This window comes from Sarcophilus harrisii, chromosome 2 (genome assembly GCF_902635505.1).
Source record: "Sarcophilus harrisii chromosome 2, mSarHar1.11, whole genome shotgun sequence".
Taxonomy (NCBI): domain Eukaryota; kingdom Metazoa; phylum Chordata; class Mammalia; order Dasyuromorphia; family Dasyuridae; genus Sarcophilus; species Sarcophilus harrisii.
In genome coordinates this window covers 377,034,222-377,178,400 of record NC_045427.1, presented here as the reverse complement: position 1 = coordinate 377,178,400, position 144,179 = coordinate 377,034,222, and positions in this window count along the sequence as shown.

The following is a 144,179-nucleotide window of genomic DNA, read 5'->3' as shown; positions in this document are numbered from 1 at the left end:
CTATACATATAGGAACACTCATGTGTATATATGTACATACAAATTGTTGTATTTTTATGTATCAGTGTGGAGAGAGGTTATATATGCATATGCATGTACATCTATTATATGGACACATACATATATATGTAACACTAATCCTGTAATCTCATTGGTATAGGGAACTCCCAGGAATAAATCTCCCTCTACTAAAGTAATTTACCTTCTCTACTGCTCCATAATATAGAAATCTGAAAGAATTGTTTGAGGCACTGTAAGCAGAAATAATTAGCCTTGGATCACACAACTAGTGTGTGCCAGAAGTGGGTCTTAAAATCCAGATTTTTCTGACTCTGAGTTTACCTACCTCTCTTTTCCCCTCCCCATTCCTTCCCTTCTTTTTCCTCCTCCCTCTCTTATAACCTCTCTCCTTCATCTTTCTTTATATATATATATATATATATATATATATATATACACATACACACATATATTTACATAAATACACACACATGCATGTACATATGTATGCATTTATATATGGGATGTGTGTTATGTTTTTACACACACACTATATATACATATACACACACAAATGTTATGTGTATATTTAGCCAACAGTGAATTATTTCTGGCAAATTTATTTATTTAACACTTTCCTTTACTGATGGATAATCCACTGCTCAGAAGGAATTGAAGTCATATTTGATGATAGCCAAATTAAAAAGAAACAATTTAATGAATTCCAAAGTTAACCAGAATCCTTCTATTCAGGATTATCTGTAACACTGTTTCTCTTCACAAGCAGAGGTTGGAGTTCTGGTTTTGTTATCTTGGGCAAGTCACTGAATATTTCTGGGCCCCAGTTTCCTCATCTGTGAAATGGAAATAGAAATAGTTGCATAATTATACCATTGAGTACTTGTGAGATAACTATTTGTAAAAAAAAAAGTCACTATTATGATAATTTATTACGTACATTAATCAAATATTCTGTCTTTTTATTGCAGAAAACACTTCAAACTTAAGTGAATCAAAATACCACTTTAACTCCATCATTCATATCGTTCTGGTAGTTAATAACCAAATCTCTTAATTTAGCCTTCAAAACAGATTCATGTTATACATACTGAGAAGCAGCATGTACTAGAAAAAACATTAAATGAGAAAACAATTTTTCACCTTGACTTTGTTGTTGAATTATCCTAGACATTTCATTTAAACTCTTTGGGTTTCAGGCTCCTCCTCCTAAAATGAAAATACCGGAATTGATCTTTAAGTATGCATCAGCCTCTAATATACTGTGATTTTGTACTTTAGAGTAGTTTTTGATGTAGACGAGCTCCAAGAGAATAAATAGACAGATAGACAGATAGATAGATAGATGGATAGATAGATCGATAAATAGATAGAGATGTGTGTGTGTGTGTGTGTGTGTGTTGATTTTCCACTGTGACAAGGTTACTAGAATATTTTGCTCAAAGCTAATGCAAATGAGGTTTGAGATGAGCAGCAAAGAACTGATACAAAGTTTCTTTAAAACACAATTTTTGGATTTTGCTAATCTCACCTTTATATAAATGTACTGTGACTAGTCCATTTCCTAGATTCTATAACAGACTGGTTAAACCCTCAAGCCACAGGCTCAATGCTGCTCCAGAGCATGAAGAAAGGACAGGTGTAAGAATTGCACATAAACATAGTTCATTTAGAATTAATCTCCCATATACCAAGCACCAGCAATTTATAAGGGTCCAAAAAACTCTACAGAATATTTCTAGAACTCCCCTCTCCTACTGATGTTACAATGAAGATATCTGGGGTAGCAGTCAGCAGCAACTATGAAAGAGAGAAGAGAGAGAGAGAGAGAGAGAGAGAGAGAGAGACAGAGAGAGAGAGACAGAGACACAGAGAGAGAGAGACAAGAGAGACAGAGACAGACAGACAGACAGACAGAGACACAGAGAGAGAGACAGACAGACAGAGAGAAAGAGAGAGACAGAGAGAGAGACAGAGAGACAGAGAGAGAGAGAGAGAGAGAGAGAGAGAGAGCAAGCATCTGAGGAAATTTCTTTTTTTGTTCTACATTATGACATATACACAAATTTATTACATCTCTTTGGCCTTTCCTGGTACTTCTGCATATAAGAGTAGAATCTCAATAGACATTTAGTATAATTCAGAACTGAAAGGAATTCCCAGTAATCCCCAACAAGCAATCCTTTGCTTGAAGACTTCCAATGAGAGGGAACCTTCTATCTTCCCAGGTAGCTCATTTTAGATTTGTTCAGCTCTAATTATTAGAAAGGTTTCCTGATCTCAAGTTTAAATTTGCTTTTCTGCAACAGCCTCCTATGGTTTGGTACATTTTGTCCTTACTCCATAGTGTAGATTCATTTTATAAAAGTCAAATGACTTTGCAAAGAAGAAAATATCACTCCAATATCATACATATTAGCAAGCCATGAGCACAAAACTGCATCCTCAAGCACTGATATTTGTAGTAGCCATTTTTTCAATTGATCTGCTTTCACAAATATCAACTGCTGAACTTCCATAGAATAGAAATTCATTTTAATATAACACTAAGCAAAACATATTTCTGAAGTATGTCTACTAACATCCCCATCCATGTTATTCATTTCAAAGCTATTTTTTTCTTATCCATTTCAACACTCAGAGGCTCAATGTTCTTGTGTGTTAAATAAGGTCAAAAGTACTTATTCCACAATTTTGTTCTGAGAATAAAATGAGATTATGTAAATTAAGTGCTTTGCAGGCCTATTATATAAATGTTAACTACAACAGAACAAATAAACAAAAGGAAGCAATAGAAATTATTTTGTAAATGTAAAGTAGTATAAAAATGTCTGATACCTAAAAAAAAAAAGAAAAAGAAAAGATGAGTGTGCAGCTTTTGATTCAGTTCAATACATTTATTTACTATTTGTCTGCAGGAATCTTACACTCTTGTAGGGTAGAGGGAGAGACATGTATATAAATATAGATACATAAATATTAGACAACTTTATTACTAATAAGACAAGTCAATTCAACAGGCATTTTCAAGTGCCGACCATCTATCAGGTATTATACAAACAGTATTGTTTGCTCTTCTCAAAGGGGATCATTACATGGGAAGGATGATGCTAAGACTTACAAGAAAATTGGATTTGAATGAGGCAGGGTTGTGAAAAACAATGAGACTCTCTTCTCCTTGAGCCATCTGTGTCCAATGGCAAGATATAATTCATGAAGACTAAATTCTAGAGATACAAAGAAAGAAAGAAAAAATAGTCCTGTTCTTTAGATACTCACAGTGTAAGGGGAGAGAAAACATGCAAATATATATGTGATTTACATAGATATATACACAAAATCTATATATGTATGTATATACATATATACATACACACATATAAACCATACATAAAACTATAGATAACTGTATGTATATATTATAAATAAATAAATCCATATATTACTGCATATAAATAACTATAGATTTAATTTTATATAAATATATCTATACTATATAGATGTATAGTTATGTGGTTGTATCACCACATATAGTTATATAACTATAAGCATATATGTTTACTATATGTATCTATATAACTACATATTTATAGACTTACAGGTAGTACTATAATTATGTATAGTTAAGTGTGTACATATATATACATACACACACATATATAATCATTTATCAAGCTTGAAATATTTTGTTCAGTCATTTCAGTTTTGTCCAACTCTCTGTGACATTATTTGAGGTTTTCTTCTTAAAGAGACTTACATGGTTTGCCATTTCCTTCTCTAGCCCATTTTACAGGTGAGGAAATTGAGGCAAATTGGGATAAGTGACTTAGCCAGGGTCACACTGATTTTATAAAGCTATAAAATCTATAAAGCTATTAAGTGTCTGAGGCTAAATTTGAACACAGGTGTTTCTAATTTCAGGACTAGGGCTCTATCCACTGTATTACCTACCTATTCCTTGATATGTTTACATGCATACAAAAACACATTCATGCATACACATATACAAACATAATCATATATGTATACAGAGGTACAACACTGTATTTACACTATCTATGTATATATAATACAGATTACTAAATATAGTTATATATTATATTTTAATATAATTTATAATTATACATAAGTATATATAACTATGTTTATGTACATAAATATATATCAAGCTTGATATGTTTACATTAATCTGTAATCTATATTGTACATATTATTGATGAATGTATATATGTATTTGTTTATCTAAATGTATATATACATGTATGCACACATACAAATGTTTGAATCTGTTTGATCCACAATGAATCAGTTTGTAAATATGTTAAATATCCTTTTTGATCATCAGGGCACCAGTAAATGAATGTAAGGACTTTCCTTTTCAAAGGGGAAAATCCCTCCCTCACACTAAGTGAGGGCAAGAAAGTTAAAAGGAGTTAGGCTTACGAGTCCCTGTATGTCCAGCCCACTTTCTTCTAGTATATATCCCTTTTCCTATCAATTTTTTGTTACCACTAAAAGACTTGTAGATTGCTTGGTAGACTTGATAGATTCTCTGGTAGTTTTGACAGTAAAACTTGAAGAATTGATCGCAACTGGTCTGGTTGTTTCTAAAACACCACCCAATCCCTATTCCCAAGAAAAATTTTTTTGCAGCCAAGAATTCTATAAACATTTTATTAGTGATAAGAATAAACAACCATTTACTGTAGCAGTTTTAAACTCCCTTCTGGTCTAGAAAAGAGCAGGAATTCTTGTCTTCATTTCAGAATTAACATTAGAAAATGAGAAAATTAGGGGCTCTGCTCAGTGTTCCCCAAGGTCAGATAAATGAGATCAACATTTGGCCAGCATTGACCTTCCATATGTTGAGTTCCTCAAACTCATTCAGTGCAGCCTGGAACTGGGCAGCTTAAAGCTCTGAAAAACGGATGTTTTTGGCTATCTGGGTCCACAGGGACCAGCTCTCATACCATGGCAAAGATGAGATCTGTTAGAGAAATGGGGAGAGGAAGTGTCAGAGGACGGTGGTGAGAATAGTCACCCAGAGACACATAAATAACAATTGAGAACACCAACTAATTATTCACCTTGTTACTTGCAGCTTGGGCCCCAGCAGTGCTCAGACATCTCCATTAGTCTTATGATCTCATCCATGTCTTCCTTTTCCACATAAAAAAAAGAAAAAATAAAAATATACAATTACATTTATATGTGTATCTTTCATACATGTGTATCCTCCAAGATATATCTATACATGCATATGTATATGCATAAAGCTATGTGCACATATAGTTTAGTTATATGTATAAATATAACATATTGACATATATGTAACCATATAATTATATATGCACATAGTTATAAATATATTATATATGAATATATATTATAGATAATATATAGCATATATTATAAATATATAAGCACATACACAAACAAACAAACTTATGTGATTTGCCATTTCCTTCTCTAGCCTATTTTACAGATAAAGAAACTGAGGCAAATTGGGATGAATGATTTCACCAGAGTCACATAGCTAATAAGTGTTTGGAGATGGATTAAAACTCAGATCTTCCTAATTCTAGGCCCTGCACCCTATCTACTGCATCACTTTGTTCCTTGATATGTTTACTACATACATACATACATATATAAACATAGTTGTATATGTATATATATACACATTCATGCAACATTATATAACTATACAAATCTATATCTATCTATAGATATATAGATGTGTATACACACATAAACACACAAATATATATACATATACATATATTACATAAATAAAATGAATTTGAGAAAACTTCAGAGGGAAGACACTCATTTTAGAGAGCAAGAACAGTTTCTTGCAGAAGGTAGGTAGTATTTGAGTTGTGTCTTGAAGGAGATTAAGTTAGCTAGGAGAAGAAGATGAGAAGTAGGAGTTAGGGGAACAGACAATGAAATTTCAATCAAAAGACTGTCATATACAAGGAACATATACAAGAATACAAGAGGCAAGGAACAGGAGGAGGCCAGTATCTCTGGGTCACAGACTAGGTAGGGATAATAAAATATAAGAAGACTGGAAAGGTGGGAAAGGGGCAATTTATGAAGCCAAGTTTGCTTTCGAAGTCAAATGTAGTTTTTATATTTTATCCTGAATATGATAGGGATGGACTGGAGTTTACTGAATGAGAGTTTGAGAAGGGTAGGGTTATATGGTCAAAACTTCACTTTAAGACTATCATCTTGATAGAATATTATTGTTCTATAAAATGATGAACAAGCTGATTTTAGAAAGACCTAGAAAAAATTTACACAGACTGACATTGAACAAAACAAGCAGAACCAAGAATATATTGACAGAATAAGAGTAAGATTGTGTGATGATCAACTAAGACAGACTTCATCCTTCTCAGTGATCCAGTGATCCAAGGCAATCCCAATAATCTCTGGATGGAAAATGCTATCTGTATCCAGAGAGAGAAACATGAAGACTGAATGTAAATCAACACAAGCTATATTCACTTTTTTATCTTTTACTTCTGTTTTATTTTCCTCTTGTGGCTTTCCTCTCTTGTTCTGATTTTTTTCTTCCAACATAATGCACTAGGAAATATTAAAAAAGTTAGTGTGCATGTATAATCCCCCCAAAATAAATAATATTTTTAAAAGACTATCATTTTTTATAATTGAATAAATGTTTGGTTCAAATGGGGAAAGACTTGAGGAAGATTGACCAACTGGCCAAATCAATATTCCAGATGTGAGGTAGGAAGAGAATGGATCAGAGTAATAGTAATGTCAAAAAAGAGAATGTATAAGAAATGTTACAAAGGTAGAATCAACAGGATTTGGCAAGAATGGGGATGGGTTGAGGGTAAAAGAGAGTGAAGAGTTGAGAATGTCATCTTAGGTTACAAGTCTGGGTAACTGGGATAATGATGGTACCCCCACATTCATAGGAAAGTTAGGAGGAGGAGAGGGTTTGAAGGGAAAGATAATAAATTTATATTTATTTCTTTTCCTTCCTTCTTTCTTCCTCAAATTCACTGTTATTTACACTATTGCACATCTGACTTAAGATATTGAAGTGTGTGGGGAATGTGTGTGTGTGTGTGTGTGTGTGTGTGTGTGTGTGTGAAGAGGGGCAACTAGGTGAACAGTGGATAGGATACCAGACATAAGTCAGAAAGACTTGTCTTCCTGAGTTCAAACTGAATTTAAATCCTGTTAAGTCCAAACTAGCTCCCTGGAGGTCTCAGGATCAGCCAGAGTCAGGATAAGTAAAATCTTTGGTGTTTAGGGGGAAAAGCAGGCAAACTGCCAGGATTTTTGCCAAAGATCTCTCCTGGATTCTGGAGTCCAGAATCTCCCTTTCTCCTCCTAATCCTGCTGCCAAGTGAGTCTCTGGCCTCTGTCACCCCACCCTCTATTCCTTGCCTACGGATATCTTAACCCCAAATATTGAGCCAGCACTAAAGGTAAGAAAAACATTTTTCCAAACATATGCTAATAGTTATTGTCTTATATCAAATAGGTAATTAGCCTTAAGGGCTTGGTTGTCTGATTCAAGCACACCTTTTCAGAGTTTCAGCCCTCTACAAAATCCAGCTTCAGGTACTTATTAGCTGTGTGACCTGAGCAAGTCATTTAATCCTCATATCATCATCTATAAAAGCAGCTGGAGAAGGAAATAGCAAAGCACTCTAATATCTTTTCCAAGAAAACCCCAAAAGGGGTCACAAGGAGTTGAGGACAACTAAATAGAATAGCTGAAAATGAGAACATACTGGCTAGTTATACTTCTATATTCCTATACTTCAAGTATCTAAGATTTCATAAGATCATTGATTATTTGCTTATTGGCATGTTCTCAGTAAGCAAGCAAAAGAAGCTGTCACCTGAATTCCAAGGAGATGAGGATTTTATACCTTGGTTTTTTTTTTTTTTGTTTGTTTGTTTGTTTTAGTCTGGGGGGAAATTTTGGAGTTTGAGAATAGTAGGGTAAAAAGAAAATTCTGCAAAGAAAATCTGACCACAAGTGTACTTGGGAAAGGAGAATGATATTTCGTTTGCACCAGAACTTCTAGGATCTATTTACATTACCCACACAGAACTCAGAAAACATCTAGTTACAAGCCTGTAACTAGATGAAGTGAATGAGCATGAACATCTGGAGGGAATATTTATTCCCTAGAGGTACAAAATTCCTCTCCAAAACAAACATCATTCCTGGTCCTTGTCCTTGCTAGTAGACTCAGGGGAAGTGAGCTAAGGTAGCAAGACCATGTGGCTATACTATATAGATTGTCTCTTTTCCACAGGGTGAGACAGAAGGATAAGAAATCACCACATAAGGGAAGTTTATTCCTCTTCTAATCCCCAAAATTGATTCTCTGTACAAAGCTCCATTTATCTCATGATTGGAATCAGCATTACCCAGATGCTTTTTCTTCTTCATAGGCAATACAGATAGCTCCCAAAACTCCCGGAAAAAATAAGAAATTATTATGTTTTGCAAATTCCTTGGATGTACTAAACCATGGAATTCCAAAATGGATCTTAGAAATCATCTTTCATTTTATAATCAAGAAAACTAGGGCCCTCAGTTCCAGTCATGTGATAAAGAGAGCCATCTACACCCAGAGAGAGGACTGTGGAACTGAGTGTGGATCATAACACAGCATTTTCACTCTTTTTGTTGTTTGCTTGCATTTTATTTTCTTTCTCATTTTTTTCCTTTTTGATCTGATTTTTCTTGTGCAGCAAGATAATTGTATAAATATGTATACATATATTGGATTTAACATATATTTTAACATGTTTAACAGTTAAACTTTATCTAAAATTTGAAAAGGAAAAATTCTTAGAGTATTGATAGTCTACTGATTTTCTAATATAAAATTTAAACAGCTCTGTATATGATTTCATAAAGATCATTATATTGGAAATTGTTCTAAGATTTGATAGAATTAACTTCATTATTATGAAATCAGTGTAATTCTTATGAATTTATCCAGCTGTGTAAAATAGTTCTTGTAGTTGTAGCCAATTGTCACCTCTAATGACTGTACAATCTGCACCTGTGTCTACCATTTATATAGATGGTGAGCATAGTATGGTCAGCTGTAATGACTGCAGTCCAGAATATTCCTGGATTCTGTTGCTGGAAGTCAAAATCTGGGTAAATATCACCAAATTGCCTATGAGAAGTGTGTATCAGTAATTGGATTACTTGCTATCTAGGGGAGGAGGTAGGGGTAAGGAGGAGAAAATTTGGAACCCAAGGTCTTGCAAGGGTCAATATTAAAAAATTATCCATGTTTTGAAAATCAAAAGCTTTAATAAAAAAAACAAAAAAAGAGAGTAAGAAAATTAGGGCCCTGAGGTAAATGACTTCTCCAAAGTCATATAGCTAGTCAGTGGAGGTCTCAGCTAATCATTGTTTAAATTGATCTTCTGGAATTGCACATGATTGGTCTATATTAGATTGTTGGTATCTAGGGAGGAGGTGAGGGGAGAGGAGGTAAAGGGATTTGGAACATAAGGTTTTACAGGGCTGAGTGTTGAAATATATTTAATGTATTTTGAAAATTAAAAGTTATAATTAAAATTTTCAAAAAAAGAATAAGGAGAAAATGGAGGGGAAAAAATAAATAAATTGATCTGGTTCTTCTCACTTCATTCTGTATCAGTTCAAATGGATTTTCCCAAGTTTTTCTAAAACCATCCTTCATAGTTTGTCCTAGTATATTAAAATTTCATTACTTTCATATACTATAATCTTTTTATCCATTCATTAATAAGCACTTTTAAATTAAGTTTCTGGTCTCTTACTATAACAAAAACTGATGCTATGAATATTTTTAGATATGATTCTTATTCTTTGATCTCTGAAGGATACATCTGGTAATATCTCTGTGTCACAAGGCATGTGTAGTTTCCAGAATGACTGGATAAATTCATAATAGGGGCTACAAGAAGATAGGAATGGTAATATACTATTGGTACTAAATCTTGTAGCCCCTAACAATGATCATTTCCTTTTTATTGTCATTTTTATAATAAAAGAGATAATCTGAAACTTCAGACTTGTTTTAATTTATATTTCTCATTACTAATTATTCACAAACCTTTTGATATAGTTGTTGGTAGCTTGTTTTTTCTTCCTTTTGAGAACTTCCTATTTATGTCCTTTGACTACTTATCTTTTAGGGAATGACAGCTATTTGTGTATATTTGAATAACATATATGATATTAAATTTTTAACTGAGAAAATAACTCCAAAGATTTTTCTCCATTAACTGTTTTCCTTTTTAAAGTTTTAGCTACATTATTTTCTGTCTTTGAAAAAGTTATATTTTTTGGTAATCAAAATTATCTGCTTCATCTTTTGCCATTCTTTTTATTCCTTGTTTGATCAAAAACTCTTCTCCCATCCATAGTTCTAAAATTCTCTCCTTCTCTGCTCCTTTACTTTATTTATGTTATATTTTTAAATCTAAATCATATATCCATATGGAGTTTATTATGGTTGATGGCATGAGGTGTTGGTCTAAACTTAATTTCAACCAGACTGCTTTACAGGTTTCCCAATATATTTGTCCAATAGAGAAACCTTATGCCAGCAATTACATCTTTGTATTTATAGAATATTGTGCTATTGTGATGATATACTTCTGGATCTTACAGTATCTAACCCTTTCCAGTGATGAACATTTATCTGTAGAGAAAGACATAAACACTAGACATGTGACTTCATTGGTGTAGAGATTTCTCTGATGAGGAAACATCCTTTGCTAATGCAGGTCAGTACTTTCTCAGCAACTTAAAATCTTTCAGTTACTGTGCATTGAGGGGTTAGGGATGTTGGTCAGGTCACACAGCTAATACTTGTCAGATTTAGGATATTTCCTAGCTTCAGAACTGCCCTATTTCTTTTTGACTAGCATTAAATAATTTTGATGAATATTGATTGAGGTATAATTTATAATCTGGTATTTTGTTGATGGAACATTTTAGATTAAAAACTCTAGTATGTTGCCTATTGAAACAGGTCATTTACATGAAGGTTCTTTAAAGCTGATATTATACATATTGCTCCATGGATGGGAGGCTTAGATATTTCTTTTAAGAAACTGAGAAGGCCCTTTAGGCAGCAACTATATGTCCTAGATTTTCTGGTACCATCTTGGCTCCAAGAAAATAAAGTATACTTTTAACAAGGTTTTTAGACAAAGGATATTCTTTGTTAGAGCACAGATGTATATATGTATTATACTACATTATAAATCTTAAAGTACTGGATAACAAAGGATATTCCTTAAAGTACTGGATAACCTTAAAGTACAAAGGATAACCTTAAAGTACTGGATAATAAAGGATATTCTTTGTTAGAGCACAGATTCTGACTTTGGGCAATATAATCACCATGTCTATGGAGATGGGGGAGGTGCCCGACCACCATATTTGTTGAATGGTTTTCTCTGTTACAAGGTGATAAATCAAGTGTAATTTCATAGATCTGGCACTTCATGTTTTAGAGAAGGAAGTCACTATAGTTATACTACTGGAATACTTTTGATTCCTTTGATATTTCCCTTAATCTTTTCTTCCTAAGTTTTGTATAAAAGAAGTAAATAAATATCAGTTACTGAATGCTGTTTGCTTTAGTTCTTCATCAGTAAAATGCACCGGAGAAGGAAATGGCAATCCACTACAGTATCTTTGCCAAAAAATCTCAAATGAGATCACAAAAGAGTTGTACACAACTGAAAGAACTGAACAACAATACATACATGTATTTGTATTATACTACATTATAAACCTTAAAGTACTATTTTTGTTATAGTCCTTTTGTTCAAACACTATATCAATGTTAACTATTATTGTAGTTGTTATTGTTATCTAAATTAAATAATAATAATTATCTAGATAATTTAATCAATTGATATGGACAATCTTGATCATTCAGGTAACCAAATTCTTTTTTCTCCTCTCATTAGTAACTTTCTTCCCTAAGTTTTTTTTTTTTTTTTTAATAACTACCTTTGCTCTCCATATTCTTCTCCATTGAAAAGTACAGATACCTTTAGTCTGTTCCCAAAGTGAAGGAAGAAGACTGGGCTTTGAATCCATGCAAAATGAAAAGAGATATTTGATCTCTTCCAAAGAACAACTCTACTGAATTGTCATTTTGAATAGAGTACATTTGGAAGTAACACGTGTGTACCCATGATTTTGCTCTGGTGCACTAATAAAGCAAACATAGCTATGAAGGCATAGTGTTGTTGCATATCAAAATATTCCACTTATAAATAAATTCTTTTGAAAGCAAAACAAAATTGAGTTGTTTATCCATATAAGGCCCCAGAATAAGTTTTAAGACCTGATTTCCTTCAAAAATATCAAAAAGCTCTTCAGCTTGAAAGTATTTATTTACCATGACCTCCATGCCAAGCTTTCTATTTCCAAAGCAATCAATTTCATTGTTGTTCTCATTAGATTAACTGAAAAAACCCTCTTCAACAAGGTGCACATTTGCTCTTTGCCTATAGAATGAGAATTTACTCTTCCTAATGGGATGTTGCTATGATACAAATGCACTATCCAATTATTATATGCAGGAAGAGAGATGTTGAATGTTGACCTATATGATACTGAAAATTTAGAGTATTAAAGCTAAAAAAAATTTCGAAAATTCCTTCTGGTTTGCATTTTTTGTTTCTTTTCTCTCTTTTGAGTAAGTCTCAATCTCTCTCTTTCTTTAGCTCTCTTTTTTTTTCTGTCTCCCTGTTCCTTCTCTCTCTTTCATATCCCCCTTCTCTCTCGTACTCAATGTTCTCACAATAATTTTAACATTCAAAAGGACAATGTACTAAATTCATAATCCTTCCTACACATTACATTTGCAACTGCACTTCAGATAAACTTAAATTCATCATTTCATAAACAAGAGTCATTTCTTGTAAACATCTAGGAAACAACAATGTGAGAGCATGCACCAAAGCAACATTGTTAATTTTGATTCATACCAGAAACAATAGCTGTGTTACTATAAATAAGACAGAAGAGGGTAAGAGAGAAACCGGTTCACTGAGATGTTAAAAGAATTAGTGCTTACTTAGATCCCTGCAAGGATTCACATAGAGCTGGATTTGAAAGACCTAGTTACATATTCAACATGACTCTCTGGGTACAAAAAGGTCATGTGGATACAGTTACATGTTTTTCCCAGGGAAAACCTGTTGAAAGAATATAGATAATCACTAAAGGTGGCTAGCATTGCATACTTGAAAAAAATCAGACATCCTACAGGGGAAAAATATATAAAAAGAATTTTGCTCATGGATAGTACTAAAAGACTAGCATAATCTTGTTTCAAAATCTTTCCATCATTCTTTCATTTATTCATTGTGACTATTTGGTTCCAGGCATTATACTAGATACTAGGGGTTCTATCACAAAAAGGAAGCAGTTCAAGCCCTCAAAATGCTCACATTCTACTGGGCAAATATCTCATACAAAGATAAATAAAGACAAAATATGTAAGAATAAATGCACATTTTGGAAGTAAGAGAAATAATTATGGCAGTGATTAAGAAATACTCGTGTAAGAAGTGTCACCTAAACCAAGTCTTGTAGGAAGTTAGGAATATTGCAAGCCCTTCTTATATCAGGACATTTCTGTAGTTTAAACAAGTTATCCTTTGATGTATAACTTTTTAGTGATAAGCTTCTCTGAATTTAGCCAAAATGGCCCTCAGTGATAGCCTTATGTCAATATTCAAACCTTGTTCCATTTAGTTAGAATGGCCAAATTTTGCATTTTAGAGGAAGTGTGGTTAAGGAATTGTTCACAGAGACAGGAAAACCTTTGTTTAGATACAACCACGGAACCTTAAAATTGAATACTCCTGGGAAAGTTTCTTAATTGCTTCTAACCTATAGTTTTTTCCTCTGAAATATAAAGATAATAATGGCACCCATTTTGTAGATCTTCAGGAAGAGACAAATGTAAATCCTTTTGCAAACTTCAGAATATCATATAAACAGTAGGTATTATTGATTTATTGACATAATCTTTGAGAAACAAGGCATCATTTCCATGGATGAGGACATATCAGAAGAGGACATTAATAGTGAGAAAATGACAACAATTACAATGATAATGACACAGTTGATTATCATAATGATATGAAGCAATGAGAATGATGAGAATGGCGATGAGAACAGCTAACATCTACACAGCAATTTGTTGTTACAAAATACTTTCACATATATTAACCTCTTTACTGAAGAAATTAAACCAGGAGATCTTTCAGGGAAAGAGAAAATCCAAGAGAAAGTCGTGCACATGGAATCATAAAATAAATGCTGGAGAAGATTACAGGAGCCATCTAATTCAGGTTCCTTTTATTTCAGCATAATATTCTGTTGCCCAAAGAACTTAAGTGAATTGTCCAAACTCAAATACATTGTAAGTGACAAAGGCACAATTAGAACTCTGATGCTCTGACTGCACATTCAGTATTATTTTCATTTTTCTAGACTTCTCCTATGAAAAGGGGCATATAAAAGACAGCATATATGATACTCAATGGTTGAATCATATGAAATATATTCCAAGGTCCATAAGAGTTGGAATGAGACAGAAATCAATTGTATTTTTAAGGAGTTGTTTTGTTCATTGGATTTTTTCCCATTTAACCAATTCTATATTTTAAGGAGGTGTTTTCTCTTTCCATATAAATCTATTTTAAAGAAGTGGTTCATATATATATATATATATATATATATATATATATATATATATATATGTGTGTGTGTGTGTGTGTGTGTGTGTGTGTATGTATATATATTTCTATTTCTATTTCACCAAATATACATTAAGGAGTTATTTTCTTCAATGAGTTTCTGTGTTTCCTTTTCCAAACTCTCCAGCAAAGCTCTTGTTTCTTTTCTCCATTTTTCTTCTTTTAAATTCTTTTAAATATTCTTCCAAGAGTTACTTTTGAGTTTGAGATCAGTTCATATCCCCCTTTGAGGCTTCATATGGAGGCATTTTGCCTTTAGTGTCTTCAGGATTTGGATTCTGTTCTTCTCTGTCTCCATAGTAGCTATTGATGGTCAGAGAACTTTTTGGTTTTTTGGCTTGGGGGAGGGGGGGTGGCTCACTTTTAGAGGTTAAGGTCTGCTCCTAGGGCACTGGAAAGATTCTCCCGAGCTTCTTCTGCAGAGCACCAGGGGCTTCTCAATGCCCTGGAGTCGCTGGGGTTTAGGTTTTCCCATTGAGCAGGGTGGGCCTGATTAAGTCCCACCTGTTATGCTGAGTTCAGGGGCTCACTATTTGCCTTCTGTAGTTGTGTTGGAGGTCAGGTAGTCTGCTGATCCATTGGCTTTCTAAACCAGGTCAGAAGAGCTACTTTGGCTAAAAGCCTCCCATCAGATTGCCCACAATGAATCTTTTTGCCCTTCACTGTACCTGCACAGGACTTCCCCCCTTGTCTGCCTAATTAAGACAGAACTTTTCTGAAGTCCTTCCAAGATAACTTTTACACTCCAAATATTTGTGGATTCTGTCACTCCAAAATCCATTTCAGAGGCTCGATCTAGTGTTGATTCTGAAGGAAGCCAAGAAGAGCTCAAAGTCTACTCCCTGCCATCTTAGTTCTCATGACTCAGAAAATAGAAGTAGTTATACTTTAAGAAGGTAAAAGTTGAACTGACTATTAGAGGATAGATATCTCCAGAAAAATAGGAGAAAGAAGAAAAACCTTTCCATAGGACAGGAACAGCAAAAATTAAAATATGGAAGTCACAACAAGTGTGGTAGATGTAAGTGATGGCAGCAAAACAAAGCTTACTGGAGACTTGGGGGTAGAGAGAATAGAACTGACATTGGAAAATAAGATTGAATAGGTTACATAGCTTCAGATAATAGAAAGCCATGAAAGACAGGCCAAGGACTGTGGAGAGAAACATTATAGGTTTTAAGTAGAGGATTTATATCTGCACATTACAATGTGCATTGCAATATGAAAAGTAGTTATATTTACAAGTATCAAATAACTCTGTGGTCTGTGATATCAAGGAGAGAGAAGTTTCAGTGTGTTATTCTGTTATAGCTTAATTTTATCATATTTATTCATATAGTTTATTGCTATTCTTTCTGAGAAACTTATTCATTGAAATACATAGCAGCTTTTAACAGGTAGATGTTTTCTTGACTGACCAAAGAGTAGCTGAGGAAATATAATATGATGTACATTTTAAATACAAGCTACATGCAAATGCTGTTGGCTGAGACTATTTCCTGATCGTTCTCTTGGAGCTGTCTCAGCAACAGTGAATTAAGTCTCCAACCAGGAGAGACAGGAGTCTGGCAGCTCATAGTCTGGGCCAGAGTAAATGCTGATTTGGAGCTGACTGACAGGAAGTGCTTTTTGTCTCAGGGGAGTTCACTGATGCGAGACCAAGAGGGACCCTGGTTCCCACAAATGAGAGCAGTAAGCTGCAGGCCTTGTTCTACGATCAGACTCTCCGACTCCAGGGAATATGTTTCTTATTCATTTATTCCTATGAAAATCCAGTGCTCAATTTCTTTATTCCTTTCAAACTTTAGAAAACATTTCTTTTCTACCCTCCTTACTTCCCATGGTTGCTATATACCCCCAAGAGATTTCAGGTTTGGGCAAGGAGAAAATGATTAGGTCAGAAGGAAAAAAAAGTAGATTAGGTACTAAAAATATCCAAAAAAGGTTATCTATATTGGTGTTATGCATTAAAATGCTGTGCTAAAGAACTAAAAATGAAGACAACTTTATTTTAAAATCGTAGGACCCTATTACAAAAGAGATAGCATTAATGCTTAATACACTGGTGTGGGCACTGGCAGACATAAATTTAATATCTTTTCAAACCCTTATAATTTCTGTTGTAACCTCTCTTCTTATCTTATGTGATTCTTGGGGACGTTTCCCTAACAAATTTTACATAGAACATTCATCTAATATCATGCAATTTCCTTCTGTTTTATTATTTTATGGAGACCAATTTTCAACATAGGGCTATCTATTTATTATATTTCAATTACTATATGATCATCCCACTTTATTTTCAGGAATTAAATAAACAACACTTTTGATTTAGTTAGAAGGAAAAAGCCCTCATTTTACAGATGAATAAATTGAGGTCCAGAGATATTAAATGTCTTGCCCAAGGTCACACTGATTTTATAACTGATAGTGGGAATTACATTCAAGGGCCATTGATTTTAAATTCAATTCTGTTTCCCACTGAATTGTGGATACAAGGGATTCCCAGTCCTTTGCAACTGAACTTCTGTATTGATGGTGATTAAACTATGAAGAGAAAGGTGAAGAGTGCTAAGAATCACAGATCTTTGACCTTCTATAAGAGATATAAAATCTGAAATTAAGCTGTTTTTCCAAAAATGAAGAGGTCTTTAAGTCCATTGAAAAAATGGCTTTATCTCCTCTCATATCTTTACATAGAAAGTTTTCCTGCCACCCTTGCCCTTTTTAAACCTGATTTTCCCAGTAAAGTTGAAGAAGGTAATTTATCTTTATATTGCATGTGGAACATGCAAAATCATGAAATTAGGGGTTATGGATACCCCTAACTGTGCCACAAAATTTTTTTGCCCTCTATTGATGTAAAGTAAAATGGAGTATAGCAATTATTCTTTAGTTGTCTCTTCCTCTTCCTAAAAATACAACACTTTTGTTTTAGATAATGTGATAATGTCAAATGAAAATAGAGCTTGGAACATCCGGTGGTTGGGATAGGAATGAATGATGGAGATCATTGTCTCCAGTCTCCCTTTCAACTTGTGACGATTGACCTTTAATTAGTCATGTTCAATATTACTATGCCCTCCCATATGAAATGGAGCTGATCAAATTTCTGGTGCTTCAGAGATGTCATCTTTAATGAAACCATAGCCTTTTGGAAATACTTTGTGCCATAGGAATGGAGTGCATTATGATTTTTAATTAATCTATGGCCTGTAGTTTGTCTAAGAATTTCATAAAAGTGAGAAGTTTTAAGGGAAATGTTCCAAATAGCTTCAGAAAACCAATATCTGCCAATCACTACTTTACCCCCTCCTGTAACATTTCTTTCATAGGAACCCACTTTAATAGTTCACAAAAAGCTTTACTTCTCTTTAGATTTTTTTAAAATTAGAGGAAAAATGACACAGAAAGGAGTCTGGTCTGAGAATTAGGCAATATTCCAATCTTGGCTCTGCGTTGAACTCACTGTGTAAACACAGGCAAATCATTTTCCTTCTCTGGTCCTCAGTTTCCTCTTCTGAATAACAAGCAAATTAAACTGGATGAGAAGCTTAATCTCTGAGAACTTTTACAATTTCGAATCTATTATCCATTGCAAAAGAATCTCAAGAAGCAGTTGGCAATTGTTTCTTCCTTTCTTCAGTACATAATAGCTGAATTAGCCAAAACTCCCAATGTAAAGGCCAGCAAATTATTAGGAGACTGACTAAAAATGAATTTTCTCTGGGGTCTCTTCTCTGGGAAAAGTCATGATCTTGAGATGTCACTATATATATAAACTATCCTATCATTGATCTTTTTATTACAATTTCCTATTAAAGGGCCTTCAAAGATAATGTCTGTGAAGTAGCAAAAGTGGGCACAGGATAGAATACCTTTTTGATATCAATAAAGTCAAGGCACCAGAGAAATGTTTAGTTCTTGTGAGCTGGGATGCCATTGACTCATCGGCCTACATGAAAATAGGCTGCTGTTCTTTTTTCAATGCTTAATGCAGTCTCTCTCATAGGAATTGCCTTACATCTAGATTATTCTCTTTCTGAGTGTCTGGTTTCTTGTCCTTTACAGAGGAAGATAAAAGTAGGCCCAGGAAATTGACAGAAGTAGATAAGCCTTTTTCTCTTTCTTTTGTGAAACTAGGGAGGAAATGCCATAGAAAACTTCAAATTCTGTATACCTTTAAAGCCTTTATCCAGATGCTTGAGAAAGAAAAAAAGTATCAAGCTCTACAGGCATTGGTTTAATATATCCAAAAAGTCCAGTCATTAAGGGATTTTGGTGAGTTTAAAATTTTTTTTTCTAGGGATATTTTATTTCCAATAGAACTTTGCTGAAAAAAGTGCTGATGAAATTAGAGAAAGAAGAGATGCTCAGTTAATCTTTATCCCAGAATCTAAACAAGTATTTGAATTCCAATCTGGAAAGCCCTCCTATACTGAATAGAAATTAGGACAATCTGCTTCTTATTTGAATTAGTTGCTCCCCAGTTTCTTGTTAACACAACCTTTTTCTTTTTTAAATGTATTAGGCTCAATCTCAGGCTTTACTTCTCTGTTGATGATCACTAAACTCTTTTGTTCTTTTATAGATGTTGAAATATTTGATATTGGTTGACTCAGATTACATGCATTAACAATCAAAAAGTAAGTTTTTTTAATCCATTTGCCTTTAAGAAGAGAATTCTTTTTCTTAATCAAGTTCCTCTGAAAAAAGAGATATCATTTTAATATTTATTTTCTGTAATTTCTATATTTTTATAAAAATTATTTTATTAGAATAAATGTCTATTAGTGTAATCCATAATCCAGAGAATGAACATAAAATGCTATGATTTAATGAATTAATAGAGTTTAGTGGTAGCCAGTTAATATAGTGAATAGAATGATAAACCATGGAGTCAAACAGATCTGATTTCAAATCCTGCCCACTTTGTGACTTTGGGCAAAACACTCAGTCTACAAAATGGGAATAATTGTGTAGAACAAATGGCATAAAATTTTAAAAGTATTTTGCATATCTTAAAGTGCCACATAAATGTTATCTATTACTGTTGGACCAGAACCCAATGATATTTAAATTATGTTGGTTCTGCCAAGATCACAGTACACTGAAACTATAAGTGACCTGTGATAAGATAAAAAAAAAATTCCTAAAAATTAAAGCTATCTAGAAGTAAAATGAATTGGTCTGGGGTGTAATAAGTTTTCCTCTCCTAGAGGTCTTGAAAAAAAGGATAAAAGAATTGTTTGTCAGGGACACATCTTTATAAGAATCTATCATTCTGGTATCCCAGAAAGAACAATTACCTTGTCAAAGTCCCATAATGAGCTAATGAAACAAAGAGAATAAAATTTAGGATAACTTATCTAATCCTGGCTTCAGCCCCTCTGACGCTCTGTTATACCAGAAAATATTTTAGAAAATAGATCTTTTATCTGTATCTTCTATTTTATCAAGGTGGGGACATCATAGCATGGATAATTCTCTGCCAATTTAGATCAGCAACCCACATTCAACTTGTAGTTTTAAAGAGTCTTATTGAATCCTGAATCATTAAGTGATTTACTCATGGTTATGTTGATAACATATGTCAAAGACAAAACTTGAACCTATACCAATTATCTATTTAACATGTCTTTCTATTTCTAATTCATAGTATACAATAAATAGCTTGCATCCAGAGTTTCTTGGAGAAAAATGATTATGAAATCAAAACATCATTAAATATAATATTTGCCTGATACCAATCTAGGAGGAAAAGAGTATGATGTGCCAAAGATATGCAAGTTTTAAAGTACTTTATCTCTATCCAATGAATAGGAGAAAAGTTCTTCAGGAGTCTTCATGCTTCCTAATGACTCTTTTACAACTCTCTCTTCCCAAAATCATGGGATACAAGATAGAATAAGATACCATTTCTAAACAAAACAGAGCTCCCATATTTCCATGGAGACTGAGTAGCCAGAGTCCAAGACATCCAGAAATAAATCCTATAGTCATATAGGTTGTATTTGCAGGAGTCAAAAGAAATGAATTTTTTTCCTTTCATTAAATATCTGGCTTAGGTAGCATAAAAGACCATTTTGGACAGTTTTTTTTTTTTAGAAAACTCAGTTGAAAACTATAAAACTATAATCTTCTTCTCTAAAATATAATATTCTCTGGGAGCAGGTTTCTGGGGGGCTTCTGGAGGCAGCGTTCGTTTCATTTCAGAGTAATCACCCCAAATGCAGCCAAGGTATTAAAGTCCAAATCCTTTATTGTCTCTTTCCAAGTCTTGTCTCCTTCCTTGGGCCTGGTTAGCTTTCTTAGAGTCCTTCTGTAGTCTTAGTTCTGAGAGCTTGAGCCTGGCTTCTGAATCTCCCTGACTGAATCCTGGATGAGGCTTCGAGAGTTTCTACTGGGCTTCTGTTCTAGTGGGCTTGTCCTTTAGTGGGCTTGAGACCTCTTCCTTATATATCCCATACTGAGTATACACCAATCATTATATCACTAGGATGATAGTGATATCCTATCACTAGAAACCATTATTTGTTGTAGGATTAAATCAATGCTAAACTAGATTTAACCACTGTCTCCTCAATTCCACTTAGTACCTTGTTTCAAGTTCTGGCCCATAACATTTCCTTGTAGGATCCAATCAACCATGCTAAATTAGATAATTATTGTCTCATCAATTCCACTGTCTTAGCACTTTGTAAAAATCCTAACAGAAAACCTTAATTTTCTAGCTTGTTTGTTTGTATACGGACCATATTTGTTATATATGCTTTCTCTGTAGGCTCTATATGTGCTTTCTTGCATTTTTGAAATTAAATCTGAATGGCTAAAAAAGATTTAAAAATTGATATTTTTCAGGAATGTTTTCTTGATTATACAATGGATGTGTGATTTTTTTAGAGGTAGAAGGAAACTTTACATCTAATTCCATGCATTTTACAAATATAAAAACAAACTCCCTGGCAAAGTGTTTTATACAACATCACAGGGACCTGATCAACTAGTAAACTGAAGACTAGAACCCTGATAAGTATATTTTTGGTTAAGTATTTTTTTCTATCATCTACTCTTATCCTGCACTCCCGAGTCTGGAATATCAGGATGGAAATCATGTAGTATTCAATAATTACTAGGTCCTTCTCTTCCAAAAAGAAGTTAGATGTGTGGAGAAGGCAGACCTAAAGAGCAAAAGGAGAAAATAAAAGGATGTAATTATCTTTCTGGTAAGGTTTTAGAGATAAGTAGAAAGACTGAAATTGCATTTATCTCTTCAAATTTCTAACTCTAAGTCACAAAATATTCTAATGACACTTCCTAAGTTAAATCTAGGAAGACCACACATTAAAATGCTTCATTAAACCATCAAAAGTAGGTAATTAGTAACTAAGGTGACATTTTGAAAGAAGAAGGTGGGGGTGGGGAAAACTTTATAAAAAGCTCAGAAATTTGAAACCCAGAAGTTGAAAGTTAGAGATAAATGATTTGTTCCAATAAGAAATAGTTCTAACAACTACTCATAAATAGAAATGAAGCTGAATTTGCTGTTGTATGGCTCCTCTTACTTTTCCATTTTGAAGCAAATAACACACCCTACTTCTAGCTTGAAGGGGAATATTTTGACTAAATTAGGCATGTATTAGTTTAAGCAGGATACTAATAAGACCAAACCCATAGGTTTAATTTCTTTGTAGACTTGATGTGATTGGTGTATGTATGGTGGTAGAAAATGACAAATATTGTTATTGTCATTATAACTAACCAAGGCCAAGCATGTTGGAAGGCAATATGCTACATGGCAGATAGAATTATGGTATGGTGAAAAGACCCATGGATTTTGAGTTAGGGGAATTAAGTTTCAAATATAGGCTCTTTCATTTATTTATAACTTATGTATTCTAAATAAGTCAAAGAATTGCAAATTTAGATCTAGAAAAACCTTAGAGAAAAATGGGTAATTAGAAGTAAGTAGAAGTTTTTGAACTCAGCTCCTCTGACTTGGAATCCAGCACTTTTTCATTATGCTTTTCTGGGTCTCATTTTCCTTATATATAAAATGAGGTCAGAGGATAGATGACTTTTATAAAATTCCTTCTACCTATAAGTTTATGATGAACTAGATCCAATCTGAGGTCCTTTTCAGACTTAGATGTATAATCTTCCTTGAAATAGTATAGAATTTGGGACAGAGCACATGGGACAGAACAAATCTTGGCTATGACACAAGATAGATAAGCCTTTGTTATTTTCAATTTCTTAAATCTTTCCTTCAGTAATAAGTAATGCTTCTTCTACTTATCACTATGAAGCACTAAGAGAGCAATGACACACTTCTCTCCAGATCACATCACCTTGGAAGAATTGAAAAATTCCAAATCTTCAAAATTAGTCTGAAAACAGCAGTGTGAAAAACCTGAAGCCTGGTCAATGTTCTTTTCTCCCCCAACATGAGAACATAAATTCAAATTTTTTAAATAGGCTGAAATTTTTTAAATAACCTAACTATTAAAAGCTACTATGGTATATGGTAAAAGGAAACATCAACACACAAATTAAGAAGACAATGAAATCAAAACACCTACAAGAAAAGGTTCAAGAGGGAAAAACATGTAAGTTACATGTAAAAACATGTAACATGTAAAAAAAGCCTAGTAAGTATTCCTATAAAACCTAAAAAATCATTTTCTAAACAAAATAGAAATGGCAGAGGAAAAATTGGGCAAAGAGTGAAGGGGCAGTTTAGTGATGCAATAGATAGAGCACCAGCCCTGAAGTCAGGAGGACCTGAGTTCAAATCCGGCCTCAGACACAGACTATCTGTGTGAATCTGGGCAAGTCAGTTAACTCCAATTTCTTCAGCAAAAATAAATAAATAATTTTTAAAAAATTTGAATTGAGCAATTGTAAGCAAATGACTTTACTTGACACTGATAAACAACACAAAGTTAAAAGAATTTTAAAAAGAAAAATGTAAACTATGTCAGAGGAAAAATAAGTGACCTAATACATACATACATACACATATAGAAAAAGAGAGAGAGAAAAGAGATCATTTAAAAATTATTGGACTTGGTGAAAACCATAATCAAAATAAAAAGTCTAGATATTATATCTCAAGAAATATGATTGCTTCAATATCCTAGAACAAGATAGTAAAATAGAAAATGAGAGAATCCTGAAAAAATTCTCAAAATGGGAAATACCAGGAATAATATAGTCAAATTTAGGGGCTCCCACATCAAAGAAAAAAAATACTTCAAGCAGCCAATAAAAAGATTTAAATATTGTGGTGTCATGATTTGTATCATACAAGATTTTCAAGCTATCATCTTAAAGAAGCTGAAGTCTTGGAATTCCAGAAGACAAAATTGATCTAGGATTCCAGCTAAGAATAAGCTACCCAGAAAACTGAGTATGAACTTTCAAGGGAAAAATGATATTTAACAAGGTAGAGAAATTTAGGAATTCCCATTGAAAAGACTAGAATTTAGTAGAAAATTGAGTTTCAACTATAAGACTCAAGAAAAGTATAAAGATGTTATCACAAAAGAGAAATTATAACTGATTCGATAATGTTAGACTATTTACACTTCCTTATGAGAAGATTTTAAACATAACATCTAGGAGCTTTGTTATTATTAGGAAAGTTAATTATCTTGGGCTGACACAAAAATAATTATAAATAAGAAAAAGGCATGATTTAGAAGAAGGAGGAAAGGAGAAAAAGAATGAGGAAAATTATTTTCCATAAAGGAGACATGCAAAGAAAATTTTTACAATGGAGGGGAAAGTGGTAGAGAGAGTAGGCAAAGCTTGAACCTTACTTTGATCTAAATAGGTTCAAAAGGGGGGGGATATGAATTCATTCATACACACATGTGTGTATAAGTATATATTCATATATGTGTGTATTTACAGAAAAGGAAAGATAGAGGTCAGAAATGTAACAAACTTTAGAGGAAGAATAGAATGAAAATAGAAGAAAATATAAACAGAAGAAAATAGGATGGAGGGAAATGGTTAGTAATCATAATTGTGAATGTAAGTGGGATGGATTCACCTATAAAATGGAAGTAGGTAACAGAATGTATTAGAAATCAGAATCTAACAATCAACATGCTATTTCAAAAAATAAAAAAAATCCATTTAAAATAGAAAAAACACAGACAAAATAAGGGACTGGAGCAGACTCTATTATGCTACATCTGAAGGAAAACAATTTGGAGAAGCAATTGTGATCTTGGACAAAGCAAACACAAAAACTGACCTAATTAGAAAAGATAATTAGAGGAGCATCTTAGTAAAGAGCATAATAGACTATGAAATTGTATCAATGCATTCTCACTCTCTCTCTCCCTGTCTCTCTCTCATATGTGTATATACACACATGCACACACGCACACACCCATACAACATGCACACACACAGACATCGAATGAAACAGTATTCAAATTTCTAAAGAAATACCACACTCATTCCTATTGAAAAATATCAGAAATCATAAGAACCAATAAAGATTTTTTAAAATTATAAGTAGTGTCTATCTAAAACCAAGAGCAAATATTAAACTATAATAGGGATGCACTTGAAGTTGTCCCAATAAGATAAGGATGAAGTACATCTGTTCATTTTCACTGCTATTATCCAATATTGTAGTAGAAATGCTAGTCATAGCAATAAAACAAGAAAAAAATTAAACAATTAAAATAGAAATGAGAAAACAAAACCATCAATCTATGCAGATTATATTATGGTATATTAGAGAACTCTAAAGAAACAACTGAAAAACTGGTGGAAATAATTGATAATTTTAGCAAAGTTGCAGGATATAATATAAACCCCCATAAATCATCAGCATTTCTATACATTACAAAAAACCCTAGAAGATATAAAAAAGTCAATTCATTTAAAATAACAGCAGATAATATGAAATACTTGGGAGTATACCCACTCCCCCACTCCTGAAAAATGACTGAAGTACTATATGAATATAATTACAATTCTTTTTTTCCACATAAAAGGACATTTATATAATTGAAAAATATTAATTTCTCATGGGTATGATAAGCTAATATAATAAATATGAAAGTTCTATCTAATTTACTTATTTAGTGCCATAACAAAGTACCAAAGAATTATTTTGAAGTACTGGAAAAAAACAATTACAAAATTCATCTGGAAGAACAAAGATTAATGTAATTCAAGGACATTATTGGGGAAGAAATGTGAATGAAGGCTGCCTGGCAATACCAGCTTTCAAACTATATTAAAAACCATCAAAACAACACTGTACTGGCTAAGAAATAGAGGGGCGAATCAGTGGAACATATTCGGTATACAATACTAAGTAGTAAATGGCCTTAATGGAATATTTAATAAAACCAAAGATAGCAGTTTTTAGCATAAAAATTCATCCTTGGAGAAAACTTGAAGTAAAAACTGGAAAGTAGTTTGGAAGAAACCAGACAAAGATTTATATTTCATACCTTATACCTAAACAAAATCAATGGATAAATGATTTACATAAAAGGGGAGCATGGAAAAATGTGTCTTTCAGACCTAAGGATAACATAATTTATTATCAAACAAGAGAAGAGAGAGGATCATAAAAAGTAAAATTAATAAATCTGATTACATGAAATTTAAAATTTTTGCACAAATGAAACTAATGCAATCAAAATTAGAAGGAAAATAAGAAATTTGAAAAAAAATTAAAGTTTCTCTGATAAAGAGCTCATTTCTGAAATATATATGGATCTGAGCCAAAGTCATAAAAATAAAAGCCATCGCCTAATTGGTAAATAGTCAAAAAATATGAATAGGAAGTTTTCAGAAGAAGAAATTACAGCTATCTATATTCATATGCAAATACTTTCTAAACCACTGATTCAAGAAATGAAAATTAAAAATTAAAATGACTTTGAGATATCACCTCAAAGTAATCTTATTGGCTATCAAAATAGAAAAAAATTAAAAATGCTGGAAGAAATGTGTAACAATAACTACACTGATAAACAGCTCAGTGTATTATAAAATAGTTCAACCCTTCTAGAGATCAATTTGTATCTATTATATTTGTGCATGTCCTTTAACACAGCAGTACACAAAGAAAAGGAGAAAAGACCTTTTTTGTAAAAAATATTTATAATATCTCTTTTCGTGGTATTAAAGAATTGAAAACCAAAAAGATACTTATCAATTAGAGAACGGCCAAACAAATTATGGTATATGATTGTGATAGAATATTGTTGCACTATAAGAAGTAACAATCAGAATGATTTCATAAAAACTTAGGAAGATTTATTAATTGATGCAATGTGATAAAATCAGAACAGGAGAACATCAGACAGTAATAGGAATATTATAAATATAATTAACTGTAATACTTATCTATTCTGATCAAGGCAATGAAACAACACAAATTTAAAGTATGCATGATGAAAAATGCTCTGCATCTTCAGAGAGAAAAATAATAAACTCTAAATACTAATTGTGAATTTTTAACTTTATGCCTCTTTTTGCTGTTTTTTTTTTTTTTTTTTTTTTTTTTTTTTTTTTTTTTTTTTTTTTTTTTTTTTTTTTTTTTTTTTTTTTTTTTTTGCTGTTTATGCTTTTTTTTTTCAACATGGACAAAATGGAAATATCTTCCATGATACGACATTTGTCATTGACATTATGTTGTTTGCTTTCTCAAGGATTTGTGAGAGGATGGAGGAGAAAGAGGATTTGGAACCCAAAAAATTTTAAAGTAAATGTTAATTGATTGCCTAACCCCTAAAAGATGAATGTTAAAATTTTTACATGCAATTAGGAACTACTGTATATATATATGATTTTGATGCTATTTTATTTTTCCACTTACATGTAAGAGCAGGTTTAAATATTCATTTTTATAGAACTTTGAGTTTCAAGTTTTCTTCCTTCTTCTATTCTCTTTCCTCTTCCTAAGAAGGTAAATAATTTGATATAGCTTATATATATGTATATAAAATTATGAAAAAACACATTTCCATATTAGTCATATTGTAAAAGTGAAAGATAAAACAATTTGTAAAAAATTAATTTAAAAGAAAAAATCATGAAAAAAATAAAGTGAGAATAGTATACTTTAATCTTACTTTGATCTTACTTTATAAATAAAATAATTGACTAAATGATTCTCTTCCATCTTATCACAACCATAAACTCAGCTGTATGAAGGAAGTGACAGCTTTTTATTGAATTAGTTAATATTTTCTTTTCTGTACCTTATGGCAATATTTTTGTTAAAGCCACTGCACAGATATCCCAAAACTTATGTAGAGCCAATATATTCTAATCATTCAATTAGACATCTCCTTTATGAGATGCCATCAATGGGATTAGAATTAAATGATCTTTATAAAGTGCTTCCAGCATTAAGTTGGGGGCAACTAGGTGACAGCAAATAGATTTCTGGGATTGGATTCAGGAAGGTGGAGCCTCCTGAGTTCAAATACAGCCTCAGACACTTACTAGTTGTGTGATGCTGGGTAAGTCACTTAATTCTATTTCTCTCACTTTCTTTAACTTAAAATGAGTTGAAGGAAAAGGCAACACACTCCAGTATCTTTGCCAAAAAAAAACCTCCAAAGGGATATAAAAGGTCAGGAATAACTGAACAACCACAGCAATAGCAAAAGCTTTATATCTATGGTGAATTAGATTCACTTTGAGGTTCCTTTCAGCTTTAAATTAATGATTTTCACTGTAAGAGTTCAGGTTTGGGGATAGAAAACATGGAAATAGGTTTGACTTGATTTTTATTATTCCATAGACTTGATAGTGCTGTCATTCTTATGTATGTTGCAAGATTTTAGATATAGAGATAGATAGATAAAGATAGAGATACCTATGTGTGTGTATATACAGTTAAATGCCTTTGTGTGTACAATTAACTGTGTATACAGTTAAATGCCTTTGAAAGATGGCATATGATAGTGAAAAGAGAGGCAGTCAGCCTCAGAGTCGGGACGATTAAGTCCTACCTTTAATTGCATGAAAGTTATTTAACTCCTTATTGCTTCCAGGCTATATGTGAAAACTTGTTTCAGAGCAGATACTTATGATAGAGATGCAACAGTAACTAAAGTTTCTTCACTGGGAATTTTCAATATATGCATACATTCATACATATACACAGTCATAGACAACTGCATATATATATATATATATATATATATATATATATACCTATGAATCTATTTCTAAATGATAAGTTATATGGAGGGGGTGAGTCACTATTTGTGACATCTAATAGTGGTAAAGTGCCAGAATTCAAATGTTGCCTCTGACATTTACTAGATATTTGATAAAGAGCAAGTTATTTAACCTTTCTGAGTCTCAAGTCCCCAGGGAATTATTTACTAAATCATAGACAACTTTTCATTATGGTTGTAGAGGAGATTCTACTACCAAGAGTTCTTTACTGTAATATAATGTGGAATATTTCCATATTCCTATGAAATGTTATTATAAATCCTTTTAAGTCTATACATCTAAAAGTCTGTTCCCTAAATTCATTAATTAACTTTTATTTTTAAAATATGTTTTATTAATGTAGTTTGTTTTTATATTACTTTCATTTCCCTCCTTTTTCTCCCCCCCCCCAAAAAAAACACCCTTATAACAAATTTTGTTTAATTACAGAGGAAGAAGAAAAAAAGTCAGCAAAACCATTCAATAATTTCTAAAAATCTGATAATGCATGCGAAGTTCAACAGCCATAGACTCCTTCCTGTGCAAGAGAACTAAGAAAGATTTCTTTTTATTTGTCCTCTTTGGGGCCATATATGCTCTTTATAATTTTCCAACATTCATTTTTTATTGTTTTGTGGTTGTTTTTTTTTCCATTCACATTTTTATGGTCACAGGATATATTGTCTTTCTGACTCTGTTTATATCACTTTGCATCATTCCATATACACATTTTCATGCTTTTCTATATGCATCATGTTTCTTATTTCTCATAGCACAACAGTATTCATACCTCACAGTTTGGCCATTTCCCAATCAAAAGGCATCTATTTTGCTTATTTTTTCTGCTGTCACAAAAAGTGTAGCTAAAATATTTTGACATATATGAAGCTTTTATTTTTGTGACTGACCTCCTGGGGAGTCTATGCTTAGTAGTGGAAACTCTGAGTATATGGACTTTTAGTCATTTTATCTGCACAATTTCAAATTGCTTTCTAGACTGGTTATATCAAGTCACATCTCTACTAGCAATGCATTAATGTGTGTTTTCCAACTCCTGCAACATAAATTATTCCAGTCTTTTTTTGGATGTAAGGTAAATAAAATCTTTGGGTTGTTTTAATTTGACATCCTATTATTACTAGTAATTTGAAGAATCGTACTATTGCTATTAATCAATTGCAATTCTTTTTTGAGGATTATTTGTTCATATCCTTTGACTACATACCTACTGAAGAATCAGTTTGGGGCTTATATATTTCCACTAGTTGTCAATATATCTTGGATATCAAAGCCTTATCAGAGATATTTGATGCAAATATTTTATTAGTCAATTGTTTCCTTTCTTATCCTAAATGCATCATTTTACAAAAGCTTTTCAATTTCATATAGCAAAAATTATTTCTTTGTTGTAATTTTGTCCATCTTTTATTTGGGTAAAGAAAAATAGCCCTTCTCCATACCTCCGTAGGAAAATATTTGATCTGCTTCATTTCTAATTTTGTTATATTATGATCTTTTAAAATCCAGGTCATGTGTTTATTTTGAATTTATTATAGAATATGGTGTGAGATGTTGGCATAAGCCTAATTTCTCCAATGATATATTTCTTTTGTTTTGCAAAAAGTAGATTGACTTTTAAATGCAACCCTGTAAAATGTTCTATCATTATTTATTCTCCCTTTGTTCCTTAATCATTCATTCCTGGAACTAATTTGCATTTCATAAACAGACAACACCTTTGACTGTACCTTAAACACTTTATTGTGCTTTCTTTCAAGAACTATTAATTTACTTTATTATAGTAGAGTTATATTATAATTGAATACACATAGCACAATACCTGGCACATAGTAGGTACCTGATAAATTCTTGTTTGCTTGGCTTGAATCACCCAGGTCTAAAGAACTTGAAAAGAAAATTAAGCTAATTTTTTGTTTAATTAATCAAAAATAATAATATTTCTTTCTTTTCTTGTTTTGGTGAGTGCATTTTCCTGTGAGGAGTATTTAGGGTGCTTGGTGTAGGAAAGGGAGATGAAAGTGAATGAAGAAATACATGCTAATTGATAGCAGAAAACAACTTTATGGTTTACCTCCACTCATTCTCCTCTCCAGCTCTAGCAAAAAGTATTCAGTGCAATAGTTTCCCCAGAGTCACTATTTCCTAGATATGGACCAGAACATAGTTTTATATCTTCAAATGTTTTGTGTGCAATAGTTTATCATAAAATCTGATCAACAAAGCATTATTTGTTGGATTATTGGAGGGAATATTTAAAAAGTTTTATTATTTAAAATGCTTCTTTGCAATAGTCTTTGCCCATAAGACTCCACCTGGATATTCATCCTACCTATACATTTTTCATTAAAAATCTTTTATTATTTAGAATTTTTGTAATTTCTTAGTAATGAGGGTGGTAGTGACTTTCATTTCTTGATGTTTATTTACCAGTTATAAAACAGACACATATAAGCATATATATCTGTATATATTCATATGCATCTACATATAGATACATGATACATACATATAATACATATATACTTTATATATTCATTCAATAAACTCCATTGGTTCTGTATTATTTGTAGATTCAAATATAAAATCCTCTGTGAAATTCTTCATAACGTGATCTATTTCTCCCTTTTCAGTCTTCTCATACTTTATTCCTTTCCTTTTCCTCTTTAATCCAATGACACTGACCTTCTCACTGCTCCTCAGACTTGATGTTCCTAGTCTGAACCCTGGGAATCCATTGCATTTTTTCCACTATTCTAGGGACTCTCTTCTTTCTCATCTCTGTCTTCTGGTCTCTTTCATGCCTCCCTTCTTCAAGAAGTCTTTCCCTGTTTCCTTAACTACAATGCCTTCCTTCTGGTATTATCTTCCATTTATCATGTATACAAAGTGTTTGATTGTACCGACCTTTCTTATGTAGTCTCCTGCATTTGACTGTGACCTCCTTGAGAGTAGGGACTGATTTTTTTTTGTTTGTTTATTTTTTTATTTGTTTTGGGTTTGGGGTTTTACCTCCTGTGTATCTCCAGTGCTTAACACTATACCTGGCACAAAATTTGGAGCTTAATGATTATTTGTTGCTTTGTCTCATTACACACACACACACACACACACACACGCACACACATATCTTCAATTAAACTACTATGATTTGTATCTTATTATCTCTTGCTCATCCAGTTGCTTGCAAACAAGTCACTTTTATCTTTTCCTAAGACCAGTGATTTAACAATAGCTTGTCTTTTTCACTATTGAAATATCCCTCTTCCATCAAAATAAAGTCCTCTTGACAGATTAGAATATTGTTTCTTTGAAATCAGGAAGAATATTTTAGCCTGATTTATATTTTAGGAAATAAATATTTTAATTTCTACCAATACACACATAATACATCTATATTTATGTCTATTAATTTATAGTATATTTCTATGTTTAATCTTTTTTTTTATAAAAAAAGTAATATGTCCCTCCCAATCTCCTCCTCCCCAAAATATCTGCCATTATTCCCTGGCCCATCCGTGAACTTCACTGAAAGTTTTTCTATTTTGAAAAATGAAGGAATACATTATATGCTAGGTCAAATAGTTGTAGGGATTAAAATAAGTTTACTGACAGGGAGGCATGGGACAGGGACTATGATTTTTTTTGGTAAAATAAAAGCTTGTTGTAGAAACTCCTTCTAGTGATGCTAATCATTTGTAGTATACAATCTTATATATTGCCCCAAACAATCAGAGGTAAAGTAGCCCACTAGTATGAGTTTAAAACTGGACTTAAACAAGATCTTCTGTACCTCCAAGGCTGAACCACATTATTTTCAATAATTGGCTAATTAAAATTAGTATTTTAGAGGTGACATTTTAAGAAAAGAAAAATGTAAATATATACATATATGTATATTATTTTACAAACTTAAAATTCTGAGCACACTTTAAAATTTATCCCCAAATGATCAAAAAGAAAACAAAACAAAAGATATACCCTTGTTTGATTTTGCATTTGTTTTTAACACTTGGTAAATGTGCCTTAATAACAAATATCTCATTTTTTATTCAACATTCAGATCTCCAAATGAAATAAATTATCTATTTACATGCATCACTAGGACCATCTGGTTGCATGGGAGAATTCAACACAGTATCTATTAATTTTAAGCCATGTTTATTCATTATTCTTAATTCATAATTCTCATAAATAATGAAATCATTGGACTTTTAGCAAATAAGGAATCTTCATAATCATTTGAAAATGACTATTCTATATGGTTTTAAAATTCATAATAGTCCACACAAATATGTATGTAGTTAAATGGATATTCCAGTTAAATATAACTGTATTTCTCCTTAGTTTTCAAGTAGTGAAAATGTTTGCAAAAAAGTTTTTTTTCTCTTTTAATGGCAGCATAAATTTAAACTTAGAGTTGAAAATTCATTTCTATATTTTTTCAAGCATATCTTTACATCTGTAATTTTGGAATCATCATAACCTCATCTCCCTGGACCGGACCATCCTCATTTGTTTTATTTTTATTAAAATCATCCATTGAAGTCTAGGTTAGCAGTAGCATTTGCCTCGAAAGACTACTAAATAAGATCAGCTCAGTAATTTGTGCTATTGGATTAGATCAGTGGTACAGATAATCCCAAAAAATAAATAATTAAGAGATGAATATATTTTGGTTTTGAATAGCCAAGAGTTCATCACATCCATAACATCTAGAACTACTTCTTTTCTAAGTACAAAGGTAGAAAGAAATTGTCTCATAAATCTGAGCTATTTAGACCAAAAGCCTAATTATTTTAGTTTCTTTCCTTCCTATCTCACAAAAGATTTGGTTTTTGTTTGGGGTTTTGTTTTTGTTTTTTCCACCCAGTAAATGTACAGAAAATTTAATTCAGAGATAAGATGGGTTACACAGAATGTATCTGGTCAGTATAGTGAAATAGAAAGTTGGGTTGGCAGCCAGAATACCCAGCTTCTATTGTGGATTTTGAAAAAAAAATGAAGAAAACATTTCTAGATATTTTCTCCCAAAGAAATCACTTCTATTTCTAAGCCTTGGCTTCCTCATCTATAAAATGGAAACAATAATACACCATATATCTCACACAAATTTTGTCAAGAAAATAGTTAATATATATATAATATTGGGTAAGTAGGTTAATGATTTATCTTTCCCTGGAGCTCTTGTTTAATTATGTTTCATTTATGTTCTCAGTCAAAGCTGGAAAACCAAGATTGAATGCCAATTTAACCAATGTGTGCAACATGCAAAGAAACATGCATGCTGGCTATTATTAGGTAAGCTATGACATACATTGAACAGATGCAAAGCCTCTCTCAGCTGGGAGAACAAGAACTTCCTAGGCCCTGCAACTGATCTGATGCTGTTCTTATATATAAAAAGAATTGGTTTTTTTAAATAGATGACAAATATATTTTTATGCCTTTTTCACTTTTTAGATCAAGTATCACGTGTTTTGTGAGTGGCATCTATAAACTACTTCTAATTATTTCTTTTCCTATTTTATGAACTCCTAGACCCATTCATATGTCAAAAAGGAAAAAATAAAAGAATCGATATCAAACCATAGAAGCACTTTTTAATGGATTGGCCAGATATTAACAACTGAAATGTTACTGTATATTTGATCATTGCAACTAAAAATAATGGAAACTATTGATTTAAATGCTACAGTAAAAATAAAGCAAACTCTCTCCGTTTATCCCTCCCTCCCTCTCTCCCCCCCCCTCTCCCTTTCTCTCCTCCCCTCTCTCCCTCTCTCTCTCTCTTTCTCTCCCCTCTCTCCTCCTCCTCCTCTTCCTCCTCCTCCTCTTCCTCCTCCTCCTCCTCCTCTTTCTCCTCCTCCTCTTCCTCTTCCTCCTTCTCCTCCTCCTCCTCCTCCTCCTCCTCCTCCTCCTCCTCTTCTTCTTCTTCTTCTTCTTCTTCTTCTTCTTCTTCTTCTCTCTCTCTCTCTCTCTCTCTCTCTCTCTCTCTTTTCTTAGACACACACACACACACACACACACACACACACACACACATTTTGCCTTTAAATCAAGCATTTTGTAAGGACACTCATGTTATACTTTCTGCAACATTTATCCTTTCCCTCAGGGGCTGTTCAGGTGAAGTAGCCAGTCAATGTACTTCTACTACAGCAATTCAAGATTTTCTGAATCCAACTAAAATAGAAGTAGACAATGGCAGTGCAGGGCCAAATGCTGATGAGAAGATAAGTAGCTGATTTTGGAAGCAAAGGAACTAACATAAAACAGGCATCATCCCTCCCCAGTGTAGGATTATATGCATTGCTTTAGTGATTACTTGATTCCCTGCAGCCTGATGAATGGAATATCTACTTTGTTCTATGAAATTGACTCATAGCCAAAGGCCTTTAATACACATCTGTTATGAATATGACTTTAACACATTAGTTCTGTTTATATTATCCCTTTTATTCATATTTTAATGGCCAGAAATGCAAGTGGCTTCAAAGATGCCCCATACTGATTCCAAAAATAGTGGGTATGAGGCACTAGAAACTTAAATTATGTTTGCTTCTATCATGTACTGAACAGCCATTTGAATTGAAAGGCCAGCACCTCTGAAGTAAAGTGGCTGACATGCTCTGTTTATTATGGGTCACAATGATTTATATACTTTCCTTAGAACTTTTGTTTAATTCTGTCTTACTTATATGCTCAGTCCATATTGGGAAACCATGATTGGATGCCTACTTATGTAATGTATGTGCACAAGGAAGTATTTCTTTTGGAATTCCATATCATTTTGTGCCAATCTGAATGTTAACATGACTTCATTTTTTCCTGTCAAGGGATTCAGGGTTAATGTGGCTGTGTAAACATCACAAGACCTATGTTTTGGAAAAGCTTAGACATTCATGCCGTGTACGGAAATTAGAGAATTTTCGTCTAGGGAGACTCCTTTACACATAAACACTCTGAAAATTACTTCTCATGATGTGAGGTTCAACTTTTCTATCATATTTCCTGTTTCTTGCATGTGAGAATCAACTCATACATATTACAAAGTTAGTCCAGGTACTTACATAAGACAAAAGCATGAATTGAACTCAGGTATCAAGAGTGAGGTGGGATGTTAGACCATTAATTTTTTGGAGGACCTAAATATATCTTTCCATGTTAAAGTAGCTCCAAAGACTAACAAGTACCTTGGTTAAACAGAGAGGGAAGATAGAAAATAAAGGGGGAAAGTAGAAAGAGGAGGGATCTGTGATGATATGAACAGGTCATAAACTACTGGGTTAGTTGAGCTCATTGTCAGGGGAAAAAATAAAACCACATATGGATCTTGTAGAATTCTAAAACCAAAGATCAACCAGATTTTTAAAAATCTTATATGTCCACAACACTCATAATATAATATCAAGAGGATCAAGACTTTTGGCTTAGTGGCAGGAAGGAGAGCAAAGATCAACAGTTATTCCTTTTCTCCTCTGTTTTAAGTGCCACCTTTAGACTTAAAAAAGCTCCAAAGCAGTTCATTTGGCCTGTATACTAGTTGCCATGGATCTTACAAACTAAAAGAAAATGAGTAACCTTAATCCTACAAGGGAAGGGGCCTGCAAGTCTTCCCACTGGAAAGGGGAATGAAGGAGTAGAAGGGGGAGAGGAATGAAAAGACTTGATAGTCACATCGGAAAAGAAATTGTTACTATCTTATTATTAATAATAATATGTTAATAAGCCAACATTTTCTGTTTTAGCTAGGAGTGGAAAGGCCTTTTTTAACACACAAGCTGAAAACATATTGATTAGACCTAAGGAATGTTGACCTGGACCAGTCTTATAAATGAGTGAGAATGCTGCCCTGGAGAAGCAGCCAGAACAAAATAAAAAAGACACATTTGAAGATAGAAGAATCTTATTGGAGGAAGAACATTAACAACTTTGGAGTCAGAAAATAAAGAGAAAGGATGAATGTTCAGAGGATGGTAACTATAGAAACTGACATGAGTGGCAGGGGCAAAAGTGAAATGCAATAGTGTACTAAGGAAACTGTAAAATGCAGAACAAGGAAACAGTAAGACATAATCAGTCACTAGGAGACAGAACCATGAGAAATATTTCAATCACAACTCAATTACCTTGCAACATGAGAAACTCAGGGACCTTCCTAGGAGTCTGTGGGAAACTAGGCTTTTTGTTTAGTCATGACTAGAATCTATTCCATCTCTTGTTTTCCCATTTTAGGTTCTTCCCATGAAACAATTCTGCCTATTTTTCATAGCTTGATTATCTGAGATCCAAACCAATTTTATTAGTGCTTCATTTACAAAATACTGAGTAGCTCATCAATGGGGGAGGTAACTCCTTGGGTGCACATAATAATTCATTCATGCATCATCTTTTCTGATTCTTATTTATAGTTATCCATAAGTTTTCCATAGAAGATCAACTGGAATACATGTATTTAAGCCATAAATCAAACTTAGCAGAGAAGAAAACATATGTCTGATAATATGGATTTGACACAAAGATCATGGGTAACTTCTTAAAGAAAAGATTAAAATTTGACAAATTTAACAAATATTAAGTATAACTTATTATGACTATTTCCTGTTTTGGAAACTAAGAGAAATATATATGAGATAAGATTTTATTTTTTAACCTCAAAAATTTTATGATCCAGTTAGCTAAATATTACCAAATTGTGCAAATGATAATAAAAAGAGAATATAAGTGTGTAAGAGAAATGCATAGTGTTTATAAGAATTCATAGGGAAATAATTGCTTTATTGTTGGAGGGAAATCAGGAAAGGCTTCCTGAGAAAATAAAGATAAAGGTATAGACATTGAAACATATAATATATGCTTGGGACGCCTAAATATGATCTGTCCAACATTGTTGTCAGAGGCTGTGTTTTTATATTAGCAAAACATCAGTAATGAAGCAGTTTAGCAGATTTAGCATCACTGAGTTTATTGGTATAAATTGTATATTATAGTGCAAAAAAACACTGGATTTCATATCTATTTTTTCTTGACTTTGTCTCTGATAGGAAATTTCTATATTCTTCCTGAAACTTATATCAGGAAAATTAAGTATATTTATATGGTTTTTACCTTCCTTACATATGACTATGAGAAAGAGAATCTCGTTATACTGCAGGGGATAAGGGTAGATAATTTTTATTGTCAATGCTGAAGAAAGTTTGTGCTATCTTTATATTGTTGAGATAGCTAGAAGAAAAAGAGTTTGTTCCTCAATATGAGGCTGAAGAGGACCACTTTTTCTCATTAAGATGATTGGAGAAGTTTTTTTTTTTTCTCATTGAGAAAATGGAGATAGTATATTTAAGAGGAATGAGTAGCATCTGACGCAAACCAAACAGGAGTCTGCATGAAGATGATCACACTGGAAACCATTCAAATTTAGATGGATGCAGATAATATGAGGACAATTATTTTAAAAAGATAGCATTCTTCAAAGTGAAAACAGTATCTCAAAGGAGATATAAGGTAAAGTTCTTCAAAAACATTAAAGCACTATGTACATATTTATTATTATCATTGTTGTTGCTAGAAAAAAACAAGAATAGAAAAAATAATCAATTCTAAATATAGAGTTGGTCCTTTACTGGTTCTCAGCTCTGGGAGTCATCCATGAGTATACTGCAGTTATAGGGAGAAATGAAACCTATGCCTTAATTGTCATGAGTTTGGAGGAATTTAAGTTCCAAATTACTATGTACTCATTCAAGAATATAGTTGATATTGATGTTATTGTTTTACTATTAATTTCTGTCCCAATTATTTTCAATTTTTTTTTACTAAGGTGTGTTTGTATAAATAATTGAAAGGCTAGGCATAATTTCACTTCAAAAGATCTTGATTTTTGGAATGAGTAGGAATAAAGTGAGCCAGAGAGGTTAGCTGCCACTAAAATTAATAAAATTTGACCTTTAGTCTGTATGGTTCCAGGCAGTGCGACAAGACAAAACAAAACAAAAAAATCATGGTTGAATAAAAACATCTCTACAGTGAAAAATCTATGATTAAAATTTATTTAATCATATCAGACACTAAATTTTGCCCCATTCAAGAAACTAATGACTGAATAGATGTAACTAGATATTAATTTCTTTTGGTAAGAAATAATGGTGAGAGAATAATTTTCATGTGAAAAGCCAACTACCATAACAGGTAACCTTTTAGAAACACTAATTATCACCAAAGTTATTTAGCATAAATAGTACAAAAATATGGATAGGTATATGTGATAGCCCTCAAAACTATGAAACATCTTCACAAAACCAAGTAGATCCAAACTGATGCAATTCAGATATGCCAAATCTATATAAATGGCATGGACTAAAGTGTAGAAAAGAAAATTTACACAATGACATGCTGAGTATGTACTAAGAGCTAAGTTTGGTAGGATAGATTGAATATCTCTTCTAAATGCTTGTATTTGTCAGGAACCCTGAAATTCTTCTTGCTTTATTCTAAGAAGCCATTTTTCAATTGCAAAGTACTATTTGGCAATGTAACCTGAATTTTCTATTGCTATACAAATTCCCAGAATAAAAATTGCTTTATTATTTTGAAGTTTTGTCATAAGAAGTATGGTTTGAAAAATTATAATGAGTGAGTTGTTCTGGAGCAAAGGAATTATGAATTGACTGATAATAAAGTTACTTTTCAGATTTAGGATCATATGTTTTAAAATGGAAAATGTCTTGGAAGTCATTCAGACTTCTCTAATTCTTTTACAGATGAAAGAATATAAGTACATTAAGATGAAATGACTTGGTCAAGGTAACTCTGGGAGTAAGCAGCAAAGACAGGAATCATTAATAATCAATCAAAAAAATTATTGAGAACCTATTATATGCCAGACAATGTGCAAATCCTAGAAAATCCTTTGATTTTAAACATAGTGGGCTTTTGGTTTTTGCTGAACCCTACAATCTAAATGCAGTTTTTCCTCAATTACTTGGAAAAAATGGAAATAATTCAGGAGCAGTTTTAATTGTTAAGATGCATGTTAAAAATAAAAAATATAGCCATGGTAAAGTGCTTACTTTGACTGTTGACTGTTTCTTGCTCTAATATTGGTTAGTTCATCTTTCTTTGGTTTACTTAAGCTTCTATATTTGCTGGCTGATGGTCTAATGGTTGGAAGTGATTAATATCTGTGGCGTTAGAAATGCAAAGTGCTTCACATTAACAAAAACACTATTGCTTTAAAAGACTGTCTTTAAGGATTATAAAGTACATCTACAATACCACAAAATTTTTAAAAAATATATTTGTTTTGCTTCCATTAAATATTTTTCTTCCATTGAAATACTGAATGTAATTATGCCTTGTAGACTAAGTTTAGGGAGGTACTTTGGACAAGACTGTAAGATACATTTGTAATCATGGCCACATTCTAGCAGCAATTTGGAAATCAAGATTTTTTTTTTTTTTATTTTTATTCCTGATTCAGTTATTTCATCTTACAACAATCATTTCAAATCTCTACATCTCAGTTAATCAGAACACTGAAAAACATCAGATAGCCACTCTAACTCACATCAAAAACTTAGGGATTATAGCTTTCCTAAGACACTGAATCCCTTGGTGGTAGATAAAGAGAAAATGTTGAAATTGAAAAATAAATCATTTTATTAGGAAAAAAGGCAACCTGCTGGAACAAATGATTGATAAACTGCAGGTGATTATTTGAGACAAGTTTCATTTCAAAGGTACTCTTAATGCAATTGAGTTGTGAATGTGATAAAGTCCTATGCTAACAAATGCAATCTTTCATTTACCTTTCTTTTCCTATGTTGTAGGTAATACAGCAGGAATACTTTTTAGTTACTAGAGGAAGAACTAAAATCTATCAGTAAAATAGCAAATTAGTAGATTGTGCCTTTGTTGACACTTTGGTTCTTGAACTAATGGTTTCTTTATTTAACCAGTGATTTCTGTCTTCATTAGAACATTAAAAGTGCCATTAACATATCAAACAGCCTTTGGGTACAAAACATTAACAGAGATATAATTCATCTTTTTTATCAGATGCAAAATGTACTATAGAAGACATTAAGGACACAATCTCAATTTTTGTCTCTAAGGAATCCAAATTATAGATGAATTACAAGCAATGGGCATAGCTAGGTTGCAGCATACTTTCCACTATGATTTATAAGTAAGAAACAGTATAATTATAAAAGGAAGTGAGTTAGTCACAATTTTTTTTTATAAAAAGCAAAAATGGGACACTGTTAACAGTGCAACAGATACACAGAAAATATCAGCTAGAAGAAGACCTCTAGCACTTTGGGTATTTCATATAAGGATTTTTGAGGTGATGAATATAAGAATTTGTAGGAGAAAAATGAGTAAATAGGTTGCTATTTGTACCAATTAAAGAACTAGCCATATCAGTAAGGTCCTCATTCTGTTGGGTCATTGATGTAAAAACCCAACTCATTAGACAAGTCAAATCCATTTTTTAATGTAGTAGAGTGAAAATTCAGTAAAATTTAAAAAAAAAAGATTTCTAAGGTCCATGCAACTTGAATGACTGACTTCGAACTATATTTAAGTGAAACTCCATTACAAAAAATGACAAAAATTAACAAACAAGCATCTATGCATGATTGACAGGCACTGAGTTACAAGATGGAGCTACAAAATCAGGCATTTTCTGACTCTGAGGAGCTTATATCCTGATAAAAGAATACATAGTATTTACATAAAAACAGTTAAAGAAATAGAGCAAAGATATACTTGATATACTTGAGTTCTCCCCAAATTCCTTCAGAATCAATTCTAGTTCAAGCCTGTGAATGGATTTGGAGTGATAAAATCTATAAACATTCATAGTGAATCAAATTTACATCTTAAATGTCTTGGAAGGACTTTTGGAAAGGTCTGTCTCAATGGGACGGTGGAGAATGCGGCTCAGTGCAGGAATGGCACAAGGAGGTCCAGCTCAAGGAATCTAGCTGGACAATCTTAGCCAAAGTATAGCAACACAGGCCACTCTGTTCTGGTTCAGAAGCTAATGGCTAAGCAGGCCAGCTGTGAGATTCCAAACCACTCACAAAAAGCAATTTGTGAGCCCCAGAACTACAGCCTAACAGTTGGGAATAGGCCAAGTCAAGCCAATGCAACGGGAGGGCCTGTAGAATCCAGTTCCAATGCAGTAGAAAGTCAGTGAAAGGCCTCTGTCTCCTTGCAGAAAAAAGCTTGAGACAATCTCCCCTGTGCCCTAGGAGCAGAGCTCAAATTTTTAAAATGAGTAAAAAACCAAAAAGAGCCCTGACCATAGAAACTATTATGGAGACAGTTTAGATCAGAACCCAAATGCAGAAAAGGACAGCAATGGCAAAATGCTTACATATGAAGCCTCAAAGGGGAAAATGAAGTGTTCTTGAGCTCAAAGGATCTCTTGGAAGAACTCAGAAAGGATCTTAAAAGAGAGATAAAAGAAATATGGGAAAGAGAAACAAAACTATATGGGAGAATTATGAAAGTTTGAGGGGAGAGGGAGCCAACAGCCAGCAAAAGGAATCACAGAAATTGACTGAAAAAAATAATACCTTAAAAATAAATTTGGCAAAATGGAAAAAGAAAACAACTCCTTAAAAACAAAACTGATGAAATGGAAAAATAAATAAACTGAATAAAACAACTCCTTTAAAGGTATAACTGGCCAAATGTGAAGAAGTTAATAAAAAGATAACTGAAGAAAATAATTCATTAAAAATTAGAATTGGAAAAATGACTCAACGAGATATCAAGAATCAGTCAAACAATAACAAACAATTAAAAATAAAATAGAAGAAAACATAAAACAACTCATTAGAAAAAACAAATAACCTGGAAAATAGATCTAAGAGAGACAATCTAAGAATTAATGGACTACCCAAAAACCATGATTAAAAAAAAGCCAGTACAATGAATCATCAAGGAAAACTGCCCTGATATCCCAGAAGCAAAGGGTAAAATAGTCATTGAAAGAATACAGCTCCTGAAGACCCCAAAATGAAAAGTCCAAGGAATATTGTAGCTAAATTCCAGAATTATCAGATAAAGGAGAAAATATCACAAGCAGCAAAAAAGAAACAATTCAAATATCAAGGAGCCACAATCAGGATTATACAGGACCTAATGGCCTCTGCATTAAAGCACTGGAGGACTTAGAATATGATATCCTGGAAGGCAAAGGAACTTGGATTATGACCAAGAGTCAATTACTCAACAAAATTGTGCATTAACTTTCAGGGAAAAGATGGATATTCACTAAAATAGAGGATTTTCAATAATTTCTGATGAAATGACCAGAGTTGAACAGAAAATTTGATTTTCAAATACAAGACTCAAGAGAAGTATAAAACAGTAAAAAGGAAAGTAAGAAAAAACTATGTTTTTTAAAGGCAAAACTGTTTACATCCCTAAATGTGAAGATGATATTAGTAACTACTGAGAACTGTATCTTTGTCAGAGCACTTAGAAGGGATATATATAAATAGAGGGGATTGGTATTAACTGACTTTAATGTGATGATGTAAAAAAGAAATTAAGGTATAGAAAAATAGTGGGAGAAGAAGACAGGGAAGATAAAATGGGCTAAATTATATTACATGAAGAAACACAAAAGGCCTATTACAGTAAAAAGAAAGAAAAGAGGAGGGTGAGCATTATTTGAACCTTAAACTCATCAGATTTGGCTCAATGCCCTCATTATACATACATAGTTTGATGTAGAAATTTGTCTTATTTTTGTCTTTTCCTATAAGAAAGTAGGATGCAAAAGAAGAAGGAAAGGGGAGAAGCTAATAGAAAGTAGGCAGAAGTAAAAAGGGAAAAAAGTGAGAAAGGGAGTGGTGGTGATAAAAGGAAGAGCAGGTTGATGGAGGTGAGGGTCAGAAACAAAATATTTGTAGGGAGGGAAAAGGTGAAAGGAGAGAGAAAAGTATAAATGGGGGGAAATATAGAGGGAAATAGTAGTTAGTAATCTTAACTGTGAAATGAACTCATAAAATGGAAATAGATAGCAGAGTGGATTAAAAGTCAGAATACTGCAATATGTTGTTTATAAGAAACACATTTGAAAAAGAGAGCTACATATAGAGTATAGGTAAAAGGCTAGTGCAGAATATATAATGTTTCAGCTGAAGTTAAAAAAAAAAAGCAGGGGTAGAGATGCTGTTCTCAGTCAGACCAAGCAAAATGAAAAATAGATCTAATTAAAAGAGACAAGAAAGAAAACTACATCTTGCCAAAGGATATTATAGATAATAAAGCAATATCAATACTTCACATACATGTACCAAGTGGTACAGCATCCAGATTCTTAGAGGAGAAGTTAAGTGAATTGCAGGAAGAAGTAGTTAGCAAAACTATAATAGTGGGGGAATCTCTCTCAGAAGGAGATAAACATAATAAACAAGAAAGAAGTTTAGGATGTGAAGATAAAAGGAAAAAAAATAAGAAAAAATTATTGGAAACAATAATCTAATCATAAAGAATGGGTGGCTCAAAAAATAAATAATAGAAACAATCAATAACTTCATACAAGAGAATGACAATAATAAGGTAATATACCAAAACTTATGGGATGCAGCCAAAGCAGTTCTTAAAGGAAATTTTATATCTCTGGATGCTTATATAAAAAAAAAAATAAAAGAGAAGATCACTGAATTGAGCAAACAAACAAAACTATTGTTTTTTTTGTACAATATGATGGTATATTTAGAGAACTCTAGTGAATGAACTAAAAGTCTACTAAAAACCAATTAACTTTAGCAAAGCTGCAGGATGTAAAATAAACCCACATAAATCATCAGTATTTCTCTATGTTACCAATAAGGACAAACAACAAGAGACAGAAAGAGAAATCCCATTTAAAATAATTGTAGAGTATTGTTGTGATCTTCTTCTTTAAAATAATAATAATAGGATTCTCTCTGGGAGAAAGCAGGTTTCTTGGGGAGGTTTTCTGGAGGCAGCCTTAGTTTCAGTTGAAATAAATAATTACTCCAAAATGTAGCCAGCTGATAAAAGTTCAGATCTTTTATTGTGTCCTTCAATATAGCCCAGTTAGCTCAGGCCTATTTCTCTGCTTGGTTCCAAGAGCTCTTGCAGCTTTGTCCTTGGCTTCTCCCTCTTCTTTCTTCAGCCTCCAGCCAGCACCAAGTTGGAAGATGCAATGAATCTCTCTTGCCTCGAAGATAGGGCTTGTGGGCTTCCTCCCAGAGTGCTCCTCTCCGATCCCAGTCAATGTTCCAGAGTAATTCTTTCAAGCTCTAAGAGCTTCCTGTATATATATGATCTCCCAAAGGTTAACTCCTCCTTCTGGAGAGAATGAGATTCTGGGTTATCTCCCAGTGTGCTCTCTGGGCCCTAAGAACTTCAAGGGAGGTGGTGAACACAAACATTATTGTCTATCAGTTGTACTTAGTACCTTGTTTCAAGTTCCGGCCCAAAACATCTCTTTCCAAGATCAAATCAATCATTGAACCATGCCAAATTAGATAATTATTGTCTCTATCAACTCTAATGGCTTAACAATTTGTAAAGATTCCAACAGACTCTATAAAATATTTGGGAGTCTACCTGCCAAGATAAAGCTAGAAACAGTAATAACACAATTACAAAATACTTTATACACAAATACATTTAGGTGCAAATCACTGGAAAATATTAATTACTCATGGTGAAGTCAAACTAATATAATAAATATGACAATTCTACTTAATCTACTTATTCAGTGTTATACCAATCAAACTGCCAAAAATTACTTTATAGAGCTAAAAAATAATAACAAAATTCATCTGGAAGAGTAAAAAGGTCAAGAATATCAAGGGAATTGGTGAAAAAATGCAAAAGAAAGTGAACTCTACCAGGCCATATCCAGCCATATTATACTAAAACTGTATTATAAATGGTGGTATTCAAAATCATTTGGTATTGGCTAAGAAAAAGAATAGTGGATCAGTGAAACTGATAAGGTACATAGGATATGGTGAATATAATATAGTGTTTGATAACTTTAAAGACTTCAGTTTCTCAGATTAAAAACCCACCATTTGATAAAAATTGCTGGTGAAATTGGAAAATACTATGGCAGAAACTAGGCATTGACCAAAATCTAACAACCTATACCAAAATAAGATTGAAATGGGTTCATGGTTTAGACATAAAACCTTACACTATAAGCAAATTATTAGAACAAGGAATCGTATACTTGTAAGATCTGTGGAAAAGGAAAGAATTTATGGCCAAAGAAGAGATAGAGAACACTAAGAAATGCAAACTGGTTAAGTTAAAAAGTCTTTGCACAAATAAAATTTTAATTCTTCAGTTTAAGCATCATATTTGTGTCAGAACTTTGGTAGGGGTTCTTTGCCTGTTTTTCTCTTTACTTACATATTTTTCACAATAGTATTTTATTTTTCAATAACATGTAAAAATAGATTACAACATTCATTTTTGTAAGGTTTTGAATTCCAAATATTATCTCCCTCACTCTTCCTTACCTCTCCCCTCCCCAAGATAGCAAGCAATCTCACAATCTACTTAAACATATTTCCATAGTGGTCCTGTTGTGAAAGAAAAATGAGAACAAAAAGGAAAAACCACAAGAAAGAAAAATCCAACAAAAAAAATTGAAAAATATCATGCTTCAATCCACATTCAATCTACACTGTTTTCTCTTTACATACATATTTCTTTGCCTATTTTTTTCAAATAATTTATATAGTCTTTAAAAGAATTGTTCTTTAAAATTTTGGTAGAATTCATTTGTGAACCCATCTGGCCTTGAGAAATTTTTCTTAGGGAGTTTGTTAATGGTCTGTTTAATTTCCCTTTCGAAAATGGAATTATTTAGTGGTTCTATTTCCTGATCTGCAAATTTAGGTAATATACATTTTCATAAATATTCAGATTTCAGATTTATTGTCATATAATTGGGCAAAATATTTCCTAATGATTATTTTAATTTCTTCATCAGTGGTGACTTTATCGTTTTCATTTTTGATACTGGATATTTGGTTTTCTTTTTTGTTTAAGCAAATTAACCAATGGTTTCTCTGATTGTTTTTTTTTTCATAAAACCAGCTCCTAGATAAACTTAGCTCAATACTTGTTGTAATAGTGGTGGTGGTTGTTTAGTTTCAGGTTTATTAATATCACCTTTGATTTTCAGGATTTTCAATTTGGTACTCAATTTGGGATTTAAAATTTATTTTATAGGTTGCATGACTAATTATTTGAACTGTTCTTTTTTCCTTTGTGTAGATGTAAGAAATTAGAGAAAAAAAATTTCCTTAACTACTGTTTGGACTGCATTCCTTAAATTTTGCTACGTTGTCTTATTGTTGACATTCTCTTTACTGTCTCATTTAATTAACTTAATATCATAAATTAATGAATTTAGTAGTTCAAGGACTAAATCCCCAGGTTATACCAATGAAAAGTCCCTGTCTCTTTTCACAGAGCATCTTTCTTCACCAATGGAAGCATTCGTTAGTGGAAATTATCAATTGCTTCTATTATGGGTAATTTTTTACAACATTATCCCTTGCACTCACTTCTGTTCAGCTTTTTCCCTTCCCTCTCTTTATCCCCTCCCCTAGGTGGCAGGCAGTCTTATACATGATAAATATGTTATAGTATATCCTAGATACAATGTATATGTGCTGAACCGAACAGTTCTTTTGTTGCACAGGAAGAATTAGAATCAGAAGGTAAAAATAATCTAAGAAGAAAAACAAAAATGCAAACAGTTTACACTCATTTCCCAGTGCTCCTTCTCTGGGTGTAGCTGATTCTATCAATTATTGATCAATTGGAACTGAATTAGATCTTCTCTTTGTTGAAGACATCCACTTCCATCAGAATACATCCTCATAAGTATTGTTGTTGAAGTGTATATTGATCTCCTGGTTCTGCCCATTTCACTCAGCATTTGTTCATGTAAGTATCTCCAAGCCTCTCTGTATTTATCCTGCTGGTCATTTCTTATGGAACAATAATATTCCATAACATTCATATACCACAATTTACTCAACCATTCTCCAATTGATGGCATCCATTCATTTTTCAGTTTCTAGCCACTCCAAAAAAGGCTGCCACAAACATTTTGGTAACCTTGTCACTCCTGATCTTACTGGGAAAGATTCCAGTTTATCCCCATTACATATGATGCTTACTGATTGTTTTAAATATATGCTCCTGACTATTTTAAGGAAAAGTCCATTTATTCCTATCCTCTCAAATGTTTTTAATAGGAATGGATGCTTTTTCTGCATCTATGAGATGATCATATGGTTTTTGTTAATTTAGTTATTGATATATTCAATTATGCTAATAGTTTTCCTAATATTGAACCAGTCCTGTATTTTTGATTTAAATCCTACTTGGTCTTAGTGTATCATCCTGGGGATGATTTTCTGTAATCTTTCTGCTAATATTTTATTTAATATTTTTGCATCAATATTCATTAGGGAGATTGGTCTATAATTTTCCTTCTCTATTTTCAACTTACCTGATTTAGGATCAGTACCATGTCTGTGTCATAAAAGGAATTTGGTAGGACTCCTTCAATCCCTACTTTTTAAAATAGTTTATATAGCATTGAAATTAGTCGTTCTTTAAATGTTTGGTAGAATTCACTTACTTTTTTATATCTTTTTCTAATTGTCCAATTGAGTTTTTAAGTGAGTTGTTTTGTTCTATGGAGTTTTTTTTCCATTTCACCAATCTTATTTTTTAGAAAGCTATTTTCTTTTTCCAATTCACTAATTCTGTTTTTCAAGGAAGTGATTTCTTTATGCACTCTGTCTTTAATGAGTGGGATGACTCATCCAGACTCTTTTGCCAAGCTTCCTTTTCCTTTTTCCATTTTTCTTCTGGCTCTCTTGTGAGAGCCTTTTTAATTTCTTCTATGAGAGTCTTATGTGTTGAGGACAAGCTCATATCCCCCTTTGGGGATTCATCTGGAGATAGTCTGTTTTTAGTCTCCTCAGGGTTTAAAGTCTGCTCTCAAACCATATAGAAGCTATCAATAGTTAAAGTCCATTTTAATTTTTTGCTCATTTTGTCAGAGAAGAATCAAAGAAGACAAACTGGCAAAAAAACAAATGCAGTCTGCTTTTTTGGGGGAGAGAGGGGGCTGGATGGTATTACCGAGTTTCCTCTACAGACTGCAGGGGCAGCAGTGAGGCACTAGCAGGACAGCAATGGCTGCACTGCATCTGTGTTCTGAGACTCTAAGAGCATGCTGAGGCACTCTGGGTTGGTGTGGACAGAGAAACCCTAGCTTTTTGGGGTTATAGTCTTTACCTCCTGTGTTTACAGCTTCTCTTCTGGTCTACTGGCTTGCTGCCAGGGCAAAGTATCCACACTGTGTTAAAGTTCTTTCCCCAGAAAAGACTGAGATCACACCCCACCCTCCTCTCCAGTTTGCTCAGTGTGAGCTGCCGGCTGTATTCTCATTGCCTGCCTTCAGCCTGCGCCTGATCTGACCATCCCTGCCCACAAGCAAAACAGAATTTTGCTGGCCAATTTCAAGGATGTTTTCTGTCGGTAATTATTTGTGGGGTTTTTTTTCCAGTCAAGCACTAATTCCGAGGCCTTGTCATGAAATAAATTCTGTGAGCAAAGACTGCGAGCAAAGACGGAGCTAAAGTAGATGTATGTGTACTCTCTGCCATCTTGGCCAGAAGCCTCCCATGTATTCTTTAGGATTGGATTATTTAGTTTCTAATGCATTTTTAATTTATCTTTCACTGACCTTTGTTGAATATAATTTTTATTGCATTATGACCTGAAAAGAATACATTTACTGTTTCTGCCTTTTTTACATTTCATTTTAAGATTTTATGCCCCTTGCATGATCTGTTTTTATGTAAGTGTCATGTGCTGCTTAAAAAAAAAGAAGAGGTATATTTCTTTCTGTTCTCATTCAGTTTTCTCCAAAAGTCTGTCATATCTAACTTTTCTAATATTCTATTTACCATCTTAGTTTCTTTCTTGTTTATTCTATATTGGAATTAATTGAGTTCTGAGAGGGGACAGTTGAGGGTCTCTGCTAATAGCTCTCTCTGTCTTCCAATAATTTATTTAAGTTCCCCTTTAAGTGGATGTTACAAATCTTGATACATATGTTTAATATTCATATTACTTCATTGTTTATAGTACTTTTTTGAAAGATGTAGTTTCCTTTCTTATCTATTTTAATAATTTTTTTTTTTGCTTTTGATTTGTCTGAGAGCAGGATTGCTACTCCTGCTTTTTTTCTTTTTTTTTTACTTCAGCTGAAGCATATAAATAGATATTGCTCCAGTCTCTCACTTTCACTCTATTTGTGTCTCTCTGATTCAATCATTTTTTTGGTAAACAACATATTATAAGATTCTATTTTTTGACCCACTCTGCTATTTGTTTCCATTTTATGGGAAAATTCATCCCATTTACATACATGGTTATGATTACTACCTGTGTATTTCTGTATATTTTTGACTACTTCACTCTGTATCTTTTTATGTAGAATATTTCATGTTGTTCAGTCTTTGTCACATATAATAGCTAATCAATAATACTTTTTTCATTATATTAAATTTTTTAATAATTCATATTTAAAATTAGTAGACAGGCAGCTAAATAGCACAGTGGACAGAGCACTGTCCCTGCAGTCAGGAGGTTCTATGTTCAAATCCAGCCTCAGACATTTAATACTTGCTAATTATATGACCCTGCGCAAGTCATTAACTCCAATTGCCTTGCCAAATAAATGAAATTAGTAGAGTTAGGTTTATATTTCCTTCTGTCTGTCTCTAATATTATTTATTTTCAAAGTTATTATTTTTTCCTTTCTGCTATAAACGTCACTGTATTTCTTCATTTACTTTACCATAATCTTTTTAAAGGTGGCCTATTTTCACTGGCTCTCTTCTTCTTACCTCTGATCCCACATCATTTACTTTTTTCCCTTTTGGATTTTGCTTATTAGTTCCTTTTTCTCTTGTGATTCTGACTAATTACATAATAATTCTTCTATACACACACACAAACACACATACACACACAAACACACACACATACATACACACATACATATTTTCCCCCCTTTTTACTTGGTCAAGTACATTCACTCTTAATTTTCCTCATTATTTTTTGCTCCCTTTTACAGATAGCACTTTTTTTATCATCTTCATTATCCATCCTGTCTGGCTGTTCTAGATCCCCATTTTATGGTTTATGATCCCTATAATTATCTAGTCTCCCTCTGTTTTCTATATTCTTCATGCACTCAAAACTCCCAAGATTTCCACTTTAGTCTATTCCCTCTAGGCAGTTTCTGCCACTGCCTACCAGAGCTTGCTTCATGTATTCCCTTTTCCATTGTGTCTTACTTCTACAATAATGCCAGTTATTGCAGATGCCAGAGAAGGCATTGCCTCAGAGTAGAATTCCCTTCCCCACACCCCTGATTATGCAGTCTTTCACTGACCTAATCCCGCTCCTGATTTCATTTTTTGTTTTTGCCCCATTTGCCTCAAATTTTTAATAGGTCCATGTCCTCTCACTTTCTCAGGTGCAAGTTGCCTCCATGAATTTCAACTTTCCCTCTGCCAAGGTAGGGACAAGTGGACTTTTTAAGGACTAAATCCCCAGGTTACACTTAATGAAAAGTCCCGTCTCCTTTCACAGAGCACCTTTCTTCATCCATAGGAGCATTCATTAGTGGAAACCTCTTCTACCACCTAATCAAGATCTTTTTTTCCCCTTTACAATCCTTTGCCTCTCTCACTCCCTTGAAAATTCTTGCTTTGCTGAAATCATAAAGATCACCTTTCTTTCACAGCAAGCCTTTGTTTTAACTTAGGCATGAAACATTTCTTTTTTGCCTCCTATCTCCTTCCCAGTTTCACAAAAAAATATTGATGTTCCTGTAGACCCTATGTATCATTGTGTTTTATTTTTGATCTTTACCTTTGTCTCTTCAAACATTTAGAAAGAAATCACTTATTTCTATCTCTCTGTTGCTATTGCTTTCAGTTGGCTACTACATTCGCTCCTCCTTCATTGCTGGGGTGTTTGAGAAACAAATTATCTTTTCAGTTCTGATTTTCTTCCTAAAACTGGTTCATATCTTCTTATTGGCTGCCCATCTTTCATTCATGTTTTAGTTCAGAATGGTAGGGTTTGAATCTTGTGCTCTATTGTCCTTCTATACATATTATTCCATTTCCTCCTGCATTTTTTGAAGCAATATGGGTAAGATAAGGATTATACAACTAAGTGTCAGAAGTCAGATTTGAACTCGGGTCTTCCTGACTTCAGGACCTGTGCTCTATCCACTATACCATCAAGCTACCCCTGAATTGTAAAATGTAACTACCATGTGTCTTGAAGTTTGCAGCCTCCTTTGTTTTTTTGTTTTGTTTTGTTTTGCTTCCTGAAGATGACTTATGAATTCTTTGAATTGTTACTTCATTTTTTGTTCTCAGAAGTTCCGAGAAGTTCACTTGTTCAGGTTTTTCATCCTCCTTGTTCTTCTGAGAGACCAATAATCTTTCCATTGTTCCTGTCTTTGAGATCAGTAGTCCTGCTACAAGCAAAGTGGAGGAAGAATACTAAGTGATGTCAGGTGAGTAAGCATTAGTTTACGGTTTGTTTGTTTTTTTTTGGTTATATCTTTAACATTCTTTTGGATTGCTAGTCTCCTAGACCATAGAGACAAATGAAATCATCTTTGATAAATAATTTATATCTTGCACAAGTTTGAGAGATCATGGGATCAGAGAAAATATTTAATCCTCCATCTTGTTTCTTGAATAACCTTTTGATATGTAGATCATTTCCAAAATATGTCTTTTAAAAAGTATTTTAGGTAGGTTTTTGTAATTACAAAGGAAATACATGTCTGATATTCTGGAAATTTCTTTTAAGCCCAAATAAAGATTTAACTCAGAAAAAGCTGGAAACTAGGTACTTTGGCAAAAGGTACAGTGATTCCTTAGAAATAATTTCTAATTAAAAAAAACATGAAATATATAGAAGGAGGGACTCTTTATAACTCCTTGAAACAGGGAAGCAGCTCATTGTTATAATTCTTTCTGGTAAACTATGTTGTTGTTATGTTTTGTAATACTTTTACTTATCTGCTACTCTAGTCTCTAGTTGTCATATCTCTTCCTATATTATGAAAATCTAAAATATTCTGTGCATATGTTTAGTAGTTATACATTAAAAATAGAAATGAAATTCAAAAGTAATAGGTTTCATGTATTAATAACAATAACAATTAGCATTTACCAAAAAAAATAAATTTTCTCCTTAGATGTTATTGTTGTTCCCATTTTACAGATGAGAAACTTTTCTAGGATTAATTTTATTTGAGTTTCTGTACTATTTCCAACTTCTTTAGACATTTCAATCTACTTCTACTTTATTCATTGGCGTCAGTTGTGTTGATAACATCTTAAAATGTGCCATCAGCAGACTTTTTCTTTATGTACAAAATATGGAAAGTGAGACATTCTTCTCTCATAAGTGTTGTCTCACCCGATGATTTCATCGATGTGGGGAACTCCCTGTGTAGAAACACCCTGTAGGATATAGATCAGCAACTTTGTTGTAATTTGAAGATCAAAGAAATATTTGATGCACTAAGAGATTATGTGACTCACTCATGGTCACTCCATTAATACATATCAGAAATAGGACTTGAAGTGAAATTATCTGAACTCTAGGACATGTTGTGTTAACTATACTAATGCCATATGGGAGCATGCATGCATATATACATACATGTATCCATGTATGCACATACACATTTTATAAAATGCATAAACACATATAATTTTGATATTAGAAATCATTAGAGATATTGAAAATATCAGAAAATAGTAGATCCAGAGCAGCTCAGTGGCATAGTGGATAGAGCACTGATTCTGGAGTCTAGAAGACCTAAGTTCAAATCCAGTTTCAGAGACATACTAGTAATGTGACCTTAGGCAAATCATTTAACCCTGATTGCTGGAGGAGAAGGAAGAGGGAAAAAAAACCACTAATAGACTGTCTCAGATAGTTGAATTAATATTCTTATCTAAGTTTATCTGAACTAAATCTACCATGGCATCATCAGCTATTCATTTGGACATGCTTATTATCAGTATGATCAGTTGTATATTTGCCAATTCAATTTAACCAATAGTAGAGAGCTAAGAATAAGACCAATGGGAAGCAAAAATATCATCTCATGACAAAATAGTCTTAGGGAAGGAGAAATAGAATGAGAGTAATTGGCATGATATAAATTGATTGTGACTGGTTTCCTGATCATGGGACAAAACTCAGAAGAATATCATGGCTCAGACAGAATAATTTTAGAGAGAAGAGTTAATAGGAAAAATTGCTAATGAAAAAATCCAGATCAAGCACTAAGAATCCTTGAAAAATATTAGCCACTAACATTTTTTGTCTGCTACTATATTCCTGTATCTGATTCCTTTCCACCCACTCTCACTTTATAATTATAGAACTTCATGTTAAATCCTTTTAAAATGCAGAACCTAAGTTTGATTATTGGGAAAGAGCAGAAAGACTGGGAGGAAGAAAATTCTGTAGAGGACTGCAGATATTGGGGAACTCTGAGAAAAGTATACTTAAAACAAGAATACTTACAACAGGATGTTTACTCAGTGTAATTGATGAGATGTGGTTCTCTAGTTCATACATACTTAGTATACTGTAATGATGTAATCATACTGAGGTATTTAAGGACTGAGAGGATTGGAAATGAGACATTCTATCTTTGACCATCTTCCTGTTGGCTCTCCTGCCTCCTGTACTCCTCCACTAAGTTCAAGACTGTTCCCGAGATTTTCCAGAGAGATCCTCAAAAAAGTTAGCCCAGACATTACATTTTGGAGCCCAAAATGTGGGGCACTGAAAAAAGCATACTACATTTTGAGGCTCTGGACTTGAGGCCCTACACTCAACAGTTCAATTAATGCGATTGTAAATTCAGTGGAGAAGTCCCTGTGACTCGGAAATAGGGTAAGTACAAAAATAGACAAGCAGGAAAATTTGATAAGAGCTAAACTAGTTACTTTTGTTTTTTCAGTTGAAATGGGCCAAATACTGAGAAAAGAACCTTCACAAGGGAAGTGTGTAGCAAACATATTTAGGTTAATAAAGAAGAAAGGTTTGTTGGTAACTTGAGAGCAGATCATTGGACCCTTAGAAATATGAGAGTACATATCTCCTTGGTTCTCTAAGGAAGAAAAATTAGAGCCAGATAAGTGGAAACTAGTGGGAAAGCAACTATTTGAATATTATGAAAATGATGGCCCTGATTCAATTCCTGAGGAAACATTATATATATAAATATATATATATATATATATATATATATATATATATATATACACAACATAATATAATTGGTTTAAGGAGTCACATGTTTTAAAATAAGGAAAAAAGAGAAAGAGCAGGAGGGAGCAGGAGGAGATGGTACTGACAAAACAGCTGAAAAGTATGAAGAATTGGATAAGAAAAGAGTTCAGTGCAATGTTGATGAAATTAAGCAGTATGGTGCTTCTCAATCAGCACCACCTATGCAGCAGCTTTGTCCACTCCCTTTTAATCTGAGAATTATCAAAGATCTGAAAAAGGCTTGCACTCTTTATGAATCCACATCATCTTATGTTAAGATGATATTAGAGAATTTGGCTTATGAAATTTTAACTCCTAGTGATTGGAAATCTATAGCAAAGAAGTGTTTAGAACCTGGACAAACTTGTTTTGGCTTTCTGAGTATAGTGAACTCTGTAGAATATAAGCCCAATGAAATAGGCAACCTGGAGTTAATATACCAGTAACCTTTGATCAATTAGCAGGTTTAGGTCCTTATGCAGACATTTTAGCACAGATTAATTACCCTGTAGAAGCATATGAGCAAATTTCTTCTGCTGCTATCAAAGCATGGGGCACCCTCCCAGGAAGACAAACTAGAGGGGAAGCCTTCATGAAAATAGCTCAAGGTCCAAATGAACCCTTTGTTGATTTTGTGGGGCAATTTCGGCTTTTTAGGCAGGGCTGCTATTGAAGACCTGAAAACACTCTCATTTGTTACTATTCAATGGAAAACTGATATCTTTATAGGTGATGTGGAGAGATCCAGAAAATGGTGAATGGAAGGCACCATATTGGTTAACTGCTTGGGGGAGAGGGTTTGTTTGTATCTCTACAGATGGAGAAGGAATCAGATGGCTGCCAATGAGTCATATTCGCCTTGTCCATAGGAGAGAGACAGAGAAGACCCTTGAAACAAAGGAAAAGACCCAAGATACATTGGGTGGTTCCATCTGACTGTGCCCACTACTGAAAAGTATGTCTGTTAACCCAATCTTTATGGCGATTGACTCATGAACATCAAAAATTGTTAATGAGACTGTTGCAAGACTTCAAAACTTGCAGGAATCATTGGATTCCCTGACACATGATGAGACTGTTGCAGGACTTCAAAACCTGCAGGAATCATCGGATTCCCTGAAACATGAAGTAATGGACAATAGATTGGTTTTGGATTATTTCTTAGCTGCTGAAGGAGGTGTATGTGTGAATGTTATTTATATACCCTCCTTCTAGAACTTATGGACATATATTATTCCTCATGTTGATTCATATTGTTTGTTACATCACTACTAGCCTAGTACTACTAACTAATGTTTATTACTACAAATATTACAAGTATTTATTACAAGTAATTATTACAAGTATTAATGTACTTGTGTAATACCTCTCATGTTGATGGATTTATGTATACCTATTTCAAGTAAGATCCTTCAGCCCAGAGGAAACTTGCTAACAATATATTGTTGTTTACATCTCCCTTCCTGAGAAGTCAGGAAGGACCTGTGTTCTAAAACAAAAGAAAGCAGGAGATGTAGAGGACCACAGATAGTGGGGAGCCCTGAGAAAAGTATCCTTGAAACAAGGATACTCGCAACAGAGTGTTTATTCAGTGTAATTGATGAGATAATGGTTCTCTAATTCACATATACTTAGTATGTAGTATTGTGATGTGATGGTCCTCTAGTTCACACATACTTAGTGTGCTATAATGATGTAATCATACCTAGGTATTTAAGGGCTGAGAAGACTGGAAATGAAACATTCCATTTTTGACCATCTTCCTGGTGCCTCTGCTGCCTCCTGCACTCCTCCACTAAGATCAGGGCTGGTCCCAAGATCTTCCAGAAAGTTAGCCTGAACATTACAAAACTCCATGTACTTTTTTCAGGAGATTTGGATTTGGATGACTCAGATGACCAAAATGAACTGCTGATAAATGAAAGAACATGAAGGAGGCAACAGTGGGCCCAAATCTGTACTTCTTAGGAGGACAATGACAAGTAATAAGGGTTATAAAGTATAAGAGGCCTATTTCATTTGTATAGAGATGTCTGGTTCATGTTTCAGTCCCATCATCTTGTTCGACTAATGCAACACCATGTGAAAAAGGTAGAGAGTTTGTTTCTTAGAGAATCTTGATGATTTGTAAGTTAAATGCCTTAGAGAGACTATGAAGCATTCATAGGCATTTTACAACTGAATCAAGTCTGCTAAACATGAATGGGAGACTTTCTGATAGGCTTCAGTGACATTAAAAAGACCTGTCATCTTCAGTTCTTTGCTTTATTCTGGCCTTGGAACCAATCAGAAAGCCTCCTATTCACCATATCTTTGCAGACTAGGACCAGTTGCAGACTATGTATACAAACTACATAGTCTCTCTTAGGCATTTCCTTTAGGCATCAATATTATTCTTCAGCAAACAAGTTCCCTCCCCTCTCCACGTGAAGAGGTTGAGCCAACTAAGTATGATGATTAAGTCTGGACATGTGCACATGGTTTCATTTACACATATATCCTATGACAGTAAAAAGCTAAATGATTCAAAATCATGAATTTCCCTCTTATTAATATGTCTTGGATGAACAGATTGACCAGGCTGTAGTCTACTAAGCAGTGATACTGCTGATGTTAGAAGCAATGACTTTTCAAAATCAGAAAACATATACTAAAAGGAACAGAAAAGAGGAGTAAGGGAGGACTTTGTTTTCTAAGTTTTGTCTCTGGGGGCTTAAAAAAGGATTATGTAGAAGAAATGTCATAGTCACATCGGAAGAATTTGAGACAGACATAGATAGACACTTAAAGACAAAAGCAATCCTCCTTCCAGTAGGCATTAATGATTGTTAATAAATAAGCAATTTCAAGAAATTATGAATCATGCAGAAACTTTTGGGGTTTTTTTAAGTTTGTGAAAAATCATATTAATGCTAAACAAATTGTTCATGTCAGTTCACCTCTGTATAACTCCGTTTGCTCACCTGTAAAATGAGGGGATTAGTTTAGATGATCCATAAGGTCCTTTTCAGTTCTAAATCTTGTGTCTGATTTTGTGTGATCATGTGAAATGTAATATCTCCTTTATGACTCAGCTCCACATTTGAAGCATGATGATTCAAATAAAAAATAATATAATCTTTTATTTTCAGTTCTTCAAAGAATTCATAGAAAAAATCTTTTCAGCCAGCTTTTGATAACTCACCTTTTAAAGAACATTTTCCTTTAAAAAATACCTTTCATTGCTCTTTCTTTAGTCATATCTGTTGGAATTATCTTCTAAAGTCCATTTTTTAAATTCCATTACAACTAGTTGCATTCAAACAATAATTTCTGGCATGTCTAAAGGAAGCAGGCACGTGTGATTTCATAAACAGTTATGCATAATGGTGAAAAACATTCATTGTGTTTCATTTCAGCTTGGGCCATTGAAATTTTGCAAAATTCAAGTCAACTTAAGTAGCAACATTCTATCCCAACATATTTACTGTCAACAGCATAACCTATCAACTGATGAAAGAATAAAGCAGAAGAATTCAGGTTGCTCAGCTACTTCCCTTGTTGATTCATAATCAGCAATTTAAGCAAGTGAGAATAAGGTACACCACTCAGAAGAAAGTGGTAACTAAAGAATCCTAGCTCGAGTCTCAGTGTTTGTAAGCTAATTTCCAAAGATGAAATGGATCTAAGTGGTCAGTTAGGAATTCCCACTAAAACAATAACCAACAAATTGTCATTTAGCCTCTTAAGAACTCCAATGAAGAGTGCTTTTTTTTTTTTTTTGCTTGTTTCTCATCTTAGTAAGCTTTTGCTTATATTAAGCCTAAATTTGTCTTTTTCTTACTTCACCACATTGCTCCTGTTTAAGCAATGTGAGGACAAAGAAAATAAATCTAATTCTTCTTCTATCTGACAATCCTCCAAATACCTCAACATAGTTATCTTGTCCTCTCTGATTAACCAAATTCTTCAACTGATTCTCACAGGACATTTGAAGCCAAAGTCTTCACTACTGTGGTGGCCCTTTTCTGAACACTCTCCAGTTTATTAATGCCCTTCCTAAACCTAGACCTGAATATCATAATCTAAATGAGATCTGACAAGAGCAAAATACAGTGAGGCTTTCTCTTTTTTATTCCTGGAAACTCTACCTTTTGCAGTACTACCCAAGGTCATATCAGCTATTTTGACTGGCATCTCTCATTGCTGAGTTACAATGAATTTAAATTCTAGCAAAATCTATAAATCTCATTTTCATACAAACTAATATTTAGCCTTCCCTTTACTATACTTGGAAGGCTGATTTTCAAACAGCTTTCCATTTACTTACAAAGAATGTCATCTAAATAGTTTCAGTCCTATTGTCTAGCATATTATCTCTTTGTACATTAACTTAGCTACCCACAACTATCTCACCTAGCTTTGAATCATCTCAAAATATCTTTAACAAAGTCATTGTTAAAAATATTAAATAGCACAGAACTAAGCCCAGATCCTTATGACTGACACAATGACATTGAACCATTAACAACCATATGCCTTCCTAGTAGAGAAGTGATGAGGCAGGAATCCTGAGGATGGTGGGAAAATGGAATCTGTTTATTTCAAGGACTTTCCCCTTTATATAATGTAACAAAAACAACACTGTGCACATGGGAACCCATAAACAACTTGCTATTGTATGTAGTTTCCCACCTGCTTCAATCTCAACACAGGTTATCACTGCCCCCTGACTTCTCAGGAAGGCCAAGAGCCCTTAAGGGAGATGGGGAGCAGAACCAGACATTGTTAGCAGGATTCCTCTGGGCTGAAGGGTCTTATACTTTACCCAGAGTTTCCCCAATGACTGTGATCCTCTACAAACAACTATTTTTAAAGTCCAGTAGTCTAACATCTGAGGCAAATTTAGTTAATAACTCTCCATTTAATTAAAAATTAGCCAGATATACTTTTTTGTTTGTTTCTTTTAACATTCTTTTTTAAGTTCCAATTTTTTTCTCTCAGTTTCTCCTTACACATTGAGAAGAAAAGCAATATAATGCCCATTATACATGTGAAGTAATGAAAAACATAACTCTATGCTATATTGACAGAGAAAAGCAAGAAAAAGAATGTGTAAAATAACATGGTTCAATCTGCACTCAGAGTTCATAGATTCCTTTCTGAAAATGAATAGCATTTTTCATAATGAGTTCTTTGGAATTATGATAATCAGAATAGCTAAGTATTTTCTAGTTGATCATCACTACAAAATTGTTATTACTGTGTACAGTGTTCTGTTCTGTTCACTTTACTTTGGATCAATTCATAGAAGTCTTCCCAGGTTTTTCTAAAACCATCCTATTTAGTTTTTTATAGCACAGTAGCATTCTATCACAATCCTATACCATAACTTCTTCAACCATTCCTCAGTGAAGGATACCCCCTTAATGTCTAATTCTTTGCTACCACAAAAAGAGATGCTGTGAATATTTTTGTATATATAAGTCCTTTCCCTTTTCTTTAATATCTTTGGGAGCTAGAATTAGTAGTAATATTGCTGAATCAAAAGGTATGCCTTTGGACACAATTCCAAATTGTTATTCAAAATAGTTCAACCAGTTCAAAACTCTACCAACAGTGTGTTACTATACTCATTCTCCCACATCCTCTAGCTGGAGATACTTTATTCTTTTTTATTGTTTTTTTCTGTGTGCAATAATTCCAATTTTATTTATTTAACATTTTTCCATTACATTCAAAATATTTTTTCATTTGTTTTTAAGATTTTTGAGTTCTAGGTTCTCTCCTTTATCCCTACACACAATTAAGAAAAGTCAAGTTGTAAAAGAAAACATACATTTCCTACCCTAAAGAAAATAAAAACTCTAAAGAAAAAATAAGTTAAGAGATGGAGAGAGAAATAGAGAATGCTTCAATCTGTATTCAGACTCAATCCGGGCATGAAGTGGATTTTTCAACATATGTCCTTCAGAGTAGTTATGGATGATTTGTACTACTGAGAATAACTAAGTAATTTATACCTGGTCATCCCAGAATATTGTTCTCATTTTGTATACAGTATATTTCATTTTCTTCATGGAGGACTTTCCAGGTTTTTTTTCCTGGGATCTTCCTGCTCATCATTTCCCAGAGAACAATAATATTCCATCAGAATAAAACTTGCTTCAATTTTTTTTTATAATTACTATTGGTAATTGTATCCCCCCATTTATTCTCTTTCACAGAAGATATTTTGATAGAAATCTTTGCTGACATGTAAATTATTATAACTATGGATTTATTCTCATTTACTAGTTTAGTAACCCTGACAATTTCTCTCTTAGTGTTCACCCTTTCATTTTTATGGAGGAGGAAATAGAACTCCAAAGAGATGGCGTGACTTCATCAAAGCCACACTGCTAGTTAGTAATAGATCTAGAATGCAAACCTATGTTTCCCAACTCACAGTTTAATGCTTCCTCTCCACTACATGGTAACCAAGCAGAGATTATTGCATTAGAAAACAATGCAAACTTTGTTTTGTTTTGTTCTTTTCTATCTACAGATTAGTGGGGAAGGCCCATGCAAACTTGCATAGACTAGTAGATACAGATAAGGACAGATAGATGCAGAGAAAGATAAAGTGCATGGAGAGCTAGAGACCTGGCTATGAGTCCCAGCTCCAATATTAATGGTAAAAAAGCCTTTGAGCAAGCTTCTTTTTTATTCTGAGCCTTGGTTTTTCTCATTTGTCAAGATATGAAAGATAAAGTCAGTTCTGCTTTTCTCATAAGATGAAAATAGATGGGATAGTATACATGAAAATATTTTGAAATCTTTACAATTCTACTCAAGTATAAGATATAAAAATAGCTTAAATTTTAGTAATATCAGAAATCCATTGGTTCAAAAATACCCACTGCCATGTTTTCTTAACTTTACCTTAGAGTCATTCCTTTGGGTTAAGGAATCCCATGTCAAACTGCATATGTTATCTAGATTATGTCAGACATTAGCAGATTGGCACTAAGTAACATCTTAAATGATATCAAATTATTTATTATATAGTTATTACTGAGCTTAGACACTAGGGGAATCTAGTTCTATGACTTGGAGAACTATTTCACCTAAGCAACCCAGTGTCTTGTTTAAAGACAAAATCTTTTTGATGATTATTAAAAAGTCCCCTGTACCTAATAGGTAGAACTGTCACAACGTTTCTAACTTTAACCATATAGAAATTGAAAGTGTATGACATTTATTGGAAGGAGAACTGGGAGGAAAAGAATGGATGACTCAGTGTAATCTATCCCCACTACTAGAAAAATAACTCAAAAGATTAATTGTCTTCCAAGCAGTAGACTGGTTGAATCATTTTTACATACTAAGGTCAGTATATTATTACATGCAAAGTAAACATTTTTGGTGCAAAATAAAAGTGAAGAGCCACAGTACATCTTTAGTTATGAGAGCACTGAAAATAATAAACTGTAGCTAAAGACTCAGTGTACTGAAACAAATTGTTAGGGTGTCAGTTGTTTTACTATTGTCAGTTGTTTAAATGATTCAACTCCACACAATTAATTGACTGAATTATTTTTTAAAACTTTTGCCTTGATTAGGTTTATTTCAAGGATTTGTGAGATGAAAAGAAGGTTTTTTACACATCCTCTTGCCGTTTAAGTCTATTTTTATTGAATTATGTCTTTTTTAGATGTTCCTACTGAGCTTTCCTCCTACTCTATATATATAGATCTAGATTCTCAGTTCCTCAAGGACAAGAGTCATAAACACATCATTGTTAGCAGAAAGACTTGTGGCTTTGGAGTCAGAAGATATCTGGGTTATGTCTATGATTCTGAATAATTCATTTTTTGATTGTCAGTTTCTTCATCTATTAAATTAGAGGATCAAACTAAATGATCTCTAGGTTCTCTCAAAGCTCAAAAGCCTATGATCCTATCATTTTTACTTTTATATTAATGAAGATAACATATTTATATAGTGCCTTAACATTTTCAATATTGTTCCCCCAAATCACTTCTGTGAGATAGAGCTGTTATTATTTTCATTTAATTTTTATATTTAAAAATTATTTATTTTTAATTTATGGAATAAAACAATCTATGGCTCTACAACTTAGAGAGCTATTCCACCTAAGGAAAAAGCTAGTGGTTTGTTTAAAGACAAAATCTTTGGAGCATTTCCAAAACATAGTAAAATTTTTAAAAAGATTGCATATGAAACTGCAAATCTATTATATAGTTTGCTATTTCTTTTAAATATATATTTTTAAGTTAATGCCATTCTGTATTAGGAGTTGTCTACATGAGGGGATATGAACAATAAAATACATCACCTGCTGTCCCTTCTGTTAATGAGCTTCTCTGATTTTTGCCTGTCTAGTCTTAAGATAATAGTCTATAACTATGCATGTACTTGGATTCTTTTTCAGCTCAATAGGATCTGTTGCTCTCCTTTGAAAACATCTTTTCAGCACTATACAAAGATAAGGCATTGAATTATTATTTCAATGAAGGGAATAAGTAACGTAAAAAAATAAAGCTTAAGAAATTCACCATTGACTTACTTAGCCCAGAATATATTCTTGAAGAGATACTAAGAGCTGGTTTGTGAAAAAGGCAGCATGGTGCAGAGGGAAGAGTAAACAGAACTGGATTCAATTCTCTATTCTAACACATGCAGCTATGTGTTAGAACCTCATCTTCTCCAGGTATAGAATGAAAATTATAATGTCATAACTGCTTCATAGGGTTGTGGTTTATAAGATCTAACTTGTAAATACTAAAGCATTATAGAAATATGAGCTATTATTACTGTTTGCTACTCGATGCAATCTTCACAAGTTATATCTATCTGCACATACATGTATATGTTTATATTTGCAAACATATTTATATATTCATATACAAATATATGTGTTATATATATGCATACATATACATAAATAGGGATGGTGAAAATAAGTATGGAAAAACACATAACTGAGGTCATTCAAGTTAAAATGACTATATTTGTGCAAGGAAGGTGGAAAGGGAGTACCTTTCAGTATGCTAGGTATATCCACAAATCCCCTGACTATTTAAAAAGAGTGAATACTTTCTTTTGCTGTTGGTCAGCGTAACAAATGCTGACTCTACTTTCAGAGAATCTCTTTTAATAACCAGTTAAATTCAAGCCTGGTCTACATTTCACTATAAACACCCAGTTGGTATTTGTTAAGGGTTAATGTGGGGAGCCCTGAAACAGGGATTTATGCCTATATTTATGAGAATTTAGACAGAATGTCTGCTGAATCTCACTGATGGTACACTGTAAGCTAGGGAAGAGGAAAATGAATTCCCCTGGCCTTGGCCATATCTTTCTGATTTCAGAAGAAAGTTGGAGAAGTCACTCTCCCTTTCCCCTTCACTCCTTTTCTCTCAATCTTCTCCCACTTAGTTCATAAGAAGTGACTGACAAAGGCAACACACTTTCTGAGCAGCATAAGCTCCAATGTTTGAGAAAGTCCTCAGGTGCTTTAGGGAAGAAAAAATCCATTTCTAAAAGCTCAGTCATTGAGAATACTATGATCTTTCTTTCAAATAACTTTAAACATTTGTTTTGAAAAGCAAATACTGCAAGGAAACAGAGTAAATTCTATACCTTGTTCACTTTCCAGACAATTCCTTATTCATTTATGGCCATTATGTCTTGGGTTAATACTTTTTATTGTTATTATTTCATATGTAGCTATTGACATTCCTTTTTCCCCATTAAGCTGCTTAATCACATACAAATCATAAAGCCAGTAAAAGATCAAACACTGCCAAAAGAAATTCAAGGTAAAACATATTTGTTTCCCCACTATTTAAACAAAGAAATAGCCTTTCTGATAGGAAGCCTTTAAAGAGAATAACATAGCAAAAAGGAACCATAGTATTACTGTCAGCCAATTACATTGGAAGAATGCATGAAAAAAAAGGAAAACAGTACAATCTTAAATAAAATCTCCTTCCAGGTTTTTCACCTGGGTCTAAAAGTTAGGCTAAGGCCTTGAGACAAGGAAGAAGTATATATGTGTTATATATATGCATACATATACATAAATAGGGATTGTGAAAATAAGTATGGAAAAACACATAACTGAGGTCATTCAAGTTAAAATGACTATATTTGTGCAAAGAAGGTGGAAAGGGAGTACCTTTCAGTATGCTAGATATAGCATACTGAACAGGTTCCCAATTATTATATAAAACACAAATGTAAATGTCAGTTCAAACCAAAAAGATGAATGATTTTCAATGTTAGGGTAAAATGTTTTGAAAAGAAAGAAGGAAGGGAAGGGAAAGGAATGGAAGAAAAGAAGGAAGGAAGGAAGGAAAGAAGGAAAAAAGGAAGGAAGGAAGGAAGGAAGGAAGGAAAGGGGAGAGAGAGAGGAAGGAAGCATAGGAGGGAGGGAGGGAGGAAGGGAAAGGAGGAGGAAGTGATAATGTTTTCTGAGTATTATACTGGATAACATGAGATTATAATCAGAAGCATGTCATATTATTGAAAAAAGAAGTAATCAATCATCCATCAATAGGCATCTATTAATTAGCCACTATGTAACGGGTTCTCTAAAAAAAAATACTTAAAACAATCTGAATTCTCAAAGAATTTATATTTTAAAGTACATAAATACATATAAACAAAATTTGTAAATTTTTAAATAGAGTGAACATAAATTAATACAAAGTAATTAAATAGAAGATAGTTTGGAGGAAAGGGTCTAGACTTTTAGTTTGGGGAAAAAGACCTTAGAAATTGGTGAGATTAATAATAGATTCACATAAACAGGTATTCTCATATAATGGTTTATTTATCCGTTGGAGGGGGGGGGTTGTGACAATATTCTAAGACATTTTTGTTTAAAAATATTTAATAGTGCTTTAATCAGTAAATAATAATAAAAATATTTTGTGTAAATTATATTAAAGTACCCCGAGTGTTCACAAAACTTTTTCTGTTAGAAAGATTAGAACAAAAAATATGGAGAACTACTATATAGAGGGTTCAATATTTGTGTAGTATCTTGGAGAAAAAGACACCATGAGGCATACAGAGGTGAGGAGGTAATGTATTCCACATAGGGGAATTAGCTAGTACAGAGACAGAGAGATTGGAAATGAAGTGTTCCCTGTGAGGAACTGAAAAAAGACTATTTGGGAGAGTAATGCCTAATGAAGCTACAATAATAGTTTGAGGCTGAGTTGTAAAAGTCTTTAAAAGCTAAATAGAGAAGTTTATATTTTATCCTAAGGACAATAGGAGGAAGATGCTATAATTTATTGATTAGAGTATTGACAAGGTTAGATTTATACTTTAGGAAAATTATTTTGAAAGTATTGTGTATCAAGCATTGAATGAGAGATTTGAAGGTTATTGGTGATAAGGATCTGGACTAATGTGATAGCTAACATAATCAGAGAAGAGTTGGATGTGAAATATGTGAAAGTACAGATAGCAAGCTTTGGCAGTTGATTAGATACATGGTTTCAAGGAAAATGAGTAGCCAAGAATAATGCTGTGGTTATAAATCTAAGAGAATTCAAGTATGGTGGAAAAAAGAGAAAATTTGAGGCAAAGGAAGGCTTTGAGGGCAACAGGGGAAATAATGGTTTCATTCTTAACCATATTGAATTGGAGATGTGTCCAGGACACACACTCTGAAATGACTGATTGCCCTAAGGGTAGGAAGAAGTACTTCTGAAACCCAATAATAAATTCCTAGAACTGTAATTTCTAATACACAGCATTTAAGAACCTACACAATTTAGACTCTAGCTCCTTCTCTGGCTATCCCTATATGCTGGCTGAGTAAGCCCAATTCCCCAACTCAATAAATTCCAAAAGCTGTGGAACCAATGTGTTCTGCCTGTTCTGCTTTTTGAAACTGGGCAAAATTTCATGTAATTACATTTTGTGCACTGAAACTGACAAATCTCCAAGAGGAATAGAGAAATTGTGACTTCTCTTGAACATGAATGGAGGCTATTAAGTGGAAAGTGGAGGGCAAAATATTTTTCCCCACAAATATCAGGAAAATTTAGCCATTGTTTACACAATTCCATGGAAATCCCTCTTTAGTCTTGAGGTCATTCCTCATCCTCATATCTTTGCTTTCCTTTACTCATCCTTTGTGCCAATATTCCCCTTCAGATTTTTATTAATATATTCATACACACACACACAACAATCTTTTAACTTTAAAAGAGACCTACTCAAAGTGATTCCTAGCCAGTGATTTTTTTTTTAAGAATCATGTATGTAGGTAAAATATTTTAGAAGCAATTTTTGAGCCTAAATTTTAATGACTGAAAGTTCACTCTATAATCATCAATATGCTCATTTTGCCTGTTTTTTTAATCTAATAAAACAGGCAACTGTATAGTTCTCTGAATCCTGCAAAGCCTCCTGACCTATCTATTACAGGGATTATCATTACCTACTCTAAAGATGAAGAAATCAGCAAACCTGTCATTTTCAGGTCAAAAAAAAGAGAAAATGGAATGCTGTAAAATAGGTGTGTCTACTACATTCTTAGCTGACCATTTCAAAATTGACTTCTACGTGCATCTCACATCATCAGATAACAGTGCTCTATTTCTTCATCAATAGTTAAGACATACAAAAGTGTGGGTATCATATATTACCTTTTCCTTCTTGCTCAGTTATTTAGAAATAAAGACTGTGATTTCAAGACATCCTAGAATAAAAATGATTTCCTGGGTATAAATAAATCGATAGAACACATTGGTAGAAATAAGGCTCATTGGATGGACAATGGGGAATATATTTCGGATTTGTATAAATAACTTAAGGTTAAGACAGGAAAAGGAAATATTATTGTGAAAAAAAGTTCTGTGGAATCAAAGCTTTATTCAATCTGCCTGCAGATATTTATGTAATAAAGATCCCTATTGTCTTTTAAAGGAGAAGATAGATACATTATCAGAGATTTTCCTTTCTACTCAAAGACAATCACAATCTTCTCCCCTTTAGACTTCACAAATGCAAAAGATAATATGCTTAGTACTTGTTGCTATTATAATTAATTATATTTGTTTCTTAGCACTTGCTAGTCTATAAATCTCTGCAATGGCTGGGACTAGGCCTTTATCTAAATCTTCTACCTACCTCTAGCAGCTAGAACACTTTTCTGCATAGAAAGAGTACTTAATAATTTGGGGGGGGGGGACTGTCTTTTCAAGGCTAAAGTCCAGCAATTAAAGATTATCCCAAGACTGGGAATAAATGGAAGTGGGATTTACCTATTTGTTATTTGAATGACTGATTATCTTGGCAGTATATAGCTATTATCCAAAAAAAAAAAAAAAAAAAAAGACAAGGTTGGAGAATTCTATGCACAATTCATATTTCTATTGAATGGCTGACTAAAATGGTAAACCAAAAGAACAATATATCAAGGCAGAGTATCAAAAAGGAAATGCACTAGAAAAAAGTACTGGAGTCAGTAGATGTACACTGGGAATGCTTTAACATATGTCAAAAAATTTTTACATGGAGTAAGATGTGACTTGCCAGAGATCATATATATATATAGTTAGTGGTAAAAATATAATTTTAATCCAAATCACCAGACCAGCATTCTTTTTACAATAGCAAATTGATTTATTGTACAGGTATAGAAACAAAGGTTTAGAAAGGAAAAGTGACTTGGCAGAAGGGTAAACTGGAGGAGTTTACAGTTAATAAGGGGAAGATACAAAATAGTGGATGTCAGCAAGTATGTGAAATGTTATGACATAAAAAAGGGTTTTGATTTTTTTTCTCCTTAGCCCCAGAAGGCAGATTAAGACAATGGGTGCTTGCTGCCCTTTAGTCTTTGAGATAAAGAAAAGCTCTTCACACTTAGAACTATGTCAAACTGAAATGAACTATCTTGAAAGGTTTACCTTGATTGAAGGCTTTTATAAAAACTACAATGGCTATTTGTTTGATATATTTTGTTGGGAATTCACGTTCAAGTTTCAGTTGGCTTGTACGTAAAGTCTTTCCAACTGCCAGCTTCACACCAATGCAGAAGCATCAGAGAAATGATGACTGGGATGGATTCCCCCCATCTCTGTCTAGTGAAGTTGCATTCCTCAAAGAGCAAACTTTAGTGATGTCCTCACTGTGAAAACTTCCTTGGGTTTCTTTGGGGTTTCTGAAAAGTGACAAGAGAAACAAAACCAACAAAAATGAACACAAGTTAGGGAAGTGGGGAAGAAATAAGAGTCAGCAGACAAACATTTGGGATACCATGGGTATACCTATGAATAAAGAGTAACGACTCTTAAAGAAGATGGGAGATAGGTGAAGGTGCCCTATTACACAGATTTCATTTTTTTGTTTGTTTCTTTTTCTAGTAAAAGGGCAGAAAGAGAAAGAAAATTAATGTCCATTCATTTAAAATAAAATTCAATTTAAAAAATAAGAAAGAAGGAAAGACATCATAATAATCAGAACCTGGAAGTCTGTGACCTGATAGTAGTGACTACAACAACCAAGAAGAGGATAGTGAGACATGTTGTCTCTTTCCAGGGAAAAAGTTTACCACAAGGAAGTTCTTATGTACTTCTTCCCATCAATGCAAAGAAGCATAGCCTTTCTAGCTTTGTGCTAGTTATAGTTCTCCTAATATATGACAAAAAGAGCAGGAAGAATCAGGGAGGTAACTAAGAAAATCTTGAACGATTCATTCATGCTTTCAATATATTTAACAAACCTCTGTAAGCATCTTTAATGGTGTAAGTCATAGAAAAGAGGGAAAGAGTATTTATTAAGTGAACTTTATTCTCAAGGAGTTTGTAATTGGGGGAAGAATAGAGGATATAGTTATTCCGTAATTTATTATACAAGGGAAAGTAAGGAAAAAGTTTTAGGAGACATGAAAAAATAGAGGAAAATATTGCTTAAGAAACCAAGGACGCTTTCATAATGGAGACATCACTGAGATTGGATCTTGGAAGAAGTGGTTTCAATAGATAGGGATAAGGTAATCCATTCCAGTCATTCCAGGATCAGGACTTCATCCTTTATTCAGTAGGTGAGGGGGAATCTCTAACAATTTTTGAGTAGATGGCTGATGGCAGTAGAATTATGCTTTGGCTCTGTATTCAAAATCTACTTTTGACTTCCAAATGACAAATCATTTTACCTTCTTGGGCTTCAGTTTTGTCAGCTGTGGAGTAAGGCAGTTGAATAATTTGTAATATTCTTTCCTTTTCTAGATCTGTGATTCTACCAGTGGAAGTAGGAATGATAAGGGGATAGAGGGAAGGCAAAAAGATCAAATAGGAGTTGACTATAATAATGTAAACAAAAAAGACTGATGATCTGAATAAGAGTCACGACAGTAAGAATTGATAGAAGGGAATGGAAAATAGAAATATTGATATGATTGAATCAATAGCACTAGCCACTTAAGTGGTTAAGAAGATAAGGGAAAAGAAAGAATCAAAGAGGACTCAAAATTTACAAACCTGTGTGACAAAGGATAAGAATAAGAATAATTGGAGCATTAAGCATAGAGGCAGGTTTGGGGGTAACAGTGAATTAACATTTTAACATAAGATCTTTGCTTGATGCTGAGGAGTTGATTTCTGACTATAAATCTGACTCTAATGAGAGTGTTCATTCTCTTCAGTTATACCAATTCAGTATATAGACTACAGAAATGGTTTATTGATGCAGGAAGTGAGTCAGAGAGTTATTTCTTTAACTACTCTGTTACATTCACCAGATAGTTATATGTTCTAATTCATCTAGCTAAGGAAGTGATTGGAAATTTGAATTTTTGTTTGTTTGGAACATTTGCAAAATGTTGGCCTAATTGCTTAATGCATGCAAAAAGGACAAAAATAGTCAGATCATACAATAGGGTGTAGATTTGTTTGTCTCTAAGGTCTTTGATGATTTGTTTTGTTTAGTTTTACTTTTTCCTTCCAAAATGACTTTTTGTTTCCGTCTTTATATAGTAACTTTCTTGATAAGAGATTTTGTGATTGTTTTCTCTGTCACATTGTTCCTGAAAAATATTTTTTAAATCTCTCTTATGAAAACAAAACTGGCACTGTTGACTTACTGGATTTAAGATATATGTTCGGAGGTGGTTTTCCCAATAATGGGGGTAAATTATTTTATTTGATCCACAATCTCTCATCCAGACCCCCTTTTGCCCAGTGTCATAGATAGTTAACCTTATTTAAATGCTGCAATCCAAAATACTGGATAAGATGGATTTTGTGCAAAAAATAAATCATTTCCTGTATAGGGATCAAACCTTTAACTTTGATCTCTGTCATAAAACTATCAATGATTAATTTTTTTTTTTTTTACTATTTCATAGAACTGGTGGTAGAGATCAGAATCCCTTTATACATACATATACCACAAAGTTCTGATCCTTGTATTTCTATAAATGACTTTATTAAAAAGATATCTTACTAGGGTCTTTCTTCTCACTCTTTTGATTGTCGTTGTGTAAGGGGTAAATTCATTCAAGAACTACCCTGCTATTTTGAACACTGCCACCAGGTGGCAATAGAGAAATAGTTGTATATCACCTGAGTTGAGATGGGGGGTTGCTTTTTTTTCCCCCAAAAAAAATTCAAGATGGCCATCTTTTTCCTATCAGTATAGCTACATAAATGTTGATTTCTAAAATAAGTTGTCATTTAGTGAGAGGTCTGAGGAAATAATAATGCTCCTTGATTCAATTTTCTACTCTGGTAGGGAATTGAGAATAATACAATTAATAATACAATGAAGAACAATATAAACTTAGAATTTGAAACCTAATATAAGAAAATAGAAATAGCTTGAGATCAATAAGGTAAAAGCAAAATCATCCATATCAATTTGATAAGTTCTTTCTTTAGGGTTCTTAGTTTCCAATTTTTCAGTGCCTGCAACCATAAAGGAAGTGTTTATCATCAGAAATATGGAAGCAATGAATCTCAAATCACATTACTAGTGTCTGAATATCAGTTCTGTTACATATATAAAGCTCTGTAAAACTGAACAAATTGCTTCCTTTCTCTGTACCTCAGTTTCTAAACCTGTAAAAGGAGAGGATCGGGTGGGCCAACATTGACAATTCAATTGTCAATCATAAGTCAAGTCTTCAAAGAACTTTATGAATATAATGGAGAATAATGAAACATTTGTAACAGAAACATTTGTAAAAATAGGAAAGGACCAGACCTATAAGTATGCTTTTACAACAGTCTGACATCTGATTTTCTTTTTTTTTTGGATGAAACAGAGAATGAACAAAATAAGAGTTGATTGTTGTTTAGTCTTTTTTTTTTTTTTTTTTAACACTTTGTGACTTCATTCAGGGTTTTGTTGACAAAGACACTGGAATGGTTTGCCATTTCCTTCTTGAGTTCATTTTGCAGATGAGAAAATTGAGACAGAGTCAAGTGATTTGCCCAGGGTCACATAGCTAGTCTGTATCTGAGACTGAATTTGAACTCACAAAAATTAATCTTACCGACTTCAGGTCCAAAACTTTATTTACTGTACCAGTCCTATAAAAATAGAAAAGGGATTGCAGAAATATGAAAGGGTGAATCTTTACATATATAGCTTTCTATCATGACATTCACAATTTCTCTGACAGTCCTGAAGGAACATGTAATAAATTATTTAAGTTGGTTACCCCAAATCCCACTTAAATGAATGAACTAAAGTGCTCACATGATGACTATTTCTTCTCTCTGGACTTGATAATAGATGATGAGATTTGGGAGTATCTTTCTAATGCTATAATAAGGCAAGCAATGACATAGTAGATAGAGTGCTAGGCTTAAAATGAGCAGCACTCATTTTCATATTCAGCCTCAGACACTTAATTAGCTCTTTGATCCTGGGCAAGTCACAACTACTTTTTGCCCCAATTTCCTAAACTGGTAAAATGGAGATAATAATAGCACCTACCTCCCAGGGTTGTTATGAGGATTAAATAAAATATTGCTTAAAAAAAATACTTGGCACAGCGTCTGGAACACTCTAGGTGCTATATAAATGCTTATTTTCTTCCTTTTCCCCTATATGTGACAAGAGTCCATTGGTAGGCTACCTTTCATCATTTTCAGCTGGTATTATTTATATAGAAGGCTCAATTACCTTTCAGAAAGTTACATAGTAAAAACACTTAGTACAAAATAGTCCACCAAAAGTTTGTGAAATACTATCTAGAAAATATATATTCAGATACACTATATGAAAAGTATAATCTGAATTCAGTGGGCTCAAACTTAGAAAGTATATGTGCAACAAAGAAGTAATGTAGCTACTGGTGGTGCAAAGTCATTTTCTCACCTTTCTAGGAATGCTGGAGAACCTCCAGTAAAACTTGGTACCTTCTTTGTTGGGCTCCTTGTAGAACCATGAATTTCCTTTGTATACAGATTATTCTCAGTTCCTGATGAAGACACAGTCACCAGTTGCCTCCATTGTGAGGAGAAATGCTAGGATATCCATGGCAAGATGGGAAATCCTTTGAAGTTTAAAAGTTCTTCTCTGGCTGGGGTTGGGGAAAGGACACAAGTTAGGTTAAGGTCAAAGCCTAGGTACCCTTTTCATTCTTAGAAAGTTTCTTCTTAGGTGCTTTATTTAAAAAAAAAATCTGACTCAAGGTTGCTCCAATTTCTTGAATTTCAGAGACTTGATATATTATGTATGACCCCTAGGACATCACCAAGTTTATTCAGTCAATCAGAATAGACTCCATGAGCAAATCTAATTGATCAAAGTCTTTTTTTCCAGACTTAGTCTAAAATCTTTGATTGATAGATAAATTGATTGAGACATACTCTCACCTCATTGAGGCTATTAGCGTTATTTGATTTATTTGCTCAATGAAGCCTCACCCTTGCATTTAATTAATGAATTAACATGTATGTCTTTTTATTTATGTTCTGGATTTCCTTAGGGTAAATATCCAACATACCACTTAATTTCTAAAAATTCTTGGTTTATTTTTCTTATCTTATTATTATAATCTTATCTAGATAATTCACATTCACTATAGACAGACAAACTGAGTAACAGAAATATTTCTTGGGGATCTGAAAGACAGAATAGTATGAAAGGACAGACAGTATAGGAAAGGGAATTTTACTGAAATTAGAGTCACAAGACCTCTGTTCTGCTCCTAATGCTCTCTCTCCCTTATTCTCTCCTTCCCCCCTCTCTCTTAGTTTTTAGATTATTTTGTAAAATTTTATTTTAGAGATTCTGTGTACTAATAACACATTAATTAAATTAATATTAATGATGATTTGCACAATCTAAATTCTGGGAAGTGAAGGGTAATCTGCTAAATGGAAGGAGAAAAGCAATCCCAATTGTAGATCTAAAACAAAATAAATGAATAAAAACCATTTACCATGTATAATTCATATGCTGACAATTAAAAGTTGATTTTAACAAGTTAAGCTAAATCTTTGTGAAGGGTTTTTAGTGAAAGGTTCATTTTAAAAGTTTTTTTTTTAAATTATTGCAGTTTGGGTTAGAAGTATGATTTACTTTTATATTAATAGATAGTATTGTTAAGTGAAAAGTCAGAGGTGGGCCAAATGTTATTATATCTGACACTATCTCTATAACATTAAGCAAATCACTTAATTTCTGGGTCTCATTTTCTTCATTTGGAAAATGAGGGGGTTGGTTTAGATGACTTCTACAATTCCTTCTAATTCTAGATTTGTAATTTTGTTATACTTTGCATTAAAATATACTTATTAAATGATAATTGTATAAATAAATATTTCTATATATACATATATTGGATTTAACATATATTTCTACCATGTTTAATATATATTGGACTATGTGCCATCTAGGAAGAGTTGGGGGAAAGGGAGGAAAATTGAAATTTAAGGTTTTGCAAGGGCATATATTTTGAAAAATAAAAAACTTTAATTAAAATATATATATACACTTGCTAAAAAAAAATCAGGATCAATCATTACACATGGAAATTTCCTGATAAATTTATATTAACATTAATGAGACATAAGACCAGAAAAAAAAATCTAAACAATTCCCACCCATTTTGTCCAAATTCTGGTAAAAATTTCTCTTTGTGGAAAATTTTGTTTCTTACCAGCAATAGCATGTAATAGAATAGTTAGTCTATCTCTCACTAGAAATGTGTCCTGAAATAAACCAAGTCAATTTACTCTAGGCCTCAATTTTTCCTTTTGTAAAATGAGAGGATTGAGCTAGATAGTCCCTGAGGGTGCTTACAGTTTGGGCATCCCAAGAACAATTCTGAGAGCTCTCTGGATTGACCCATTAAAGTAAAATACAATTGATTTGCCTCTCTCTCTTAAATAGCTAAAAGATTTACCTGTCCCTTCTCTTAGATACTTCCCTCACTCAATGACTTGCCAAGGTTACATGAGTAGTAAACATCCAAACCAGGATTTAAATACATTTGTTTCTGACCCCACATCCAGTGTTCTCCCTTCCATGCAACACAACATCATGTAAAGAGGGCCTTAAATAGCTATTAAAAATTGAGAAAAAAACATCTTCAATAACTCAAAGCATCTTTCCACAATCCTTAGATCTCCTTCTAGTAGAATATAAATCTCTCAAGGAAAAAGCTCCCTCACTTTTGGCTTTATATCCCTAGCACTTAGCACAATTCCTGGCACAAAGAAGATGTTTAATAAATAATTATTGGTTTACCAATACCCGTAGGTATTCACAAAAAAAAAAAATAAATTGAAAAGTGGTGGTCTCTTCCCATAAGTTGCCATCAAATAACTCCTTTGTCCTTCCCACATGGTTCTCTGAGAGCCACCACAGCTTTCATAGAGACTTGGAAAGCAAACTCTGAGCACAGGACTGGCAGCTCTCCAAAGGGATACTACATTGTTTAAATAAATATAACCAAATTCCAGGAACTCTTTTTCCCTAGGGGCAATATTCCACTTTCTTACCCTGAGCGTTAATAAGTGTCTACAACTTCACAAGGCAGAAAACCCAACTTCTAAATGGAGATATAGCTGTGGGTATAAAATGGCAGCCATTTTGGAGCCACTAGTCCATCAATTGGAAGGACGATTAAAAAGATGCACTTCTCCCCAGTTGGATCTCTTTAGAATTTCACAAACATTGCTGTTTGTTAATCTCTGTCTCACACTCTCTCTTTTTTTCCTAAAAGCCATTTGCCCACTTCTTACATGCATCTTCACGTTGGCACATGTTCAACAAGGAACTCTAGGCCCTCAAATACAAGATGCAGTTACTGAACAAGGAAACTGGCTTCTCCTTTGTTACTATTTTTGTTTCAAAAAGTTGGCTCTTATTTACTGTATGTCCGACCCCCTTTGGAGATTTTTCAGATAAATGGTTTGATATGCACCCTGCCTTTGTCTATTCATGTCTTTCAGCTGCCAATATGGATGGTAGCTGTCTGTAAATATTCACATCCTTGATACCCGGTCTTCTTGGGCGCCACTTGGACAAGAAATGCCACCCAGTTACAGTAATCACTAAGAGATAGAACTTTGTACTTATGTTCTCATCTATTCTTGTTCTCATCTATTATTAAATATGTGTAGAGAAATATGACTGTGAAATATTTGATGTAATCCCTAGTGCCTAGCACAGTGTCTGGCATATAGCAGATACTTCATAAATGTTTATCCATCTCAAGGAGCACAAAATATTCTCCATTTAATGAACTATTTAATAAAATAAAAATAAAATTTAATAAAAAATTCAAGTTTCCCTGAATAATTAGTAGAAAATAGATCCCAGATATACTTTCCAGTGAAAACCTAAGCACAGCTTTGAACAGGCTTATGCTGGAGAAAGCTAAGAGCCATGAAAAATTGCAGAAATCTATGAATATATACATGTTATTTCTCCTGGACAAGGGATAACTATAATGGAAAGAACTTATTGCTATATGAGGCAGCTGTTGGCACAGTAGATAAAACACTAAGCCTAAGATCAGGAAGACCTGAGTTTAAAGCTAGGTTCAGACACTTACTAATTATGTTATCTTAAGCAATCCACTAAACTTGTTTGCTTCAGTTTCTTCAAATGTAAAAATAGAGATAATAATAGCACCTACATCACTGGGTTGTAGATCAAATGTGATAATATTTGTAAAAAGTATTAGTACAGTGTCTGCCATTTAAAATGTGCTATCTAAATGCCTCTTCTGTTCCTTGAAAGGAATATTTGTTAACTTTGTAGAGAACAGGAAAGATGAAAGAAATTTCTTACTGGGAAGATAGGAGGGGAAAGGATGTCCAAACCTGTGGTTTTCCAAGGGTAAGGAATTGCCAGTATAAATATTCCCTGCAACTAAACAGAATAGCAACTCACCTGTAACTTACAATCTTAGACCATGGTTTGGGGCATTAAGAAGTTGCAGAATTTTCTCATGATCACAGAGATTATGAGATTTCTAAGGTTTTAAGCTAGGTTTTCAAGATTATGGAACCAGAACATGGCTATAGAGGAACAGTCATACTGTATGTATGTCTGTGCCTGTTTAAGTGAGTGTGTGGATGTTTTGTGGAGAGCAATAAGGGAAGAACTTCTCAAGTGCCTATTTATTCACTTCCATTACTAGTGATGTCTTTGCCTTTCCAATCAAAGTCAGGTAAATGCTTTCAATAGTAGATCAACATAAATGAAATATATCAAGCAGAACATGATTTTCCCCATTATATCCCTAGGGCTCTTAAATCATGAACCATGAATGCTACTTTGGTGTAAGGTAATAAGGATCATTTGATCATTTGGTTTAATCCATCCTTCATTTAGTTCAATACTGGTTAACTCCCATTTGGGGAAGAGCCAAGGGAATGTTAGGGCATTTCAATGTATCACCCTTGTAAATTAGGCCATAAGAATTCTGAATTTTCTAAGACAAGATATCCAACTCAAAAAAGGAAAAAATTTAAGAGACAAGAAAAACTAGATGCCAAATAAAAAGAAACAGGGAGAAAGTCAAATGTGTTATCTGGATAACATCATGGTTTCTCAGTTACTTGCATCAGTGCAACTCTCATTGTTAGAACAAAAGAATGAATCTTACCAAGTTACAGTTTCCCTACATATTTTTACAGTCTTTTCTTTTTCTTTCCTTTCCTCTAACTCAGCCAAATTATTTTTTCTATTAATAATATAATGAGTTATTCTTCAGGAAGATCTAATTGCAAATAGAATCTTTGGACTAATTGAACCGCTGAGGAGCAAGTAAGATCTAATTGAATTTGGTTACCTGCCCTCAGATCCCAATTTACAGTTTGTGATTTTCTTGTCTGGATAAATTTTGATTGAGTGATACCTTCAGGCAAAAAAAAAAAAAAAAAAAAAACCTGTCACTGGTTGAATTCATTACAGGGACAAAAATTTTATTAGTGGTGTAATTGAGGGGAGAAGAATATGACATTTGCATATTTTTGGAACCTTTCTTGCCATAATATAAGTGGTCATATATCTAGAGCTGGAGGAGACATGAAAGACCAGTTAATCCAATTTATTTATTTTTATTAATAGGGAAACTGAGACCCAAGGAGATTAAGTTATTTGCCCAAGGTCACAGAAGTATCAGTTGTTAGAGGAGGAGGGATCAGTCCAAATCCTTTGACTCCAGAGCTGTTGTATAAAGCTACTGACCTGAATTCATAACAGACTTGAGTTTCACTTTCCAACTCTCATTTGTAAGAGCTTCGTGGTAAATGCTTTACTTCTCTAGACCTCAATCTATCTGCAAAATGGTCGTAATAACATTTGTTTTACCAGCCTCTAGGAAAGTGTCCTCCAATTTTCAGTCTACCAATCCAAATTCTATTTATCCTTCTAGGCTTAGCTTAGGTACCTTCCACTATAAAAGGCCCTTCCTGGTTGCGCCCAGGAGTTGTTATTGTTCTGTTCCTAGACACTGATGCTCCCCAGACCAATAGTATGTAAACTCCTTGTTTCTGTCTTTGTATTCTCAGTCCCAAGTAGAATGCCTTGTACATAGTAGGCTGAATTCAATTGAATTGAAAGTGCTCTATAGAGAAAATTAATAAGAGTCTGAATACAAATTGAAGCATACTTTTTCTTTTTTTGTTGTTGTTATTTTTTTTGTTTTTTTTTTTTACCAAAAAAAAGATTATTTATTGGAAAACTTTTTTACCTATTAATCAGAGGAAAAGAACTTTTTTTTTATAGTAACTTTTTATTGATAGAATCCATGCCTAGGTAATTTTTTTTTTTTACATTTTCCCTTGCACTCACTTCTGTTCCGATTTTTCCCTCCCACCCTCCACCCCCTCCCCTAGATGGCAAGCAGTCCTATATATGTTGAATATGTCCTAGTATATCCTAGATACAATGTATGTGTGCAGATCCAAACAGTTTTTTTGTTGCACAGGGAGAATTGGATTCAGAAGGTAGAAGTAACCCTGGAAGAAAAACAAAAATGCAAACAGTTTACATTCATTTCCCAGTGTTTTTTTTTTCCTTTGGGTGTAGCTGCTTCTGTCCATCATTGATCAATTGAAACTGAATTAGGTCTCTTTGTCAAAGAAATCCGCTTCCATCAAATTGCATCTTCATACAGTATCATTGTTGACATATATAATGATCTCTTTGGTTCTGCTCTATTTCACTTAGCATCAGTTCATGTAATTCTCCAAAGCTTCTCTGTATTCATCTTGCTGGTCATTTCTTACAGAACAATAATATTCCATAACATTCATATACCACAATTTACCCAACCATTCTCCAATTGATGGGCAGCCACTCAGTTTCCAGCTTCTAGCCACTACAAACAGGGCTGCCACAAACATTTTGCAACACATACAGGTCCCTTTTCCTTCTTTAGTATCTCCTTGGGGTATAAGCCCAGTAGAAACACTGCTGGGTCAAAGGGTATGCACAGTTTGATAACTTTTTGGGCATAATTCCATATTGCTCTCCAGAATGGTTGGATTCGTTTACAGCTCCACCAACAATGTATCAGTGTCCCAGTTTTCCCACATCCCCTCCAACACTCATCATTATTTTTTCCTGTCATCTTAGCCAATCTGACAGGTGTGTAAGGGTCTCAGAGTTGTCTTAATTTGCATTTCTCTGATTAATAATGATTTGGAACACTCTTTCATATGAGTGGTAATGATTTTAATTTCATCATCTGAAAATTGTCTGTTCATATCCTTTGACCATTTATCAATTGAGAATGGCTTGGTTTCTTCATAAATTAGAGTCAGCTCTCTATATATTTTGGAAATGATGCCTTTATCAGGAACCTTTAACTGTGAAGATGTTTTCCCAGTTTGTTGCTTCCTTTAATCTTTTTACATTAGTTTTGTTTGTACAGAAGCTTTTTAATTTGATGTAATCAAAATTTTATTTTGTGATCAATAATGGTCTCTAGTTCATCTTTAGTCACAAATTTCTTCCTCTTCCATGAGTCTGAGACATAAACTATCCTATGTTTCTCCAATTTGTTTATAATCTCGTTCTTTATGTCTAAATCATGGACCCATTTTGATCTTATCTTGGTATACGGTGTTAAGTGTGGGTCCATGCCTAATTTCTGCCATACTAATTTCTAGTTATCCCAGCAGTTTTGTGTCAAATAATGAACTTTATCCCAAAAGTGAGGATCTTTGGGTTTGCAAACTACTAAATTGCTATGAGATTGACTATTCTGCTCTTGTAGAACCTAACCTGTTCCACTGATCAACTAATCTATTTCTTAGCCAATACCAAATGGTTTTGATGACTGCTGTTATAATATAGTTTTAGGTCAGGTACAGCTAGTACCTTCATTTGATTTTTTCTCCTTAATTCCTTGAGATTCTTCGATCTTTTGTTCTTCCAGAATTTTGTTGTTATTTTTCTAGATCATAAAATATTTTCTTGGAATTGATTTTCGGTTGAGCACTAAAATAGTTAGGTTGGGTTATGGTCATTTTTAGTTATTTGTCGACCTATGCGGAGCACTTGTTTTCAATTGTTTGATCTGACTATGGTGGAAAGTTTTTGGTCACTTTAGCTCATATAATTCTGATTTCCTTTGGTGGAGATGAGATTCCAAATATGTTTTATGCTGTGACAGTTTTCGAGGATTTTCTTTGTATTTTGCTGTTGGATTTGCTGGTGAGTGTAAAATGCTGAGGATTTGATGGGATTTATTTTAGCCGCAACTTGCAAGTGTATGGATTATTTCCTAAGCTTTTTGTAGAATTTGGGTTTCTATATGCTGCGTATCGTCTGCAAAGAGTGATAGTTTGTTTTTCTCACGGCTTTTGGATTCTTTAATCTCTTATTTTTGCTGGCTGGTATTGCCGGGCTAGTGTTTCTGTAATATTGATGTAATGTGAAGGGAACTTTGTTTCACTCGCCTGGGAAAGATTTCAGTTTTTACGCATTGGCTGATGATGTTGCTGATGGTTGGTAAGTAGATGTTCTGACTTATTTTAAGAGTAAAGTCTTGTCTTTTTTCAGGTGTTTTTTGTTAGGAATGAATGTTGGATTTATGCAAATGCTTTTCTGCAATTGATGGATGGTCATGTGGTTTGTTAAGTGTTGCTATTGTATAGTTTATTTGCTAATAGTTCAATATTGAACAGCTCTGTTTCCTGTGATAAATGGCGATTGGTATGTGTTATTTCTGTGGATGATTTTTCTGTACGTGCTTTTTGCTAAGTATTTTATTTGAAGATTTGTTAGCATGTGTTATGGATTGGTCATATTTTTTTGTCTGTTTTCAAGCCTACTGGGTTTGGTATCAGACCATGTTGTGTGTAAAGGGTTTGGTGGGATCTTCGTCCTATTTTTAAATGTTTTTGGGGCATTGGGTGTAGTTGGTTCTTTTAAATGTTTGGTAAATACGTAAGATCCATCTGGTTCCTGGGATTTTTTTTGGGGAGTTGGTTAATAAGCTTGTTCTTTTCTTTTTCTAAGATGGGACTGTTTAGGATTGCTTTTCCTTGTTAATGGGCAGTGTGGTTTTGAAGGTTCTTCCATTTGCTTTGTTGTCGAATTATTGCATAAAGTTGGGCAGTAATTCCTAATAGTTTCTATTTCTATGTGGACAGTTCTCTTTTCTTTTTAAGCTAAATTTGGATTTGTTCCTCTTTCTTTTTTAATCAGGATCTAAGGGTTTGTCTGTTTTGTTGGTTTTTCATAGAAATAATCTTAGTTTTATTATTATTTGTAGTGTTTTTACTTTATTTTTATTTTCTCCTTTTAGTTTTTAAATTCAAGTTTAGTGTTTGATTGGGGGTTTTTAATTTGTTCCTTTTCTAAATTTTTTAGTTGTAAGTCATTAGTTGCTTTCTTTTTTGTTAGCAGTAGGCCTTAGAGATTGAAATTTCTCCTTATGTACTGCTTTTGGCTGATCATACATTTTGATATGATGTTTATTATTGTCATTTTCTTGGGTGAAGTTGATTAGTATATGCATGATTTGTTTTTCACCAATATGTTTTTAGTATGAGTTATTTAGTTTCAATTATTTTTTGGTCTTTTCCCTGGCTTTTTGTTGAGTGTAAGTTTTGTTGCTGTTGGTTTGGAAAGGATGAGTTTGGCTTGCTATTTTGCCTTTGCATTTGAGTTTGAGGTTTTTATGTCTATATATGGTTATTTTTGTAGTAGGTTTCATGAACTGTTGAAAAGTAGTGTATCTTTTTGTTTCTCATTTTGTTTTTCTGAGGTTTGTATATTTAATTTTTAGTATTTATTTACCTTTTTTGATTTTTTTTTTGTTTTTTGTGATTGATGGTTTAATCTGAGAGTGAAGGTTGAGATTCCTGCACTATGTAGTTTTTGCTTTTCTTTTGAGTGCTATTTTTTAGCAATTTAGAGCTCACTACTGGTGCATGTGTGTTTTGTCGTCCAGCTGGGACTAGTTTTGGGAACAAAGGCCATGCCTGAAAGAAACGGTGTGGAGGAGAGGGGAGCAGAATTGGTTGAAGCTAAGTCCTATTTATTGCTGGAAAAGCTCAGGTTAATAGTGGAGTGTGTAGTAGCCGTGAGGACAAAAGCTGGAGGGAAAAGGGGGCAGGGAGTGGAAGTGTGCGTGTGTGTGAGAAAGGAGGGGAGGGGCTGCAGTGAAGGGCAGATGTTCGGTGGAGAAGGGAAGTGAATTCTGTGGTTGATTGTTCTTTTGAGTTCGGGGTGTGTTGCCTAAGACATCTCTGTGTGCAATGGACCAGTGGATATGTTTGAGTGGGGTCGTTCTGCGGCCATTTGGCGCCATTGTTGCTTGATGAAGTGTTTGGTTGGTAATTTTCCTGACATGGTCCGGTCCCAACAATGTTTATGGATTGATATTGCTTCATTATTTTTAGCCAGAGATGTAGTGCCTTTCTTATCTTTTAATTAGATCAATTTTGTTTTGTTGATCCTGAGATCAGGATGGCTACCTTTTTGACTTCACCTGAAGCATAGTAGATTTTGTCCATCCTTTTAGCTTTTGTTTGATGTATTCCTGCTTGGGTGTGTTTCTGAAGTAAGCATTTGTGGGATTTTGCTTTTAATCAGTTCTGCTAATGCCTTTTTGGTGGGGGTGTACTTTGCTACATTTATGGTGTAAGATTCATTCTTGTTTATTTGCCATTTTTGTTAACCTTTATCTTTTCTCTTTGCTTCCCTTCCCAGTATAAATTGTGAGACACTTGCTTCTCAGCTCTTTAGTATTCCTCTCTCTCTACTTTAGAGTTTCCTCCCATTTTATCTTTTCTCTATGTTTTGGGTTTCCCTTTGCTTAGTTTGTTCTTCCTTCCTTTTCCCTTCTCTTTTCAATGGGATGGGAGATTTCTACTTAGTTGAATATGTTAATATTTTTCTTAAAGTCAATTTTATGGTGGTAAAATACGCCTATAGTTTATCCTCTATTTTTTTCAGATGATAGGTTTTTTGCTTTTGTGAGATACTATTGCCCTTATTTCCTTTTTCTGATACAATGTTCCTTTCATCTGATTGTGGTGAACATATGTATCATTATTTTTTATCATTTTACAGATAAATATGTTTCAAGATTTTTTTTTACTTTTTGTTTTTTTGAGTTCTTGTTTAGTCAAATTTTGTTAGTTTGTTTTTTCAGCAAAAATAGTGATAATTATTATTTTTGAAAAATCTTTGCTTTCCTGGAAAGTGCTCATTTGCTGGGTAAGTTATTTTTTGAGCTCGGTTCTAACTGGATTCATTTCAGCTTTATCTTTTAATGTGGATGTTTAGATTTGGGTGATCCTTTGTGTGGTCTATATTTGGATGGGTTTTTCTAGCCACTTGGAGTATTTTTTTTCCTTTGTTTGAGGGTTCTGGCTTGGCCAGCTATATTTCTTGGTGTTTTTGATTTTAGTATCCTTTCAGTGGGTGATAGGTGAATCTTTCAATGTTATTTTACCCTTCTGTTTTCTATGACTTCTTGGGCAGCTCTTTTGATAATTTCCTTGGAAAATAGTGTCAGGCTCTTTTTCTTTTATTCTATTTTTCTGGGAGTCAAAGATTTCTCAGATTGTCTCTCCTAGACCTGTTTTCTCAAGTCTGTTGTTTTCCCCAGAAGGTATTTCTACATTTTTCTCCATTGTTTGGTTTTTGGTCTTGCTTGACTGATTCTTCTTGTCTCCTGAGTCATTCAGTTCCATTTGTTCTATTCTTATTTTCAATGAAGTGTTTTTTCACTCACTTTTTTATATCTTTTTCTAATTGTCCAATTTGTTCTTTTGGAATGTTTTTCCATTTCTGCCTATTTTATTCTTTTAGTGAGTATTTTTCTGTTTCCAGTTCACTACATCCTATTTTCAAGGATTTTATTTCTTTATCCATTCTGTTTTAAGTAAGTGGATGACTTCTCCAGACTCTCTTGCCAAGCCTCCCTCTCCTTTCTCCCATTTTTCTTGTAGCTCTCTTTGTGAGAGCCTTTTTAATTTCTTCTATGAGATTCATCTGTGTGAGGAACAGATGATCTCCTCCTGTGGGATTCACCTGAAGATAATCTGTTTTAGTCTCCTAGGGTTTAGAGTCTGTTCTCTGTCTGTATAAAAGCTGTCAATTGTTAAAGTCCTTTTTAACTTTTTGCTCATTTTGTCAGAGAAGAATCAGAGACAAACTAGCAAAGAAAAAAAAGGAAAAAAAAACACAAATGAAATCTGCTTTTTTGGGGGGAGGGGCTGGGTGGCATTACCGAGCTTCCTCTACAGACTGAGAGGGCAGCATCGAGGCACTAGCAGGATTGTGCTCTGCCTGCTCTCTGAGACTTTGAGAGCGTGCTGAGACGCTGTGGGGGAGGGGTGGCTGGTCTCAAGGAACTCCAGCTGTTTGGGGTTGTATTCTTCACCCCGGTGTTTTTAGCTTCTCTGCTGGCCTACTGACTTGCTGCCAGAGCAAAGTATCCAATCCTGTGGTGAAGCTCTCCCCGCAGAGACGGCTGAGATCACACCCCAACCCCCTCCGGTCTGCTTGGCTGTGAGCTGCCTGCCGAGCTCCTGCTTCCGCTGCCCTCAGCCTGTGCCCGATCTAAAACTGTCCCGTCCTTGAGCAAAAACAGACCTTTGCTGGCGAATCTCAAGGATGTCTTCTCTTGGTAGCTGTTTGTGGGTTTTTTTTCAGTCAGGCATTAATTCAGAGGCTTGTAATGAGATGGATTCTGAGAGAAAACGCGGAGCTTACACAGCTGTGTGCCTCCTCGCCGCCATCTTGGCCGGACTACTTTTTCTTTACTTTATTTTTGTTGTTGTTTTTTTCCTCTGAATTTTTTTTTACAACTTGACTAACATGGAAATATGTTTTGCATGACTGAACATGTATAATATATATCAGATTGCTTCCCTTTTCACTATGGGAGGAGAGGATTAAAAATTGATATTCAATTTTTTTTAATTGGTGTTAACATTGTTTTTACATTGAATTAGAGGAAAATAAAATATTAAACTATAAAAAATCAAAGTACTCTGTAAATCTTTGGTTTTGCTCCTTTTAAAATAGATTTTATTTATTTTTTTGTTATTTTATTTTTTTTATTATAGCTTTTTATTTACAAGATATATGCATAAGTAATTTTTCAGCATTGACAGTTGCAAATCCTTTTGTTCCAACTTTTTCCCTCCTTCCCCTGACCCCTTCCCCCAGATGGCAGGTTGCCCAATACATGTTAAATATGTTAAAGTATAAGTTAAATATAAAATAGATTTTATTGATATATAGTATTTTGTTTTTACATCATCTAGATTTCTTCCTGTAGCCTTTCTCCTCACAAACACTCATCTTTAAAACAAAAAATTTTTAAAAAGAAAAAAGAAAAGAAACCAATAAAATCCATCAATACATTAAAAGAATGAATATTATATGTAAAGTTTCATATGCATGAAGCTCCACCTTTGAAAAGAATGTGGGGACGAATCTTCTCAGAGATCTTTTGAAGCCTATTTTACTTTATTGTTTTTAATTTTTATCTTATTATTTTTCATTATTAATTTTTAAAAATTAATTTGTAATGGTCATTCTTTCCATCTACATTGTTATAAGTAATAATTGGATTATTTTTCAGAGTTTATACTTATTTGATAGTATTTTATTAACCTTAAAGGCCTATATAAAAGGAGGATAATAATATCAATAGTTATTAATAATATTCCTTGTAATAACAAAATCTACTGTTTATATTGCCCTTTAACAGATAAAGAAGCACTTATTAAGCACTTACTGTATACCAGATATGGTATTGAGGCAGTGTGAGAGGTAAAGAAAAGCACAAAACAGACTCTGACCTCAAGGAGCTTATATTATAATATTTTAAGATCTACCAAATATTTTATATCTTTTAATTCTTTTGATTTTCTTATTTCACCCCTTCCCCCACTGGCCCTTTAAACATTTACTGCCCCTCTAAAGGAAGTCAATTTTTCCAACAATACCACTCATTTTCAATGAATGAATGAATGGTAGATCTTTGAGTAACAATCACTAGAATCTCATAGTTGGAAGGGAAGTATCTCAGAGGTCATCTACTTCAAACTTTCCCTCCTTCAAGTCACTCAAAGTGATTATTGCTTAGTTTCTCTGACACTTCCTTTTCTGTATGTTTTGCTATAGTTATTGGTAACCAAACCGGCCAGATTTAGGAAGGAAATACTTCATTTGTTCTACATAAACAGAATATCATTTCCTAAAATAGCCCTCCAATGTGTCCAAAACTATTTTGTTTTCACTTCCCTTTGACACTGAATCATTGTCTATTTCTCCAACTGTGGATGGCTGATTCTTTGAGCTAGAAATAGATGGAAGAGAAGGTGGGCACCAAGAGATTTAGTATGTGAAATTTTCAAGAATATGTATTTTTTTTCTTTGACAACCAACTGCCAAATAATATATTTGCAGATTATATCCAGTTGTCAGGGTACTATTGTGGTTTCTATCATTGTCCTCTCCTACATTTTTTTTGGTAAATGAAGTCCATATCTGGAATCCACTCATAACACATTGACATCTGTGACTGGAAACTGGGAAAAAAGAGATCTTGAGTACTATGCCTAGAGGCTAGGGCTATTGTGGGTGGTTCAGAAAAGGGAATTTAGTTTGTTTGACTTAAGTTTTCTTTGGCCTCTCAGATGTGACACTTTCCCCTTGAAAGAAAACTGGCAGAATAGTTGGAGCTCCTGATGCTGCCAGTGGCTTGCAGCATGCCCACTAAACTAAGATGTGGATACCTTAAATGATGAGATTATCAGACTGAAGAGCCAAGGATTTTTTAATAGTCTGTGGAAAGATACTACAAGCATGATGGAGGGAGGTTTCTTTAAGCACCAACAGAAAGAGTTTTGTTCTATATTAGGAGTAGGAAAAGAATTGGATGCAATGTTTATAGAGGCAATGGATCATGATGTTACTCCCTCTGTAAACTGCTTTTGACCTTTTCTGGAATAACATGTTTAGTTCTGAGTATGGTAGTTTAAGAGGGATATTGATTAACTAAAGGATGTCCCAGTCAGCCAGTCAGTCAATAATCAGTTAGTATTTGTGTTAAGTACCCATTATTTGGTAGGAATTATGCTAAGCACTTTCAATGCAAAGAAATGGGGGGGAAAGAAGTAATTTATAATCTCAAGGAGCTCAGAGATTAATGTTTAATGGAACTCTAATAAGAGAGTCAAACAAGTATGTATCAAAAGAGAATATATAGAATAAATTAGATAGTCTCAGAAAGAATACAGTAAGATTAAGGACTGAGAAAGACTTCTTGCAACTAAAATTTGAAGAACATCAGAGAGGTCAGAAGGCAGAAGTGATGGGAAAAATATACCAAGTATAGCAAGACGGGAAAAAAGATAACAAGCATCAGTAAAAACAATAAAATAAACAAGAGGTAAAATCTTAGCCCTAACTCTCAGCTTTAGAATGTGGAGATTCTTATAAACAATAAAATGTACTTCCTTGGAGGAAAAGAGAATTTTATTTTTACCCTTGTATACCCAAATTCTAGCACATGACTAACATTATGGTGCTTAATGAATGAATCACCAAAAATTATATATATATATATATATATATATATATATATATATATATATATAAATTAGGCTGGTTTGATACATTTTAAACTATTAAAATCTTACATCAAACATCAAGTTGGAGTGGAGCCAAGATGGAGGATACAAGCAAAATGTTGCCTAAATTTTCCCAAGATTCCCTTGAAAACAATGCTAAATCTAATCTCTAAATGGATTCTGGAGTGACAGAATCATTTAAAAAGGGAGTGAAAAAATGTTCTAGCTTAAGATACCTTAGGACTTCAGAAAAGATTTGTTTCACTTCTGTAAAAGGGACCACAGCTCAGGTGCCAGCAATCTTGTTGCAGGCTCTTATCTGCAGCACAGTTCAACAGCTGAGACTCCTCTGTTTTGGCTCAGCAGGCCAGCTGTCAGACCTTCAACCCCTGAGAAGAAAGCAAATTGCAAGCCCCTAAAGCCTGGAATTACTAGTCCAGGCTCAAGTGCAGTGGGAAAGGAAAAAAAAAAGGGAAGAGGGAATGCTTATAGAATAGAGGGCAGAAATAGGAAGAAAAAGGGGGAAATGTAAAGAGCTGTTAGCTGGGAAGGTAGTTTGAGGGAGGTGAATGTCAGAAACAAAACAGTGGTGAAAAGGAAAAGGATGAAAAGAAAGAGAAAAGTATAAATGAGGAAAATAGGATGGAGGGAAATATACAATTAGTAATCAAAACTATGAATGTGAATGGGATGAATTTTCCCATAAAGTTGAAGTGGATATCAGAGTGGATTTAAAGCCAAAATTCTAGAATAATTTGTTTACAAGAAACACATTTGAAGCACAGAAGAAAAGTAAAAGGCTGGAATAGAATATATTATGCTTCAGTTGAAGTTTTAAAAAAAAGCAGAGATAGCAATCCTGATCTCAGACAAAGCCATAGCAAAAATAGATTTCATTAAAAGAAATAAGAAAGGAAACTACATCTTGTTAAAGGATACCATAGACAATAAAGTAATATCAATATTAAATACATATGTACTAAGTCATATACCATTCAAATCCTAAGAGAAGTTAAATGAGTTATAGGAAGAAATACATAGCAAAATTATACTAGTGAGGGATCTAAACCTGTCTCTCTCAGAACTAAATTAATTTATTCATAAAATCAGCAAAAAAGTTAAGGAGGTGAATAAAATTTTAGAAAAGTTAGATATGATAGACTTCTGGGAAAAATTGAATGGGAATGGAAAAAATATGCTTTTCTCAGGAGTACATGATACCTACAAAGAAACTGACTATATATTAGAATATAAAGATCTCTACCCATAAATACTACACATACACACACACACACACACATATAGTATAAATATATATATTCACCTATATCCCTAAAGTTATCTACCTATTATATAATATATTATATGTATATACATATATATACCTAAATGTATCTACTTATTCAATGCCATACCAATCAAATTGCCAAAAATATTTTATAAAGCTAGAAATAATAATAAAATTTATCTAGAAAAACAAAATATCAAGAATATCAAGGGAATTAATGGAAAAAATACAAAGATGGCATAACCATACCAGACCTAAAACTATGTTAGAAAGTAGCAGTCATCAAAACCAGTTGGTACTGATTAACAAAAAAAGAGTGGTAGATCAGTGAAATAAGTTAGATACACAAGATATAGCAGTCAATGACTATAGTAATCTTGTGTTTGATAAACACAAAGACTCCAGCTTCTGGGATAAGAACTCACTATATGAAAAATATTGATGGGACAACTGGGAAATAATATGTCAGAAACATCTCACACACTATACCAAGATAAGATTCCAATCTATCTCTGTATCTTTTTATCTGTATCTATCTCTCCATTTTTCTGTCTATAGAAAGAGATAGACATCTATAGATAGTTAAGTTACAGTCATAGATATCCAATAGATAGATGATAGATCGAGAGAGAAGATAAATAGAGATAGATGAAAAGAAAGATGGAGAAAGAGGTAGATAGGTAGTTAAAGAGATGACAGAAAATCAAATTTTCATGATCCATAAAAAAGAGAGTTGGAAGATGAAGTCAGGTCTTCTGACTGCCAAGCTCAGGACTCTTCCACAAATTCTTCTTCTTTGAACCACCTATACATGTGACATACTATATATTACCTAATTTGTTAGACTATAATACAGAGATGAGAAAAAGTTAGTATCTTGTGAGAAATAAATATATAAAAATATAAATAAAAACAATGCGAAAAGTGAGGTTCAGAGAGGTGAAGTTGCTTGACTAATCACAAAGGAAGCAAGCAGACCCAAATTCAAAACAAGTTTCTCTAATTCAGATGTGAAAATTTATCATGATTGGACCTCTTTTCTGTTGGCTCTAATAAAGGTTAAATGTAAATAATGAATATATTTTTTCTTCAATCTCCTTAACTAAAGAAGAAAACTTGGTAACTAATTAGCTTCCCTTCTCAGGAGTGAAAATTTATTGTTTTTTGCATTTCTTTCCTATTTAATCTTTCTCTTATGATTTCTAACACCTCACTTATTCTTTTATTTTTTTTTCATATAAATGAAACTTGCCCAGGTCATTCTTAGTTCTGGGAGATAGAAAAAAAAGTTTCACATTACATTTCCATTCCTTTACCTAGCACCAAAATAACAAATTTGAGAGTGTGATTTGGTCACTTCAATAGCTTTCTCTTTTTCTTTCAAAGCTTTTATGTAACCAGGCCAATAGTTGACTTCCCCAAATTTTTCTACTGAAGATCAGAGGGAATTATTAAAAGCCAAAACACTGGGTGAGCTCTCCTGGTGTTCAGCTTTATCTGTTTTGCCTATGTCTGCACAAAGATGTGAACACATTTGGAAGCAAAGTGATAGCTAGAAAAAAAATACTGTTTTTTTTTTTTTTTCTCAGTGGAACAATTGAAGTTTCTGGCACTCTGAGAATTAGTTTTTCTTGGTTCAAAAATGATTGAATCATTTGGGGAAATTTTTCAGCTTTTCTTCATGAAGAAAATATGTTTATGTGCTTTTGAAATTGTACTATGATTATATAACTGGCATAACAGTTCCACAGAGGGTACCAAAGGAGCTTCAGACGAGTCTTCAGCCTGAGCCCAGGAACCCTTTATTCCCATGAATTCATCCATGACAATATTAATTATTGTCAGTTAACAAGCATTTATTAAACATTTCCTGTATGCTAAACATTGTGCCTAAATGTTAAAGTTACAAAGAAAAGCAAAAATCACTCCCTGATCTCAAGAAATTAACATTTTAATGGGAGAGAAAAAGTGATATCACTATACACATATACATGATGTATAGAGTGTAATCGGAGGCTAAACTGAGAAGAAAGCAGCTGACGGGCAATGATCTTGAAAAGAACTCCTGTAGAAGGTAGGATGTGAACAGACTCTTGAAAGAAGCCAATATCTGGAGGAAGAGAATGTTTTTGTTATAAAATAGTCAGAAAATGAAGTGTCATTTGTGTTGTTTATTAGTTATTTCCATCTAACCTAACTCTCTGAGATTTATTTTGGAGTTTTCTTGTCAAAGATACTAGAGTCATTTGCTATTTCCCTTCTCCAGAGCATTTTATAGATGAGGAAATTGAAGCAAGCAGTATTAAATGACTTGACCGGGGTTAGGAAGCATCAGATTTTAATGTGGGTTTCCCTAATTGCAGACACAGGACTCAATTCATTGCTCTACCAAGCTTTCTAAGAAGAGAGAGTTAGGGAATGCTTGTTGAGGTCTTTCAATTGTGCCTGACTCTTCAAGATCCCATGGACCATATTATCATGGGGTTTTCTTGGCAAAGTTGCTGGAAGAGTTTGTCATTTATTTCCCCAATGAATTAAAAGGTTACATCATTTGCTCAGGGTCACACATCTGGTAATTACCTGAGGTCATACTGAACTCAGATCTTCTGGATTTGAGGCCCAGCATTTTATCTACTGAACTACCTAGCTTTCTTCTGTCATGTGTGAGGAACTATAAATAGGCCAGTGTAATTGGATCATGGCATGTGTGGAGAGGACTAAAGGATAAGAAGACTAGAAAGGCCAGAAAAGATTTTAAAATGAATTCCTACCTCCAGACAGAACCCTTTCCTTACATTTTACTCTTATTACCTCCACCCTTCTTTAGAATTTATTGATATTGAATTAAAAGTGCTGGCAAGTCTTAATGTTTTCTCTCCCTGTGTACTAATAACTATCCACAAAGAGCCTCCCTTCCCACACTCTGGAGAATTCAGAAGCAATAATTTAACAAGCCATACCCTTTCTCTTCATATAAGCCAGAAAGTTGGGAATCATCAACTATAACTCAATTCAACAAACATTTATTAAATATCTACTATGCTAGTTGTACTGTAATAGATAATAAGGATGCACTATTTTTTAGGTGACTTAGTTCCCCCCCTCAAAAAATTTAAAAAGAGCTACAGATGGATAATAAAGCAAAAAATTGAAGAAAAAAATGATAGAAGAATATAAAAACAGATGAGAAGAAAATGAAAATATCAATACCAACTGTCCTGTAAAACATGTCAAAAAATATGTAATTTTAAAATCCCTAGATTCCCTGAAAAAAATATAAGTGAAATCATTCTAGATACTATGTTTTAAGAAAGTATTTATGAACTTTTTTAGATTTATTAGAACTAGACAGCAAAGTAAAAATAAAAACATCAAAATGAGAAGTCTCAGGAGAGCAAAAATACAGAATGGGTCAAAGGCAATAGATAGACACACATACATACAATCATATATATATGTGTGTGTTTCAGGTCTATATATGCATATACATATTTTTTTTCAAAAAGAAAAAAATTATAGTAAGGAACCACACTTAGGATTATACAACATTCACCAAATGAAAGAAGATCTTAAATTTCACTTCCAAAAGATGATATAGGATTAGAACCAACTTAACCTACAAAGATGAGTATAATTCTATAGAATGGGTTTGTTGGAATAGAAAACTTTCAATCTTATTATTTTTAATCAAAAGATCAGAGTCAAGTAGAAAGTTTGACATACAGATGTTAGTCCAGAGAAACATGAAAAGGTAAATTTATTTGAGTAATTAGAAGAATTTATATCATGATAGAGTAATAACATTCTAACAGAGGAAGAAGACACAAGTTGTTAATATTTTCAAAAGATATTGAGGGAGTTCACTAAGGAAAAAAAATGAGGGGGGTGAGGGAACATATTGATTCTCTTCTAAAGAATTGAATAATAGAAAGAACAATGAAGATTAAAAGATTATGTCCATGTATAAAGGAAGAAGAAAAGGTAGAACATAACATTTTTTCATAGTTCTGATATATATATACATGAATGCAAATACAGAGAAAAAAGGGTAGGGTAGGTATCAGATAATCATTTGTTTCTGTCTCCCTGTTTCTCTCCGTTTCTCTAATCTCTGTCTCATTCTGTCTTCCTGTCTCTGTCTCTCTTACACACACACATACACACACACACACACACACACACACACACACACACCACACGTCTTGTGCACCAATTCTGGTCCTTTCTTCCTCCTTTCTTGATATAATGAATCTATTGCATTATGAAGATATGTTTGGAGAATATGATTATGCCAATGTTGTACTGGAAAGGAGGAAGCCTGGAATCAGGAAAACAAAATAAGGGGATATTAGAATAACTCATACCATATATGCTGAGAGTTTGAAGTATAGTCATAGAATGAATAGAGAGAAGGGAATAAATGTGAGTGATATTGGTAGAACCAATAATACAATCACTAATTAAATGTTGGGATGGCAAAGAAGGAAAAGTCAAAGATAATCTTGGGATGGGTTTGAGATGAGGTAGGATAAGGATGCACTAGTACCATATCTAAGAATTTTTTTCACTTAAGGGGAAAAAATAAGCTGTAAGGTATATTTGATTTTTTGTGGTGAGGGTACCAATAAATAGCCCTTGCAGACCATGGAGGAGGGTGAATGACTATGGTAACCATTGGGAGGAAGTATATGATCTCCATGGCAGTGCCGTGGGGAAAAAAAAACAAAAACAAAAACAAAAAAACAACTTTACTTGCCTTTGAGTGACATCAATAGAAATAGGGGAGTTGAGAAAATGAATATGTCTAAAAAAGAAGAGGATGAGTTCAGTTCTGGACATGTTGAGTTTGAGGCTCCAAAGGGACATCCAGGCACCTCAAGGTCTAGTAACCACTGGCCCAGCCAATGGGAATTGTTTTATCCAAAAGTTTAACATGGATACTTTGGCCCTCTAGCTAAATTACTCAAATCCTGCTACTATTTGTTGGGAAGCCAGTTGCAATTCTTCTGCCAGCAGTCCATTGAACTTGCCAATCTAAATGTATGAACTCAGCTACTCCCGTGATCATAGGGTTGAAGAGACAGGCCAAAAAAGTTGTGGTGGAAGACTGATTCTTCAGAATGGTATTACTCCAGCGCCTATTTTGTGGCCTACTCAAGGAGAAAAGAAAAACTTTTCCAGAGAAATAAATCCGGGACAAATTCTACAAGGACCTATTTTGACAGCTTTGGAGCTACCCTTTGTGCCCATCATGTGGTTAGACCTCTGATGGGATGTCTAGACACTGTAAGTTTTTAGGCTTCCATTTTTCCTGATTCATAAGGTACTCTGAAGGGCTTTATTTATAGTCTAAGTAAACTCTCTCTGTCTCTTTGTCTTTGTCTCTCTTTGTCTCTGTCTGTCTCTGTCTCTCTGTCTGTCTCTCACCCCTCCACATACACACAGATGTATACCCTCCCAGAAAAAAATAATGTTTAAAAATTGTATAAATGCTTCCTTGTAATGGGCATATTACTTCTGCCAATTTTCTGGACTCTTTTCTGAAAGCTTTTCTTTCCCCCCTACCTAGGCACATCACTTTACTTCCTGAGGTGAAAGACAGACAGATAACAGACGTCAATAGTAGGTTTGAAAAGAATTCTGTAGCTGAATACCAGGTCAAATGAAATTTTTTCCAAGATTTCCTCTGGCAGGTAGATAAAGACTCTTCTAAAAAGGGTTTCTCCATATAAAGTTCTATATGGGAAAGTCTTTGATTTCCATGAAAAACAATGAGTCAACTTCTGTAGTCACCTGACCTGTGAAAACCTTGAATTTTAAGTCCTAATTCTTCCATGGATCTTTTCCTGATTTCCCTGGCCTACATTGCTTTTTTCTAGTTGCCCTTATATGTTAAGAACACTTAGTCTTCAGTAATACTATTCTGTTCTTTAACTGTATCACCTCCAATCAGATGAAAACCATATGTAATAACTCAGCAGGTCCAGGAGGTTGAGGCACTCTTTGTCGCTAAGGGGATCTTAGCTTATGCAGGCCAGACTCCTAGCATCTATAGAGAGGAATCTATTTTTTTTTTCATTGTTTCTGGCTCTTAATCCTCCCACCAAAGAGTTTTAAGGGGAAATCACTTTGAGGATTAGAGATGGTTCATTTCTAGGACCTCTTCTAGAAAGATCTTCAATGTATGTTGTTGATTGAATTTATTATATATACAGACACACACACATTGACAAATATTTAAATATTACATATCAACCCTTCCAGGAAGTTGCTATTTATAATATTAAATTGTGAAATCTTTTGTGGAACTTAGTGGAACTGACATTTCATTTTCACCTTGTTCATGTTGACCAAAGTATGCCTGACTTTGTGACACCATTTGAGGTTTTCTTGAAAAAGATACTGGAGTTGTTTGCCATTTTCTTCTCTGGCTCATTTTACAGATGAGAAAACTGAGGCAAAGAGCTTAAGGTACTTCCCTTAAAATTTATTAACAATTGTCAAAGGCTAGATTTCAACTCAGATCTTCCTGATTTTGATCCCAACATTCTACCCACTCTGTCATTTTACCACTATGCTATATGAGCAGTTTCTTCAAGATCTATATTTCATGGCAAGTCAGAGAATAGCTTGAGTTTATCCTGTCATCTATGCTCATTTTGTCCTCCAAGAAGAATTGTAAGTGCTGCAGGAAGCACTTCCTACTGTTAGTCACCCAGAATTCTCAATGTCTCCAAACTTTCCAAATCAACTTTCAAAGATAGAAATGTTCTTTTCAGTCTCGATGATTGGTCCCTTGTGCCCAGGGACAGAAAATCAAAACAGAAATGAGAGGTAGGGGTTTGAAATTCAGTGTTATGCTTGTGTAGGCCACAGGCTCACTGACTTAGATTTTCATCATCACTTCCAGAAGAGGAAGCACCTGCCTTTCCTTATGGAAAAGTACTTTGAAAATCCCAACTCATTTGCTCAGAAAAAAAGAGGAAGTTAAAAAGAGCAGAAGTTGTCTGTCCCTTTCAATGGCTAATTCTGAGGAAAACACCAGAACTGACCAGACATTTTTGATTCAATTGTTCTTTTAGCAAAAGATTTGTCCATCAGAAAGCCAGACATGTATGGTCAGAGTTCCCAGGAAAATGCAAGACAGATCAGTAGATCAGAGTATCTTCTTATTACCACTATTGCATAATTTTGAAGAGAGAATATCCTTTATTCTTCTCTTACTAGGGATATTTAACCAGAAGAAAAGAAGACTAAGACTATTGTCTTCTGATATATGAAGAATTTTCATGCAGAATTAGAAAGTATTTATAAAGTATTTACTATTTGCCAGAATGTTGTCTCATAGGCTATAAAAATAAAACTGGCACAGTTGCTTCTCTCAAGAAGGTTACATTCTAACAAAAGAGACAAAACACATATGTATAAGAATTATAAAACACAAATAAAACAGATACAAATTAATACTGGAAACTAGAGAGCACTAACAACTGGATTGTCCAGGAAAAGTATATAGTAGAATGTGCCAATTTGTATGATTCTAAGAGAGAGAGTTGAAAAGAAAGTGCATTCATGCTACTCACAGAGGCAGTTAAAGTGAACACATAGAGGGAAATGAAACATCATATGGGAAGAACAACAAGAGGGTTATTTTGTCTGAACACTAAAATCAGCAACAATAACAACAAAATTTCCTTGTTGCATATTGTATGCTATATTATAAAAGATGTAAAATAAGTCAAGAAAGGTGCAATGGGACCAGGTTATGAAGTCCTGTGAATGATAAAATAAAAACTTTATATTGCATCCTAAAGATAACAGAAAGCTTTTGGAGTTTATCACATCATGGAATGAAGGTAATTTGTCTTTATCCACTTCAAGTTTAATATTCAGTCTGCTATGTGTGGAAAAAAATTATTTAGGAAATTATACAGAACTTGGATTAGAGACTGGAAAGACAAGTCAAAAAGGCAAATTCAGAGACTTTTGCAAAAATCTAAATCAAAAGTGATGAGGGCCTTAACTAGGATAAGGTCTATATGAGTGAAAGGAAGGAAGTATAGATGAGACTTGATACATGGGTAAAGACAACCAGTTTGGGAAACTTCATGAATAATGGTAGAGAATCAATGGTAACACCAAAGTTTTGCACTTAGATGACTGTATGGAAGGTGGCATCTAACAATTTTTTTTAAAAAATTGTAAGTAGGGTGATTTTTAAGAACAAGAATGATAGCTTTTGCTCTAGAAATGGTGAGTTTGAGGAGATAAAGAATATCTAGGTTGAAATACAATATTCAGTATCTAGTTGGAGATGTGGAATTGGAGTTCAAGAGAAAAACTGGTAGTTGATGACATTTATTCATTTCAGTTGTTGCCAACTCTTCATGACCCTATTTGGGGTTTTCTTGGCAAAAATCCTGGAGTGGTTTTTCATGTTCTTCTCCAGCTTATTTTCCAGATGAGGAAACTTAGGCAAACAAGGTTAAGTGACTAGATAGGAGTCACATAGCTATTAAGAGTCTGAGGCCAGATTTGAACTCAGAAAGATGAATCTTCCTGATTTTAGACATAGCATTCTGTGTAGCATGGTACCATCAAGTGATCCAGATTTATAGTAAATATATAGACTTAAGAATTATCTGCAAAGACACAGTACTAAAATCTAAAGATGAACTCACTGACTGAGAGACAGAGAGAGAAAAGAGGCCCAGGGAGAGTGCCTTGGTGGAGAAAAACAAATAATTAGAAACAACAATTTCAATAAGACACGAAGAGAAATAAGGAACTAAGAGGAAAGATTGGCTTGATTCTTAGCCATAGAACATGAAACTAAGAGAAATGGAGGGATGTTATGGAAAAATAGATTTAGACATCAGGTAAAATTTCTTAAAATATAGCCTTTCAAAAGTGAAATAATCTGCCTTGGTTTTGAGGTGGGAGAGTAATAGACTTTCCCTTAATGGAAACTTAGAAAAAGCTGGATAACTATTTGTTTAAAAAAAAAGATTGTAGACAAGATTCATGTTCAACTATTTTCTGGACAACATGACTTCTAAGTTCCTTTCTAACTCTTAAATTTTATGAGTTCTCAACCAAAATACAGAAGCATTGGCTACTCTGTCCTGCTTCAGAAGCCAGTGGATCAGCAGACTAGCTGTGAGATCTCCTACACAACTACAGAAGGCAAATTGTGAGCCCTTATACCCAGCATAATGTGCAGGAGTTGGCCATGCCAACCCAGCATGAGAAGGAAGGTGGCAGCACTGGTTCCAGGAAAGTATGAAGGCACTATTGCCTGTAGAGGAAACTTGGGACAATCACTACTTTGCTTTAATAGCAAACTTTAACTTTTAAAAATGAGCAGAAAAACGTAAGAAGTTCTGACCATGGATAGCTATTATGGAGATGAGGAAAAACATACCTCAAAACCTGAGGACAATAAAGGCAAAACACATCCAAATGAAGCCTCAAAGAGTCACTTAAGTTGTTCTTCAATTCAAAAGGTTCTCTTCAAAGAATTCCAAAAGGATCTTAAAAGAGAGTTAGAAGAAAAATGTGGAAAGGAAATCAGAACTTTGGAAAAGGAAACAAAAATCACTCCTTAAAAAATAGATTTGACAAAATAGAAAAAGAAAACAATTCCTTGAAAAACAAAATTGGTGAAATAAAAAATGAAAACAACTCCCTAAAAATTAAAATTGTTGAAATAAGGGAAAAAATTCAATGAACAAAACAACTCATTTAAAAGCTCAATTTACTAAAAGAAAAAGGTTAAAAAAGCTAACTGAAGAAAATCATTAAACATTAGAATTGAACAAATGTAAGTGAATGATTTAGTGAGACATCAAGAATCAATCAAACAAAACAAAAAAAAAATGAAAAAAAATAGAAGAAAATGCAAAATAAATAACTCATTGGAAAAACAACTGACCTGAAAAATACATCTAGAAGAGACAATGTAAGAATTATTGAACTACCTGAAAACCATGATGTAAAAAGATCCTGGACAATATCTTTCAAAAAATCGAGAACTGCCCTGATATCCTAAAACCAGAGGGTAAAATAGACATTGAAAGAATCCACCGATCATCTCCTAAAAGAGACTCCAAAATGAAAGTTCCAAGGAATATTGCATCTAAATTCCAAAATTATTAAGTCAAGGAGAAACTATTGCAAGCAGCTAGAAAGAAACAATTCATATATTGAGGAGCCACAATCAGGATTACTGAGGACCTACCAGCTTCCCCCTTAAAGAACTGAAGAGCCTGGATATGATATTACCAAAAGGCAAAGGAACTTAGACTGCAGCCAACAATCAACTACCTAGCAAAATTAAGCATTATCTTTCAGGGGAAAAGATGCACATTCAATGAAATAAGACTTTTTTTTTTTTTGATGAGAAGATCAGAGCTGAACAAAAAATTAAATCTTCAAATATAAAATTCAAGAGAAACATAAAAAGGTAAAAAGAGAAGAAAAACGCTATGTTTTTCAAAAGGTTAAAATGTTTACATCTCTATATGACATGTTTATCTATTGATAATTGTATCTTTGTTAGAGGTATACTTAGAAAAGATGTAGCTATAATTTGACTTTATTGTGATGTCATAAAAAAGTAACTATTAGTAAAAAAGATATTATTACTGGAAGAAGAAAGGTAAGGGAAGTTACAACACATGAGGTGGCAAAAAAAAAAGACCTATTGCAATTGAGGGAAAGAAGGGAGGGGTTGAATATTATGTGAACTTTACTTTCATCAAATTTGCCTCAAAGAGAGAATATTAGACATAGCTTACACAGAAACTTGTCTCACCTTGTAGGAAACTAGGAGGGGAAAGGGAAAAGAAAAGGGGGAAGCTAATAGAAAGAAGAAGAGAATTATAAGGGAAAAGCAATAAGAAAGGAGGGAGGGCCTGTAAAAGGTGAGGGCAGATTGAGAGAGATGGTAGTCAGAAGCAAAACATTGGAGAGGAGGGAAAGGGGGGAAGGAAAGAGAAAGGTATAACTTGGGGAAAATAAGACAGTAGGAAATATAAAGTTAGTAATTTTTACTGTGAATAGAATGAACTCTCCCCAAATCCTACAATATGTTGTTTACAAGAAACACATTTAAAGCAGAGTGATACACAATGAATAAAGGTAAAAAGTTGGAGCAGAATCTCTTATGCTTCAGCTGAAATAAAAAAAAGCAGGGGTAGTAATCCTGATCTCAAATCAAGCAAAAGCAAAAATTAATCTGATTAAAAGAGATAAGGAAGGAAACTACATTTTGCTAAAGAGGATCATAGGTAATGAAATAATATCAATATTAAACATATATGCATCAAGTGATATAGCATCCAAATTCTTACAGAGATTAAGACAGCTGCAAAAAGAAAGACAGCAAAACTATACTAGTGGGATATCTCAACCTTGCTCTATCAGTACTAGATAAATTGAACCACAAAATAAACAAGAAAGATGTTAAAGAGGTAAACAGTATTTTAGAAAAGTTAGATTTGCTAGACCTTTTAAATTTTATGAGCTCATGAAGTTCTATAAGGCTAGTAGTATTACGGCTGATCATATACTCCTTGAATAGGAGTCCAGAAACAGTCTGTTTGCAGAGCTTTTATATAATTGATAAGCTATGTGGTTACACATAAGACAAGAACTGGAAAATGAGGGGGAGGAAGAGAATTTTTTCTGTGAGGATTATTAGTATATTTATTTCTGTGCCAGATAGAACTTCTATTGATATTTACAAGAACATTTTCCTTCTTCATGTTATCAGGCTATTCAAAGCATGAATTCAATTATCCACATTGGGAGACACTCAATCTGTCTACTTCTGTTTGGTGACCCATGAGATAGTATCCTACAATTTTCTAAGGACTCTCCTCATAGTCATTGGATTATAGATATTGAACTAGAAAGGACTTTGAGGTCATTGAATCTAATTTTTTATTTTATAAATGAAAAAAAAAAAAAAAAAAGCACAATGAGGATGGTTGATTTGCCCAGGATCACATAACTTGTAAATGAATGCCAGAACGTGGTCTCCCTGACTTGAAACATGGATCCCTATTTGCTTCAACATGCTAATGGTTTTACAAGCTGTGATTCTGCTAGATGTAGTTTACAAGAAGGAAACTGATATGGCAATGCATGAATTCCTGGCTCTTGTGGAGATAAATTTGTATTATCTAGATTATTCAGTATCATGTTTTCAACAACATCCTATTGCTACAGCCCTGGTGAGAGGCAATGAGGCTTTAAACTAGGGTCATGGACATATGAGTAAACAGAAGGATCTGAATATAAGCTACTGTGTGGAGGAAGAATCTACAAGACTTGAAAATTGATTGGATAAATTCCTTAACGTCTATTTGCTTCAGTTTCCTTAACTATAAAATGAGAATATCATATACTTCCCCAGATTACTGATCAAATAAGATATTTGTTAAGTCCTTAGCCCAGGGACTGACACATACTAATTACTATAGAAATGTTTATTCTTTCTCTTCCTAATGAGTGGAAATAACAAATGAAATTTAAGAATTAAAAAAAAAAACTAGCAAAAGTGGAAGGTGTTGCCTGAGAAGGAAGTGGATTCGTCCCTAACAGAAGTCTTTAAGCAAAGGCTGGGTGTTTTATCCTAAGAGCATGAAAAAAAGAAGGGAGTCTCCTATAGCTCAGGAGAAGTATGATTGCATGTGTTATATAGGGAATGCTTATTTATATATGGACTGGATGAGATAGTCTCTGAAGTCCCTTCCAACTCTGAAGTTTCATGATTTGGTTACTGTAGTAAATCAAATGTTATCAAACTGAGCTATTTTGATTTATTCTCTCTTTTTAAGTGTTTCCATTTTCTTCTGCTTGGTCAACATGACCAGAGCTAATGGGTGTATTCTTAAGTAGTCAAAGCAATATTAAAAATAAATAAAGACATGATGACCAAATAGAAGAAAAAAGACAAAGGCAAGAGAAATTTGAAAAGGAATGAACCTCAACAGAAATGGTTTACATTTGATTCAATAATTATTCCCTCCTTAGCATCACAGCTTTTCTTTAAGAGACTTTCCATTGCTTCCAAAGACAGGAGTAGCCTGTTTGTGACAAAGCATTTGCCCAACATATAATAATAAATAACAGTTACACAGAACATGCTATTTGCCGAGCACATTCTGAAGCATTTTATAATTATTTTGTCATTTGATCCTCACAACATCCCTGGGAGGGAGATGCTATTATTATTTCCATTATTAATATTATTTCTATTTTTCAAATGAGTAAATTGAGGCTGTGACTTGTCTGGGGTCATAGAGCTATTAAATATCTGAGTTCAAATTTGAACTCAGGTCTTCCTGTTTCTAGGCCCAGCACTTTATACACTGCATCACCTAGCAGTTTACCTATTAGGTTCCCCACAGACAACTAGAAAGGTTTAAAAACAAACTTGTTTCTTCAAAGACTTGTTCACAGAGTCATGTTTTGGTTAACATGTCATGATTTTGGCAGCAATGAAATGCTCATGTCACTAACACATGAACATTCTAGAGTGGATGTAGCCCAAGCACTATGTTCAGGTGCCAACTCTCAAAACAGTTCTTTAACTCCTTGTTCTCCAATGTATTTCTACCAAAATCTTTTAACAACAAATGCCAAGTATCTCCACTCACTCATTCTTGTCCAAATTCTGATTGTGATCTGAAAAGATGAGACAAGGCAAAGTATTATCAAAGACTGTTTACCAAACTGAAAATAATGGATATTTTGCCAATCGCTGAATTTGGAAGAACTCTGGGGGGAAATTCTGCTGTAAAAAAGTAAGGGGAAAAGGAAGGAAAAAAAAAATTTGTTTAAAAACCCTTTGAAAATCTTTTGGGGTTTAAAGGCAATTTTCAAAAAAAACAAAACAAGGAACAAATGGAAAATTTAAAAATTTATGTTAGGTCCAAATAAAAAATTTCTTTAACCCGCCCCAATTTTTCCCAAAAAAAAATAAAAATATTTCCCAACCATTTTAAAATTTATTTATCCCAAAAAGATCAAAAAATATCAAAACGTTTTTTAAAATTAAAATTTAAAATTTATTTTTATCCTATTTTCTTGCTTTTAAAAAATAAAAAAAGAAAAATTTTAAAAATTGATCTTAAAATTTATTATTTAGAGTATATTTATAAAAAAAAAAAGGAAAGGAAAAAAAAAAAACAAAAGAAAAAAAAAAAATTTTAAAAAAAAATAGGAAAAAAAAAAAAAAAGGGAAAGGAAAAGAAAAAAAGAAAAGAAGAAAAGGGGGGGGAAAGGAAGGAAGGAAAAAAAAACAGAAAAGGGTTGGGAAAAAAAAAAAGAAAAACTAGAAATGTTTTTATATTTAATTCTACTTTTTTCTTTTTGAAGAAACTTTTTCTTTTCACCACTTTGTTCAATGCTGTGTACAATTTTTTAAAAAGACTTCACATATTATAATAGTATATCAAACAATGAAAAATACATCTTCTTGATGAGACATTGTCCCTAATGGCCAACCAGTTAGGACTCTGTAGCCCCACTTTCTTTTTTTTTATTATTATAGCTTTTTATTTACAAGATATATGCATGGGTAATTTTTCAGCATTGACAATTAAAAAATTCCCCTCCTTACCTCCATCCCCTCCCCTAAATGACAGTTGACCAATACATGTTAAATATGTTAAAGTATAAGTTAAATACAATATATGTATACATGCCCATACAGTTATTTTGCTGTACAAAAAGAATCAGACTTTGAAATAGTGTACAATTAACCTGTGAAGGAAATCAAAAAATGCAGGTGGACAAAAATAGAGGGATTGGGAATTCTATGAAGTGGTTCATACTCATCTCCCAGAATTCTTTCACTGGGTATAGCTGTTTCAATTCATCACTGCTCTATTGGAACTGATTTGGTTCATCTCATTGTTGAAGAGGGCCACATCATCAGAATTGATCATCATATAGTATTGTTGTTGAAGTATATAATGATCTCCTGGTTCCGCTCATTTCACTTAGCATCAGTTCATGTAAATCACTCCAAGCCTCTCTGTATTCACCCTGCTGGTCATTTCTTACAGAACAATAATATTCCATAACATTCATATACCACAATTTACCCAACCATTCTCCAATTGATGGGCATCCATTCATTTTCCAGTTTCTAGCCACTACAAACAGGGCTGCCACAAACATTTTGGCACATACAGATCCCTTTCCCTTCTTTAGTATCTCTTTAGGGTATAAGCCCAGTAGTAACACTGCTGGATCAAAGGGTATGCACAGTTTGATAACTTTGGGGGCATAATTCCAGATTGCTCTCCAGAATGATTGGATGTATTCACAATTCCACCAACAATATGTTAGTGTCCCTGTTTTCCTGCATTCCCTCCAACATTGATCATTATTTTTTCCTGTCATCTTAGCCAATCTGACAGGTGTGTAGGGGTATCTCAGAGTAGTCTTAATTTGCATTTCTCTGATCAATAGTGATTTGGAACACTCTTTCATATGAGTGGAAATAGTTTCAATTTCATCATCTGAAAATTGTCTGTTCACATCCTTTGACCATTTATCAACTGGAGAATGGCTTGATTTCTTATAAATTAGAGTCAATTCTCTATATATTTTGGAAATGAAGGTTATCAGAACCTTTAACTGTGAAAATGTTTTCCCAGTTTATTGTTTCCCTTCTAATCTTGTTTGCATTAGTTTTGTTTGTACAAAGGCTTTTTAATTTGATATAATCAAAATTTTCCATTTTGTGATCAATAATGATCGCTAGTTTATCTTTGGTCATAAATTTCTTCCCACTCCACGAGTCTGAGAGGTAAACTATCCCATGTTCCTCTAATTTACTTATAATCTCGTTCTTTATGCCTAAATCATGGACCCATTTTGATCTTATCTTGGTATACAGTGTTAAGTGTGGGTTCATGCCTAATTTCTGCCATACTAATTTCCAGTTTCCCAGCAGTTTTTGTTGAATAATGAATTCTTATCCCAAAAGTGAGGATCTTTGGGTTTGTCAAATACTAGTTTGCTATAGTTGACTATTTTGTCTTGTGAACCTAACTTATTCCACTGATCAGCTAATCTATTTCTTAGCCAATACCAAATGGTTTTGGTGACTGCTGCTTTATAATATAGTTTTAGATCAGGTACAGCTAGGCCACCTTCATTTGATTTTTTTTTCTCCTTAATTCCCTTGAGATTCTCGACCTTTTGTTCTTCCATATGAATTTTGTTGTTATTTTTTCTAGATCATTAAAATATTTTCTTGGAAGTCTGATTGGTATAGCACTAAATAAATAGATTAGTTTAGGAAGTATTGTCATCTTTATTATATTCGCTCGCCCTATCCAAGAACACTTGATATTTTTCCAATTATTTAAATCTGACTTTATTTGTGTGGAAAGATTTTTTGTAATTTAGCTCATATAATTCCTGACTTTCCTTTGGTAGATAGATTCCCAAATATTTTATGCTATAGACAGTTATTTTGAATGGAATTTCTCTTTGTATCTCTTGCTGTTGGATTTTTTTGGTGATGTATAAAAATGCTGAGGATTTATGGGGATTTATTTTGTATCCTGCAACTTTGCTAAAGTTATATATTATTTCTAATAGCTTTTTAGTAGAATCTCCGGGGTTCTCTAAGTATATCATCATATCATCTGCAAAGAGTGATAGTTTGGTTTCCTCATTACCTACTCTAATTTCTTTAATCTCTTTCTCAGCAATTATTGCCAAGGCTAGCATTTCTAATACAATATTGAATAATAATGCTGATAGTGGGCAACCTTGCTTCAGTCCTGATCTTACTGGGAAAGGTTCCAGTTTTTCCCCATTGCATATGATACTTACTGATGGTTTTAAATATTTGCTCCCAACTATTTTAAGGAAAAGTCCATTTATTCCTATCCTCTCAACTGTTTTTATTAGGAATGGATGTTGGATTTATCAAATGCTTTTTCTGCATCTATTGAGATGATCATATGGTTTTTCTTAATTTGGTTATTGATATAGTTAATTATGCTAATAGTTTTCCTAATATTGAACTAGCCCTGCATTCCTGGTATAAATTTCCTGCCATCCTATTATCCCCAGATTATGCTTTTCTCTTTCTTGCCCCCTTTACCCCCTTTCCCAGTATTAAACTTATGGGCCCCACTTGTGTCATGCAGCTCTCCCTCTTTAGGATTTCTCCCACCTCTTTTGAATCCCTTCCTCTTTCTTGTGCCCCTCTCTTATTACTCTTTTCCTTTTCCCTTTTCCTCTCCCACTTTTTAATGAAGTGAGAGAAGATTCTCTGTAAAACAAATATGTTAATTATTTTCTCTTTGAGCCAACTCTTATGAGAGTAACATTTACACAATGTCCCTCCCCCTCTCTAAATTCCCTCAGATATGACAGGTTTCCTTGCCTCTTTGTGGGATGTGGTTTCCCTCTTTTATCTCCCCTTTCCCCCTTTTTCTGACACTATCCCCTTTCCATTTCTACTTCCCTTTTTTATGTTATATCAGTAAAATCAAGTTATATGTACTCTCTATGTATATCCATAACAGAAATACAGTTCTCAAGAGTTCTTTTTACCTTTTTCTGCTTCTCTTGAGTCCTATGGTTGGAATTCATATTTTTTGTTTAGTTCTGGTTTTTTCTTTAGAAACAAAAGGAATTCATCTGTTTCACTAAATGTCAATCTTCTTTCCTGGAGGAAAATGCTCAGTTTAGCTGGGTAGTTTATTCTTGGCTGCATTCCAAGTTCTTTTGCCTTTTGGAATATCATATTCCAGGCTCTTTGATCTTTTAATGTGGAAGCAGCTAGATCTTGAGTGATCCTTATTATGGCTCCTTGGTACTTGAATTTTTTTTTCTGGCTGCTTGTAATATTTTTACCTTAGTCTGATAGTTCTGAAATTTAGCCACAATAATCCTTGGAGTTTTTAATTTAGGGTCTTTTTTCAAAAGGTCTTCAATGAATTCTTTCAATGCCTATTTTACCTTCTGATTCTATTACATCTGGGCAGTTCTCTTTGATGATTCCCTGTAAAATGGTATCTAGACTCTTTTTTTTCAATCATAATTTTCAGGAAGTCCAATAATCCTCAGAGTATCTCTCCTAGTTCTATTTTCCATGTCTGCTGTTTTTCCAAGTAGATATTTAGCTTTTTTTTCCTAATTTTTTTATTATTTTGTTTTTTTCTTGACTGATTCTTGATGTCTCAATGAATCATTCATTTCTACTTGTTCAGTTCTGATTTTTAATAAGTTATTTTCTTCATTAGCTTTTTTTTAAACTTCTTTTTGTATATGTCCAATTGAGATTTTAAGTGAATTGTTTTGCTCTACGGAATTTTTTTTCCATTTCCCTATTTTTTTTTTTTTTTTTTTTTTTTTACTGAGTTATTTTCTTTTTCCAATTCACAAATCGTACTTTCTTGGGGATTCTTTATCTTTTCCAGTTCTTAAATCCTACTTTCTTGGGAGTTCTTTATCTTTTCCAATTCACAAATCTCACTTTCCTGGGAGTTCTTTACCTTTTCCAATTTACAAATTCTGTTTCCTTGCACTTCCTGGGAGTTCTTTACCTTTTCTAATTCCCATTTCAGGAAGTTGTTACTCCCTTGCATATCTTCTCTTTCCTTTCCCCATTTTTCTCCTAGCTCTCTTTTGAGATTTTTTTTTAATATAATTTCTTCTAGGAGAGCCTTGTGTGATGGGGATCAGGTTACATCCCCTTTGGCAGGTTTTGTTGGAGACTGTTTGCTATTAGTCTCCTGGGGAGTGAAAACTTTCTCTCTTTCTGTATAGAAGCTATCGATGATCCTTTTGATTTTTTACTCATTTTTTAAAGCCTTTAGTGTCTGCCTTCAGGGCAAGGAGGTTACCAGCTTCTTCTGCAGAGTAGGGATAGGTATATGGACAGTAGGTATCCTGCCAATGGGATTCAAGGAGCCATGGAGCATGCTGTGGAGGTGCTCTGGGAAAAGCTCCAGAAGTGACTCAGGCCTGGGTTGCACAGGCCAAGCTGTGGAAGTGCCCTCCTAAGAGCCTCACTGGCTGTGCAGATTAGTGACTGCCCGGGGGCTAGAGGCTGAGCAGCAAAACTGTCACTGCCCAGGCAAAAGCCCGCTGTGGGTATTAGCAGTTGCCCTACATTGCACAGCACCGGAAGTGTCTCTGCCCTGGGGAGCACAATTGGACTGCAGAAATTTTATTGCCCCAGGCCAACCTCCCCTCCCCCCACACTGTGCAGATTAGAGGCTGCCCAGGGCTGTGCCCCCCTGATATGCAGATTTGTGACTGCCCTGTGCTGCAGAATGGGGCAGCATAGCTGTTCTGTGGTCTGTGCTGAGTCACTCACTTCCAGTTTGGGGTATAGCTTTACTTTCCATGACCAATATTAAGTGAGAAGGTTGACAGATGTTTATTTGTTTTACTCTAGTTAGAACAATATAGTAAATTGTCAAAAAAGCATAAAAAGACAAGAATAATTGGAAAAGATAAAGCTAATGATATTAAATATTTTTCCTAATTTTAAACTCTGTTAGAAAAATTCTTCTGAATTACTAGTATCACTTTATTATTTATTGCTTATATTATGTATTTATTGTTTATTATTATTAAATTTATTGTTATTATTGCTTTATTTTGAATGTGAAGACCTGAAGTTTTCTGGGGTTTTTTGTTTTTGTTTTTGTTTTTTAAATAAAAGAAATTCCATATATTGCTGAGTTGACTCCACTGACTGAAAACTGACCTTCCAAGAAGGTTTAATCCTTGATGGGAAGACCCAGTATTGTTGCCATTTGTGTTTCCCCATTAAAGCAGCTAAGAGGATGAAATGCATCTGGGTTTTAGGCTTTAATGGCAGGAGACAGCTGAGCTTAATCTGAGGAAGATTTGTAGACTAGGCAGAGATTTCCTTTTTAGGTGCATAAATGTATGCTTTTATTCCTTTCCAATATAATAATTAAGGAGCTGTATGCACTTATGTCTCTACCGCAGAGAAGAAATAAGAGTGATGGGGACAGAAGGAGAAGGAGAAGGCTTAGAGCATAATTGGAGTAAGAAATGAGTCATGATCTGATTGGTTAAAGCTGCATAAAATCAAGAGGCTGAGAGGATATATGCTACCAACCCATAGAGAGGTGAAGCTAAGGGGAAAAAATTAACCACATCTTTGAGAGTTAAAGAGAGATTGATTGTCAAACCAGTATACCCATTAGTGTAGAGTATTTGATTGATACCCTGAGTACTAAAAAAGTCCATGAATTGTTCACAAAGTTACTCTCTCCCTTCTTCCACTAATTGTTATTACAATGAATCTGTCCTGAAGTATGGGCTACAAAATCCCAATCAGCAATAAAAGTCATTTAGGCAGGGCTCCAAGCATGATCAATCAATTTTATAGATTAAATTCAATTGAGTGCAAGACTTTACTCATGGTTAAGGACCCTCATACTCAGGGGCTGAGGGATTTTATAGATCTTGGAGAGTTCAAGAAGCTTCCCTATTCCTTGAGAGATTCCTTCAGAAGAATGGAAATTCCTATGATTGGCTAATCTTGAGAAGGAATGAGGGAGCTCCCATAATTGATTAAGGACAATATCCATCAATCCCAACTACTTTGTCATCGAGTCTCTCACAGATTGGCAACCACAGACCATCTCAACAGTGACTATCCACTTCCATACTTTGGCAGCAGGGGCTTTCCAAAGATCATAAAACCTTGTTAACAACATCTCCCAGTATTCCAAAGATCATAAGACTCTGTCAGCAAGGTCTTGAACCTTCCATTGGCTATCTGTCCATTTCAGAAAGTGTTTGGTCAGCAACATTCTGGAGTACAAGAGCACTGATACAGCATTCCCTTAGAAAGTAATAGATTTCAAGCAAATGTCACTTAGGAGTGGATAGAGGTAATGTTAATTCCTATCACAACTTAATATCTGTTCTTCCAATAAACCTTACAACATCATAAATCTATCTTATAAGTCAATCACAAGTAACACAATCATCAATCTGATGGGCTAATTAATCATAACTCATTCTTATAGCACTAATCTATATAACTAACAGAAATTTAATTCTATTTTTTTAAACTTACTAATAGAATCACAAGAACCCATTAAATCATAATGATCTAAGTAAATACTGATTAAATTAAGTTGTTTTTCAGTCATTTTAGTCCTGTCTCACTCTCTTTGACCCCAGTTGAGATTTTCTAGGCAAAGTTATTGGAGTGGCTTGTCATTTCCTTCTCCAGTTCATTTTATAAATGTGGAACTGAGGTAACAAGTGACTTTCCCAAAGTCCCACACGTAGTAAGTATCTGAGGCCAGATTTGATCTCATATCTTCCAAACTCTAGACCCTGTATTCTATCCACTGTACCACCTAGCCACACCATTAAAATGAGTATGGGTATCAAAATTATCTTCATAAAAGGTAGTCAGGTTTTGTATCTGATGTTGGGTAACCTATTTTGTTTTGTTTTGTTTTTGTGCTTTTCTAATGAGAAATGAAGGAAGAAATCTTAAGAGAGCAAAGGTCCAACTAGACCCTTAAAAGTCATCCTGAACCAAATCATTTCCAATGGAGCAGTAATGAACTGAACCAGTTACGCCCAGAGAAAGAACTCTGGGTGATGACTAAAAACCATTACATTGAATTCCCAGTCCCTATATTTATGCCCACATGCATTTTTGATTTCCTTCACAAGCTGATTGTACAATATTTCAGAGTCTGATTCTTTTTGTACAGCAAAATAACGGTTTGGTCATGTATACTTATTGTGTATCTAATTTATATTTTAATATATTTAACATCTACTGGTCATCCTGCCATCTGGGGGGGGGGTAAGAGGTGAAAAATTGGAACAAGAGGTTTGGCAATTGTTAATGCTGTAAAGTTACCCATACATATAACCTGTAAATAAAAGGCTATTAAATAAAAAATAAAAAAAAAGTCATCCTGGTAATTGAAAATCATGGGACTTTACACATTTTTCCTTCTGACAGTCACTGAATCACATATGTGTCTGACCTTTTTTTTTTTTTTTTTTTGTCTTCAAGACATGCAAATGCATGTAGGAATTTGGTTATTATATTGTGTTTTTTGTTGTTGTTCTCTAATTGTTTAATGGATCTAAGTCTTATTCCTCAACTGGCTTGAAAGCTCCTTAGTGTGGGAAATAATCTTATGCTTTCTATCATGGCATTAAAACAGGTATGCACAGAGAAGGTTCTCAACTAGTCCTTACTAAATTGAATTTGAAATGTTTCCTTCTGAGTCCTGCCAAATTCCTTCTATGACACAAATAGCCAAAACAGAAAAAGAAAATTACACACATCTCCCCAAAGAATATTGATGCAAAAATCTCTAGCAAAGAGATTACAACAACTTAACAACAGTATAATACACTAAAAGGACTCATTTGCTAATCTCAATAGAAGCAGAAAAAGCTTTTGACAAAATACAGTACCCATTCCTATTAAAAACATTAGAGAGTGTAGAAATAAAGAGTTTTCCTTTTTAAGTCATACAGAGTAATACATAGGCAAATTAGAACAACAAGAAATAATTTACCTATCAGATTTTCACAGAAGGGAGGAATGTATGAGCAAAGAAGAATTAGAAAACATTCTGAAATGCAAAATGGACAACTATGATTACATTAAATTAGAAAGTTTTATACAAACCAAACCAACAAAACGAAATAAAAGGAAAGTACAAAGCTCAGAAAAAATTTTTTAGTGTTTCTGATAAAGGTCTCATTTCTAAAATATAGAAAGAATTACATCAAATTTAAAAGAACACAAGCGATTTGCCAACTGATGATGGTCAGAGAATATCTACAGACAATTTTCAGATGATTAAAGTAAAGCCATCCATAGTCATATGAAAAAATTTAATCATTATTGATTAAAGAAATGCAAATTAAAACAACTCTGAGGTATCACCTCACACATTTCAAATTGGCTAAGATGATGGGAAACGATAATAATTGCATTATTATTGGAAAAAGATAATTTTAATATTTCTGCTTTTGGATATAATATTTTTATGTACTCAGGTATGATCAGTCTTTGTAAAGGTGTCATGAACCACTGAGGAAAAGGTATATTCTTTTCTATTTTCATTCAATTCTCTTCAGACATCTATTTTATCTGATTTATCTAAAATTCTATTAATTTGCTTAATTCTTCCTTATTTATTTTTGGTTTTATGAAGTTCTGAGAGTAAAAGTCCACTATTATTATACTACTATTACCTATTCACCTATAATTAATTTAACTTTTCTTTTAAAATTTTAAATATTATAGTATTTAGTAAATATAGGTTCAGTATTGATATTGCTTTGTTGTCAATGGAAACTTTTATCAAACTATAATTGCCCTGTTTATCTCTTTTAATTACACACACACATACATACACATATATATTAGCATAACTTTCTCTGAGATCATAATTGCTACCCTTGTTTTTTTTTTTTTTTTATAAAGGACATATGAAGAAACACATTATGTGCATCAAAGAAAGAACAGATAAATAGAAGTATATATATATATGTATGTATATGTATGTATGTATGTATGTATATGTATATATATATGTATGTATATATATATATAATTTTACATCTAAGTGTGTGTGTGTGTGTGTGTGTGTTGTGTTTTGTCTAATGGTAGTTATCTCTAGGGTGGGGAGGGAAAGAAGAAAAAAAAAGAAAGTTACATAATAATTTTACTGTATATTTGAAAAAAAAAAGGAGCAAGCTGTGTATAGTAGATTTGAAGTTTCATGTACTATCATCTTTTTTATTGTACTATGTTATGGAAATGCTTGTTCTATTCCATAAATTAAAAATTAAAGTTTAAAAAAAGAATGTCTAGAAAGAATATATTTTTAAAATTTTACTTCTGATACACACTAATAGTATGACCCTAGCAAGTCACTTAACCTTACAATGCCCCAATCAATGGTCTGAGATAATAAGTTTTAGAGCTGACCTTCCCCTATATGGGAAAGGGAATTTCTTCATTAGGACTTTTACTCATAAGAAAAAGCCATACAAATGAAATCATATTCCAGTAAAAACAAAACAAAACCATCCTGGCATCTAGCATGTTGTTTTACATACAGTAAGTGTTTAATGATTGTTTATCTGATAAACTGAATTGATACAGTGTCCTAAAATTAGAATCCCATTTCTGACTATCAGTAAATCAACTAAACCAAATTATATGTGATAATAAGTGCTTAGTAGAGTATCTGGAACATAACAGTTACTTTATAAATGCTTATTCCCATTCCTTTGCCAATCCTGAACCACAATTTCCCCATTTTAATGAAAAAATTAAATAATTTCAAAGGCCTCTTTCCAGGTCCATATTCCAAGATCTTTACACCACAAATGATCTGCTTAAATGTAGTTGCCTTGTTATTTTGAATGCACTGCATCTATTTTGAGCAATTTAGTAAGTAGATTTATATTGGACACCAAATGTTTAAATTATCTTAAACTTGAAAGGCCTGTGTTTGAAATTAATTGAAACAGGTTCTGTGGGATGTTATTGAGATGCCAATAAAGAATAATTAAAACTCAAATGTTCTTTATTATGTATTAATTATAAAATTGTTATTCAGTCAAACTTCTTGATTTTTCATGTTAAATAATCATGTGTATATTTCACCCCAGTCTCACTATTTAGTTAACCAATTAACTAAGAAAAGGGATAGAGCCTGCATGTATTAGCATCTTAATGGAAGAATTAATTCTCTGTGACTCAAACATCTACATATGTTCAAGGGTGTTTTTTTTTTTTTTTCCTGCTCAGTTTTTTACCTTTACAAGCGATAATTATCCTTAACTACAGATACAACAAACTGAAAAACTGTAGCTTTAAAAATCTAGATCCCACCTTAGGTAAAGTGCAAATGCCAGAAGGGGAAGACAGATTGCTGAGAAGAGAAATTATCTATCTCCATAGGCTAGCTGAGAGTTTGCCAAGGTGCCAGAGTTAAAACCAGAGCTTACTAAAAAAAATTAAAATAAATTTTAAAAAGCCAAGAACTTATTTTTAATAAATTCCCAGAGGTTTCACACATATCAGAATTTTTCTCTTTCTCTTTTCCAAGAGGATTGTGATCTAAAAGCAGTCAAAATGAAAATGTTTTCTGAGCCAGACCTATCCTTTATGCATTCTAAAAGAACTCAGGGTGAAGTTTGCAAAGTCCCACAGTATAAATTTGATGTCAAACAGCCTGGAAGTGCAGAGTAAATGCTAGTCTGAAAGACAGGAAGTCAGACTATCAGATCCTATCTTTGGCATTTGGCCACCAAATGTTTGTGTCAACTGAAAAGTATATTGGGGATTCTGAATGGTATCTCAGGTTGTTTCAAAAGAATTTATAAGCTTAAGTGTTACTACTGGGCTTATATCCCAAAGAGATTATAAAGAAGGGAAAGGGACCTGTATGTGCACGAATGTTTGTGGCAGCCCTTTTTGTAGTGGCTAGAAACTGGAAACTGAATGGATGTCCATCAGTTGGAGAATGGCTGAATAAATTGTGGTATATGAATATTATGGAATATTACTGTTCTGTAAGAAATGACCAACAGGATGCTTTCAGAAAGGCCTGGAGAGACTTACACGAACTGATGCTGAGTGAAATGAGCAGGACCAAGAGATCATTATATACTTCAACAACAATACTATATGATGACCAGTTCTGATGGACCTGGCCATCCTCAGCAATGAGATCAACCAAATCATTTCTAATGGAGCAGTAATGAACTGAACTAGCTATACCCAGAAAAAGAACTCTGGGAGATGACTAAAAACCATTACATTGAATTCCCAATCCCTATATTTATGCACACCTGCATTTTTGATTTCCTTCACAAGCTAATTGTACAATATTTCAAAGTCTGATTCTTTTTGTACATCAAAATAACGTTTTGGTCATGTATACTTATTGTGTATCTAATTTATATTTTAATGTATTTAACATCTACTGATCATCCTGCCATCTAGGGGAGGGGGTGGGGGGTAAGAGGTGAAAAATTGGAACAAGAGGTTTGGCAATTGTTAATGCTGTAAAGTTACCCATGCATATAACCTGTAAATAAAAGGCTATTAAATTTAAAAAAAAAAAAAAAAAAAAAAGAATTTATAAGCTTAGACCTTCTCCAAATCAAGGGGCAAAGACTTTATTACACTGGTAAGAGTGGGCTAAATTCATAAGGATTTTTAGCAAGGAAAGGAATTTTAGCAATTTACAAAGGGCCCATGACATCATTAAGAAGGAAGATAGCACTAAAAGGAAACTGCTATTAAGGAAAGTGGGGGATTATGTCTTTGACTGACTAGATAACCTGAAAAAGGAATTAGGACTTTTAGCAAGAAGGAATAACCACCAAAAAAAGAAAAGTTAGTCAGTTAGTGAGGCACAGGTGGATTCTTTTGTTTGGAGAAATGTAATCTGGAAGGGGAAGGGCATCATAACATGGCTTTCTGATTGAATACAGTAACTGTGGAGATAGGATAGTTTTGTCAATGCAAAGATACAATTAAGAATTCTATCTGAAATGTCCTCTTGGGGCGGGGTATGATAAAGGTCACTTGAACAGAAGGCTTAATCAAAATTTTAAAATTCACTTATAATTGCCAGTGCTCCTCCCTGCTTGCCTCAGGGAGTAGTTTGGCTTCCAGATTGTTACAATAATTCAGGCTCTTTCTGTCCAAACCCACCAGCTACCAAGGATCTCATCACGGCCTCTGACCTGGTCTATTTGTAAGGTTCCCACTGATTCTCTGTCCTAATCAGCTGATAGAAAAATAATATACAAGGAGGTGTTATGCTAATGTGTTAATAAGCAATATTTCTATGTCTTAATCTCTGTTTGAAGTTTAAACTTCTCTTTTGGAACTCAAGGGAACCCTAGTCATTGAATGCAAAAGAAAAATTGGCCGTAATCTTAGACTTCCCTGAAAAATTAGAAGAACCAGGAATTGGTAGCAACATGAAAAAGATTTTTAAAAGGTCCACTAATCCCCAGCTTCTTAAACCATGCTTTCGGACCCTCTATGCAGCCTTGTAACTGAATATAGGGATCAGAAAATTGTGGTTCATTATCAGCAAATGTTTGATTTGTATACCTATACAACTGGTGTCACATAAAAATATCTCAAGAGAAAGAGAGTAGAGAATGGAAAAAAAATTTAAGAAGCCCTTCACTAATTCCACACACAAAGAATAGAAGTGAAACCTCCACTGAGACCAGAATGACACTTAAAAAAGGGAAATAAGGAAAGAACAGAAAAGGGATATAAATAAGGATTCTTAGACATGGAAGTAAACAGGGAGTCCAATCTGACTAGCATTCCTGAGTCTATCTAGGTTAGCTGAGGAATGTCTGATAACAAGGTAGTTCTTTGATTGATGAAGTGAATAAGAGTCCAGCAGAAGGCCATGTTCCTGCTGGCAGCGCAGTGTTTAGGTGGGCTATAGGGAGGGGCATTGACAGTATCCTTTTGCTCTATAGTTACTGTATACAATCAGGAAGCCAAGTTGTAGGTATATACAAAATATAAAAAGCATGTACAAAAATAGGTATATACAAAATATAATATAAAACCTCAAGGTTATTTTGTATGCCAAAAAAGGTCCTTCATTTCCTCTTGTTAATTATGAATTCCACTAGGAACTTGCCCCCTTTGTAATTTTACAAGATGGGATCTGCTAGGAAACATTGCATGCCTTATGGCATTAGGTTGTTACTCCCATATTTCCCTTTGTTAATGGTGAGTACGTTAAGTCAGGAGCTTTGCCCACCTTATGGCTTCACAATGAAGCTATGCTCACATCTTTCCCCTTTATAATGGCTAGTTCTTTAGGAACTTTGCCCACTTACTAAGAGTCACAATAAAGCTTTTGTTCCTTGACTGGAAAATGGCCTGAGTCTGTGAATTCTTTCTGGATGAATTTCCACCTTCTTTATTTTTTGAACCTCATCATGAGCACAGTAATGATGATGTTATATTGGAAAGGAAAAAATCCTATTCAGGTTGGTCAAATCGTTCTTTCTGCCTTGATGTCACCTGTAGAGAAATATCACTTGAGAAATTAAAAGTATCTTAAGAGACACAAAGATTCCAACTATGGAAATTTTCATAAAAAGAACCGAATAGAAAGAAAGAGACAGATAAAAAGAGGAATGGCTAATGATAGCCTTTGGTTGGAGAAAGATTAGGCCAATATCATTAGAAATGATGATTATGATGAATTCAGAGAATTTTGGAGAAACTAATATAAATTAATACAGATTGAAATGAGCAGAAACAGAAGAACAATTTCCATAATAACCACAATAAGATAAAGTGTGACAATTTTGAAAAACTTTTAAACTCCAATAAAAGCAATGACCAATTATTACTTTTAAAAAACTAATTACAAAGGATACATACTGCAAAGAGTTGCTAGATAAGAAGTATATAAGGTATACATTTTAAAATATGGGCAGTGGGAGCAACTAGTTGGTGTAGTGGTTAGAGCACTAGCCTTCAAATCAGGAGGACCTGAGTTCAAATATAAATACATAAAAAAAAACAATCAAACATAGGCAATGTATTGAATCATTTTGCCTAACTATACAATAACTACTTGTACCTATTATATTCAACTACAGCTACAAGGATCTAAGTGGTATAGAGATAAAATGATATTTCTGGAATTCAGGAGGATATGAGTTCAAATTTGCCTCAGACATTTATTAACTTTGTGAGTTTGAGTAAGTTATTTAACTCCATTTGTAATATGTATATTTCCTCATCTAAAAATTAGTCTGGAGGAAATTGCAATTCATTTTAATATCTTTGCCAAGAAAACTCTAAAGAGTGAGATAATGATTGAAATAGTTTAACAGCAATATACCTACTTCTATGTTAAGATATGGAGAAACACTGTGGTATTCTTGAGGGAAAAAAGACCTCTAAACAAAGGAGAGCTGGGTGCAAGCCTCATCTCTGACACTTACTGTCTCTGTGATTTAGCAAGTCACTTAGTCTCTCAGTTCCTCAGGCAATTCTAAGATTATAAATTAAAGAAAAGGTGCCAACCTGCATTTTTAGAAATGCAGTTTCTTACTTGATTGTGCCCTAAGCCAATAAAGTCTCAGGTTTATTCCCAATAGCTATACTTATTTAATACAAATAAAAGTATTTTTTTGATTCTAGGGAATGTTAGTGGATAGCAATGCACATATATTCTGAAGGGAATACAAAGCAGATGATGTGACTGTCTTGTTTAAATTTAATATATGATTTTTAAAAATGGATGTAAGGAGGATTCTGGGAAGATGGTACAGTAGATCTGTAAATTTCAGGCTTTTCAGATTTCACTCACAAACAGAATAAATTTGTACCTTAGGATGAACATAGATTGGTGAAAAATCAACAGAATTTGGGGGAGAACAGGGGTCTTTCTGGTACAACTTAAGAAGATATGAAGACCCCAGGCTGGGGTTTAATATGTAAGAAGTACAAACATCTCCAACCTAGCTTCACATAACACAACTGGGGACCCCTGGGACTAGCTGGGTTTGGTTGGTACCTCAGCAGAAACCACAGAAATTTTCACCTACTGGATTGTATGAGGAATCTGGGATCTGAGTCCAGAAAGAATGAGTGAATCTCAGCTGATTAGAAATGTCAAGCCCAGCTATGCTGTAGAGATGAGGCCCTGGGAGAGAAGAAACCACTGGGAGTATGAAGCAGTGAGGTAGAGATGCTAATTTGGCATTTGCAGGAGAATGGAGGTTAGTTTTACTCAATGTCTCTCATTTGATTTTTAAATTCTTTTTTGACTTCTAATCAAATGATAGACATTGAGTAAAACTAAAAAATAATAAGTAAGAATGATTGAAGGAAAATAAGAAAATTATGAATAAAAGTGTAAATAACTAGAAAAGGAGATAGTCTTTTTTAAGTAAAGCTTTTTATTTTCAAAACATATGCACAGATAATTTCCCAACAGTGACCTTTGCATAGCTTGTGTTTCAGATTTTCTCCTCTTTCCCCCCTCCCCTAGATGGCAAGCAATTCAATAGATGTTAAATATGTTAAAATATATGTTAAATCCAATATGTATAAACATTTATACAATAAGTGGTCTCCGTAGGATTCTATCCAATTGGGAGAAAATAAAGATCCCTGTAACATAACCTAATCAGATTTTTGAGATTGGGACTTAATTAGTATCCTTTCAAATCTTTAAAATAAAATGTTCATCTGTGGCCTGGGATTCATAGCAAAAGGAAAAGGAGGGTGAGGCATATTGCATATAGGATATAGAAGAAAAAAACATGGGCCATCTTTATCACCTTGGGCAGGTTCCAAAGTAGAATTTTTTGGAACTGTAGCTGTTCATATATCTCATCTTTAAGGTATGGGGACACTAATGGAAGATTTTTTTTTTATAATTAATAGCTTTGCATTTTTCAAAATACATGCAAAGAGAGTTTTCAACATTCATCCTTGAAAAACCTTCCTTATTTTCTCTCTCCCTCCTCTCAAAGACAAGTAATCCAAAATAGGTTAAACATGTCCAATTCTTCTAAACACATTTCCACATTCATCATACTACACAAAAAGAATTAGATCAAAAAGAAAAAAAGAAAGGGAAAAAAGAAAAGAAACAACAACCAAAAAAAGTAAAAATGCTATGTTGTGACATACATTCAGCCCCCATATTCCTCTTTCTGGATGCAAATGACTCTCTCCATCACAAATCTATTGGAATTGGCCTGAATCACCTTATGGCTGAAAAAAAGCCAAGTCCATCACAGCTGATCATCACAAAATTTTGCTGATGTGTACAATGTTCTCTTGGTTCTACTCACTTCAGTTAGCATCAGTTCGTGTGTCTCTCCAGGCTTCTCTAAATTCATCCTCCTGATCATTTCTTATAGAACAATAATATTCCATAACATTCATATAACATAACTTATTCAGCCTTTTTCCAACTGATGGACATCAACTCAGTTGCCACTATGAAAAGGGCTACCACAAATATTTTTTCACATGTGGGTCCCTTTCCTTCCTTTAAGATTTCTTTGGGATATAGTCCCAATAGGAACAATGATGGGTCAAAGATATGCACAGTTTGTTAACTTTTTGAACATAGTTCCAAATTGTTCTCCAGAATGGTTGGATCTATTCACAACTCCACCAACAATGTATTAGTGTCCTACTCCTCCTACATCCCCTCCAACATTCGTCCTAATCTTTTCTTGTCATCTTAGCAAATCTAAGAGGTATGTAGTGGTAAGGAGATAAAGTCTTAAAGATGAAAATAACTTTGAAAATTAGAATTTAGCAAGGAGAAGTCAGTGAAGCTATAAGAGACCAAGAAATAACAAAACAGAATATAAAGAATGAAAAATAGAACAGAATGTAAAATAGATTATAAGAAAAACAACAGATAGGGAGAAGAAATTAAGAAGAGAAAATATAAGAATAATTGGACTGCCTGAAAACTGTGACCAAAAAAAGAAGTTTAACAGTACAATTCAAGAAATAATCCAAGAAAAATGTCCTGGAGTGATAGAACATGAAAGGAAAGTAAAAATAGAAGAAAAAAAAAAAGCCCACTGATCACCACATTAAAGAGATCCTGTGTGGAAAATAAACGGGAATATTTTCTGAAATTTTGAAACCCCCAGATCAAAGAGAAAATTCTGTGAGAAAAAAAAATAATCTGCTGGATCTATGATTAGAATTGCATAGGACTTATCAGCAGCCACAATAAAAGAACATAGGTCCTGGAATCACATATACCAGCAATCAAAAGAAGTAGATCTACAGCCAAAAATATCAAATTCAGCAAAATTATCCATAATATTGAATGAAAAAAAAAATGAACATTCAACAAACCTGCAGATTTTCAGTACCTGCAGTACTTCAAAGAAGTACTTTGTTTTAGCCAAACCAGAATTCAATAGCCAATATCAGAGATATATTTCAAGAAATTTAACATGAACAAATTGTTATGTTTTTAAATGGAAATGTTAAAATTGACACTAGTAATTAGGTAGCACAAGAGAAAAATTAGGGCAGAGGTGAATATGATCTGACTCTAAAAAGCAAAACTATCTAGAAAAAGGTAAAATAGTAATTGTATTATGCAAATGAAGTGCAAAGAAAGAAGAGACACAGAGGCATTAGAGGGGGGAGGAGGGCTCAGAGTTCTGAAAACCTACTCACATCTGAAATGGATTAAATAGGCACTACATATATACCATGAAGAGTATAGCACCCTCTAAAATTGATAAAGATATAATAAGAGGGAGAGGAAGAAAAAGAGTGTGTGTGTGTGGGGGGGTGAAGACAAGGGAGAAATCCATGGAGGGTGAAGGCTAATTAATAGCAAGGCAAGTTAAGGAGCAGAATTAAAGCAGAAAAGTTAGCAGGAATAGAAAAGTATGTCAGCCATACTAATATTGTCTTGGATGCATGTTTATATATGGGTAAATACATGTGTGTGTATATATGTGTGTATGAGTATATGTAGATATGTATGTATGTTGCTCAAAGCATGTGTGTTTATAAATATATGTATATTTGAGTAGGAATGAAAATATCTGTGGGATGTATATGTGTGTGAGTGTGTGTGTGTGTGGATGTATCTGTGCTTAACTATAGCCTGCTTAGGGAAGGTAGTGGTATGAAGGGGGGCGGGGAGAACAAAGTAAAAAAACAAAAGTACACAGCAGAGAACAAAAGAATAACCTATAAGGAAGTAAAGATGAATATTTCATGAATATCATTTCTTCTACTATTATATATCTTTTCTCAAACTGGTAATTTATGTTATATATTTTGAATCCTCCCTGATGTTCTGCTGGGCATTGGACAATGTTCTGTTCTGTTTTGTTTTATTTTCCTTTTCCATTTTTATTAGTTTCTATTCTGGGTTTTTTTTTCAATAAATTAGATTTTTTTTAAAAACTGGATGTAACTAAGGTCTCATGCCAGAAAATTGAACCACTTCCATTTTGTGGTAGAGTCTTTTGAGCTTGTATTAGTATGAATAGCTAGCCAGACATTACATTAATCCTTATATTGTGATGACACTTGGATCTCATGCCACATGAGGCTTGTCCTCATGCACAAAGAACAAACAATTGGAATGCTTTGCCATTTTCTTCTTCAGCTCTTTTTACAGATAAAGAAACCGAGGGAAATGGGGTTAAGTGACTTGTTCCAGTTCACACATCCATTATCTGAGGCTGGATTTGAACTCCAGAAGATAAGTCTTCATGACTCTAGTCTTGTTACTCTTTCCACCATGCCACCTATCTGCCCTTTTACTGAAAGTTAAAATAGCATAAAGGCTCTATACTTTCATTTGCTTTGAGGACATCTTCTCTTTAATTTCCAGTATTCTAATTCTAGAGGAGATTCTGTCCCTTTAACAAATGTTAGACAGACAAAAGTATCTTGTGTTGACTCACATTTTTCTTTTCTCCCTTGCATGAATTCCCTGAGCCCTCTTGCCGCTCTTCAATTTTGAGAAAGGAATGAATAATATATATATATATATATATATATTTTTTTTTTTTTTTTTCCCCTTCTCAACACAATTTCCCCCTAATAGCATCAATGGTTGTCATGGGAATCTAGAGCTTCTGGAATGTTTGATAAGAACAGTTAGGAAAATGAGAATGATTGGTACTTTAAAAAGGAAAGGTGGGCTTTTAAAAGGTATTTACAAGTCTTCAAATGTTCATGCCACATCCTCAGAAGCTCTTCTATGGAGGAAATTATGCCAGGAAATAAGGTAGGTGGGGCTAAAAGAAATTTAATGCATTCTGCCTTTCTATTCTTATCCCTTTTGTTTTTGTTTTCTTGAGAATATCTGCCTCTAAAATCACCCTTTGTTGAAAGTTGGACATATAATCTCTTTGCACAATTCTAGCAGAGCAGGTTAAAAATTTTAAAAAGAAAAAAAAATCCACACTACCAGATTTCTGTTCTATTCAATATCCACTAAAAAGATTATTTGAGTGAAGAAAGGAATTAAAATAAGAGAATCTAAAAATGAAAATAAAATTGAAAGGGGAAGAAATTTATTTTGCAAAAGATGATTGCTATTTAAAACATTGTGGTTTTGTTTTTTGTTTATTTTAAGGGAGTATGGGATATATCATTTGTGGCAAAAAAATAAAATTCTGGGGTAAATAAAGTTAAGATCAGCTCTGTCATTTTTTTTTTTTTTTTTTTTTTTTTGCTGAAGAAACATTGTTAGAAATTCAAATCAATACTTTCCCTACCACTTATGATCTTAGAGAGTTGTCAAGAGCACAGACAAGTTGAGTGACTTTCCCTTATTTATAGTATTAGTATCAGGATTTTAACTCAAGTCTCCCTTGTGCTATAGTAACTTTCTATCCTTTATGTCTTATAATATTTCTTGAATAAGATTATCAATGAAAAATGTGGGCAGGATTAATTTTGTTGTAATTAATTATTTTTTTAAAAAGAGTTGAGATTGTACAAACTAATATTTGTAATCAGACACAAAAAGGGACAATACATTTCTTTTCTTTTTTAGGAAAATCACTTTTTAAAATTAAAGCTTTTTATTTTATTTTAATTAAAGCTTTTTATTTTCAAAATATATACATGGATAATTTTCTGCATTCACTTCTACAAAACTAGGTGTTCTAATTTTTTCCCTCCCTTCCTTTCATCTTCTCCCAGCAGCTGACAAGTGATCCAATATAAGCTATACATGTGCAATTCTTCTCTACAGATTTCCACAAATATCATGCCACACAAGAAAAATCAGGTCAAAAAGGGAAAGAAAACAAAATGCAAGTAAATAACAACAAAAAGAATGAAAATACCATGTCGTGATCCACATTCAGTTCTCACTTTTCTCTCTCTGGGTACAAATGGCTTTCTTCATCACAAGATCATTGAACCTGGTCTGCATCACCTCATTGTTGATGAAAGCCATGTCCATCAGAATTGATGATCATATAATCTTGCTGTTGCCATGTATGATGATCTCCTGATTCTGTTCATTTCACTTAGCATCAGTTCATGTAAGTCTCTCCAGGCCTCTCTGAAATCATCCTGGTGATCATCTCTTATAGAACAATAATATTCCATAGCATTCATATACCGTAATTTGTTCAAACATTTTCCAATTGATAGGCATCCACTTAGTTTCCAGTTTCTTGCCATTACAAAAAGAGCTGCCACAAACATCTTTGCACATGTGGGTCCCTTTCCCTCCTTTAAGATCTCTTTATGACATAAACCCAGTAGAAACACTGTTGGGTGAAAGGGTATTCACAATTTGATAATCTTTTGAGCATAGTTCCAAACTGCTCTCCGGAATGGTGGGATCCATTCACAGTTCCACCAACAATGTATCAGTGTCCCACTTTCCCCACACCCCATCTAACATGCATCATTTTCTTTTTCTGTCATTTTAGCCAATCTGAGAGGCGTGTAATGGTATTTCAGAGTTGTCTTAATTTGCATTTCTCTTTCAGTAGTAATTTAGAGCACCTTTCCATATGACTAGAAATGGTTTTAATTTCCTAATCTCAAAACTGCCTGTTCATATTCTTTGACCATTTATTAACTGGAGAATGGCTTGAGTTCTTACAAATTTGAGTCAATTCTCTATGTATTTTAGAAATGGGGCCTTTATCAGAACACTTGAATATAATTCTCCCCCTCCCTGAGTTTATTGCTTCCCTTCTAATCTTGCTTGCATTGGTTTTGATTGTATAAAAACTTTTTAACTTAATATAATCAGAATTATCAATTTTGCATTCAATAATGTACTCCAGTTCTTCTTTGGCCACAAATTCCTTCCTTCTTCACAGATTTGAGAGATAAACTATCCTTTGTTTTTCTTATTTGCTGTAATATCACTATGTCTAAATCATGAATCTATTTTAATTTTATTTTGGCATAAGGTGTTAGATGTGGGTCAATGCCTAGTTTCTGCCATACTAGTTTCCAATTTTCCCAGCAGTTTTTGTCAAATAGTGAGTTCTTATCCCAAAAGTTGGGGTCTTTGGGTTTGTCAAACACTAGATTACTATGCTTATTGACTATTTTATAGTTACTGACTATTTTGTTCTGTGAATCTAACCTATTCCACTGATTGACTATTCTATTTCTTAGACAGTATCAAAGGTTTTGATGACAGCTGCTTTATAATACAGTGTTAGGTCTGGTATGGCTAGGCCACCTTCATTTGCATTTTTTTCATTAATTTCCTTGAAATTCTTGACTTTTTTTCTTCTAGAGGAATTTTTTTATTATTTTTTTTCTAGCTCTATAAAATAATTTCTTGGGAGTTTGATCGGTATGGCACTGACTAAGTAGATTAATTTAGATAGTATTGTCATTATTTATTGTATTAGCTTGGCCTTCCCCTTAGTACTTGATATTTTTTCAATTGCTTTGATCTGACTTTATTTGTGTAGAAAGTGTTTTGTAGTTGTGTTCATACAGTTCCTGACTTTGCCTTGGCAGGTAGACTCCTGAATATTTTCTATTATCTACAATTATTTTAAATGAAATTTATTTTTGTCACTCTTGCTGCTGGACTTTATTGTTCTTATATAAAAATGCTAATGACTTATGTGGTCTTATTTTGCATCCTGCAACTTTACTATAGTTGTGATTTGGTTCTAGTAATTTTTTACTTGATTCTCTAGGACTTTCTAAGTATGCCATCATATCATCTGCAAAGAGTGATAATTTGGTTTATTACTTACTCTAATTCTTTTAATCTTTTTCTTCTCTTATTGCCAAAGCTAACATTTCTAATACAATATTGAATAGTAATGGTGATAATGGGCAACCTTGTTTCTACCCTGATCTTATTGGGAATGGTTTTAGTTTATCCCCATCACATAAGAATATTGCTGATGGTTTTAAGTAGATCCTACTTATCATTTTAGGAAAAATTCAAATTATTCCTATACTCTCAAGTGTTTTCAATAGAAATGGCTGTATTTTGGCTAAGAGCCTCTCAGTAGATTTCTCAACACATAGACACCATACAACTCTTTGTCCTTGTGCTTTCTCTGTGCTCTGCTGCTTCCTCCCCCTCTCCCCCCACCCAACCTGCCTGTTTGAAACAGACCTTTTCTGAATTTCTTCCAAAATATCTTCTGCTGGAAATTTGTTACACTCCAAATATTCTGTCACTTCAAAACCAGTTCAGAGGTTTGATCTGGTTTTGATCTTAGGGATGCCAGGAAGTGCTCATATAAAGAAAGACTTGTCTAGTTTCCACCATCTTGGCTCCACCCACTGGGACAATACATTTTTTTAAAAGTTGTATTGAGTTTAATTTATATTTAACAATGTTAGCATATAAATAAGTCTAACACCAAACTATGTTTATATTTAGAATACACACAACAACGATCAATAAAACTAAAAGTAAAGACCATATGGGGTATAGGATCGAGTTCTGGACTGGTAGTTAGTTTTTAATTCTACCTGGTGCATTTTGTTTATTAAAGCTTTTTATTTTCAAAACATATGCATGGATAATTTTTTTTAAACATTGACCCTTACAAAGACTTGTGTTCCAAATTTTCCCCTCCTTCTTCCTACCCCCTCTTCTAGATGGCAAGTTACCCAATATATGTTAACCATGATAAAATATATGTTAAATCCAATATATGTATACATATCTATACAATGGTCTTGTTGCACAAGAAAAATGAGATCAAAAAGGAAAAAAATTAGACAGAAAACAAAATGCAAACAAACAACAAAAAGAGTTAAAATTCTATATTGTGGTCCACACTCAGTTTCCATAGTCTTCTCCCTTGGTGCAGGTGGCTCTCTTCATCACAAGATCATTAAAACTGGCCTCAATCATCTCATTGTTGGAAAGAGTCACATCCATCAGAATTGATCATTGTATAATCTTCTTGTCATACATAATGATCTTCTGATTTTACTCATTTCACTTAGCATAAATTCATATAAGTCTCTCTAGGCTTCTCTAAAATCACTCTGCTGATCATTTCTGATAGAATAATAACATTCAATAACATTCATATACCATAACTTATTCAGCCATTCTCCAACAAATGGGCAGCCACTGAAATGAACATTTATCAAAATCCTACTATGTTTTAAGTATTGTGCTAAGACCTTAATATTATCACTTTTGATCATCACAACAACCCAATGATTTAAGTGCTATTGTTACATCGATTTTATAATTGAGCAAATTGAGGCTGAAAGAGATTATGTGACTTGCCAGGGTCACTTTTGAACTCAGTTCTAACCTAACTCCAGTTGCTGTTCTCTTATCATTTTGTTAGCTAGCTTTTTTCCCATTTTTTACATGTATTTTCCAAATACATATAAAGATAACTTTCAACATTCATTTTTTTATTATAGCTCTTTATTTACAAGTTATATGCATGGATAATTTTACAGCATTAACAATTGCCAAACCTTTTGTTCCAATTTTTCCCCTCTTTCCCCCCATCTCCTCCCCCTGATGGCAGGTTGACCAATACATGTTAAGTATGTTAAAGTATAAATTAAATACAATAGAAGCATACATGTCCTAATACATATTTTGTTGTACAAAAAGAATCGGAGTTTGAAATAGTGTATTATTAGCCTTTGAAGGAAATCAAAAATGCAGGCAGACAAAAATAGAGGGATTGGGAATTCTATGTAATGGTTCTTAGTCATCTCCCAGAGTTCTTTCACTGGGTGTAGCTGGTTCAGTTCATTACTGCTCTATTGGAACTGATTTGAAAAATTTCTCATTGTTGAATAGGGCCATGTCCATCAGAATTGATCATCATATAGTATTGTTGTTGGAGTATATAATGATCTCCTGGTCCTGCTCATTTCACTCAGCAAGAGTTCATGTAAGGCTCTCCAGGCCTTTCTGAAATCCTCCTGCTGGTCATTTCTTACCAAACAATAATATTCCATAATATTCATATACCACAATTTATTCAGCCATTCTCCAATTGATGGGCATCCACTCAGTTTCCAGTTTCTGGCCACTACAAAGAGACCTGCCACAAACATTCATATACATACAGGTCCCTTTCCCTTCTTTAAGATTTCTTTGGGATATAAGCCCAGTAGAAACACTGACGGATCAAAGAGTATGCACAGTTTAATAACTTTTTGAGCATAGTTCCAAATTGCTTGCCACAATGGCTGGATGTATTCACAATTCCACCAACAATGTATTAGTGTCCCTGTTTTCCCACATTCCCTCCAACATTCCGCATTATCTTTCCCTGTCATTCTAGCCAATCTAACAGGTATATAGTGGTATCTCAGAGTTGTCTTAATTTGCATTTCTCTGATTAATAATGACTTGGAGCATCTTTTCATATGGCTGGAAATAGTTTCAATTTCTTCATCTGAGAATTGTCTGTTCATATCCTTTGACCATTTATCAATTGGACAATGGCTTCAACATTCATTTTTGTAAGATTGTGTTCCAAAATTTTTCTCTCTCTCTTCCCTTCTTCTTCCCTAAGAGATAAGCAATCTTATACAGGTTAAATATGTGCAATATTTCTAAACATATGTCCATATTCATCATTCTGCACAAGAAAAATCAGAACAAAAGAGAAAGAAACATGAGGAAGAAAAGTAAGCAACAATAACAACAAAAGGTGAAAATAAATTCAGCCTCATAGTTCTCTCTCTGGATGTAGATGGTTTTCTATCCCAAGTCTTTTGGAATTGCCTTGAATCACTGCATTATTGAAAAGAGCCAAGTCTATTACAGTTGATCATCACACAATCTTGTTGCTGCTATATACAGTGCTTTCTTGGTTCTACTCACTTCACTCAGCATCAGTTCATGGAGGTTTTCCAAGTTTTTCTGAAATCTGGGACAATACATTTCTAAGAAATTGCTTTAGTTTATGTCTCATAGAAAAAAAACTAGGCATGATTTTAAGATTACTCTCTTCTATTTATCTCTGCTACTTATCTCTTCTGTCTATTCTATTTATCATTGATGAAGGAATTGATATTTTGTACCAGGATGACTATCAGTTTTTTGTAGTGTCAGAAATGATGAGCCAGATTCTGACATTCACAAGAGAAACTCTTTGGCAGGAGAGAGAAATGATCCTTAGATATTATTAGCAAGATATCCCCAGATTTGTACGTGGTCCCATCTCTCATTGGTAAGTATCTAACATTCAGACCTTACATATGACAAATTGTCAATAGTTGTATTTCTTTGGTTCTTATCAAAGAGAAATTAAATATTTTTTGGTGTGGTAATTCAATGTAAGCCCTGCTGTATTATTTTCTTGACATTTTGCCTTTAATCAGGAAGATGTAAGATCATAGATTAGAGCCAGAATCTCAGATACTATCTAATTTTACCCTTTTATTTTATAGAGACAAGAACCAATGAACAGGAGAGTCCAATAACTTGTCTGAGATTACAAAGTAAAATTATATTTGATAATAATTGACATTATAGAAAAAGTTCTGGAATGGGAATCAAACAAGGTGCTACAATATCTAGAGCACTGGTTCTGCAATCAGGAAGACCAAAGTTGAAATCTGGCTTCAGACATTCATTACTGTCTGGCTCTGTTCACTTCAAGTTCCTCATCTGTAAAATGGGGATGATAATGATAGCAGGGTTGTTGTGAAAATCAAATGAGATTATTAATGAAGCTCTGGGGTGCTATATAAATATTAACTATTATTATAATTATGTGACCTGAAACAAGTTATTTACTTAATTTCTTCCTGTCTCAGTTCCCTCAGTCAAATGAGACAGCTAGGTTATATGATCATTAAGATACATTCTTACTTTAACATCTTATGATTTACCCCTCTCTTATTCTTCCTACACTTTCTATATTCGATGGAAGTCTCCTGGGGAAAAGTGACAAAATCTTATACTTGACAGCAGGAAGTCAGGTGGCTAAGTGAATAGAATGTAGGACCTGAATTCAGAAATATTTATCTTTTTGAGTTCATATCCATCCTCAGATACTTCCTAGGTGTGTTATTTAATATGTTTGTCTCAGTTTTCACATCTGTGAAATGAGCAGGAGAAAGATATGGCAAACCACTTCAATATCTTTGCCAAGAAAAATCCAAATCAGGACAGGGAGGCAGGCAGGACTGAATAACAACAAATGTTTGAGGGTGATTATTAAAAATCCAGACAACTCTCTTAACTGCTATTTAACTAGTGAAGAACATTTGGACACAACATGAACTATTTAGACTGGCACCCATATATTTCCAAATATCAAGACATATGGCCATCCATAGAGGCATGAAAAGAAAATGTGCAATTCAATGAATTTTCCTTTTTTTTTTTTTTTTTTTTGCTTCTAAATGTTTTGACACTATATAGACACAGTCTTACACTTCACACCCTCTCTGAATGACATTGCTACTTCTCTGGAGCATGTACCTAAATAATGATTTGACTTCTTCTAATTGGAGCTCCTGTGAGGAGCATCATAGGAGGTCCATCTTATAAAATAGGCTCATTGCAATGCTTCATTCACTTGACTGAATCAACTACATTCTTGTTTGACATTAGACATGTAAAATCCTGTTCAGACTGATTTTGCAGGTACAGTTTGAGTCATTACCAAAACTAGAAGTAAGATGCTCAGTCATTTTACCCCAGTTGTTCATTTTAATCAGCTCATGTCAGTATAAATGAGATCTATTAAGGTTCAGTGATTTTCTATCAGTTGTCAAAATGACTTTGTGAGAGCTTGGTTTCCCCTGTGATCTGTATATAGTTCTTAAAGAATTCCTGATCACTTTGCTTGGTGTCTGTTTTCATTGGTGCCTTCTCGTTTTCCTTTAGAATGTTTTGTGAAAAACTGACTACAAGTCTGAACACTGGCCAGGGAATGAAAGGTATAAGAACCTGGGAATAAAGATTACTTATAATCCCTAAGAAATTCAATTTTTAAGCTCAAACTTAAATCCTTGGGAAATTATTGGTTTCTTTTCCAGGTGTAATTAGGCCAATGCAATTACTCCCAACTCTTATTGAACCAACAGACTCACAGATCAGAACACGGTATGACATAAATGCTTTCTCTATTACCATAGAAAACACATTCTTTTTTCCCATTTAGATCCATTTTAATATGTTAAAATATATATTAAATCCCATATATGTATACACATTTATACACAAGAAAAAATGGATCAAGAAGGAAAAAAAAAAACAAAAAAGAAAACAAAATGCAAGCAGACAACAGAAAGAGTAAGAATGCTATGTTGTGGTCCACATTCAGTTCCCATTCCTTTCTCTGCTTGTAGATGGCTCTCTTCATCACTGAACAATTGGAACTGGGAAAACACATATTCTTGGTCCACATGTGCATTGTTTTTCTCCTGCATTCACTTAAGTTGCAAAGGTCCAAGACAAAATGACATGGATGATTCTTCAAACTGGAAAGAGATCCAAATAATAGATAACCAAAATATCTATTGAAGCCAGCCCTCAGAAACATCTAAGACCTGGTCTTGTTGAAGCTACACAGGAAGCTATTTTCTGAAAGCTCCTATATAACTCATCTCAAAATGTGCCTACATGGTTTTGTATAACTTCACATTTTTTTTGTTTTGTTTTTTTTTAATGTGGGAGAGAGATGCTGTTTAGAGAGAAAACCTGGAACTCAAAAGTTTTAAAAATAAATGTTAAAGAATACTTTAAATTAACTGGGGGAAATATTAAATAATAAATTTAAAAAATTTGAAATATGCCTACATGTAGTCAAATTGATTCCCTATAATGATCAGTATCACACCAGAGAACCAATGATGAAAAACACTTCTTATGCATGAAGAACTAGGGAAATAAAATGTTGCATCTATTCTCAGATGTGGTCATTGTTTTGGTAGGGTTTTTTCTATTTTTTCCCTCTGTTATGAACCAAAGTGCAAATGAGAAAAGACCATTTAAGAAAGGAATGTGAAGCACAATAAAATGTATTAATAGCCCTTTTTAAAAAAGTCAACATAATGACAAGGATAAGGATTTCATCAGAATGACAAGTGTACTGTCTAAACTCTCACCTTCTATCACAATCTTTCATTGTTTCTAGTGTCTTCTTAAGGTTTATTAAAACTTCACAACAATTTTCAATCCTAGTTATAGGGTGGAGTATGATCGTAAATGAAAAAGCAAATGAAAGGGATTTTGTATGTTTATCCCCAACCCCAGAAAAATTCATTAAAATATACTATACAAAGGGACACTTTGCCTTTCCCTTTGATATTGAAATGACATGAAAGGAATTCACTTGCTCTAGTCAGCACTAAGAGTCCACGCATCTTCTGTTGAGGAGAAAGAAGGAGGAGAAAAAATGTTCAATTGCTTTAGCAGTTTGCTGGGTAGTCAACTAACACTAACAGAGTTGAAGATGTGTTTGGGTTCCATGATTTGGGTGGTCTCACAGAATGATTGAAACCACTTCCCAAGGCAGCATCACTAACTAGTTGCAGCAGGACATAACAGCTCAGTAGAGATTCAGCAGATAGTAGCAGTAGCTGCTGTCAAGTAACAACAAGGGGGCAGAGCTTTAATGGATGACAGATGTACAGGTGAAATAGCAGGTTAGCCCCAGGACTGCTGGAATTCTGCAATTCTTTGAATCAAAGTGAGAAATTGCATTAAGTGCTTTATATTCAGTCATAGCTCACAGTTGTGTCTTGTATTTTGATTAATGGATCAATGAGGCCAATTAAAAATGTTTTTTAAATTAAAATTCCATTAACAAAGAGTAATGTCATTTATTTTTATAAACTCCTTCTCTCATGACCTTTTGAACCTTCTCAGGCAGTGCTTGAGAATGTGGCATAGTATTATCTTTGTGGTTATTGTTTAATCATTTTAGTCATGTTCAATTCTTTATGACCCCATTTGATGTTTGCATTTTTTTTTGACAGTTTGCCATTTACTTCTCTAGCTTACTTTCTAGATGAGAACTGAAGCAAAGAGTTAAGTGACTTGCCCAAGGTCAGATAGCTAGTAAATGTCTAAGTCCAGATTTGAATTCAGGAAAGAAAAGTCTGTACTTCACAGGGATTCACACTCTAATAAGTGACAGAATAGCACAGTGTAGTTCAAAACACCTCTCTCTCATCTTATTTTGTAGAACATTCCAGTCCTCAAATGCACTTATCCTACTTTAATTTGTATTCTATGAATCAGTGTTTATATCCCATCATTCCCATTAAACAGCAGAAATCTGTTTAAGTCAGGAACTACATCTGGCCTGTTTTTGTATCTTTCCAATTCCTCATAAAATGTGCATGTTAGAAAATAAATATTTGTTGAATAAACTCCTCAATTGGTCTGAAAATCTGGATCGGTAAATGTAGATACCGTGTAGCAAAAATTGGGTTCAGATGAGGGACAGAAGAGAGGATTGAACAGATTGATTTTATGTGAAGAAAGGAAGAATCTCATTAGTAAAACATAAGATTTTTGAAACTTCCCTGTCCTTTCTTGTCCTAGTAACTAAACTAATTCTTTGTATATACTAGGTATTTAACAAATGTTTTATTGAATTTTATGGAATCTCTCATAATTTAGAATACTTTCTGAAAGGGATCTTGTTTTATCTAAACTTTGTGCATAGCATAGTGATATCACTCAGTACACAGTAGATTACTAATAAATTGTTGGATTCATGCATCCCCTAATTGGTTTTCTGGCAAGCTATTTATTTTCATTATGAAACTATGGAAACAAAGATTTTAGAATTAGGAGGAATTTGGACTCTATGCTTAATCACAATCAGCAACCTGTGGCATAAAAATAAAAATAAATAAGCAAAAAAGACAAAAATAAAACAAAACTCAATAAGCTCCTCAGCAGCATTAGTTGCTGCTGCAGCAAATAGCATGTAAGTGCTGCAGCATATAACACTCAAGACCAAGGAGGTGATAATTCTGCTGGATTATTGCCCAATCAAATCACATCTGGAATACTGTGCTATATATGAGGGCTGTTATTTGAAGAGAGATTAAACTTAATTCTCCTTGATTCCAATGGGAAAAACTAAGAACCAGTGAATGAAGTTGAAAAGAGGAAAGTTTAGATTTTGGTATAAGAAAAACACCCCTAACATTTAGAACAATACAAGAATGGAATGAGCTGTGTCAAAAGCAAGAGAAATTTTCTTCACTGGAAGTCTTAAAACAAAAGTTGCATGACCACCTTTAAAATATGTGGTTGAGAGAATTCTTTTTTATTTTGTGTTAAGACATGGGCTAGATTCAAGGATATAATGAAGCTAGCTCATTCTGATTTATGAGCCCTCCTTGTTATATTGTTACATATTCAGAGTGAGCATTTACACCAACGAAATCAACAAATGCTAAAAATCTGGGATTGATTTATCATTATTTATCTAAATGAAAAGAAAAAGATAGAGAAAATTTTAACATTGCAGATTAAATTTTAAAGTAGGTCATGTATTTTTGTAGAACAAGTTGTTAAACATATTTCAGAGTGCCACTCATTAGATTTGACAGATACTGAGATCTTTTTCAACTCATATTATGTATTTCATCTAGTCCTACTTTCCTACCAATGGAAAAATAAAAATATCCCAAAGATTATTATTCATACTCTATTTAAACAATTCCAGCCACAGAGAGCTATAACAATCAGATCAGCACAATGGTTCTATAGATTTTCAGTTCATTGGTAGCCTAATAGCTAGTTCTTCTCCCACACTTTCTCTTAGAGCCTCCCAAATATTAAGTTAGCTTTGGCAAGATGTGTGTCAAATTCATCATCTGTATGTACATCCCCAGAAAGTATCCTGCCAAGATAAATGAACTTATCTATATTGTTCAAAATTTCTCTATTTGCTGTAACTGAAAGTTCTATGTACAGATAATGTGGTGCTGGCTGGTAAAGAACCTGTGGGAGGATTTTTAATCATTAATTGTTAGGCCAAAATTAGCACAAGCAGCAGAGGATCCATCCATACTTGTTTGCACCTCAGCCTCATAACCTGCATTGAATGCATAGTCTTCTGCAAACAAACAAAAAAAATCATGCACCAACTCTCTCTCCACTTTAGTCTTGGCTTGAAGTCATTTCAAGTTAAATAATTTACCATTGATATGGTGGCTGACCTTGATGCTGTTTTCATGCTTATTTAAGGCTTCTGACAGCACTGCCAAAAACATACTGTTAAAAAAGCATGGAAGCAAGTGCTGTTTCACTCCATTGGTAACTGGGAAAATGGAAAAATATTGCTCTTTATCCAAAACCCATGCAAGTATATTGTTCTAAAATGGACATACAATACTAATCTCTATCTCTACCATATCTCTAGATATCCAAATTTTGCTACAACTTTTTACTGATAAAAGGCTCCAGTTTATAGGGAAAAAAAATCTTCCCTGTGGTAAGCATAAATCTGCTTTCATATTTAGGAATTGGAGGCATTATTTCATATTTCTGGTAGTTTATATATTTTTTTCTTTTGAAGATTGATTGATAGGAAAACTAGAAAATTGTCTGGCAGATATTAGGCATAGACCAACATCTTAGATTGTATGCCAATCAAAATGGGCACATTATTTCAAAATAAAGAGTGCTGTTATAAGTAAATTAAGGGAGCATGATAAAAATCATAACCTGTCTGGTTAATAAATAAAGAGTTTATGCCCAAATGAGAGATAGGGAGAATCACAGAAAGTAAAATGAATGACTTGATTACATGAAATTATAATCTTCTACACAAACAAAAAACATTGCAGACAAAATTAGAAACAAGGCAGAAAGCTGGATAAAAGAGTTGTGAGGGAAGAGGATTAGAAGGAAATTTCTTTGATAAAGGCCTAATTTCTTGAATATATGGGGAACTAAGACAAAAAACAAAGTCATTCCCCAATTGATGAATCATCAAAAAATATGAACTGGTACTTTACAAAGGAAGAAATTAAAGCTATCAATAGTCATGTAAAAATGTTCTAAATCACTGATAACAGGAGAAATATAAATTAAAACAACTTTGAGGCACCATCTCATACCTATCAAAAATAACAGTAAAGAAAAATGACAAAAGCTAAAATGGATGTGGAGAAAAAGTTGTTGCAGTTGTAAAATGTTCAACCATTTTGTAGAACAACTCCCAACTATGAGTTGGGCATGCCATTTCGCCCAAAAATGTTGTTCTCAGGCCTGACTCCCAAAGAGATCAAAGAAAAAAGGAGAAGAAAAATTTTATGCAAAAAATATTTATAGCAGCTCTTTTTAGGGTGGCAAAGAAATGAAAATTGAGGATATCTCCATCTGCATACTATTGGTTTATAAAAAATGACTAACATGATATTTTAAAAAAAAAACCTGAAATTATATGGAGTGATGCAAAATAAATAGAATCAGAAGACCATTGCACATAGTAACAGAAATACTGTAATGATGATGAACTAAAAGACTTAGCTACTCTGATCAGTACAATGATCCATGACAATTTCAAAGGACTCATTACAAAAAATACTATCCAACTCCAGAGAGAGAATTGAAGTCTAAATAAGGACTAAAGCATTTTTTCCACTTTATGTTTCTTGTTTTTATTCATTTTTTGCAACAAGGTAATATGGAAATATGTTTTGTGCAACTTCATATGTATAACAGTTTTCATATTGCTTGTCTTTACAATAGATAGGGGATGGGCTACAGGGAGAGAGAACTTAAAACTGAAATTTTAAAAAAGGATGCTATTTTTTTTTAAAATAGAAAACCTTTTTGATCATACCCTTTGAGAGGGTTTTTTTTTGGTTTTGTTTTGTTTGTGTGTAATGCTTCTTAGAAATAGCTACAGAGCACATAGCATTTGTTAAGAGTAAACACCAAATGTTATCTCATTCATTTTATAAATAAAAAGAAATTTTCTTAAAAAAAATATCTCCACCAAATTTTTGAGCCTGCAAGATTAGAAGATAGATAGTTAGACAGATAGATAACTGTAGATGTTTTATACACATATACAATCCACACATATGTGCACGCATGTATATGTGTGTATGTATATATATACACAAAAGTATATATGTCATGTGTTTATATGTGTATATTAAGGTGATAATTGAATGCCAGTGTCTTTAAAAGAATTTAAATACATATATATTTGTATGGGTGTGTTTGAACACACATATATAATTTGGAGAGAGGTCCAAGAGAGAACCATCCATCAGGGATCAGTTCCAGAGATTCCATATGTACTTAACAAAGAAAAGAAGAATTTGAGCAATGCCTCTGGTGCAATCAGCCCTTGTGTGGTCCACAAAGAAGTATATAGGAGGATTTAGGATTTAAAAGATCCAGAAGTTTTACAGCATCTTCACTAAGGTGGCTTGATATTCCCTTGCTTTTTCTTTAATATTTTCTCTGTGTGATCCTGACTGATCACTATCATGAGCAGAAAGGTGCTCATGCATACTGCATAGATTTTGATCTTATCTCTTTCTCTCTCTCTCTGTCTGGTGTTTGAGCATAGAACCATAGAATCATAGATTTGTAGTTTCAAATCACTTACAGAATTTGTATTTTAGAGATGAAGAAACTGAGTTCCAGAGAGAGATTAAGAACTTTGACCAAGGCCATTAATACATATAGTCAGAATTTGAATCCAAGTCTTTTAACTGCAAATACAAAAATTTTATCTGGTCCCACAAGGCCTCTCTAGAAAATATTAAATGTAGGGTGTAATGCAATTCATAATATGTCCTATAGAATCAGCCTGTGTCCATATATCAGATCTTTTAAGACAAAAACAAATCTATCATTCCAGGAATGGCTCTCAGCTGTCCCCATTATAACATAATATAAATGTGCATAATAGTACAACAATCCTAATGAAACTAACTCCTCACCTAGTCCCTCTGGAAGGAGTAATATATGCAGGGAACTGAGTGGGAGGCTACAGGTACTCTTCACATAGTGGATAAGGAGAATTGGGTTTAGCAGATGGTTTCATAAAATGGCCTCAGAATTAGTACTTGACTAAAAACAACCATGAATATTGGGAGTACAACACATAACCAATAGAAGATATCCTCAAAATCTACCAGAAAATGTCTGTTTTTGCTTGTGGGCAGGGACAATTAGACTAGGCACAGACCCCAGGCAGGCACTGAGAGCATGGAAGGCAGCTAAAGTCGAACAGATTGTAAGGGGGGTTGAGTGTGATCTCAGCTAGAGAAAATTTGCAAGGAGAATATTACCATAGTGTGAGCTACTTTGCTCTGGAAGCAAACTAATAGATAAGCAGAGAAGCTATAAACAGAGAGGGTAAAGACTATAACCCCAAAACTCTACGGTCTCTCAGGACCTGGCCACACCCACCCAGCACCCAGAGTGACACAGTATGCTCTCAGAGTCTCAGAGTTCAACTGCTATGCAGATGCAGCATAGCTATTGCTGTCCCACTGCTGCTTCACTGCCATTTCCTGTTGTCTGTAGAGGAAGCCTGGTAATATCATACTGCCCAAAAAGCAGACCACACTTGCTTTTTTTGGTGTTTGTTTGCTTTGTTTCTTTTTTGTCAAAATGAGTAAAAAGTTAAACTGAGCTCTAACTATAAATAGCTTCTATACATATAGAGAGCAGACTTCAAATCCTGTGAAGATTAAAAACAGATTGTCTCCAGATGAAACCCTAAAGGGCGATATGACCTGATCCCCACCACACAAGGCTCTCATAGAAGAAATTAAAAAGGTTCTTACAAGAGATTTAGAATAAAAATGGTGAAAGTGAAGAGAACTTGGCAAGAGGGTCTGGATAAGTCATCCCACTCATTAAAAGATTGAGTGGATAAATAAATCAAATCCCTGAAAAACAGAATTAGTGAATTGGAAAAGGTAAACAATTCCAAGGAAAACAGAATTAGTGAATTGGAAAAAGAAAATAGCTCTCTACAAAATAAAATTGTTGAAATGGAAAAAAATTCCATAAAACAAAACAACTCATTTAAAAACTCAATTGGACAGTTACAAAAAGAAATAAAAGTAAATGAAGAAAATAATTCGTTAAAAATCAGAATCGAACAAATGGAAATGAATGATAAAAGGAGACACCAAGAATAAGTCAAGCAAAATCAAAAAAAAAAAAAAAAAAAAAAAAAAAAAAAAGAAAAGAAAAAAATCAGAAAAAATGTTAAATATCCACTTGGGAAAACAACAGACCTGGAAAATAGATCTAGGAGAGATAATCTGAGAATTATCGGACTTCCTGAAAATTATGATGAAAAAAAGAGCCTAGACACTATTTTTCAGGAAATCATCAAAGAGAACTTCCAAGATGTTATAGAAAAAGAGGGTAAAATAGACATTGAAAGAATTCATCAATCACCTGCTGAAAGAGATCCCAAAATCAAAACTTCAAGAAATGTTGTGGCTAAATTCCAGAACTATCAGACCAAGGAAAAAATACAAGCAGCTAGAAAAAAGCAATTCAAATACAGAGATCCACAATAAGGATTACTCAGGATCTAGCAGTATCCACATTAAAGAATCAAAGGGCCTGGATTCTGATATTCCGAAAGGCTAAGGAACTTGGTATGCACCCAAAAATAGCTTAGCTAGCCAAAATGAGCATTTTTTTCCAAAGGAAGAAGATGAACATTCAATGAAATAGGTGAATTTCATCTATTTTTGTTGAAAAAAATCAGAACTAAACAAAAAGTTTGATCTCCAAATATAAGACTCAAGAGAAACATAAAAAGATAAAAAGAAATCTTGGGAACTATATTTCTGGTATGAGTATACATAAAGAATACATGTATAATTTGGTTTTTTTTTTGTTATAAAAAAGAAACTAGAGGTGAAAAGGAAATTGTACCAGAAAAAGGGTAAAGTGGGGGTACTACATATCATGAAGAGACAAAGGAAACCTATTATATCTGAGGGAAAGAAGGGAGAGGGATGAATATAGTGTGTATCTTACTCTCATCAGAATTGACTTAAAGAGAAAAATATTAGACATATTCTATTTACAGAGAAACTTCTCCCACCTCATTGAAAAGTGGAAGGGGAAAAGTGAAAAGGGAAAGAGTCACCTAAGTAGAAGAGAATACAGAAATTATGAGGAAAAGGGGTAAGAAAAGGGGTGAAAATCTAAGACTAGAGGAGGGACCCTAAAAAAGCAGGGCTGTGTGAGGCAAGTGGTGTTCATAAGTTTAGTATTGGGAAGGAAGGGAAGTGGGAAAGAAAGGAGAAAAGCATAAGCTGGGGTTAACAAAATGGCAGGAAATAAAGAATTAGTAATTTTAACCAAAATGTGAATGAGGTAAACTCCCCCATGAAGTGGAAGCAGATATCAGACTGGATTAAAAACCAGAATCCTACAATATGTTGTTCATAAGAAACACACTTGAAACAGGGCAATACATACAGAGTAAAGGTAAAAGGCTGGAGCATAATTTACAATGCTTTAGGTGAAGTCAAAAAAGCAGGGGTAGCCATCCTGATCTCAGATCAAGCAAAAGCAAAATTTGATCTCATTAAAAAAGATAAGGGCATTATATCTTGCTAAAAGGTTGCATAGTTAATGAAGCAATAGCAATATTAAACATATATGCACCAAGTGGTGTAGCATCTAAATTCTTAAAGGAGAAATTAAGAGAGCTGCAAGAAGGAATAGACAGCAAAACTATAATAGTGGAAGATCTCAACCTTGCACTCTCAGAATTAGATAAATCAAACCACAAAATAAATAAGAAGTTAAAGAGGTAAACATAATATTGAGGTTTTTATGTCCTAATATAGGGTCAGTTTTTGTATATGTTCCATGAACTGCTGAGAAGAAAGTGTACTCTTTTCTGTCTCCATTTAGTTTTCTCCAAAGATCTATCATATCTAACTTATAAAAACCTCAAACTCAAATGCAGTAAGGCAGAAATAGTAAATGCATCCTTTTCAGACCATGATGCAATGAAAATTACATTCAATAAAAAGCCAAGGGAAAATAGACCAAAAAGCAATTGGAAACTAAATAATATCATACTGAAGACTGATTGGGTGAAACAGCAAATCATAGACATAATTAATAACTTCACTGAAGAAAATGGCAATAATGAGATGTCACACCAAAATGTGGGGGATGTAGCCAAAGTGATAATAAGGGGAAATTTCATCTCTCTAGAGGCCTACTTGCATAAAATAGAGAAAGAAAAGGTTAATGAATTGGGTTGCAACTAAAAATAGTGGAAAAGGAACAAATTAAAAACCCCCAGTCAAACACTAAACTTGAAATTCTAAAAATAAAAGGAGAGATCAATAAAATTGAAAATTAAAAAAAACTATTGAATTAATTAATAAAACTAAGTTGGTTCTATGAAAAAACCAACAAAATAGACAAACCCTTAGACAAAAAAAGGAAAGAAGAAAATCAAATTGTTAGTCTTAAAAATGAAAAAGGAGAACTTGCCACTAATGAAGAAGAAATTAGAGCAATAATTAGGAGTTACTTTGCCCAACTTTATGGCAATAAATTCGATAACCTAAATGAAATGGAAGAATACCTTCAAAAATATAGCTTGCCCAGATTAACAGAGGAAGAAGTAAATAGTCTAAGCTGTCCCATTTTAGAAAAAAGAAATAGAACAAGCTATTAACCAATGCCCTAAGAAAAAATTCCTAGGACCAGATGGATTTACATGTGAATTCTATCAAACATTTAAAGAACAATTAATTCCAATGCTATATAAACTATTTGAAAAAAATAGAGATTGAAGGAGCCCTAACAAATTCCTTTTATAACACAGACATGATACTGATACCTAAACCAGGTAGGTTGAAAACAGAGAAAGAAAATTATGGACCAATCTGCCTAATTAATATTGATGCTAAAATCTTAAATAAAATATTAGCAAAAAGATTACAGATAATCATCCCCAGGATAATACACTATGACCAAGTAGGATTTATACCAGGAATGCAGGGCTAGTTCAATATTAGGAAAACTATTAGCATAATTGATTACATCAATAACCAAATTAACAAAAACCATATAATCATTTTCAATAGATGCAGAAAAAACATTTGATAAAATCCAACATCCATTCCCAATAAAAACACTTGAGAGGACAGCAATAAATGGACTTTGAGGACAGCAATAAATGGACTTTTCCTTAAAATAGTCAGGAGCATATGTTTAAAACCATCAGTAAGCATCATATGTAAGGGGGAAAAACTGGAACCTTTCCCAGTAAGATCAGGAGTGAAACAAGGTTGTTCACTATTACCATTACTAATCAATATTGTATTAGAAACACTAGCCCTGGCAAACAAAATCCAACAGCAAGAGATACAAAGAGAAATTCCATTCAAAATAACTGACAATAGCATAAAATATTTGGGAATCTATTTACCAAAGGAAAGTCAGGAATTATATGAACAAAATTACAAAATACTTTCCAATAAATAAAGTCAGATTTAAATAATTGGAAAAATATTAAGTTCTCTGGGATAGGCCAAGTGAAAACAATAAAGATGATAGTATTCCCTAAACTAATCTATTTATTTATTGCCATACCAATCAGACTCCCAAAAAACTATTTTAATGACCTGGAAAAAATAACAACAAAATTCATATGGAAGAGCAAAATTCCATATGAATGTCAAGAATTTCAAGGGAATTAATAAAAAAAAAAATCAAATGAAGGTGGCCTAGCTGTACCTGATCTAAAACTATATTATAAAACAGCAGTCATCAAAACTATTTGGTATTGGCTAAGAAATAGATTAGCTGATCAGTGGAACAGGT